The sequence below is a fragment of the Mirounga angustirostris genome, unplaced genomic scaffold (assembly GCF_029215605.1).
Source record: "Mirounga angustirostris isolate CCGP_5_RB_7025 unplaced genomic scaffold, mMirAng1.0.hap1 SCAF_3, whole genome shotgun sequence".
NCBI lineage: Eukaryota > Metazoa > Chordata > Mammalia > Carnivora > Phocidae > Mirounga > Mirounga angustirostris.
Window position 1 is genome coordinate 6,569,518 of NW_026991711.1, and position 144,179 is coordinate 6,713,696.

Below are 144,179 nucleotides of genomic sequence, written 5' to 3' on the forward strand. Positions count from 1 at the left end.
TGATGAGTTTTGTGGTGCGCAGACAACAAAAACCAGAGGACAGGAGAGCAGGGCATGAATGCAGGCGGAGAAATGGAGACTAGTTACTTGGCAAATTTGATAACAGGAGGAAGAAAGAGTTTGGAGTTTATTAAAGAGAAGACTTGTTTATTGATATTGACAAACATTTCTAATGAAAACTATGTTCTCTCTCCAGTGGTTAAGACAGAATATTAATGATATCATTAAGAGACTCTACAGGGGTGTATGCAAGATTACAGTTATAATCTTAAGGGTTTGATTTTGTCAGCCACTTAAGAAAAAACACAAAAGAGTTAAGTCTTGGTTTAAAAACTGAACAAAGACATACAAAGACAAAATACAGAAGAGGTACAAATTAAAACCCATGCTGTCCCAGCTGTTCCAAAATGATTCCTGGATTAAGTCAGCAGAGACCTTCATGTCTGACATCATTTACTACCCTTTCTCCTCTTTTCCCTAAAGACGTTTTGCTAAGTCAGACTTTGCAGTGATATTGCTTTATCTGGAAGGGTATTTTTAGAAACCACCCTAGAAACTTGTTTTTAAAGATGATAGTCATTAGGTCACACACAGTGTCTTCCTTAGGAGAGGAACTCTGAAAATTATTTTCTTTAGTATTTATAGGCGATCTCTTTCATTTCAAATAAGCTGGCTTGCTTTTTACGCAGGGACTGTGCTTTTGAAAACTGCCAGTATTTTCCACTTTCCCTCCACTGCTGAAAATTAGGGTTGACCTTGAAGCTCCCCCTTAGGAAGGACAACGACCTCACAGGCAAATTTTGTGGATTAACTTTGTTTCTGGCTTTTTACTTTAAAAAAAAAATTAATTTCACTTACCTCATTTTCCTGATTTAAAAAAAAACAAAACTTATTTTGCTTCTGGTACGTAAAGCGAATTATTTTTTTTTCTATTTTTAGGAAAAGGCTGAAATTAAAGGTATAAATAAACCTAAAAATATAAAAGGGCATGACAACTGTAAAGTACTAGATGCTAGTGCTTGGTTTGTGTTTGGAATTGTGTGCTGTTTCCCCCCTACCTCTTTTTCCTATGATTATTTTCTAATCAGTTACAACATAGTTACACCTGAGGCTGTATTTGCATACACCACCAAGTAAAGTGGAGAACTGGCCATTTCCTTGATTTAATTTAATCAGTCAAAACAGTCAGTCTGGACAATTCAGCCTGCTAATTTGTCTACTTTTATGAAATTAACTGACCTATTGCCAAATCCCTCCCCTCTTCTTGGTTTGCTTTAGAGGACTTCAAAAGAAAGAGAAAAAGAAAAGAAGAAAAAGAGGGAGAGAAGGAAAGAAAGAAAACACATTAACTTTTCTATTCAGCTTACAGATAGCATTTAAGGTCTTGACAAAAAGGGAATGTAGAATTATCTGAAACTGATCCTTTTTTTTTCTTTTTTCCCCTGTGGACAATGTACAGATGCTACATAACTGAATTTTCACCATAATATGGTGCAGTGCAGAAGAGTGTAGTCTCTGGGAATAGAACTGAAGGGTCCTACTCCAGAGCCTCTGTGTGTGTGGGGGGGTGGGGTGGGAGGAGGGGGTGGGGTTTGTCCCACTGATTCTTCACAATGATTTGGTTTTAGCAAAGAACATATATAAAGTCCTGTAACATGGATGCCATTCATCCTGTTTGCAGGGAGATAAAACTAATGTGAAGGTAGGCACGAGGGGCTGTCTGAGCTGGACTGGGACCCAGCAGGCTGGCAAGTCACGGAGTGTGGGCGTCAGCTGCAGGCACATAGAGATTCTTCACTGTCAGGAAAGACTGCCAGTGAAAGATTTTGAAATGGGGGGAAAAGGAGCACCTGGGTGGCTCAGTCATTAAGCATCTGCCTTGAGCTCAGGTCATGGTCCCAGCGTCCTGGGATCGAGCCCCACATTGGGCTCCCTGCTTGGCGGAGGATCTGCTTCTCGCTCTGCAGCTCCCTCTGATTGTGTTCCCTCTCTCACTGTGCCTCTCTCTGTCAAATAAATAAAATCTTAAAAAAAAAAAAATGTGGGGGGGAAGGAAAAATAAAGACAGCTTCCCTTGTATTACAGGATAATCTTCCAGGTTATCTGTGTAGTCCTTTTGTGAATTGGTAGAACTACATAAATTGTAGATAACTGACAGTAATTAAAGCGACCTCTGTCCATAGAAATGCAAATGATTCTGTCTCTAGAAGGGACCACTGATTCTGGGACACTCCCCACTGCCATGAAAAAAGCCAGTTTTACATCCATTTGTAAATTCATTTGAGCATTTCTAATTTACCTGTGTGGGAGTGGAAGAAAATTTTCCCTCTATACTTCTGTGGTCTTGGCTAGGACCCCCTGTAATGGAAGATTCACAGGAGAAAAACAAACTGGCTTCATAGCATGTAGACCTCCAGTATACATGGGAGATATTCCGGAAAGCAGGAAAGCGGAGTGACTCCCTGGTGGCCCCAGTCATCACCTTAAATACCACCTGCAGTTAAAGACAAAGACAGATGTTGTCCATAGCAGCCAAGGCTACTGAAACCTCTGACTCCAATCGTACCCCCTCAGTGGACACAATAATGGGAAACAGAATATCGAGGCAGAGATATATAGAACCCTAAAAGACAAAACCTAGGAGAAGTAATACAGCCACCGCCCCAACTGAGATCGAATAATATACTCATCGTCATACGTCTTCAGGCTGTATGTTCACAGAGTAATTTGGGAACAAATCCATTATTTGCTGGGTACTAAAATACTTAGCAGATTGTTGTAATACACTATGGCTTTCCCCAGAAGTTTCTAAGATGGACTCCAAATCGCTGATGGAATTTTGCTGGAACTGGATCTGGGGCTGCAGGGCTTCCTCCCCACAGTTCTGGAGCTGATTGTTCCAGGCTTGGAGGCACCAGGTCTGACTAGATACAATCCTAATGTAGATATCTTTAGGCTCTAGAATCTAACTTCAAGAATAAGAAGTGAAGATACAAAGACATGTGATGAAGGATAATTTGTATTTATGAGATTGTGAGGCTTTTCTTGTTAATAACCTGAATTGTTAACGGTGAAGGGTTAAGCTATAATGTGCTTCACTGATTTCCTCTGTCCCTTGTGATGGTTTACTAGAACTGTTAATTTGTTCATTATTCTAGTATTTGTAGAAAGATGTTTTGTATTTTAATGTATCATGATAATAGTACCAGTTTGGCTGATTGGTTTATAGGTTTAAGTACAAATAAATAAAATACTTAAAAAAAAAAAAAAGACAAAGGCAGATCTTGGCAGGGAGTAGGGATGGTGCATGGGTGTTAATGGGAGGTCACCAGGAGAAGCAAAGGAAATAGGGGGTAAGGATGTACTCAGATATAAGTCAGTGCCTTGTTCATGATAAAAGTTTCTAGAGACTGAGCATGCTCCTCTTCCTGAAACAGAGAGGGAGACATCCTTATAACTAGATTTGCCTTATAAGTAAATATTCCTTACAAAAATGTTCCTTACTTCTGCTCTGTTTTCTGAGATTTTCCTGTGTCTGTGGTCTCAAAAATAATCAGCCTAAAAAAAAATCAGTATGCCCAAGAGGTATATTTTGGGGTGGCAGATTCTGCTCCCTTTGACTGATATGTGTGTGCTTCATGTTTTGAATTCCACTTCTAACCAATTGTAGCATCTTCCTAGTCCCCTCATTAGTTACAGAGTTAAAATAATGTATTTGGTGTGTTCTTTTGATTTATATATGTGGATCTCATGATCCTGCCTTTTTAAAAAAAAATTATTGTTCAACACCAATACATTTTCTTTTCAGTAATGTTCCTCTTTGTCCTTCTTAAATTTGTTTTAGGGGGACTTAATAGAATTACAGCAGAGATTTATTTTAACCATCATTTTGTATGTGTCTATGTTCTTTAGTTAAGAGTAATTTATTGTGAAGAATAAATGGGCCCAATTATATACATCTGTTATAACATGATGCCTTAAAAATACAGCATTCAGTGACTCAATAGATGGTCTTTCCATCATTTGTATTTTATAAACCAGTGGCATTAAGGAAACTAAAAAATGAAGACAAGACGATTCACGGCTCATGGTGCTGAGGAGAGCACTTTAAGAAAGAGAAATATGGGCAGGACAGTGTGGCTAGATGAAAGCAGGGCTTCCATGAAACAACTAATTTTTACTTTACAAGTGTCAGCATGCTAAGGCGAGGCTTTCCTGGGTAATTGTTGGAAATTTCCTTGAGGAATGGCTGTCTTATTTTAATCAAATGATATGCAGTACATTTGAAACTGAGATCTATTTATGCCTGAGATTATAGGAACATAATGGTGTAAGAATTCATGTAATGCCGTCCTCAGCATCCATATTCAACCAAACTAAAAAGGATCCAGAAACATGCATTATTTATTCTGTTATAAGTGCCTGATTAAGGAATTCCACAGATCCATCAACAAGTCAAACAAGGGCTTAACAACAACCCTATTGTTGGTCTCTCTGGCTTTTATTTGTCCTTATAATGTTAACGGACAATTTTTTAATGTTGGTCCAACCAAATTCAAGGTCTAAATGACAAGGCTTCGATTTTTGACAGCACTGTGGGGTCCACATAGTATGGTTATTGTTTTAATTGAATTAGGTGTTTCAGTTAAAAAAAGAGCAGGTGATTTTACATAAAAATCTGGATTTTCAGACTCTCTTTAAAAATTGTAAAGTTTCCCAGTTCTGGTGCATGTGCTCCCATGGTGATGCCATGTACACAGGTGTCTTTCTGAGACTGGGCATGTTCTCTCCACCTCTCTGCTCCCTGGGTTGACATTGACCATGTGACATTTCCAATTATTGACTTGTGCTGTTGTTTTTCTTATAGTTAGGAGAAAAGTGAAATATTTCTTGTGGCCATGTCTCTGTCCAAAGGGAAGATATGAAAAATAGACTAAGACAGCTGTACAGAGTGGATGGAAAGGATGCATGATGCAGTTTTATGAATGAGAAAAGAAATTCCAATAGAATTGATTTTGAATCTAATAGAATGAATGATGCTACAGCGAGATGCTTCAGAACACATTGGCAATGATGAGTCTATCACTCTCTCCGTTCCTTGCTGTGGACCCTGCCTGGCCTTTTGGCAACTGAGTTTGCAGTTCCCAGTGGAGGTTGACACTCTGTGCTTGAGATTTCTTCGAGTACTTTACGTTCATTTGCATTTTTCAAAAAATATTTTATTTATTTATTTATTTATTTATTTATTTATTTATTTATTTGAGAGAGTGGGGAGTGGGCGGCAGACAGAGAATCTCAAGCAGAGCACAGAGCCCAAGGCGGGGCTTGATCTCAGGACCCTGAGATCACAACCTGAGCTGAAATCAAGGGTCCAAGGCTTGACCGACTTGAGCCACCCAGATGCCCCAAGTTCATTTGATTTTTTAATGGATCATCAGTTTATCTTTAACAGCTTCAAGTTTGACTTAAAAAAATTAAAAATAGTTCAGTTTGCTTGGACTCCCAAAACAAAATGGCACAGACTGGGTGGTTTAAACACCAGAAATTTATTTTCTCACCATTCTGGATCCTGCAACTGCCACATCAGGGCGCTTTAGCTTTGGCTCCTGGTGAGGTGTCTGTGTGCACGCAGAACCTCTGCTTACTGTGTGCTGGTTGGGGGGCGGGGGGGCAGAGGGTGAGTCTCAATGTCTCTTCTTCTAAAGACACTAATCCCATCCTGAGGGCCCCACCTGACCCATGTCACCCTAATCACCTCCCAAAGGGCCCATCTCCAGATACTGTCACAATGAGCCATTATGTGGTGGTGAGGGCTTTAGCCTGTGAACTTGAGGGGGACACAAACATTCCATAACACATTGAAATTTATTGCATTCTGAATGTTTGAATAAAGGCTTATTTTGCCGTTATCCAGAACTGATGGCTACCTTCTTATATTTTAGTGTGTTTACTTGAGTTAAACAAGCTTGAACTGCTTCTGTCTCTCCTGCCTTCCCCACAGATTTCAGCTTCAGTACACAAATAATGCAGAATATATAAATACTAAACCACTTACCAAAATAAATGGTAAGTTGTCAGAAACTAGTATACTTCTTTTAAATAAAATTCACCGGTCATTTCAGTAAATACTGTTGTCACCTCCCCCAAAATGGGAAGTTTAAACTGTGCTGTACTCTATAAAAGATATTTTTAAATTTGATTTATCAAATTCCAACTTGAATGATTAGACAAACATCTCTTTTAATGCCTAAAGCCCCAATGACTTTTTATAGGATCAGAATATAAATACAGGAACGATTGTAGCATAAGCTTCCAAGAAATGTATATGTAGCCACTGTGATTATCTCTTCCATTTTATTAACCAGGGTCACCTTGAATATCTCCCAGAACAGAGGCCTCAGTAACTCTTAGGCCATTCATTTCACTAATGTACATTTGTGGGTTGTTAGAAGGTCATTTTTTTTTAATTTTTTTTTAATTTATTTTTTTTATTTTTTGAGAGAGAGAGAATGAGAGACAGAGAGCATGAGAGGCAGGAGGGTCAGAGGGAGAAGCAGACCCCCCGCCGAGCAGGGAGCCCGACGCGGGACTCGATCCTGGGACTCCAGGATCATGACCTGAGCCGAAGGCAGTCACTTAACCAACTGAGCCACCCAGGCGCCCCAAGAAAGTCATTTTTATATTCACTTGAATCCAATGGATCTATGTTCTGTCCACTAGAACAATACAAACTTAATATATTCTATTCCTATGTAATAGCGCTCTACATTTTTTTTTTTTTTCTTTTGAGAGGGAGATAGTGAGAGTGGGGGCAGAGGGAGAGGGAGAGAGAGATTCTTAAGCAGACTCCATGCTCATTGCAGAGCCCAAGGAGCTCCATCTCATGACCCTGAGCTCATGACCTGAGTGGAAATCAAGAGTCAGACACTTAACCAACTGAGCCCTCCAGGCACCCCAGCCCTTTACATTATTAAAAGCAATTTTGGCTCCATGATTTTTCTTTTCCTTCCTGTTTTTCCCCAGGTGACAGGGTGTCCGGGCAGCATGCCTTTCCAATCTCTCTTCTCTGCTCCCTGTGACTTCTGTCCACAGCCCTTTCCGAAAGTGGTGCACACTCTTCCCATTGAGGTCGGCCCACACAGGAGCTACTGTTTCTGCTGATGGGAACTTTGCGATTGTCTTAGTGTCATAAAAAAAGATTTCAAGTTATACTCCTAGGTGCTGAGCTAGATCTCCCTGATTCTATATTTTAAATTGGCTTTCTTTAAAGTTGAGTTGACAATTTTGAAATCTTATACTTTTTAGAGCCAAAGGGAACGTTGAAATCATCTGCAGATCAGGACTGATATTCCAGTTTCACTAATAGTTACGTGGCTTTGACGAAGTTTACTTCCTGGGACCTCTTGTTTCTGTTTTGTGATCTGGGAATAGTAATGTCATCTCCCCTGCCTTATAGGACTTTCATGGGGATCAAGTAAACAATACCTATAAAAGTCCTTTGAAAAGGATACACAATATAGAGTATCACTGGCTTATACATGTATCCCTTGATCCTATATTTGCATTCACTACTTCGGTATCCTTGTCCTTTCGTGAAACCCAGACTTCTTAAACAAGCGGTTGTGTGGTTTCCTCCAAGACCAGCCAGTACTCTGACACAACTGCGTGTTCAACGATTAAAATCAATTCTGACACTAACAACCCACAGTTAGAGAAGACCCCACAGAAGAAAGGCTTAGTCTCGTACAAGACTGCCCCCACTATAGACACCAGGTGCCAAAGGGGAGCCCATTCTACCCACACTTCTCAGCCAATACAAATTTGAGATTTCCATGATCCTTCTTCAAATTTGATGCTTTACTAGAATGACTCCTAGCACTCAGAAAATTGCTACCCTTAACAGTTATCAGTTTATTGGAAAACATGGAAGTCAGGAGACCCAAACTGAAGAGTTACAGAGGACAAGGCATCGGGAGGGAGGAGTGGATAAGAGCTCCCACGCCTTCTTTGGCTATGCCACATTCCCCACATCCATGTGTTCACCAACCCAGAAGTTCACTGGATCTTTTTTTATAGAGTTTTTATAACTCAACATCAAGTCCCCCTTCCCTCCCTGGAGGTTAAAGGTGGGGTTGCAAGTTCCTACCTTCTAATAAGGAGTTCGGTCTTTCTGGTCACCAGCCCCCATCCTGAAGGTATTCAGCCCCTAACCCAATCACCATAAAGGATGCTGTGATAGACGGGGGCTGGCTTATTATGAATAACAAAGACACTCAGGAAATTCCAAGCATTTCCAGAGCTCTGTGACAGGACCTGGGGACAAATCCCAAATGTATATGCCACAGCTATCAATACTCATTTCTTTTCTTTTTTTTTTAAAGATTTTATTTATTTATTTGACAGAGAGAGTGAGAGAGCACAAGCAAGGGGAACAGTAGAGGGAGAGGGAGAAGCAGGCTCCCTGACAAGCAGGGAACCCGATGCGGGGCTCGATCCCAGGACCCTGGGATCATGACCTGAGCCGAAGGCAGACCCTTAACCATCTGAGCCACCCAGGCGCCCTGTCAATACTCATTTCTACTCTTTTCTTTTACCCACTCCTCAACTGACAGTTTCCCTCTGCCCCTTCACTCCACTGAGACAATTCTGCCTTTGTCTCTCCTCTTTTTACCTAAACCTCTCAGGGGCACTGGAAGCAGGTAACCCTTTATCTTTCTTGAAAGCAGACCCTCTCTTTGGAAACTGTAATAGTGCAGTTTCCTTGTTTTCCTTCTCCAGTTCTGACTATTCCTGCTTTGTCTCCTTGGAGACATGTTAATGAGGGAATAAGTAAGATGTTATACCCAGCTTCATGAGAATTTGACACACAGAGATATCTATTCTCTAGGGGACAGGATGCGTTTATAGTGTCATGAACAGTAATTATTTGCATGCCTATGGAAGGAAACATTTACATTATTACCAATTTGTTACAACTTAAGTTCTATCTCTGCAGAATTGTAAAACAACCAAAGATTCACATTCCTATAGAATCCGATAATCACCCACAGGTTCTGCTGGACTAACTCCCAGCATTTCCCTGAAAGGACACTCAGTAATTTCTGCTGCCCATTTCCTGAACTTCTCCACTCTGACAAAATTAGTCTCTAAAGGATTCTTGACCACAATAAGACAAGTCTCACTAGATTTGACCTGATTATTTACATAGAAGCAGCTAAATTTAAATTAATCATATGAGCATCCTTGAGTTTGCTTTGTAGATCAAAAGCTAATCAATTATGAAGCTACTACTAAGGCCAGGAAGTAACATTGTGTCTGGGAGTTTTTAGGAGGAATCCTGGATTGGGATTTTAAAAGCCCCTGTGATTTGTTATTACAAAACCAGAAAACCAAACCTAAGAAACGCTCTTCCCCAGACTTAGCCTATATTTCTGGTACCTTTGGAGGAATTCCTCAAATTGGCTAAGGTTTGTGATGGGCCAGGAAGTGACCTTTGTTATCACCTGAGGCTAAGAACCTGTAAGCCGGGTACCGGAATGCTTTTCCGTGAAAGGCTTTGAGGCTTTGGCTCCACACATGGAGTCAACCCTGCTGCTTAACCGTGGGCTTGTTAGGCCTGATTAAGTGAGAATCATTTTCAAATATGGTACTCCAAGTAATGTCTTCATTGCACAATTAAATTGTCCAATTATATCCTAGTAAAATGGAAGATAGATTCCTAGAGAACTCATGGAAATATCCACACAGCATTTCCATAAAACATTAGGAAACTTAGTGAAGTTTCTGACTTGTGAGGAGTTAATAAGAATCAGACACCTTTAAAAATAGTTCATTTCATCTTTAAAAGCGGAGTTTACAAAATTGAGGGTTAGATTTGCTTCAAAGAAAGAGAAAGAGCTTTGTTATATATATTTTAGAATGTTAAAATAACAGCCCTATTCCCCCCAAAACTTTCATTTCCCTTATTAGTTCATACCTGTGTAATCAATACTTGTTCTGTGAGTTCCTGCTTTCAGAAGGAAGTCTACTTTTGGATCATCCAGTATACTGGGAAGTCTGTTTACCGCTACTGTCTGAGAATTGTGAAGCATTATTGTAACCAAACTAATGTGAGTTTGAGTAAAGAGATCACAGGGAGCACCTTCCAAAGCCGTGACTCCCTGAGCAACGGTGAATGGGTTTCTCTTATTTAGGGTTACAGTGAATTGTTAGATAGAGCAGACTTGTCATCATATATAGAGGTGGGCATGTGCCTTAAGGAAACATGCCCATTTATACATTGTATGTTATGTAAATGAGGCTTGTGCTCCTCCTCGGGCAGAGATTTTAGTATTATAATGAGGTAAAGGTAACTGTCAGTCTCTTTATGGGCCACTCCATGGTCCATCTGCACAGGTGTGAGTTGGGGGGTTAAATTCAAACTGGTCTGGTGGCCTGGGCAGTTGTTATTGCTTGAAGGCTAGTTTTGGTTTCCATGATGGGATGTTATGCCTGTCAGGTCTTTTGCCTGAATTAAGAGATAACCTGCAAAGAAGAGTTTAAGGAAAAATGTGGAACGAAAGGTCAGTGAGTACAAGCAGGTGGGCAGTAAAGGTCAGGTCTTGGGGTCCAGTTGGTGACACTATTATTTAGAAGCCTATACACAAGAGAACATTTTAGAAGTATCAGTAATTAAAAGTTCCTGGGTACAGACTTTTCCATGAGGCTCTGAGACTGTCCTTCTCTATTGAAGACATCAGCGCTGGTGTGAGGCTTATATCAGAGTCTTCAGATGAGCAGCAATGTAAAAAGTAACTATGGACTGCAAAAACTGAATGTCTGCGGGTAATTTATTATAGTAGCTAATAGTATCAGAATGGAGGAAAGGGGGATTCTTCATTAGGATACACTACACAACTATTTTGTTTGGGTTTGAAATGTTTCCTTAAAGGTAAGAATATATCATGGATAGCCAGAGAATTGGCAAATCTTTGGGTCTTCCCATAAATTGTATACTTTCTGAAATATTTATGTTAGTAATTGTTATGCACTGAGTTGTGTGCCCCCAAAATTCATATGTTTAAGATCTAACCCCAAATATGACTGTATTTGGGGATTGGGTCTTTAAGGAGGTTATTAAGGATAAATGAGATCGGAAGGATGGGGCCCAGATGCAGTATGATTGGTGTCCTTACAAGAGGAGAGAGCGACACCAGGGATGTTCATCCCCACACAAACAGACCTTGTGAGGATAGCAAGAAGGTGGCCATCTATAAGCTAGAGAGAAAGGTCTCACCAAAAAAAAAAAGCCCTGACAACACCTTGATCTTGGACTTTGGACTTCTGGTCTCCAGATTTTGAGAAAATGTGTTTCTCCCGTTTAAGCTAGCCAGCCTGTGGTATTTTGTTATGGCTGCCCGAGCAGACTAATACCATAATAGTTTCCTGTTTAAGCTTTATCTGGTGATTGTGTAGCATTTCCTTTGATTTAACAACTCTTCCTACAGTGTTGAGGTGAGTTAAGAAATAGGGAGTATGTCAAATCTAATTATTTTTACTATCTTTCTTTTTATGAGGTAAAGAACAAATCTTTGTCATTACCCAGAGACTCCTAAGAATAGTTTTAGGTGTAAAGATATACAGAATTTTATTTTTCCATAATTTAATATACAGTCTTAGGCAAAACCTAAAGAATTTATACCACAGCCCATTTGTCTGCCCAAAGCACAGCAAAGCTCATCACTGAGACATTGGGTATGCAACAAGAAAAGGGTTTTTTCGTGAGGCAGCCAAACAAGGAGACGGGCAGGCAAGCCTCAAATCCCCCTTCTCAAAGTGGGAGAGAACAAGTTTTTTATAATCATAGGGGTGGGGATTACGTACATATTGATGAAAGGGCAGGAGAACTTAATGACTATTCATGAAGAAAGATGGAGTGTGAGCATTGAGCAAACATGTCTGTAGCACACCTTCCATATTCACTTGGTGGGGAGACTTCACATTAAAATGAGGCACAGTTCAGCTCCTGATGCCAGGACAAGAGCTCTAAATTTAAAAAAATACACATTAATTTGCCAGAGATTTATTCAGTTATATGAACTGGAATGTTAAAATATTTCTGAAGTACAAGTTTTAATTTTTTTTTAATCTAGTCTAAGTTACTAGAGGTTAATTTTTCTAATTTTCCTTGAAGTTTGGGAATAGTGGACATATTGAGTGCTTATTTATCTTTATAAGCTAATTGAACAGTTTTTTTTTTTTAATTTAAGGAAAATACTTCATATTCACAAGAAGTCAAGCCCTTTCTTAATCACAGACACGATATTAGAGAGTTCATAGCTTCATTCAGCCACTTCAGCCACAGGCCAAAAATACACACACAGATACAGACATTTATTAGTCCACATATCAAAGAGCTTTTGTAGTATTTCCCAATGCATAGGAAATCCTTAGTTGATTTGAGCTCCCAAATGAAAAAATAGACAGCAGACCTAATAAATGAAATTATCTTTCAGTCAATAAAGAGTAGATCTACAGAGATACTCAAAATTGTCAGATCATAAAACCAAATTCTTTATTGTTTCCTCCAGTAAGGAATACATTACCGGGCGCGGCACAGCCAGGGACTAAACAAAACGCAAAGTCAGTAGGGAAAAAATGGGAAAGAAACAGAGTTAATGAAGCTCAACTTTTATTGCTGCTTGTGATTCTCTCTGGGAGGCAGGAGACATGGTCAAGGCTTAAAGCAAGCATCAGGGACACTTTGCTAGCCGCTCCATTTAACTGGCTTTGTGAAGTTAGCAGCTGAGCATTTTGACAGATGACCTACCTACCTCTAAACTTGTTAATACATACTTTTCAAAAAGGTAAAATCATGATTCTCAGGCAAATTTAAAATCAACACATCAAAATTGTATTTAACTTCTCAATTAATGAGGAAACCATAGGATGTTGAAATCAGTTCTCACCAATTTCTATTTTCAATTCCTGGCTCCACTGACCCAAGTCCTTCCAATGATTGCTTATTTGACATTCCACTGGGATGTCCTAAATGCCTCTCATATTCTACTGTGTCCAAAAGGGAATTTGGGATTTTTCTTCCTAAACCTTTTCTAGTATTCCCTGCTTCTGACAGTGGTTCCATTGTATGTCAAATTATTTATGCCAGAAATCTAAGACTCTGCTTCCTCCTATACTTCTGCGTGTCATCGTGTGCATTCTGTTACGGAGCTTTGTGGATTTCACTTTCTAAATACCCTTTCCCTTGTCTCCTTCCGTCTTTCGCTGATCCTTGCCATCGTCTTCTATGGTTCACCAATACCTTTCCGTGCAGACTGAAGCATTAGCCCCATTTCTGCCCACTGCCCCACTACCGGGGGCATCCTCTTATCCATCCAAATCACTTGTCATGTATCAGCCAGAACGGTACTTGCCAAATGCAGATCTGATTATTTATTCCATTACTCAAAGCCTTTTGTGGCCCTGTGCCTACCTGCAAGGTTCTTACTCTGCCACTGGTTATTCTCTCCTTCTCTTCAGTGCCATCGTGAACTAGGCTCCCCCTCTTTCTGGTTCAAGCTTCACTAATTTCTTTACATGTCTTTCAGTGTCTTCCCACCATGGGATCTTGGTGGTGCTGTTTTCTTGTAATGTTTTTTTCTAACTCTCCCACTTTGGGTTCATACCTATAATCAACCCGAGTTCGTGTCATTTCTTACCTCGTCAGGGCGCTTTCCTTGAGTGCTAAGAGTAGGCCAGATACCCACCTTCCTCCCATGGCACTTAAAAATCATTGTAATCTTACACTGACTTTTGTGATTACGTGAGTGTTTTCTCTGACATAACATTGTAAGTGTCAGGAGGGCAGGGCCATGTTCATTCTACATCTCCTTCTATTATGAGAGCATAGTGTGTAGTTCAGCAGTAGTGTGAGCATAGTTCTATATTTACAGATACTGAAATGTCTTTTATGTTTTTAAAGATTGATTGATTGATTGATTTAGAGAGCGAGCAAGCGCCGAGTGGGGGAGAAGCAGAGGGAGAGAGAGAGAATTTCAAGCAGATTCCCCACTGAGCGTGGAGTCCAAAGCAGGGTTCGATCTCACAACCCTGAGATCATGACCTGAGCCAAAACCAAGAGTCAGACGCTCAACCGACTGTACCACCCAGGCGCCCCTGAAACGTCTTTTAAACTCATTCTTCTCAGTAAGATCATGGGAATGATATCACCTTTCATACAGATGTTTTTTGAGAATTACTGAAGAATGCATTCATATAATTCTTGAGTACTCTGAGCATTTCAATGTCACCTGTCATTCACATTTCCTTCACTATCTCGGATGTTCTTCATTTGGGCCTAGAGAAGGTTAACCACTTAAGAAATATCACTGACTTTAACTGTTACCTTACTATCCCATCAGTTAGGACTAGGTTCACCCCCTGGTAACAGGAAATTGGTGTGGTGGATTAAAAACAGATTATTTATCTTGTGCAACAGGAAATACAGGGATGGGTAGGCAAGGTCTTGACAGCAAGAAAGCAGATCCCTTGTAACTTCCCGCAATGGGGGTAGCACCTCTGGGCAGGAGAGCAAGAGAGAAAGTGGCCTCAGTAGACTTCTCTTTCCCCGGGAGGAGGGAAAATCAAGTTTTTAGCCTCCAAGGTTTCTACAACAGAGATAGACAAGGCAGCAGGGAAGGAAAGAGAAGGTGGGTCCGTCAACTGCTGGTGTCTGCCACACCTACCGTGGATGACTTGTTTACCCCAGAGTGAGGTGGTCACACCAGACATTCAGGGGGTGTGCCACCAGCTCCCCATCTCTGTGACATGTGAGCAGTTAGTTTTGCCTTAATTGTTATGAATATAGCCTTGCAAATCACCATCTTAAAAAGTTCTGTGAAATGAACGTGGTGGTTTCCTTTTGGGACAGAGTCACCCATTAGAAAGATTGTCCCTGGAGGACAAATACCAATTCAGAGCCAGTGTGAAGTAAGCATTTTCAGTAACAAAAGAAATGCTTCTCATTTTTGAACTGCATAGACAACTCTTATTTTTTTGAATTCCGGAACTGCAACTTGACAAGAGAGAGAAAAATATTTTCTTTTCTGAAGGCTGCCAAGAATAAAGGCTATTCTCATTTGTTAAAATAAGAGGAGGTAATAAGTTAAAATAAGCATACTCTGACCTTATTTTTGAGCCCAACACTCTCTAGAAAAACACTTCTTTTAAAAGGAAGGGAAGTTCAGTTATATTTGCAGTCATTGCTTTTTTGCAGGCCCTCATTATCTTTCAGTTTTATTTATAATAGAATTTACTAGCTGCAAGGACAACTTTTGAAACCTATTACCAAATACTTCAGCATCCTTTACATCTTTCTGCATTCTTGCAAGAAAATAGCTTTATGGATTTAAACCATCCTGGGGTGCAGATCTTTTCATTCTAGTAGTTGGACACGTGCTTGTATAAAGATCTCCATGTGCTGTTCTCATAGAGAAATGTGAACCATAATGATTTACTAATGTTAAAAAAGAGACAACGGTCCCCAAATGAAGCCACTGTACTAAACTCCATGTCACCCAATGGAGACTTAATACCTAACTTAATTATAGTCCAGCCTCCCCAGGAATGGAATCTTACACCAGTCAGTCTGGAATTACCTGATCAGCATAGCAGGGGATCTGCCTGGTAGACCCCATCCATCTCCTGAAGAACAAGGTGACCTTGCCACATACAGTCAGCTCTTTGCTAGAATAACTCCCTTGCCCCACCCCTTCCTCCTGTGGAAGTCCTTCATTCTGTATAGCTCTGAAGAGCTCCTTTTTATTTGCTAGATGGGATGCTGCCTGATTCATGAATCACTGAATAAAACCGGTAAGATCCTTAACATTTACATTAAATCTTGAAAATTTCTTTAACATTTACTCAGTTGAATTTTGTTTTTTTAACAGATTCTGAACTACTAAATGGGCTGGAAGCTTCCACTTCCCTCACTTTTCCTACCTTGCCTCTCTATTAGCTGAAGCTATGATACTCCATTCTGAAATATCTATATTCTTTTCTTTTTTGTAATAACACAATATGAAGGGCAGACTCTATAAACCTTAGAATACCTGAGACGACAAAGACAAAATATTTATTATGAAGCTGATTGTTACTTTTTACTCAATATGCTACTGCAAATAAACCAGAATTGTTTGGTCCATGTAGATAATTTGTTATGCCTCAATATTTCTTATAAACTCTGACTAAATGTCTAAAACTGTTACCGTAAGAGTAGAATGAGAGAAGGTGACTAAAAATCACTTTCTTCTGTTTCTTTTCTTTATAATTTTCCTCTTTCACAGATAGACCACTTTTAATTTTTATTTTGTAAGAATATACATTTATGTTTTGAGTAGTTATAAATCTTTAGAAAAATCACGAGAGTACAGAAGGCTCTCACACACCAGCCTGGCTTCTCATATTATTAACATCCTACATTAGTATGGTACTTATTCTAATTAATGAACCCATGTTGATACATTATTTTTAACTAAAGTCCATATTTGATTCAGATTTCTTTAAGTTTTACTTAATATTTTGTGTTGCTACTGTTGTTCCAGAATTCCACTCAGGATACCACAGGACTTTTAATCATCTTGTGTCATTAAGCTCCTCTTGGCCATGACAGTTCCTGAAATTTTTCTTGTTTTTTTATGACTGACAGTATTCATGAGTATTGGTCAGGTTTCTGGTGTCCCTTTCTGGAGATGTCCCTTTCTGGAGATTTTTTTTGGTATATTTTTGTCACTGTGAGATTAGGCTTAGAGGTTCTGGGGAGGAAGATCATAGAGGCAAAGTACCATTTTAATCAGATCATATCACAGGTGTACATTATCAACATGGCTTATAGCTGCCAATGTTAGTTAATCACCTGGTTGAGGTAAGGTTTGTCATGTGTTTTCACTGTTACTGTTTTTCATTTCCATTCTGTATCTTTTGGAAGGAAGTCACTACAAGCTCCCATGCTTAAAGAGTAGAAAATTATGCTCCATATTCCTGAGAACAAAGTATCAATATTAAGGTATTGGTTTTCATCTTAATGAGAGATTTACCCTTTTTCTCCAAGTTATTTACTTATTCAATCATTTATTTATATTAATGTAGACTCATGGATATTTATTTTAAATTTTGGGAATTATCCAATCCTACTTTATTTTTGCTCAAATTGTTCCGGCTTTGCATTTGGTACTTTCAGTGGGCTGCTATGTCCTTTTGACATTATTATGGATTTTTGGGGTGCAATTCCTTACTTTCTGACACCAACATGCTCTAGGCTCATTTTACATATCACCAATACCAGCCATTTCTCCAAGTTTGTGACAAATGCAGAGTGTCATAAATCCACCCTTACAGTGTCACACAAAATAGTTTCACTCCTCCTGCCCCAATCCCATGTGCTCTCCCCTCCCCGTGGAGACTTTTCAACCACTGATCCGTCACTGTCTCTATGTTTTTGTCCACACAATGTCATAAAAATGGGATCATATAGTATGTAGCCTTTTCAAACTGGCTCCTTTTATTTGGTAATATTAATTTAATATTCATCCATATCTGTGCATGTGCTGATAGATCTTTTTTTTTTTTTTTTTTATCACATCACTGGATAATATCCCGTTGCATGGATGTACTACTGTTTATCCATTTACCTACTGAAGGGCATTTCGGTGGTTTCCACTTCTGAGTGAATATGAACAAAGCTGCAATAAGTACTTGTTTGCTGGGTTTTGTGTGGACATGAGTTTTCAAATAAGTTGGTTAAGTACCTAGTAACATGGTTGCTGGATTGTATGGTGAGGCAATGTTTTGCTTTGTAAGAAACTGCCAAACTGTCTTCCAAAGCAGGTGTATCTTTTTGAACTCTCATCAGCAGTGAATGAGAGTTTCTGTTTCTCCACATCCTTGCTGGGAATTATCTCAGGTTTTTTGTTTTTCCATTTAAACATTTAATGTATAGGGATTATTTCATTGTCTTAATTTTCATTTTCTGATGACAAACAATGGATTTTTTGTATGCTTATTTACAATTTGTATATCTATTTTGTCAAGGTGTCTATTCAGAAATTAGGCCCATTTTTTTTTTTAATTGTGTTGTGTTCTTTTTGGTAAGTTTTAAAAGTTCTTTGTATATTTTATATACAACTCTTTTTTTTTAAAGTAGGCTCCATGCCCAGTGTGAAGCCCACTGTGGAACTTGAACTCATGACCCTGAGATCAAGACCTGAGCTGATGGTGGCTCTGTCGTTAAGCATTAAGGTCTGCCTTTGGCTCAGGTCATGATCCCAGGGTCCTGGGATAGAGCCCTGCATTGGGCTCCCTGCTCCACTGGAAGCCTGCTTCTCCCTCTCCCACTCCCCCTGCTTGTGTCTCTCTCTCTCGATTAAATAGTATAATAGTATCAAATAAATAAAAGTATCAAATAAATAAAAGTATCAAATAAATAAAATCTTAAAAAAAATAAAGACCTGAGCTGAGATCAAGAGTTGGATGCTCAACCGACTGAGCCACCCAGGTGCCCCAATACAAGTCTTCTATTAGATATTCTTTTGCAAATATTTTCTCCCAGCCTGTGGCTTATCTTTATTCTCCTAACAGTGTCTTTCTCAGAGTGTAAGGTTTTTTTTTTTTTTTTTTAAAGATTTATTTATTTATTTGAGAGAGCGAGAATGAGAGAGAGAGAGAGAGTACATGAGAGGGGGGAGGGTTAGAGGGAGAAGCAGACCCCCCGCCGAGCAGGGAGCCCGATGTCGGACTTGATCCAGGGACTCCAGGATCATGACCTGAGCCGAAGGCAGTCGCTTAACCAACTGAGCCACCCAGGTGCCCCTCAGAGTGTAAGTTTTTAATTTTAATAGGGTCCAACATATTTTTGTTGTTGATTGTGCTAGTGGTATTGTATTTAACACTCATCACTAAATCCAAGGTCATGCTGATGTTCTTCTGTTTTTTCTAGAGGTTTTATAGCTTGCATCTTACATATGTTTTGATCCACTTTGAGTTCATATATGTGTAAGGTCTAAGGTTTTTTTTTGTTTGGTTGCTTTGTTTTGGCATATGGGAGTTCAATTAATCTGTTATTATTTGTTGAAAACTATCCTTTCTTTGCTCAGTCATCTTTACCCATTTGTCAAAGACTAATTGACTACATTTGAATGTATTGATAGCTGGGTTCTCTGTTCCACTGATCTAAGTGTTTGTTCTGTGGCCAATACCATGCGGTCTTGATTATGCTAGCTTCCTAGCAAAGCTTGAAATGAGCCCTTTGACTGTCTTCCTCTTGCTCCTCCTCCTTTTCTTCTTCCTCTTCTTCTTGTATATTGTACTATTTAATCTAGATTTTTTGCCATTCATATAAGCTTTAGAAGTGATTTGTTGATATCTGAAAGATAGCTTACCAGGGTTTTTATTGGCATCACAATGAATGTATAGATCAAACTGAAAAGAGTTGACATCTTAAAAATGTGGATCCTTCCCAACATGGCGCAGTCAGTTAACATTACCGAGCTGAACCTGCCACAGCTAGAAATGCTCAAGAACCAGCCAGACCAGGAAGTGGAGTTCCTGTCCACGTCCATTGCTCAGCTCAAGGTGGTACAGACCAAGTATGTGGAAGCCAAGGACTGTCTGAACATGCTGAACAAGAACAACGAGGGGAAAGAATTACTCGTCCCACTGATGAGTTCTATGTATGTCCCTGGGAAGCTACATGATGTGGAACATGTACTCATCCATGTGGGAACAGGCTACTATGTAGAAAAGACAGCTAAGGATGCCAAGGACTTTTTCAAGAGGAAGAAAGACTTGCTTACCAAGCAAATGGAGAAAACCCAGCCAGCTCTGTAGGAGAAGCATGCCATGAAACAGGCTGTCATGGAGATGATGAGCCAGAAGATTCAGCAGCTCACAGCCCTGGGGGCAACTCAGGCTACTGCCAAGGCCTGAGAGCTTATTTCAGATCTGGGGCAGAGGGACTCTGCTTCAGGAGCTTGGGACTTTGTGGGCGTGGCTTCCTGGGGTCCAGGAAGAGAACGATCTTGTGTTTCATGCTAATAAATGTGCCAGCTGGGCAAAAAAAAAAAAAAAAAAAAAAAATGTGGATCCTTCTAATCTATGGACATGGAATATATCTCCATTTACTTAGATCTTCTTTGATTTTTTTCATCAATGTTTTATGCACATACAAATTATTCCACATACAGATTGTGTACATACTGTTAGATTTATATCTAAATATTTCATTTATTGCATGCTATTATGAATGGTGAGGTTTATTTAATTTCAAGTTTCAGTATTCATCTCTCATAAATAGGGAGACAATGGGCTTTTTATTTATTTATTTTTATTATTTATTTATTTATTTATTTATTTTAAAGATTTTATTTATTTATTCATGAGAGACAGAGAGAGAAAGAGGCAGAGGCAGAGGGAGAAGCAGGCTCCCTGCTGAGCAGGGAGCCCAGTGTGGGGCTCCATCACAGGACCCTGGGATCATGACCTGAGCCGAAGGCAGACGCTTAACCGACTGAGCCACCCAGGCGTCCTGACAGTGGGCTTTTTAAATATCGACTCTGAATCCTGCAGCCTTGCTGGGCTCACTTATTATTCCAGGTAGGCAGATCTTGGCTGTGTCTGTCTGGATGAGGTGGCATTTTATTCTGTAACCTCAGTTCTTTGATGCATCCAGGAAAATTCACTGATTTTTCTTGTTAGGACAAGAGTGAGGAAGCCCTAGGCTTCATGTGTCAGAGCACAGACTGGAATTTCTCACATCCTGCTTTCTAAAATTTCTTATTGTTTTCCTACTCATATATGTTTTATTAATGTTTGTCCTTGAGGTCTTAATTGTTTATTTCTATGTAATAGAAAATTGACAGAGGCAGATAACGAGCAAATATAAATGATAATTATTACAGTTCTAAAGGCAATTGTGAATCTACCCAACAGCAACAACAGCAAAAAAATAATGTCAGTAATTTGGAAGCCACTCTTCATTTAAACAGTTATGGGCAATCCCTTTCCTTTTTTTTTGTATGAAGCCCAGTATGAAGTTCTTTGAACACCAGGAAGAAATTTCCTGTTAACTTCTGAGCTATTTCTGCTTTTAGAGTAGAAGCACAGCAGGGGACCAATGGAAGATATATTTGAAAAAAAAAATGTTGTTGGCCACATTTAACTGAGGACCCTCAGGCACGCACATCTGCATACTAAAGTGATTAGCGCCTTAGTTGAGCTCGCATAAGGAGGACAGAGACCAGCTCTGAGAGGGGGACAGTGGCAGGCCGCTATTCATCCTGATATTGATATTTCTCTTCCATGTGGCCTGAAACGTCAAGTTCTGTTGAAAAGAATGGCCCATTTGCATGTAAGCCCCATGACTAGAACACATGTATTTCCACACAGAATCTGTCCTAAGTCACACATGCCATGGGACCATAAGAATGACTGACTTCAAGCTGAGAACACATGGGGCAGATCTTTAAAACCTGCCAGCCATGCATCATTTTCCCCTTGAAGTTGCCTTCAGGCCACTCTGGGCACTTTGCTGCCTTTGGGTCCATTTTAGCACTTAGGAGAGAAGGAGCATCAAAACGTGCATGGGGGGCAAGAATGTGTGTGTGTGGGGAGGCTATGTTAAAATAAAGCAGTGTAATTTAGTGATTAGTAACTATAATGAAATTTGCTATACCCCTCATAATTTTCATGTGCACATAACTTACCCTATTGTATTCATTGTTACTGTACTCAATCCTAAAGATTTTGTGTTTAGACCTACAAAGAAATCATATAGACAAGCACAAATAATGCAAGATCCAGAAATTCTATACCAATAGAATAGCTAACTGAGCTACTCTGATTTAGTTGCCTATCCTAAAGTGATCAAACTCTCGCAGTTATAAATCCTATGAGGGACCAAGTTTTCTTCTTTATGTATTATATAAATAAAGTATACCTTAATATGTTGTCATGATTTATTCCACGAATATTTCATGGATTCCACAGCATAAGAGAATTTCTCTACCCCTCCTCCCTATTAACCATGAAATGTTATGTCATGCTGGGGGCTGAGCTCTGAGGCAGTGATAGAGAACATCTGCACAATGGCAGTTTCCTGATCTTACTGAGAGCAATGATTACAGAGGGACTTTTATATATGAGTTATTCATGATCACAGCAAAATAATGGACTGGCTTATAGTTTGTCAGAAAGAAGGCAACTGTGATATAGTATAAAGAACTCTGGATCTAAGATCAGGGGAGCTGGTTAAATTTAAATCTAGCCCTTAGCATTAGTAGTTACCCTAGTTATCGATTGCTGCATAACAAATGATCCCCAAACTTAGTGTCTTAAAAGAACAAATGTGTGTTATCTCCTATAGATTCTATGGGTCTGGAATTTGGGAGTGGCTTAGTTGCATGGTTCTGTTTTGGAATTTCTCATGAGATGCCAGTTGAGCTGGCAGCTGGGGCCATCACCATGTGAAGGTTTGACTGGGTTAGAACACTGGTTTCCCAAATATCTCATTCACAGGTTTTTGGTAGGAGGAATCTGTTCCTCACTGTCAGCTTGGCTGTCTGCACACCTGGCAGCTGGCTGCCCTGAGACTGAGCTTTCCAGAGAAGAGAGAGCAAGAGAGAAGCCACCATGCCTCTATGACCTAGTCTTAGAAGTCACAGATCATCATTCCTACATATTCCATTAATTGGAAGCAAGTCATGGAGGTCAGCTACGCTCCAGGGCAGGAGAATTAGGTCTCATCATTGGATGTGAGGAGTGACAAAGAGTATATATGGGTATATTTAAACCACCACAGGAGCTACATGAGTAATGATTAATACAGCCTCTCTGAACATCAGTTCCCTTCACAAAAGAACAGTATCTAACTAGGAGAATCATTGAGGCTATTAAATAAGACGATGCATGTAGCATATTTTGTAAAATGTTACCTGTTTTACATATGTAAGATAAAAACAGATAGTAGGATCAGTGCACCGTTAATGTTATTTTATTATGGCCTTGATATATGTTGAAGACATCCCATTCAATGACCTCCACGTTGGGCAGACCGCTGTGCAGTGCAGACTCTTTTGGAGAAGGAAACGTGCAAATCCAGACTGTCACAGCCTAGTAGGCAACACTCATACACTGCTGTAACCATGGAGAACAGTCATTGTATAATGCAAACTTAATTCCCAGAGAATGAGGGGCAGTTAAACAATCAGAATTATTTTCTTATTTTTTGAGTGGCTTGATCGAGTATGTGTCGTTTTCCCCACCTGACAAGAGGTCGGCGACAGGCAAGCAGATCAGGCTGACGCAGTGGCGGAAGGTCCGTAGGGGTCAGAGACTCTGGCTGTCTCGGCCCCGCTGTCCTGGCTCATCCCCATTGCCTTAACCTGCTGCACTCGAAACGGTGAGCCTGTGTTCCACAGGAATGCAACAGGGACAAGGGACAAAAATGGTGTGCTGAAGCTGCCCTGTTTTTGTGTTGGTAAGCTTTGATTTCTAATATATTTAGACTTATGGAAAAGTAGAAGTAGAGATTTCCCTTATATTCTTTTCCGAGCTTCACTCGATGTTAGCACCATCCATAACAATAGTGCATTTGGTGAAATCTGGAAATTAGCATTTACTATGAACTAATTAACTGATTGCTATTAGTAACACTATAACTACTGTAACTAATAACTATCCTATTAACTCATAATACTATTACTTATTTGTTAATAATGGTGGCATTAATAATATAAAATAATATATAATATACAACATAAAGTATAGTGATAAAGGATATTAATAGCAATCTCATTACTATTTTTACTCAACAATACTACTGACTAATTTACAGACCTTATTACAGTTTTTCCCAGTTTGGCCACTAGTGTTTTTCCAGCTCTAGGCTCCACGACGCCGTCATTCACTGCGTCCGTCTGTGTTTCCCCACACGCACCCATCTTACTCTTGTTTTTTGTCACCTGGAAACTTCAGAAGGGTCCTGGTCAGTAATTTTGTAGAATGCCCCTCAGTGTGGGTTTTTCTGATGTTTTCTTGTGATTCGGCTGGGGTTATGCATTTATGCAAAACAGTTGCCAAGGTGACGTGCTTTTTCCCTCGCCTGGTTTTAGTGGGTGCGTGAGATGTAAACCTGCATTCCTTGATTTTGACGGTGTCTGCCTTGTTTACATCTCCGTACCCCGGAGACCACGCCATGGCAAAACATATGCAACTATTTTTAACTGTGCAATTGCTAAGTGTCTTCTGGAGAGGTATTTTGAGACTAAGGAAATTTCCTGTGTTCCATACGTTTGCCCACTAACTTTAGCATCAGTAGATGGCTTTTGCCTGTAACCGCCATGAGTCTGTGTTTCTGTAGTGTTGGTTCAATTTGATGACCTCTTTTTTTTTTAAGAGTGATTTGATGATTTCTCTAGATACATATAAATGAATCAATGAGAAACTACAGAAATCAAATCCATAGCTTAATATGGAAATGTGAATGTCTGTTTGGCAAAATGGAAAAAAAAAAAAAAACAAACACTTTGGGACAATACGGTTTCATGCAGGGAACCAAAAAGCATTTTTTGAATTTCTGATCATATGGGCAATATTCCTGAGCCTTGCGAATATGAAAACAACCAACCTGTTTACAACAGGAAGAACTACTACACATGCTTACAAAATCCAAAGAAGATACGAAAATCATGTACCTAAAGTCTCTTCCTCGGTCTGGTATATCTTCAGAGAAACGGTGGAATTGCTATAGGCATGTTTCTTTCACTGGAAGAGACGGCAAGAGAAGTGGGTGGCATTCATTACGCTGTGAGGGATCGGTTTTGCTTCTTGTTTTCACCAGGAGAGGAGAAGGCTCTGATTCTTTACTCATTCTAAATCACCATCGCAATTTTTTTTTAAAAAAGTCAGATGATTAGGGTTTTCATTACTTACTGGCAGATGAATTACATTAGAGAAAAAGGGTATGCAAATAAGAGTGTGGTAGATGTCAAACAAAGTCAGTAATCCACCCCGGGACCCCGAGGTAGAGTCTCAGTTGCCTGTCTGTGCAGAAGTTTGTCAGAGTTGAGAAACAACCGGGCAGCAACCACAAAGAGTGTTTAAACAAACCAGTCTGGGAGTCAAAAGGTGTTGCGTTGCAGAAGGCTGGGGGTGTTAATTCAACATGGATTAACACCACAGCTGTTTGCTAAAATAGTGAAGATGGGACACACTGGTGTGAGCCCAGAGACTTTTCCTGTATCTGTTCTAGATCAGATGGGTCTGTGGTGAAGTGAGACCAGTGAGGCTAAACGAAAGGCTTCCGAATCAAACACAGAATCCAGTTCTGCTCTTAGACCTCACGAGAGAGGGGCATATGCGGGACCCCGTATCAGAGAAGGCCCCACTCTGCCACACCTGTGTGCAGTCTTCCCTCCCTCTACCAGGGAGCAAGGATTCAGAATATCCTGTGGGCCAAGGGAACATGCCCGCAGTCAGCCTGCGCCGGCTTCTGTATAATGCTCCCGGAATGTCCTGCTCACAGTCTGGAGCAGATTTGCGAGAGCAAGCAGGCCTGTTGTGCGGATTCCCCTTCTTGAGGTCAGACCACATCATCACCAGGATGTGCCTCCCAGGGGATAAGGATGCTGCTCGATTATGGGGCCAAGTTGCCAGGAGGCTGCCCCAACTACACCAGCGTATTCCAGATGGGAGACAGAGAAATCCACCGAGCCTAAATGCAAATTACACTAAAAGGGCTATTTATCAAGATAAGAGAAAAGGATACAACTTACGTATTTAACAGATTGTTTCTTTGTTTTCTTAATAATGCATTTTTATGTGGCAAACTACTCATAATATGCCTGTAATTGACCACTTCAATTATTGAGTGCATCACCCCATGTCATGTAGTACTTTTACAGTGTTGTGCAACCACCACCACTGTCTTTTTCCAGAACTTTTTTAATCACCCCAAATAAAAATTCTTATACCCAAGAAACCCTAGCTCCCTACCTTCTCTGACCCCAGTCCCTGCTGACTTCTCTATTCTTGACGTCCTTAAGAATTTTCCTATTCTAGGTACCTCTTGTATCTGGCTTCTTTCAGTTAGCACGGTGTTTTCAAAGTTCATCCCTGATGTAGTGTGTATTAGAACTTCCTTTCTCATTTGGCTGAATAATGTCCCATTGTACGTAGATACCACATTCATCCCTCAGTGGACACTTGGGCTTTTTCCACCTTTTGCCTATTACGAACAATGTTGCTGTGAACTCTGGTGTACAGTTATCTGTGTGAGTCCCTGTTTCTGGTTCTTTTGGGTAGATACTTAGGAGTGGAATCGTTGGGGCATGTGGTAAGTACATGTTGAACATTTTAAGGAACTCCCACATTGTTTCCTCAGTTTTAGCTTATACTATTTGCATAGATGGCACATGGGCCTCCCTTGTGAAAACCCTGGGGCCTGCAGATATGAGGGCTGGGGCCTGACGACAGATCATGAGTCTGTAGATACTGTCTATCCTTAGAAATGTTGTTCATTTACTCTTTTCTTCTTTGTCTCCTACATCTTATAAATAAGAAATCTGAGTTTCCATCCGTGTTCAAACTTGGAAACTTTTGTGTCATCTAAAAAAAAAAAAAAAAAAATCCAAGTCATGCTGTTTTGTGATATTTCAGGCCTGGCTGAAATCAGGAAGTAATAGGAATATAAAAAGAAAACTTGATCTTTTGAGGTTTTCTGCACTACCGTAGCTTGGATAAAAATTAAGCTTTTAAAAATTTTTGAGGTTCCTCTATTAATACTACTGATTTTTAAAAAAAATATTGTATTGCTCCCATCTTTGGAAAGAACTCAGCTCTCCTCCAAGGCCTTGTAGAAATTCTTTGTTTTAATGTAGCTTAAAAAATGAGTCTTTTAAAACCGTGAAGGATGTCAGAAAGAAATGTGAAGAAGGGAGAAAAGCAGAAATTAAAAGAAAAGAATGAGCACCACACTCGCAGGGGGACCCAATCCGAACCGTGTGGGTCCAGGCAGAGCCTTTCAAATCTTTTGAAGTTCATACAGTATTCTGATCCTTAAGCAACCTATGTTCTTGAAAAATTAACCAGGAAACTAGCATGGGCTAAATGCCTTTATGTTTGAATTAGAGGACAGGGAGAGGGCCTGCTGCTTTCAGGGAAGGTTTTTAATCAGAATGTCTCTTCATCCTGGCTTTTGACCTTTCCTAACATTGGATTGTTTTTTCACACTGGTTTTGAAAGAGCCTGTGGCTCTCAGGAAAGAGGGGATGGGTATTGCCATCTTGCTTAGCATGGCTTATGTCAAGATTTTACCCTTGTAAAAGCACCTAAGTGCGCTGATGACAGACAGGGAGCAAAGATGATTTGCAAGTGTTTCTGCTTTTGTTAAACTTTTATTTCAAGACAACTGGAGAGCACATCCCATCACTGCTGTGAAAAATTCTACCTTTAATTTATGAGGAATTCTTTGGAATTTATATTTTCTGATAAAAACATATATTTCTCCAAGTAGTATCCTTCCTAATTTTTAGTAAAGACACCATGCATTTTGCACCCCCAGGTAACCTCTCTGCCCTCTTCATATGTCTGAAAATATCAAGTGGTATTTCCCAAAGACTATACCACATAGCAGCAAATTAGTCTGAGTTTTGCATCCCGAGAGATTGACAAGCCTGAAGGAATTCTGCATAACATCCTCAGGTTAGCATTCAGTCCCAGGAGGCCTCCCCACCTACCTACTGCTATGATCCCCATCTTGCCCTTTTCCTAAGATTGTACAGCAGCATCGGGGTATGTGTAGGATTAATCCATAGTAAATCTTTTATTCTCACTCGACTTTAAGGATCTTGAGAGTGGGACAATAATCAATTTAAACATTTTAAGCTGTTTTATTTCTGATACCATTCTATCCCTTGCATTCAACATGTTGATGTTGGTGACTCCATAAAAGAGAGTATGGGCAGAGGAAAGAAGGAGGAGTTTCTAGAAAGGGACACAGACTTTTAAGTGTTAGCCACTCGTTAACTGTAAGAATTAGGGCTGTTGGATTTATCACTTAATTTTTCCATTAGATCTATTTATAAAATAATCATTGAAAAAAAATCAAAATTTTTCCAAGATCCTGATGGTAGCTTTCATTTAATTTTCATTTAATGTGTAATGCCTAAGAGCTAAGAAATTCGGACATTTCAGACATCTACATGTCTGGGAGCAGAAATTATATATTACATGTCAGGGACACATGGGCATCGATTACTCTGAAAATTTCTGCAACCAAAGGGCATGTTTAGTATTTTCTAATATAGCACAGATTTTAGGAAATCATTCTGTTACCAAGCTTTACTTTTCCCATATATTTTCATATTATTGTTTTCAATTCAATGACAATTTGAAGAAGGATTCATTGATCTTTTACAGGAACACACACATGTATATGCATATGTATATATACACACATGGACACACACACACACACATACACATAGATCTTCTATTACTCACCCTAGGGGACTAAATGGATTCTCGCAGTCTGCTATGGCTAAAAAAATCTACTAAATTTCTGACAATAACTACTTTTAAGTGAAAGCACTGTTGAGAATTAGAATAATTTAAGGATCATTTGAGGGCATCTTGGAAATTGTGACTCCATGCGGACGGAAAAAGCCATTGGCCTTGGATAATTTGCAAACAGCTGTCTTCTTTACCCCATTCCAAGCTCCCATGTTTTATGCAACTAATACATTATGAATTGCAGCCCCATTCCTTACAGAAATGTGAATTTATAAAAGGCATACATTTTACATCATTTTCACCTTTCTCACCTTGGTCTTAACCACTGCTACTTTCTCCCACCTTCTGAAACCACACTAGCTTGGTCTTCACCAGGTTTTTCCACCTCACCAAAGCTTTCTAATTTGTAACTTGCCACTAAAGCTTTTAGTCAGGTTTTGCATCTGAATGACCTTTTCTTCCTCTTTTGAACACATTACTTGACAAATTTTAAAAGTCAGCTCTCTCTGCTGTAGTCTATTTTTTCTTCATTCTTTTTTTTCTATTAAACTTTATTAAAAATAGCTGCATTCACTATCGCAAGTATTCATCGTACTGGTATTTTTCTTATAAAATCCTCCTGAACTAATTCGTGGGTGGTTAGCTTAAAAAATAAAGCATAACATGATATTTTCAATACTACCCTTGGCCCCATGTCTGATATTACCTATAATTCATGAGCAGAGTACAAGTTCAAGATCATGTGATGCCATGAACTTGAATGTTGCCACAGTGTTTAGATACCTCTTTTTCAAATACATGCATTCTATACCTGGGAGCATAGGCTAAAGCTAGTAGAGAAGTTTCAGGTATTGTAATGATTAAATATTCAAAATACATTTTTGATCTAATTTTTTAATCAGCCTATGGTTAATAAGATGGTTGAAAAGGCCGATTACACAGGCCACAGCCATTCAGCTGAAGCATGTTGTCATGGTCAGAGACTCATCCGGGGAAAGCTGTAGCTAAGTACTGCAGGTGCTTGAGCTTGTTCATCATTTAAATCAGTGAGGCAAAGTAGACATGAGTCCGAGATGTTTACTGACAGTCTCACCTGTCTTTCCAGGTTGACCTGGTTCCTAGTGGTGGAAATCAAGTAGGTTTTCTGTAATTAACTTTTGAATGAGGTGGAGTTTTCTAGGAAGAGGTTAATCAGCCCTTAGTATTTGAGTTAAATAAATCTAAAAATGCTTGTATACTGTTATTTTAACACTATGCCGTTGTGGGGTACTTGCCACAAAGTTTTTGAGTACTAAAAATTGTGTCTTGTTGGACAATATCCAAATGAGACCCTGTGCACATTGACTCAAGCTTACATGGTAGCTTTTCTGTGCACATGTGTGTGTGTGTGTGTATGTGTATGTATATATACATATATATATGAATATCTAAATCCATGTTTATAGCTAAAAGAGAAGATCCACACATTGATACAGATATATAAAAGCGAATACTAATGCTCAATAATTTCTGTAATGATACTATGAGTTAAACAAAATATATGCAAAACACAAAATATTTTTGTTAAGGTACTAAGCATGCACAGGGAGAACATTCTGGTGCTTGAAAGGATCTCTGGGAATAGAAATGATTATTTTTTGTCAGGGATCATGTGTTTAAGCACAGATCATTAACAATGCTTTGTTCAATATTTATTCAGTGAATGGTACATGCTAACTATGTGGGAAATTGCAATTTACAATTAAAATGTGGGATACTCTTGGGCACCTGGGTGGCTCAGTTGGTTAAGCGACTGCCTTCGGCTCAGGTCATGATCCTGGAGTCCCTGGATCGAGTCCCGCATCGGGCTCCCTGCTCAGCAAGGAGCCTGCTTCTCCCTCTGACCCTCCCCCCTCTCATGTGCTCTCTCTCTCTCATTCTCTCTGTCTCAAATAAATAAATACAATCTTTAAAAAAAAATGTGGGATACTCTTGCTTTCTTAAAATTTTATTATAAATGTGGCTAGTAATGGATATATTTCATTTAATTTGCAGGCTCAGGGAACATCTGTTATAAAAAGTTTTCTCTGTAGAAGGCATTTATCAGTGTCCTATCTTATCTCAACTTTTCTTTGGTTACTAAGTGCTATGATAATTCTAAAATTTAAACCTGAAATAATTTACATTTTTACTGTTCCAAGTTTTAGGAATATTACATTTTTTTGTTTTAAGTAGGCTCCATGCGGAGCCCGCTGTGGGTCTTGAGCTCAGGACCCTGAGATCAAGATTTGAGTTGAGATCAAGAGTCAGATGTTTAAGCCACTGAGCCACCCAGGTGCCCCGGGGATATTACATTTATAAATGTTTATAGTTATTTTGTCATATAGCCTACATAAATAATAAATAGCAGCATGCATTATTTTAGAAGGAGACACTAGAATTTCTTTTTTTTAAATATTTTATTTAGGGGTGCCTGGGTGGCTCAGTCGTTAAGCGTCTGCCTTTGGCTCAGGTCATGGTCCCAGGGTCCTGGGATCAAGCCCCGCGTCGGGCTCCCTGCTCCACGGGAAGCCTGCTTCTCCCTCTCCCACTCCCCTTGCTTGTGTTTCCTCTCTCGCTGTGTCTCTCTCTGTCAAATAAATAAAATCTTTAAAAAACAAGGAGGGCACGTACTGAATGGAGCACTCGGTGTTATACACAAACAATGAATCATGGAACACTACATCAAAACTAATGATGTAATGTATGGTGACTAACATAACATAATAACTAAAATTAAAAAAATAAATAAAATAAAGTATTTATTTATTTAAAGGGAGAGAGAGGGAGGGAGAGGGAGGGAGAGGGAGGGAGAGGGAGGGAGAACAAGCAGGGGGAGCAGCAGAGGGAGAGGGAGAAACAAGCTCCTCGCTGAGCAGGGAGCCCGATGTGGGATTTGATCCCAGAACCCTGGGACCATGTCCTGAGCTGAAGGCAGATGCTTAACCAGCTGAACCAGGTGCCGCTAGAATTTCTTTAATAATTAGAAGGTAATGGCGTCTGCTTCTTGGGCATGTTATTTCAGATGCGGATTAACCAACAAGTGGTGTTAACGTGTTTGTCATTTGATCACCTGGTTATCCGAGTGCCGTGCCCTCATCAATGCCACCGTCCTCATCAGTCAGGATGTACTAAGTTATACTGTGGTAACAAGTGACCTCAAATCTTAGTAATTTATAATAAAGGTCGTTTCTCACTTATTATTACCTGCTCTTTACCAGTCTTCAGCTTTGCTCCCACATCACCTTTCCTCTGGGCCTCAAGCGTTTTCTCTTTAGAACGTGGCTACTAATCAGAAAGAGCACGTGAGTACATTGGTGCCGCCTCTCAAAAGGTTTTCTTGGAAGTGACATACTACTTCTGCCCACATTTCCCTGGCCTGGACAAGCGACATGTTAACCCTGATGTTAATGGTATCAAAGCAGAGAGGAACAGTGAGTATTGGCGAATAATACCATGATCTACCAGTATAGCACAGAATGATGTTAGAGTCAGGTATATTTCAATGAATGATTCTCAGTGTTTCTTATACTTGTTTTGTTTACATATCTTCTAAATGTTTACATATCTTTCTAGAAGCTAGAGTAAACTAACAAAACAAAATGAAACAAAACAAAAAAACCCAAAAAGCAAAAATAAAAACAAAATATTCCAAACAATTTGTTTTCTCACATCCAAAATCAATGTCCTAAATTCCACTTAACTTTTTTTTTTTTTTTTTTAGATTTTATTTATTTATCAGAGAGAGAGAGAGACAGAGGCAGGCAGAGGGAGGAGCAGGCTCTCCCCTGAGCAAGGAGCCGGGGGGACTCAATCCCAGGACCCTGGGATCATGACCTGAGCCGAAAACAGACGCTTAACTGACTGAGCCACTCAGGTGTCCCAATTCCACTTAACTTTAAGCAGAGTGTAACAAAATCAGATAGCTCAGGTTTTAATGGGCTAGTACTTTTTGCCTAATTATTTGATATAATTGTTTAAATTGATCACATTATCTAGAAGTAAAAGGTCTCCTCAGATCTTCTAACACACACACACACACACACACACTCACTCACTCACTCCCCCCCCCACCCAGCAGCAGGAGAGAAGTTACTATGACGGGAAGGTTTTTCTTAGCAGGTGTGTTTCAGTATGGGTAGGAGCTGCCGCAGTTCAGAGGCTGGTGGCTTCTTTGACAGTTTCTTATTACATTATGCCATGGATTTTTCAGAGCAATTAGCTCATCAAAGATCTTGGTAGTAGTGCCTCTCCTAAGAGAGGAAAATAAAAATCTATCCTACTAATTACAGTTGTCTAAAATGTCCTTTTTGACTTTATGGGTGAAGGATTTTGTGGGTAGTCGTTAGCCTCCTTCACACTCATTTAATTAAGAATATGTCAGAAAATAGTTTTTAGTAACCAACGTATCAGAATTTAGCTGAGAATCATCCTACCATTGAAGGTCCAAAGTATTTTGTGCCATAGTTATGAGTACAGGAGTTATTGTTGCTATGGTTATTATTTTAGCAGTGCTAGTTTACATAGTGTTTCATTTACCAGTCTCAGTGGGTGAAACATTTCTTCCCAATTTTTTCAAGGACTCATATTTAAAACTACCGCTATAATCAAAAGATTATTCAATTTTAAGCATATTTAATGGTTCTAGTTTTACAACTATAACATAACATAACAAATTATTCCGTAATTTCCAGAATTGATATTTTTTGTCAGGAGATGAGGATTATTTCTGTTTTTAGACTTTCTAAAATGTCTAATAACCCACACACAAAGGGTTATCCTTACATGGTGATGTGTGATGTGGTTTCATCTATGTAAAGTATCACCCGCCATATCTTACTTCCAGCTGAATGTAATTATTTTTTAAAGCAGCCGAGGAACAAAAAATAGGGATTCATTGGCACAAATAGACAGTGGTGAATTCAGAATGCAGAGTAGAATGTTCAAATTAAAGCAAATGTTTCCATGCCCAATTACCTAATTTGTAATTGCAACTATTCATTGCACTTGATTCTTCTCTTCAACTTCCTCCTTTCCCCTCCCCCAGCTCCTCCCTCCAGTTGCTGGATGACAGCTTAGTTGTAAACCCAGAATGCTTCACTCTTTCCTCCCCAATTCGCCCCACCTTCCAAGGCCCATGTTTGAGATCACCTGCTGTAAAGACGTTCAGTATGAAATGAGAATCTTTGTAACCTCATATTTCTCCTTGAAGGTTTTAGATGGAACTGCGTCAACCATAAGCAGAACAGTGGGCTCTGTGCTCAAAGACAGGTGAAAGACAAGTAACGTGTGTAAGTGGGAGATAGAGAGACGGAGAGACAGAGGCATTTATAGAGACAGACACAGAGAACATTGTTGCTAGTGCTTATAAGGTGTAGAGAGAAGGCATGAGGAATGAGAACTCACTTTTGGCATGGCGATAGTGGAGAAATGATAAATCCTTGCTTAGAAATTATCATTTCCCATCACCCTGGTAGTACCTCAGATCAGAATGATCACATCAAAGATATATACAAACACTTTGTCTTAAGTGTATGGGACTCTTCTGGAAGGAGGAGTGATTACTTGCAGACTGTGGGATACTCAAGCGTAGGCTGGTCTGCTCACCTGTGCCCCACAGCGCTTGGGCTCTGTTCGCTCTTGTTTAATTCTTTAATTTCTGTTTTCAGACCCAGTGATCCCCTTGGTTTTGTGCTCAAATTGGTAGGGTCTTCCTTCTGCCTGTTCACATCTGCCTTTGACTCCCTGTCCAGAGTGTTTTATTTGGTCCTTGCACTCTTCAGCTGCAGAGTTTCTGCCTGATCTCTCTTTAGGTTTTGTCTTTATTGACATTTCCATTTTGTTCATTCATCATTTTCTTGACTTTCTCCTCATCTTCTCTTAGTTTTTAAAACATCTTTAAGCCAGCTTTTCTTTTTTTAATGTTTGTCTAGTAGATGCACCATCTGATCTTTTTTGAGGACAGTCTCTGTTGGTTTATTTTTTCCCTTTGAATGGGCCATAATTTTCTGTTTCTTTGTATGACTTGTGATTTTTTGTTGTTGTTGTTGAACACTGGACATTTGAATCTAATAACATGGTAACTCTAGAAGTCATATCCTCTCCCTTCTCCAGAGTTTGTTGTTTGTTGTTTTGTTTTTGTTTTTATTTTTCGGATTGCTATCCACTGTCTCTGTGCTGAGTATCAGCCTAAGTATAAACCTAAGTCCAGAGGTCTTCCCTGAGCCTGTGCCTCCCCCTGGGCACACCTGGGGACTTTCTAATTTCCCCATATAGACTGTTGCCTTCAAGTGTTCTGCTCTTCCATGTCTGGCTCCCAAAAGGGGAAAAAGGTAAGAATGAAGGGGGAAATTAAAGATATTGCCCCTTAAATCCCCTGGATGAGACCTCAGCCAGAGGGGATGGCTTGCTGCCATAACTGCTGCCCCTTGGTGCTCGCTTCTGTGATCGGAAGCAGCAATCAGTGATCAGACCACAGATCCCCAGTGTCTGGTGCATAGAGTCCTTTTTTTGCCCACCCTGGCTTTTGTAAGCTGTGTACAGCCGCCTGCCACAGAGCTGAGCGGTGGAGGGTGGGTAGCTGCCATGGTGCTAAGAGTTTATAGTGACTGAGATTACCCACGATTTACTGTTCACGCCTCCCTCCGGATGTTGCAAGACTTTGTAGACTCCAGAGTTCCAACATAATTGTATCAGATTCATCCAGTGTAACTTTTGTCTGTGTGGGAAAACAGATATCTGATACTTCGTACTCCTTTATCGTCCCCAAGTCCTCTCTCCTCAAGCTTTTATAACATAATATCTGGGGTTGTGGCCCAATAATCTGTGTTGAAACAATTTCTTAGGTGACTTTTTGCCTGCTTTATGTTTGCAAGCTGGAGATAGCTGTTTAAGCATTCAATCTTCAGTATAAAATGAAGGTGCCATGAAAATGGTTGGCTATGAATATACTTACCACATAATTTATTTTCGAAACCAGGACAAAATTGAGAGTAAAGGAAGTTGTTACCAATAATTCTTCTAGTATAATAGTTGTGTAGTGGGACTGTCCAAGGCAGTCATATGAGAGACACTTAGATCAAAACTCACTCTGGGAAATCTCTTTTAAGGGATGTCGCTAATATGGTTTGTCCTATTTTTGCATCAAAACCTGACTTTCATAGTGAAGCAGCATCCACACAGTCCAAGTATTCACATGTAATAATCCAAAGGCATTTCTTGCTATGGATTTTATATAGGTCACAAAAGAATAACTTGAGATGTCTTGAATCCATATAATATCATATGAGTTACATAGAGTTTACTATTTTGTTTTTATATATTCAGTGTACATAAAATCTAGTGGGTTTCTGGTACTAACTTCCAGTTCCTCGTCCCTAGTGGGCTGGTGAAATCTCTCATGCAGGGCATTATGTCTTCTTATACCATCTGCATTCTGTCAAGACTCTGCCATGGGTCACTTACTGTTCTTGTTCCAAACCATTGTGCACGGACCTGATCTCTTACTTGTGTTAGAATCAGTATTACTACTTTCAGAATGCCTTGGTTTTTACATTGGCACATGCTCAAATAAAATTTTAAAACCAAGTCTTTATAATTCTATTGCCGACTTTGCTTCTTCTAATAAAGTGTAGTTACTGTGCAGCATTGCTCAGTGGGATGGGTGTGTGTGTGTGTGTGTGTGAGTGAAAATGACATTTTAAATACCCTTTGCAGAAGAGTAACCCGTCTGGATTGAATTGAAAGCTAATGTGGCTCTCTGTTTGGAAAAAAATGTAGATGTTGTAGTGATTTTTGTATAAGAGCATTAAACAGCTCATCCTAAATGAAGCACCTCGGGGGATGGCATGAGGGCCGTAAAGTTTATGGAGGAAACATTTACTCTTGGAAAACTTGGGTACTGCAAGAACTTGGAAAGGAATGATAACAAATATCCAACTGTGCCTCAGCAGGGAAGTACAGTTATGTTCCTGGGTCACTGGACTCTTGTTATGGATTGAATTATCCAAACAATACAATCAGTCATAGATAAGCATAATCGGAGCTTTGTGAAATAGGACTGCTCCATTTGGATTCAGCTTATAAACAATACACCTCAAATAGATTTGATATCAAATAAATTACGTAGTTCTTACCCTTGAATTTACATAAATTTTAGTTTATTATTTTTTCCCTCAGATAGTAGGAACTAGCCATTAGTGCATTCTTGCCTAAAATTTATTTTATGCATGTGATGTCTGCTATGGCCTTTTTAATTTTTAGGCTATGTCTGCTTTCCTTTCTCTATTTCCCTTTATTCGATGGGCTGAGAACTCCCTTGCCGTTGGATAAGCTGCATCTGACTGTCGGATGTCCCACATAGGGGCTCAGCATCATTGTGATGCTTTTCGCTGAGGTGAAAGTGAGTATTTTCTCCATAAACTTTACAGATATCATACCATCCCCTGCAGTGCTTTTTTTGGGGTGAGCTGTTTAATGCTCTTCTCCAAGAGTTGCTGTAATGTCTCATTTTTTTTTTTTTTTTCCAAATGGAGAGCCATTTTAGCTTTCAATTCAATTCAAACTGGTTACTCTTCTGCAAAAAAAAAGTATGGTCCCAAGTTAAGTGTGCTCTTGTCTTCTGTGCAAGAGGAAGTGAGTTCACTGTCTTTCTTCACTGTCATATGACGGGACATGAGTTTGTCATTATTGTGTACTGTAACATTTTTAAATCACTTTTCTTGATTTATGAAATATTATTAATAGATGTAAAGCTTTTATATTTTGGTAAATTGAACGCTAATATTTCATTTGCTTGCCCCTGCTACTTATGTGGTGTTTGACAGATAGTAGAAAAGAGATTGCATTAGACAAATATAAGAAGACATACTAGCACATGAAAGGAAAAGAAAAATAAGTATCTGACAACAGACAGCACCTGCATGAACATTACAAAATTCTGGCTGCCATCCAAAACATTTGCTTTATCAATATGATGTCAATGCTGTAGATGTTTTACTTATTCACCGTTTGGTTATGTTTGTTTTGTTTAAATTTAGCTTTTGGCCACTTCTGCAGAATTTTAGCAAAACAGATTTAACTGCAAAAAAAAAAAAAAAGCCTAAAATTAATTTTCTATGATGCATCGTATAGCTCACGTTATCCCTGATGATAGCATGTTTTTGTAGTTATACTTTGAGAGTGGCAATGAAGAGATATGTGATCTCCTGCAAAGTAGTGGATAGTACCTGTGTGCCCTTGGACGGGTCATTTAACCTGTGAGTTCTAGTGTTCCTGGTAGCTCTAGCACCTGCTGTTTCCCAAAGCTATACCAAGCAGAAAGTGGAGCATGGCATTTGCAGCGCTGATAAAAGAGATTATTTCCATGCAGACATAACTGTGAAAATGAATGAGCACAGATTCAAACATTTCCTTTGTAGAAACTTAGCCTTTTGGTTTAGGGCGATGTATAATGAAATGGAATTTGGATAAGGAAATGAACTCAAACTTACAAAAAATATCCTCAAGTAATTCAAAGTTATCAAAGGGTCAAGTATATAAAAATCCTCTTTAATCCTCTCATGCTGGGGAAGAGCAAAAAGTCGCTGGTAAACAGCTGAGTGGTAATACCAAGTCTAGGGCTTGATTTCTATGAAGCTAGACTTTGTGATGTACACTCTGAAAAGTATTCAGGCTTATTTCTTGATCTCATTCTCCTGTATTCTTTACCTAATTAAATGCTTTTTTAAAAAATTATTTTATTTATTTATGAGAGAGAGCATGCCCATGAGTGGGGGGAAGGGGCAGAGGGAGAGGGAGAAGCAGGCTCCCTGCTCGGAGCCTGACCCCAGGGCTGGATCCCAGGAGCCTGAGATCGGGACCTGAGCCGAAAGCAGACACTTAACCGACTGAGCCACCCAGGTGCCTCAAAAGTTTTTTTTTTTTTTTTTAAAGATTTTATTTATTTATTTGACAGAGACAGAGACAGTGAGAGCAGGAACACAAGCAGGGGGAGTGGGAGAGGGAGAAGCAGGCCTCCCGCCGAGCCGGGAGCCCGATGTGGGACTTGATCCCAGACCCCAGGATCATGACCTGAGCCGAAGGCAGTCACTCAACCAACTGAGCCACCCAGGCGCCCTGTTTTTTTGTTTTTTAATGATTTCTTCCAGTGATTGTGCATGTACAACTATCTTTAGAAAGGCTGACTCTTGTTCTTTGCTTTTTCTCAGTTGAATCACCTTTCCTTGGTGGAAATAGAGTTTTAAAATATAATAGAAGCAAGTGGTATTAATTTAGACGGTTACTAAAACTGAAAATTAAGGAAATGTAGATAATACAAACTAAGGATATCAAGGCAATTCTTTTCTGTATTAGTATTAGACCTTTTAGGACTGAATAAGGCTGAGAATTCATTAGTATAAAAGACCAAAAGGAATAAGCGAAGACACAAAGATAGGACATACAATATGCCAGTTTGATTTTTTAATAATAGAACCAGATGTTACTATACAGGGTTGCATTTCTTTTTCTTTCGATATGCATAAAATCTCACTGAGTAGAAAGAAAAAAAAGAACAGAAGAAAAAAAGAATTTTTTATCAAAAAGAGACTGATAATTTAGTATCATGAAGAAGTTATTATTATATTGATCTTGACCTTGACTCGTAGCTCTTGACACTTAGCTCTTGCAATGTCTATTTATTTTCTTGGCTGCTATTCTTCTACTGTAGAAACCCAACTTCTGCTGTTAGGACATGCAGACATACAGGTGAACATATATGCTTATTTCTATGAAGTCAGTAGGTAACAAGGCTCTTTTCTGCCTGGATAGTTGCTTTAATGTTTTGTTTGAAATTCTGTTTATATTCACATGTATGCATTAAAGTAGCTTGAACGATGTCCACATTCACCAGTGTTTCACGATAACTCTTTTCCTCCCAAGGTGCATGACTCTGGAGAAAAGAAAAGTTAACAGTGTGAAACTCGGAGGGAATCTTTGTCAGGAACTAGATAACATTTTTTTTTTTTTTTTAAATCCATGTCCCCTTTCACTGAGCTTCAGCAATCTTTGAAAAGAACAGAGTCAAACCTTGTATTTTATTTTATTTTTATTTTTTATTTTTTTTAAAGATTTTATTTATTTATTTGACAGAGAGAGAGAGAGCGAGAGTAGGAACACAAGCAGGGGAAGTGGGAGAGGGAGAAGCAGGCTTCCTGCGGAGCAGGGAGCCCGACGTGGGGCTCGATCCCAGGACTCTGGGATCATGACCCGAGCCGAAGGCAGACGCTTAACAACTGAGCCACCCAGGCGCCCCAAACCTTGTATTTTAATTAGGATTTTTCAGTGCTCATGACCTTGAGGAGCAAAAGTGGAAAAGAAATTGTGTGAGTATATGTGGAAGAACAGAGGGCTGAGTTTGCTTTCTTTGTGAATAGAATTTATATTATCCACGAGTCAATGATAAACTTGAGATTAGATTTGTAATATGGAACCAAATGAACTGAGAGGGAAGTATAATATTTCAAGCTGGAGATATTAAATCAATGCCTCATGTAAAAAGACCCAGTCGATAGTAAAAGAATATGTAAGAGGGACAATATATCATCAGAAATGCTATTTCTAACTGATTGAAACATTTGCAGTCAGGCTAGTCATGTGCCATCACTTAAGTATTAGTCAAATCTAAGGTATAAGCAAGTCTTTTTTATTTTTAAGGTTCTTGGCAAAGCAGGAGAGCTTGCCAATGAATGAATTGAATGGCTTTCTAAAAGTCTTTATTTATAACTACAATTATAACTTTCCTATCACCATGTGAATTATTAAAAGTATATTGGCATTTTGCTATATATTTTAGTTATCTTTAAATTATTTCTCATAGTGGGAATAATACACTAATTAAACTTTTGTTAAATAAATTTTCAACCTAAGTTTTTAAATTGATGCTCATTTCAGTTAGGAGATAACTTTATTTTTCCTTTACTTCTTTGAGATCAATGTCCACATGATTTTTTATAGATTAAAGTGTTCTATTTCTGAAATAACAATGAACAGTCTGTAATTTTAATATCACCAAAGTTATTTTAATGTCCTTATAGATATGAATTCTAACTTGAACAACATATGTAGATACAGATATATCCACATATAGATACATGCATATTGAAAAAATAAATCCATCCCCAAAGACCTGTAGAAATATATATCCCATATGTGTAAAGCATATTAAAACTGCCAGACCACAAAAGATATCCTGTATTTACAGATCTACTTACGTTTCTGGGTCTGCCAAATTTCCACATCTTGTTGCTGCTATTTGTTTAACAAGACTAAAAGGAAATTTAAAGTATTTAGAGCATCCTCTTTAGGATCCATTTGGAACACTGTAAAAAGTGTGAAAATATTGATCTTGGACCTCTGTATAGGTTGGAGGAACCTTAAACTTGCAATGGTGTATTCTCCATTGACTCTAGGACTGTACTTGAAGTTTGTTGCCTCGTAGGAGACAATACAATTAACTCTTGTACCAACACCATTTCTTTCTTTCTTTTTTTTTTTTTTTAAAGATTATTTATTTATTTGAGAGAGAGAGAGCACATGAGAGGGGGGAGGGTCGCGAGGGTCAGAGGGAGAAGCAGACTCCCTGCCGAGCAGGGAGCCCGATGCGGGACTCGATCCAGGGACTCTAGGGTCATGACCTGAGCCGAAGGCAGTCGCTTAACCAACTGAGCCACCCAGGCGCCCACCAACACCATTTCTATAAGGTTTTGCCAACACACTGACCGATGTGACCCTTCACTGAAATGCTAGGGGGTGATGGGAGGTGGACTACCCTGACCCATCCAAAGAATGTTTCCCCCTGTTGGACCTCTGAGTGCCTAGCACCTTTATAAAAAATTTGCTTCTAAAAATGAATTAATTAAGGGTTGGTTATGTCGTGTGAAGCTAAGAAACCATCACAACATCACAACAGGGTTCCATCTGCATCAGGACAAATATATTGTGAGTCGGGGCACATACTACCTCAGCACTCAGGCAGGAATCCTGAACCAAGGATGGCACCCTTTCCCAAGGAGAACAGATGTAAGCTGGGGATCGTTCTCAGTACAGGGCTCCAGGAAGCATTACGTGTTAATCTGCATTGGCATGGGAAGAGAAGACTGTTTTGCCTGGCTGCCATATAGTACTTATTTTCTTTCATCTCGTACCAAAGTTTCTTTTTAAAATGAAACTGTTGTCAGCCAATGAGTAGAGGTACTTCTTTGTGGTGAGATTTTTTTTAAGTTCTTGTTTTGAGACACAGACACCCCCCGCCGCCCCAACTACATAAAACAACAACAACAAGATATGGACTATAAAGAGAAAATTTAAATATTCGAAAGCAAAATAAGCACATCAATGAGCCAGAAATAAGGAAGAAAGTGCAATGATAAATAGAGCTAAAGCCACAGGCTTGCCAGGCTCAGGTCTGGAAGGAGGCATAGGCAGTGGCATGCTCGTCTCCTCTGGGGCACCGGGAAGCATACCACATATGAGATGAGTAACCAGAAACAGTTACACTGCTTAAAATAATACACTGGTGGGACATCTGGGTGGCTCAGTTGGTTAAGCATCTGCCTTCAGCTCAGGTCATGGTCCCAGGGTCCTGGGATGGAGTCCCACCTCGGGCTCCCTGCTCAGTGGGGAGTCTGCTTCTCCCTCTGCCTGCTTCTCCCCCTGCTTGTGTGCACTCTCTCTCTCTCTGACAAATAAATAAACAAATAAAATATTTAAAAAAATACACTGGGTTTGGGTTACCCAGCTTGAGAAATGATGCTGGAGGAATATGTAATGCTGACCATCACCTGGAACCAAGGCTTAGGGAGTAAGGTTTATATAGGAAAGAGGAGGAAGCTGACAGCTGTAGCCAGGATAGGGCCACAATGTCTGTTGGTTGTGCTACAGGATCTGAGATATCCTAATATCACAGTGGAAAGGTTTGCGCTATTCCAATACATAGTTCTGAAATAGAGACCTTAGGGTGGGCAGGATGGAGGCAAAAGCAAAACTATAAGACCCATATCCTTAATGAGAAAGAGCAAGATTAGGAAAAGGAGAAAGAGAGATTAATATGCATCAGATAAAATAAATATAATAAAACAAATGAATATGAAAGATTCTAAACGTGAAGATACGTTAATATCTTAAAAAAAAGACACAGCATCAGTTTTGTGTTGCTGCTGTAACAAATCATCACAAACTTAGTGGCTTAAGACAACACAAATTTGTTTTCTTATAGTTGATTAGAAGTCCAAATATGGGTCTCTCTGGGCTAAATTCAAGGTGTCAGCAGATCTCTTTCCTTCTGAAGCCTCTAGGAGATAATTTGTTTTCTTTCCTTCTCCAGCTTCTGGAAGCACCTATATTCCTTGGCTCATGGCTTCTCCCTCTGTCTTCAAAGTGTATTGCTCGGGCCCCTGCTACCATGACCTCCTCTAAGCCTCCTTTCACACTCCTGCCTCCGTATTGTAGGGATTCTTGGAATACTTTGGACCCATCTAGATAATCCAGGATAGTCTTCCATCTCAAGATTCTTAATCACATGCAGGATGTCCCTTTTGCCATACAGTGTAACACTTTCACAGTTTCTGGGACTAGGGCATGAACAAGGTTGGAAAGTGAGGAGCAGGGGGGATATTGATTTGTCTATAACAGCATCCATACAAAGAACAAAACAGGTTATAAAATAACTGAGAAAGACAAACATCATATGATTTCACTCATGTGTGGAATCTAAAAACAAAACAAATGAATAAACAAACAGAAAGCAGAATCAGACTTCCAAATACAGAAAACAACCTATGGTTGCTAGAGAAGGGTTGGGGGACAGGCAAATGGGAGAAGGGGAGGAGGAGATAGAAGCTTCCAGTTATGGAATGAATAAGTCACAGGTATAAAAGGTACAGCATAGGGAATACAGTCAGTGATATTATAATAGCACTGTATGGTGACTGATGGTAGGGACACTTGTGGTGAGCAGAGCATAAGAAGTTGAATCACTATATTGTTCCTGAAACTAATGTAATATTGTGTGTCAACTATATTCAAATAAAAAAAATTAAAAAGGTTACAAAATAAACATATACAGAAATGAATTTATGGCTACAGGAAAAAATAAAGTGAACATATTAGAAATGAAAGATATTGTCACAAAAATATTTGATAGTTTCTAAACTGGACACAGGAAAGAATTCACCCAGCATACAGTGTAGAGAATATGCTGGAGCTTATACTAAGACATTACGTGCTCAGGTGTGCATACACACATATTGTGCATACAAGTATAGTTCAGAAATACAGAGTATAGTGGAGAGACTCCAACGTATGCCCAAAATAAGAGGAGAAAGAAAACGAAAAGGAAGCACTATTTGAAAAAAAAGTGGGGAATTTTCCACATTTGAAGGGAAAACATGAGACTTCTGGTCAAATGTATGGGATGAATATTGAGAAAAGTAAATTAAATAAATCCACACAAAGGCACAGAATAATAAGTTGCACAACATCAAAATATATATTCTGTAAAAGTACAAGAGAGAAAAAGCACTGCCCCACAAATAAATAACAATTACACTTCTGCACCTGAATTAGGAAAAAAAAAAGACAATGGAGAAATAATTTCAAAATGCTTTGGCCAAAAAACAAAAAAAAAAAAGAAGGAAAAGAAAAAAAGGAAGTGAAAAACAAGTGTGAGGGGCTCCTGGGTGGCTCAGTTTAGTTAAGCATCTTACTCGTGATTTCAGCTCAGGTCATGATCTCAGGGTCTTGAGATCAAGAGCCTTGTCAGGCTCTGCTGTGTGTGGAGTCTGCTTAGGATTCTCTCTCTCTCCCCACTGCCCCATCCCCAATCGTGTTTTTTTTCTCTCTCTCTCAAAAAACAAACAACCCCCCCCCCCAAAAAAAACACATGTGTGATCCTAGAATTCTATACTCTGACAAAATATCGATGAAGGTGCTGTACAAAATCAAGTATAATGTGTCTTGCAGCCTATTTTCCCATCTGGGTTGATTTTTCTTTTGCAGAAGTATACTGTGTAGTATTTTTTACAGTAACATTCTATTTTTTTGGTATGTCTGAATATACATATTTCTCTGGTAACTAATATGAGGTACAGAAGGAATGAAAACATTAAAGATAGAAATCAGGCCATAAGAAGAGGAGTGACTACTCCTTCCTGTGTCATGGGGGTCTTGAGTTGACTAGAGCGTATGAGATCCCAAAAGATCTCTTGACCAATGAGACTGAATTTACATGAATCAAAAGAAGTGTGTAGCATTAAAGAACCAAGGTCATGGTCCCAAAAACTTGCATTTTATTAGAATGAGTTTATGATAGAGCTGTTTTTAGAGTAGAGTCATTGTCAGATAAGCTTAAAAAAAAAAGCATAAACAGCTTGATTTCTTTAACTTGAAAGTACTATTGAAGACCCTGTGGTTCTTCACTGAATGAAAACACTTTGGATGTTATTATGGAGATAACACCAGAGAAGTTTCCTTTGGATCAAGATCAAGGCACTTTGTATGTTCTACTGACTATCTAAATGTTCATTATTTATCCAAGTTAGTGTCTCTTATAAATACTGTAGATACATTAAACTACCAAGTAGGTCTTCACTTAGGAGCCGACTCTAATCACCTGCTAGTGGCAAATTAGAGTCTTGGTTTTGGAAAGATTTTCATGCCTAATCTCAAGGCAAAGTCCAATGAGTTTGGAATCAATTATAGATAACTGTGATCAACTCACTAAAATGGAAGGAATGGCCAGGGGTCTCCTGCTTTTGTGGCCTGCACAGCAGTTGGCTGCTAAACATTTAACGATGTTCTCTCATGGTTGGTTGGGAAGGCCTGATTTATAGCACTTGCCAATTTCCTTGGTATAAATATTCTGACTGTAGCTGATTTAGAGTTACTCGTAAATAATGACATAATTAAATTCTGAGCACAACTGGTTGTCATTAGCTGATGTGAGCAGGTTCTAGCACATTACTGTGCTGGTGACTTCATTCTAAAACTCCATATCTGAAGTATTACCTGATGGTCACCCGCAGGTTTTCCTAGATGAGCTAAATATGGAGATGAGAAGAGTCTGCATTTAGGTAACATTTTATAATAGTTTAAAAGAAAATAATGAAAATGGTTAAGGTCTTTAATGAAGAGTGAAGAAATCCATGTGCTTTATCCAGGAGAGGTGGCGGCTGATTGGTGATTTAATGATCTTTGTGTTTAGGGAGGGTTTTTTGATAGAGTATGGTTTCCAGTTGTTTTCCATTCCTAAGGATCAAATCCAGATAAACATAGTCTGAAACATTCCCCTTTCCCACTCAGTAATTATGCATTGCTTTAAAAAAGATTTTGGCAAAAGTATTTTTTTCGAAGATAAACTTTTTTTTTTTGATTGGTTGTTGGTTGATCCAGTCTTTGCACTTTAAATCCTTCTAGCCCTTTACAGTAGATGGAGAATTATGCAGTCAAGAGAGGGGTCCAAGGAGAAATTTTTGAGGCCAAATAATTCAACAGAGTTTGAAATATGGGCAGGCAGGAGCTATTTTACCCAGCCACCTGAGCTAGGAGCTCTATTCCTAACTGACCCCTCCTGCTCCCTGGCATAAAAACCATCATGCTGTTGTATGAATTCTAGTTCCAGAAGTTCTCTTGAATTTTCCCTAGCCTTTCTCTCAAATCACTGGCCCAGTTTAAGCTATTCTCTATAAGATTGTATTATGTTCTTGTTTCAGTTGAAATAAGCAGGTAGAGAATTGTTGGCCAGATGTATAAAAATTTCACACCAATCCGACAGTTTTCCCTCAACTAACATTCTTTCTTAAGCTGTGCTTCTTGGAGGAGAGGTGGTGATTGTAAGTCAGTCCATGATATTATAAATGTAAGTTTAGATATATTTTGCACATGTTTCTATTAGTGTAGTCTAAAAGATTATACCATTTTCAAGAGGTTACCAATGATGATTGGCATTAAAATTCGTGTGTTTCAATGTTCTTAGGTTTATTTATTTTTTAAAAAGATTTTATTTATTTATTTGAGAGAGAGAGAGAGAGACAGAGAGAACGAATGGTGGGGAGGGGCAGAGGGTGAGGGAGAAGCAGACTCCCCACTGAGGGGGGCTCCATCCCAGAACCCCAAGATCATGACCTGTGCCAAAGGCAGATGCTTAACCAACTGAGCCACCCAGGCACCCCTCAATGTTCTTAGGTTTAATTACCCTGAATCCCTTTCTTAAAATGCAGATACTATTTTCTATGAAAAAAGATGCTCCAGTTTATACAAAACTTCTCAATTCTTCTATTTCTTTTCTCTAAATTTTGGAAATAACTTAGACTTGTTAAATGTGTAGTAAAATCCCTAGTGAGAAAAATAAAATTTATAGTTCACAGACTAGGTTGAACAGGCAAACATCTGTCAACTTAAAACGTTTTGTCTCAAGTAATAAATTAGTTCACAAATGATGATGGATTGAGTGGTTGTATTAATTATTTATTAATTAATCTATTAATCCAACTCTTTTTATAGGCACTACTTTGAATGAAGCATATGTGTAAGGGATATACTGAGAAAAAAAACCTAAGAGTTGATGGTCTCCTAATGCTAAATGCTTTGAATTGTTACATATAAACACATGTGTAGGGTAGATATCACCTGTCCTTTTCAAATGAATAAATTGAGGCTTAAATAATTTATTTATAGGATTTAAGTGTGTCACAGAATTCAAGTGTGGAGTAACAATTGGAATCCAACTCTTACGGGCTTCAAAATCTTTTTCTGATTCCATATAGCTTTCTGCAGAGAAGTATAATATGAAGATGTAATGCATAGTTCTTGTTTTCAAAAATTTTAGTCTAAATGGAGAAAAAAGACACAATATCAATATTACTTAGAAATATTACTTAGAATTATTACTGATTATCAATATTACTTAGAAACAATGTATTTGATTTAAAATATGATTAAAAGTAAGTAGGTGGTAATGAAAATAAATGTGTTTTTAGAGTTCAAAGGATAGAGAGATATTCTCTGTAAACTAAGGAGTTTCAGGGATTTAATTGTATTTACTGCATATAATGAAACAGTTAGTACCCCATCCATCCAACCATCCATCAGCCCGTCCGTCCGTCCATTCATCCATCCTACTGTGTTTTCATGCAGCCTTCCATCCATTCATATAGCAGTAACTAATTTTTAAGGAAGAAGATGAATTTATTCAGAATTTATACAGATAGATGTATTAAAATGATATTAAAATATGGATATTTATAATTTTATGATTGCTGCTTCTTTCCAAATGTATGCAAATCATGTATTTCTAAGATTTATACTAATAAAGACAATAGAACATAAAGAAAGTCATATCTTAAGGCTGATTTAGATTTACTACATGCACACACAAACAACTAGAAGGAAAAATGCTTTAAAATATTAAACGAAGAGAGGGATTGGATCAGTAGGATAAGAAAAGGATCAGTTATGCAGCAATACAAAAACCAGCACCAAGATCTCAGAGACTCAATACCACAAAAATAACTCTGGTCCGCACGCTGTCCACTTTGGGTTCCAGAGACCTACAGAGGGAACAAATTGTCTTCTTATCTCCTTTTGGATGACCTGGATTCGGCAATCTGTGACACCTTCATTTCAACACAATGCTTTACGTTTCAAGGACAGGGAGCCTGGATAATCAAGAATTGGCTCTGAAATACCTCCTCTTAGAGATGACACACATCATCACTTCCACTGACATTTTATTGGCCAAAACACAGTACACAGACATACCTAAGCCTAACCTTGGGAAGGCAAGGAAGTAGATTCAGCGGTCTATCCAGGAAATAAAGGAGATCCATGAACATCAGTGACCATTATTACTGTCTACCATTACAGAAAAGTGGCAAATTGTTACTGTTTAAAACCCAAAGAGATGTTTACAAGGATAAAAAATATGGAAGGCATAAAAGATATTGGGGCACCTGGGTGGCTCAGTCATTAAGTGTCTGCCTTCAGCTCAGGTCATGATCCCAGGGTTCTGGGATCGAGCCCCTCATCGGGCTCCTTGCTTGGCGGGAAGCCTGTTTCTCCCTCTCCCACTCCCCCTGCTTGTGTTCCCTCTCTAGCTGTCTCTCTCTCTGTCAAATGAAGAAATAAAATCTTAAAAAAAAAAAAAACAAAACATATTTACCAGGAGAAAAACATAAACCAGGAGGTGAAATTCTGAGTAGCATTATTTTTTCACCTTTCCTGAAGCTAACATTACTGTATTTCTAAAGCCAAACATTCCCTTTCATTCAGTGCTTAAAGTGTGTCTTGGAGAACAGAAAAGGAAACATTATATCATGCACAAACACGCCAGGATGTTTGTATATATATGTACATAATACCTATATATACATTTATGTACATAAGTGCATCTTATGTTTGTATACACACACACACACCCATATATACATATATATATATATATATCAGGGTATCTATTTTTGCTGTACCAGTGCATATTTATTATAATTTTTTCTCTAACTTGTGGTGAGAATTTTTTTTTTAAGTCAGTTGTTAATACATATTTTTTAAAAGTACTAGCTTCTCTTCTTGGAAATGAGAGAATAGAAATATTTTTACTGTTGACAATTGTGCCCTCAAGTGTTAACATTATTCACAAGTGTTTAAGAGAATAATTAGTTTCATTTTACTCTATCATACTCATACTATAATTATAACATGACCTTTGTTCTATTTATACATACAAGTAGTATATTCTAGTAGGATTTTTTTGTGAAGAAGAAACACTTGATAATAGCCTAATTCCCTAATAGTATTATTGTACAATGGGTCATAAATGACCTTACCTTGGAGAAAAATTAAGATACACCTGCATTAGAGATCAATTTCCTGATTTTCAGTTTAAATTCATCATGCCAAGCTATCCAAGGACACCTTTCTTGTCCTACCATTTGATGGAAATGATTTCCATGTGTTTTGTGATTCAACCCCATTCTGCCTTAGATAATACAGTGACATCAAACATTTCAACTCTTCAATTGACTGGCTGACTGTGCCTTGTAAAAATTGCCTTTTATTGTCAGAGTACTCTAAATTGTAAATAAGAAGTGGACAACAAATTTGGGGCAAAAATACACATTCCAGAGTGATTTCACATTTCAAATTATTTACAAATATGACATCAAACATTAGTGGTTTTATTTCATTTTTGTATTAGAGGGATTCCAAATATGATGTGACAACCTTAACTCTGAATTTCCCTGTTTTTGTCAGTTTAATCCAGATCTTTGCTGTACAGTTCTAAACACTGCCATGCTTCTAAGTTTTAAACAAGAAACAGGTGGTTAAATACATACATGCAACTCTGACAACTTGACTGTAGCTTTGCATCTAATATTTTGGTAATGCCTACATCATGGTGGTAGTTGTCTAGAAGCATCTTATTGTCCCTTTACCAGTTCTGTTAAATAGAATATTAGCAAGAAATTTATTGAAGCTGAATATTAATGAAATCTCAATTCTTTAACCCATCTTCTCTTAAAGGACAACATTTTCAGTTTTGTTATTGATTTGGTGTTAGTCACATTCAGGGTCCCTGGGCAGCTGGTTGCAGGATACTTTGAGATTCATCTCTCCTGACACACCTGCATTTGCACTGGAGTCATTAATGCATGATCTGAAACTGCAATCCTTGAAAGTTACTGTTGATAATGGGATTCCAATGCTGTCCTGTTTGATCTGCATTAACTCTTTGGGGCTCCAGAATGCTAGTATTTTTCTCTTGAACCTAAAAAAAAATAAGGTGTGTTTTTTGTTGTTGTTGTTGTTGTTTGTTTGTTTGTTTGTTTGTTTTTTTTAGCATTTCATATAGAACAGATCTACTATAGATAAATTCTCTCAGTTTTTTCTTTTTATAAAAAATATACATTTAGTGTTTTTTAAAACATTTTCTTAGGATATAGAATTTGATTTTGACACATTTGTTTTGCTATCTTTCAATACTATAGAGATGTTCCATTGTCTTCTGTTCCCCATGGTTCAGACGAGAGGTTGACATCCCTTTTACATGTATAATGTGTCTTTTTTTTTTTCTAGCTCCTTTTAAGATTTTACATTTATATTTGGTCTTCATCATCAATTTGATTATCATTTGCCTACCTGTTGTTATATTTAAATTTATTTGCTAAGCTTCTTGGATATGTGGGTTGATACATTTCATCTATTTTGGAAATCTGTCAGCTGTGAACTCTTCCAACATTTCTTCTGCTCCATTATCTGCCTTCTCTTTCCTGGACCGTTAATACAAATATGTTTGGCTGCATGATATTTTCCAGAGATGTCATATGCTTTTTTTCCTCTTCTTTCTCTCAGTCTCTCTCCCTCCCTCTCTTTTTTTTTTTTTTACTCTTTGATTTTCTTTGTATTACAAAATGGATAATTTCTATCTGTCTTCAAGTTCACAGACTTTTTCCTCTAGTATGGCCAGTCTGTTGATAGACTACTAACATTAATTCTTCCTCTTAGTATGGTATTTTTATTTCTTTCATTTACATTTGGCTTTTCTTTTTTTTAAAAGACTTTATTTATTTATTTATTTGAGAGAGGGAGAGAGAGCATGAATAGGGTGAGGTGAGAGGCAGAGGGAGAAGCAGACTCCCCACTGAGCAGGGAGCTTGACACAGGGCTTGATCCCAGGACCCATGAGATCATAACCTGAGCTAAAGGCAGATGCCCAACTGACTGAGCCACCCAGGTGTCCCTACATTTGGCTTTTTCATTGTGGTCATATCTGTACTATTTCCCACTTTTTTTTTCTCACACAAATTGTCTAGAGATCAATTATGTTAAATCTAACATAAATATCAACATATCTATCATATTTATTTTAAGTCTCCTGTCTAATAATCTCAATATCTATATCATATGTAGGAATGTTTTTATTTCTCTTTCTTCTCTTGACCATGTATCATATTTTTATTCATATATCTTAAAATTTTTATATATCCTTCACATATCTTACAACTTTTATTCTAGGATGACTATTGTGAACAAAATAACATTATAGATGGAAATCAATAGTATTTAGCTACAGAAAAAGGTGCAACCCTTCTTCTTTTGGCCACTAGTGTTGGGGGATAGAGGGTTATGCCATCTAACATGTATTTGATCTCTGGGGTTTATTTTAGTTTCCATATATTCAGTTCATTACTGGCTTCAGATTTAGCAAGTCTTAAGACCTAAGCACCAGGGAGAATCCAGATTTCTCTTTGTACTTTATAACCTAACTACTGGTTTCCTGAATAGAAGGGCATCTCTCTCTCTTTTTTACTTCCCTGTTTCCAGATTTGGGTCTTCTGGTAAGTTCTCTTTGTTCTCCTTTTCCACAATCAGCTTTTTACATTCAGGAGATTCTTCTGCTCTCATGCTCTCTGTTTGTTTTCTTTCTTTATTTTTTGTTTGTTTATTTGCTTTGTTTTTGTTGTTGTTGTTGTTGTTGTTGTTGTTTTTAGATTTTATTTTTAAGTAATCTCTATACCCAACATGGGACTCAAACTGACAACCCAGAGATCAAGAGTCACACGCTCCACCAACTGAGCCAGCCAGGTGCCCCACTTTCTGTTTTGAGCCTTCAGAAGGCCAAGTGTACACAGTGACATCCTGGGGAACTTGTAGGTATTTCTTGCTGTTCCCCTGCCCTAACCCCAGTTTTTGGTGGCAGCCTCGCAGTGGGCAAAGCCTCACATCTGTTCAGAGGGATTTCTCATGGTTATCCTCATCTGCTCCCAGTCTCAGGTGGGCTCTGTAAGTCTTAGTGAGGATTATTTTTAGATCTCCTGTCTTGCCCCCAAACTTGGGTGTATAACTTGCATGCACTCAGTGACAGCCATCTGGACAGACAGGTAAGCAGGTGCAGATCTTTCTTCCCCTGGGCTTCTGCAGGCATCTAAACCACCACTCGAAACCTTATGGGCTTCTAACACAGTGGCCTGTTTCTTTGTACTCTGTTCCTTGGCAAATTCCTTCTTCTATCACTCTACCCAGTAAGAAGACAGCAGTCAGTGCTTCTTTTATAGGAAGGTTTCATTACTCTCTGTATTTTAGTTCATTTAGGTTTTGTTTGTTTTCAGGTCATCTATCTTGCTCTCCTTTTTAGGTCTCTTACAGCTTTCTCATTCCTAACCAGAGGTGAAAGCTGCTAGTTATTATTTATATTGCTGTCCACTTCTGTTTATAGGAGTCATATATGAACCCAATGAATAAAGGTCCAGGAAAAAAATGTTAATGATAGATATCATACTGTTGTAAGACATGCCTTGCCTTTCCCACCTAAGTTATGTTGCTCATTCAGTCTCATTGTGCCTGCACCTTCTCAACATGTAAGTGCTTTGTCTTCCTGGGGTATCATCCATGTAACTAAACTTCTGGAAAAAATTTATGCGGTATCTCAAGACATGTCTGAATTTCAGTTTAAGATCCAGCTGGGAATCTCCATGCCTTACTCTTTCCACACCTACCCCTGCACACAGTGTGTTAACAAATTCGCAGATCAAGTGATCAGGTTATCAGGGAATTTATATTGGAATGGATTTCCAAATCTTTTTTGGTTTTGCCCAAGAGGATCATTACTGTCCAGTCTAGATATTGCACAGAGAATACAGGCAAAAACATGACTGATGAAACAAGAAAAGACCCAAAGGAAAGAGTGGTGGTACAAGGAGACTGATGGTATAAGGAGACATCCCAAAGGAGCAGTGGTCAAAATAATGACTATTGGTCATACAGAATGGGGGTGATCAAGAATAACTATTTGAGCAAGGTCTGTATAATCACAGTACAACCCAAGGGGGAAACCACTGAGTGAAATTAGTAGTAGAAATAATCACATATAGTAAAGTGTAAATAAATGTGTATATTTCCAACCTAGAAATCCCTGAGGATTTCCAACCAGCTATAATAATCCTTCCCTTTTATAAGGGAGAGATACAACAGTTACCTGCATTCTCCCACCATGCTCTGCAGGAAGCTTGCATGGTTTCCCAAATCTGCACCATTACACCTCCCGCCACTGGCTCATGTTCTCATGGGCACTTCCTGTTCCTCCTTCCTAGATATCTGCCTCATCTCTTAAAATTTTGTTTTTTTTTAAATTTTTTTAATTTTTAATTTTTTAAAGATTTTGTTTATTTATTTGACAGAGGGAGACACAGAGAGAGAGAGAACACAAGCAGGGGGAGTGGGAGAGGGAGAAGCAGACTTTCCATGGAGCAGGGAGCCCGATGCGGGGCTCGATCCCAGGACCCTGGGATCATGACCTGAGCCGAAGGCAGATGCTTAACAACTGAGCCACCCAGGCACCACCGATAATTTTGCTTTTTATATTGTCTGTGCTCACTTCACCCTCAGAGACTGTCTCACTCACTGTCTGTTTTAGAGCAACCTTCCTTCTTTCCTTCTTCCTCCCCCTCTGGCCAGCACCATTCCTCCAACAAATCCATTAATTCATCCAGGCTTTACACACACTGAATCTCTACTGTAAATGAGTGCCTGCAAGTCTGTTTTGTCTAACAAAAGGAGAGACTCTGTTTCTTTTTTTTTTTTTTTTTTAAAGATTTTATTTATTTATTTGACAGAGAGAGAATTAGCGAGAGCAGGAACAGAAGAAGGGGGGGTGGGGGAGGGAGAAGCAGGCTCCCCGCCGAGCAGGGAGCCTGATGTGGGGCTTGATCCCAGGGTCCTGAGCCGAAGGCAGATGCTTAACGGCTGAGCCACCCAGGCGCCCCGAGACTGTTTCTAAAAGGAATCCAATCATCCTTTAAGTTGATCAGTTCACAGGACTACCAGCTTTTTAAAATGGCTGTCTTTTTTCCTGTCTTTCTAATTTTGAATACAATGAAGTAGTCACTGTTCCTAAGTGCTGTACCTTTACTAACACATTTAATTCCCCCAAACACCATGTAAATCAGGTATTTCTACTTTTATTCCATGCTTAGAGATGAACAGAAAGGGAACTGAAAAGGCAAATAACTTGCCTGAGGTCATGTTTATAATTAAGTGTCTTACTCCTGAGCCTAAATTCCTGACCCCTTTCCTACCTCACCACATAGTTGTGAGTGAATCATTAAGCAAGCAGTGAGATACTGTTCTCAAGAAATGGCAGATAGGTATTTCATTCAGTCTGTAGTGATATCTTGTGTTTTTTCCTATATATTGGCTATTATAAATGCCAGAGACAGCATGCTAGACTAAGAGAAGTTTTTGTTTTATACAATATGGCAATCTTAAAATTTCTTAAATTCTGATGGGAGATAAAAATGCCCCCTCAAAAAATGTACCCTCATGTAATGAAATCCCCCAAAGTTTGTGTTTTCAGGACACAATAAAAATGATACAATAATGGCCAAATATAAAATTATGATTTTACCATTGAATTTGGTAATGAAATTAAATCCACGAAATAATTAGTTTTTCTGTTTCATGAGGCAGTTTGCATGTGAGTCTACTTAAAACAAATTCTGATTCTGATATAATCTGTATGACTGGATTGTATAACTGTCTGCATTTTTATAGATGAATGCACAATACTTCTTACAGCTTTGTAGCTATGTAATTAAAACTATCTGTATCAGTTTGGAGAGCGTTCAGTTACAAGGAAAAGAAAACCTTATTCACAGTGTTTTAAACAAATGAGGGTTTATTTTTCCCAGGGTACAGGCAGATTTGGACATTAGATTAGTAACAGTGATGTCAGCGCTATCATATCCTAATTCCCTGTCCTTTTCCAGAGGACTGAAACACAGTGGTCTCTCCTGCTTTAGCCTTCATGCCCAAATCCAAAACAAGAAGAAGAGGACAGGAGAAAGGGTCACTGATTCTGCTTCATCAGGAAAGTAAAGAGCCTTCCTAGACAGCCTCTTAACAGTTTTCCATTTATATCCCATTTATATCTTATTGGCAGAGCCTGGGTCATTTGGCCATGCCTAAGTGACAGGCTTGGAAAGTGGGAGCATGAGCATCATCTGTGGCTGAGCCAGTTGTCTCCCATCTGTTAGGTGTGTGTGGGGGGTGATATCGGGTAGAAAATAAATAGTCATTGTATTACCTGATTCTGGAAATTCACTATGAAAAGTTAGATATTCAATAGTTGTACTGGCAATTCAATCCAATATATATGTCTGTTGCTGTTTAAAGGGATAAAAGTCAATTTAATATCTACAGCAATCTTTTTTTCCCCCAAGTTTGATGGTAATATTGTCTATCTTTTAAGTCTTCTATTAATTTTGTTGTATTTTTATCAATTTAGAAAAAAAGCAAGAGTCTCTTTATTTCCTGACCACAAGTGGAAATATCAGATTGTAGTAAAATCATCAATGTTCCTTTCTTCATCCAACTCCCCTCCCTCCACCCACATGCATATTCAGGAATGGGAATAGTGTTGACATCCATGGAACTTAGAGCAAATACCAATGCCAATCATGTCTAAAATATAAACACATTTCAAATTTATGTGAATTTTAAACAATCTGTTTTCTTTGGCTTGTAGAAAAATTACCAAATAGCATATTGCATTAAGAACAAAATGTTCTTTAATCAGGATCAAATTATGATCTTATAGTACTAACACATAATTATATAGATAGAATATTGAAGTTTATAATCATTTTCTTTAGACAAAACATCCAAAGACGCCAGTGTTTCTTTGCTAAAAGCTATTTTCTAGTTCACTGAATAAATGTAAATATAAAGAATTTGGTTTTATTAAGATTAACTTTAAGTTTTTTAGTTCTGGATGCAAAGCAGAGAAAAAAATGGTAACTACATCTTGATTTGATGGTTTGAAAAGTCTGGCATAATTTAAAAGCAACTTTTGATCTGGCTGGTACAGTAAGCAAATGGAATTAGAAGAGATTTGGTGTCTGTTTCTTGATCTGAATGATTATGATTAGTATGATTTCATTGGTTTGCTTTTATTACTGTTTTTACTGTTTTTGGTATATCTGTATGGATATGCATAAAAGGTAACATTTCTATCTTATTGTGGCTTAACAAATAAAATATACTATGTATATTATTACCTACTCAGCCGCCTCCCTTTTTCTTCCCTCACCCTTCTCTATGTAACCATGTGTTTATGGAAGATGACATTATCCCCAGTCCATGGGTAAATTCAACTACCTGAAGCCATTCAGGATAAGCCTCTTTTCTGGAGGATTTCTCAGAGAAGATTCCTTTTGGCAAATAGAAGGACGTGGTAGGGGAACAGTTCGTGTGCCAGATAGAGAGTCATGTGCTCATGGAATGGCTGGAAGTTTGGAATCCATTGAGAGCATGAGGGCTGCAGATGGTGGTGCAACCAGGCAGCCTTTGAACCACCCTACTTAGGTTGTTTTAGTGATGAGATAGGACATGTTTGCCTCATTGCAGAATTGTTTTCTCTTATTTGTAGCTCAGTGCACCCTGACCAATACAATTGGGCCATATTCAAATATTCTTAAATCCATGTCCATTCAAGTGAAATATAGGTTTTTGTTGTCTAGTGATTAAAAAAGTGTCTCAAGCAATACTGTGTGTAAGTATGTGTGTATGTCTGTGTTTGTGTGTGTGTTATCTTCTTAAGCAATGCTTAGAAGAATTTTGCTCTGGATTCTAATGGTAACCCTACATCCTGACTATTTGATATGTTTTTTAGGATTGAATAATGTCACAATGAATTCATATATGTATGACTATTTGTCCATATGGATTTATAGACCTTACTTTGTTCATAAGGTGTACATGTTAAGTGATATAGTTCTTTTGATATTGATATTTTGTAAAAGATGTTTTTGAGTTGTTAAATAAAGAAAATAATATTATAAATAATCAGCTTACTATAAGGTTTATAGATAGTCTTAATTATTTGGGTATTGTCATGTTGTTTCATACCTCATAATAACTAATTATCAATAATTTTTACCAATTACTCTCTTTTTCCAGAGGGCTAGTAAGACATTCTCGACCAAAATATTAGTACAATTTCTGGATAATTGACTTACTTTCAGGCATTTCTAAAATAAAATTGGTAAAAACCCCAAGAAAAAAAAGGGACTTTTAAAAATATGAATTGATGTAATTTTACCTAATATGGAAGATTGGGAGAATGTCTTTAATACAGTATTTTAAATGTCCAAGTTTATAGATCTGAAATTAATAAAATCAGGGCAATTCATAACATGTGATCAGTCTTATGCCACACATGGTCCTGAAAGCGTAAGAGCACATTAAAGTCATTTCTGGTGGGTCCTAGCTATACCCGTCAACCCTTGGGTGACTTCACAAATTCTACAGAATGCGTGTCAGACACCCAGGGGTTTGTGGGTCTAGCTACATCACCATGTTCCCTGGGGATTCTTTTGAAGAATCCATAGAGTTGTAACTTGTCTTAAGACATATGAGACCGATGTTGAGAAAAACAAACAAAAAAAGAAATTCAAGTGCACTTTCCACTGCTTTATGGAAGGGTTGTCCTCAACCTTGAGTAAGTAGTCTGCCAATGGGGCAAGGTGAATTGACTATATTCTCTCCTTCTCTCGTGCTTGGTTTTGACATTCCCTTGGTGTCAGGAAATTCTCCCCTTGAAGCTGCAATTGCTCACGTTCAAGTTTAAGCACATTTCCTCCTCTGGCATCAGTGAGGAGAGGGTGCAGCCCGTCACCATCTTCTACACGCCTTTTCTTCAGAGGCCATGATCCTACTTCAGAGACTCAAACAGTTAGAAAGGACCTTGCAGTCGTCCCATCCTTTCTCTGCCTTTAGACAAGACTCCTCTTTAACCATCCCCAACGATGAGCAAATCCATCCTATTTTTAAAAGAGATCAAGAGAATCTAATCAAAGCCTCCAATGCTCACATAGTCTTCTGATGAAAAACCCTCACTTTCAGGGAATCATCATCATTATCATCAAAAGGCATTTTCTAAACACCCACATGTGCAAAATATGTGTGTCTATTCAGACCCTAATGAGGGCCCAAGAGGCCCAGAAGAAGGAGGGAAGGAAGCTGCGCAAGTGCACTGTCCACATCAGGCTCTCTCCAGGCACCGAGGGAGTCTAGCTTACGGCACAAACACACCTACCAGCAAACTCATCAAAAGCAAATTATTTTTAAGAGACATTCCAGAAACCCCAGAGGATTTTCATTTTTTATTTAGGAAATGTGCCTTATGTTTAAAGGATATAGCCATTTAATTTCCTTCTGTTTTAAATACTAGGACTTACTAATTACTGTCACATGCAAGTCTTGTACCTTAAGAATGAAGAACATAAACACGCAGTGTATTAAATCTGAAACAAGTATGCATTAATTTAAAGTCATAACATGCACAGCACACATAATACTGAATCAACTGCCTCTATTTTAAAGTGAGTGGGGGAAAAAGCTATCTTTCAAAACTTTCAGTTCTCTTCTTCCTGTTTCTGGTGCCCCTTTCATGCTCCTGAGAGTCAGAGCTGAAAGGCTGACTTCAGGGTTTCAAAACTCCCTGTCCCTCCCTGAGGGACAAAATCCTGTCCCTCCCTGAGGGACAAAATCTTGTCCCTCAAGCTCCACATTGGGTGTAGAGCCAATTTTAAATAAAAAAAAAAAAATCCTAAGCCAACTTTTGGGGCACCTGGCTGGCTCAGACCATAGAGCCTGAGACTCTTATCTCTGGGCCTTGAGTTCAAGCCCCACCCATATTGGATGTAAAGCTTACTAAAAACAAAAACAAAGCTCCCTGCCCCAGGCTGGAATGTCCCTGTGTCCTTCAACCTCATTTCCACTCAAGAAATAACCATTCTCCGAAAGTTACTGATTTCTGCTATGTTTTAACCAAATAGAGCGATTTACTTGCCAGTGAGCTTTCTCTTAATATACAAACATTTGTTTAAAGGAAAAATCGTTGATTCCTATTTACCCGTCAAATGGGCTGGCTGTTGAGGTGGGAAGGTTTTGAACCAGGGTGGTCCTCCAGGTTTAAGCCTTCTGCCCAGGAAAGAAGCACACTGCCTGGAATCACACATCATCCATATTCTCCTCTCTCACCTTTGTGGTTTCCCCGGCTACACCCCATTGCTTACGTCTGCAAGAAGCCCCGTCTAACTGTGAAAGTAATCACAGTACTCAGAGATCAGGAGCTGGCAAAGCGCCTGCAGATCCCTGAAGGGGCCCTAATAGGGTGTGCATGGCACCCCAAAATGTGTGCTACACAAGTATAAGGGGTTGTTTTGATGACAGTTGCTATTCGTTTTGATTTGATTTGTGAGTGCAGTCGCCAGTTCATTGCATAGTCCCTGGACCATAAGTGGCTGGTACTGTGTGGCAAGACTTTACCAGAAACATAAAATATGTTTATAGAATATGCAATGGTATTGGCATATAGCTATTTTTATTTTACTTTTACAATAGATATGTCCATTCTGTTCCTTAAACTTTCTCAAAGCTTCAAATATTTGCTACCAATGAATAAAATACCAAAATCTTTTGGAGGAATGGTAGACTTCCCTATTCGTATTATTGAATATCTCTTCTATTTGAAAGAAAAGAAAATAACACAGAATGCTTTCATACGTTATTACATTTAAACCTTCTAATTGCATTTCAAAGTATGAATATTTATTCTCATTTTTTTTCCCCAAGAAACTAAGCCAAAGAAAGGATTCCTTTATGAAAACCTGAAATCAAATACAGACATCTCTGGTCCTGAAGTGTGTGTGTATGTACAATCATGTAATTAATTTGGTCTAAGAATCATCGAAACTAAATAAATATTAGATTTCTAGAATTTATCAAAAACAAACAACCACCCCCCCCCCCCCAAAATAACAAGCAAACCCTGAAGATTCACTGTTTATGCTTTATTTCCCAATTGCAATATGCGGGATGGATGTTTTCATTTCCAGATAAAATCAGTACATTCTCTTTTTGATCTTGTGTTTTTTTACAGAAGTACATCTGTCATTAAACATCCTTAAATTCTTTCCAGTGACCTCCAAATGCTTCCCACTGTTCATCAGTACTCTTTCTCATTCTTGGGCACTCTCTCGCTCTTTAAAGTCTGTGCTTATCAGTGGCTGTGTATTAGTAGCATATGAAGTCCCTTATCACTGTGTGTCAGTGTTCCTTCCCTCTGTGCCATAGGCTGAACACTGATCCTTTGATTGCAGTTCCCCGACAGCATCCAGACATGGCGAGTACTGCTTGCGGTGTTTTGCTGAGAGTCCGGAATCTTCACTTATTCAGCTTGACCTGAGCCTGAGCCTTGGGGCTAGTGTTGCTCACGTTCCTAGTATCAGAGAGCTCTGTACAGGAAGCGAGAGACCTGCACCTGCTCTGTGACTAAGCCCTAGTAGAGATAGGCACTATCTGTTTCACATAACAAAGTAGGGGGTCAACTTTTTTTTTCTTTTGTTCTATAGGCTGCAATTGTAGACCTAGAGTAAGATTAAATGACAACTTCTTTTTCACCATACCATGATCACCTATTTAGGATACCAAAAGTTAAATCTATATGTATCTATGAAGAAACTTACATAAAAAGATTTTTAAATACAGAATATTGGCAAAAGGAATTCATTCCTCTCGGTATAGTCTATTTTCCATACCATAATTATTGATCTTAACTATTGGCATCAACCTCTATAAGAGAAAAAGCATTGTGAAGACAGGGGACTTAAGACCCACTTGAAATCTTCAAAAGGATACCCCTTAAGGTAATACAATTCCATGAGAACAGTATAGTATTTATCCTAGATATTTCTATTAATCAATATTGATGATGATTATGAATCACTGTTTAGTTCAGGTGTTGGTCCCACAAACCTGAAGTAATTTGGCTAATTCAGAAGTACAGAGTTAATTCAGGCCAGTTCCGGCTCTGTCACTTCATGATTAAGCAATTTGGAAAAAATGTCAGGAAATATGAAATGTCGTCTTCTAAAGGAACAGGTAAGTTCATGGGTACAGTTGTCCCACTGAATTCTATAATCTATGGAAAATACTGGGAATTCTCATCTTTGAAAATAAATGGGTTGAATGAATTCAATTATCTCTATTACTCAGTTTGTTTATCAGTTTTGTTATATGCAAAGAAAAGCAGTGGGTGTGTTGCTTAAAACAGTTTCACAAATTAAAAACTTTAACCAAAGTCATATCTTCTTCTTACGTAAATGTACCTAAGTGTGTGAGATCATTTTAATCCTCATCTGTTTTTTGTTGTTTTGTTCCATCCTGTTAATGATTGTAAATGGACTCCGAAGTATAAATATAAGGAGAATAATAGGTCATTGTAAATTTAGGTGGCCTCCACAATTGATAGTGGAATGATATTAAGAAACTTTTCTCATTCAGTGTTAATCAGATTAATCAGCATAGTACTGCAGGTCTGCAGAGCTGGAAGAGAAGGTCTCTCCAGGTTTATTATGTAGATTCTTCCTGGTCCTCAGTTTAATCAGCTGCTGGGGCTGATACTATCCATGGAACAGATTGGGTGATTGGATTCTTTTATATGTAATTCTGAAAATAGAGCCCTGTGGTCTTCTTGGACACTTCTTAAATGTTTGTGGTCAGCCAGTGTAATATTCCTGTGCAAGCAGTACACGCTGTTCTTGTACTTACACCAGCAAAGTCGAATCTGGACAACGGATCCATTACCTCGGAAGAGGATCTGGTAGGTTTTACAACATTTCAGTGCCAAGTCCACTGATTTTAAAAGCCTCCTTTGTTCTTTCACCATCACTGTTTCTTGTAAAAACTGGATTTGAGCAAGATACATTTAATTAATCAAATCCATGAGGCAGTCAAAACATTGCTTCTCTTGCAATGAAAAGGAAAAGCATGATATCACAAGTGGATGAAAATAGCATATGTAACTCTGCTTCTCTGAGTGGGTTCCAGTGCATACTTTGTCTTGAATTTTCCCAGCTCGAGAGGCTCTCAGACATTTCATGGTATATGTTGCTGTGAAGCTCCATCAAAATTCTGATTTTTAACAGGTTACTCTATACAGTTGCACATACCTGGCCTTCAAAGAAGGGTAAACTAAAACCCACTGAAGAATAAACAAACAATTATTACAGTCCTTGAGGATTTCAAAAATCAATGATCCTGCAGAAGGAGAAGAAGCCATTTATCATCACTCTGTCTCTTTGATGTCAAGGGAAAAAAAAATTGCCCATAAAATCTCAGCTGGTATTAGCAGCTTTAGAATTTACAAAGCATTTTTCCATTCCGTATTTCAGTTAATTCTCACAGTGTCTTCGCAGTCAATATTAATATTGCATACTGTGATTGACCCATTTGAAAGCTGAGAAATTGAGGGTCAAAAATGTATGTCATCTTCCTAAGGACATTCAGCTGCTAGGTGATTATTCTAGGATTCCATCTCAAAAAAGATTGAGAGTTAGATATTTTTTTCCATCCCATTACAATGCGTGTCTAACATGAAATCTAATTATGAATTGAGGAATAATCTTTATTTACATTGCTGCATTCAGAATATATCTAAAAAGTTTCTAAAAGTGGTTTGTAAATACTCTTTTATTTGAGTAAAATGAAGAATAAAACGTATATTTTTATTTGCTCACTAGAAACAAATACAAACCTTCTGGGTCAATACTTTCCCAATGATCCTGTAGTTTGAACAAGAATATTATTCCAGATGACTTGAAATTGGGCATGATTATTGAGTTGAACCAAGTATGCATTACGGTTTTCAATCTTCACACTCTTGACTTTGGGCTGAGTAAGACTTTGTTGTAAGAAGCTATCCTGTGCATTGTAGGATTTGCGCATTCTTGCCCTCTACTTACTAGATATCAATAGCACTCCTAGCTGTGACAACACCAAATAACTTCAGATGTTGCTAACTCACCCTGATTTGAGAATCATTGGTCCACCTTAATGTAACTGGCAGGACAGGTGCTCTCTTCTAATATCACATTCGACAATTGGAAGGATTTGTCGTAAATCAGCAGTGGCATTAATCTATTCATAATGGTGTTACAGTGGATACATTGGATGCTATATAATTTCCTAATCTAATTCTGTCTGTGCAGTAGACCAAATTAACACCATTCCAGACACAGACATCTCTTCTAATCTTGATCCACTGTTACTCGAAGTGAAGATCTTTAGCTTGTTCTGCTTTTTCCAGGTATATCCCATTGGGAGACGACTTATCCCTCACATTTTTGGACATCTTTCAAGCCAGGCATTGACTGCCCTTTTGTTCTGGACTGTCTTTTCAAGGATGTTTATATAGTGAACAGCTTGAGAAAAGAGAGATGGTGTCTCCTTGTGGAGCAAAAGGTAGACATTCTTCATCCACATTATAAAAATTCAGATTCCCTGAGCTCAGGTCCTCTCCCAGAATGTGACCTCCTGTGAATACTGGTTCCATCTGATCCTATTCACGTTGTTCTGTGGGACTGAGATCTGGGGAACCAGGACAAAATGGTCATACTCTGGCTACTTCTATTGGTGGGAGAAATAAGCTGTCTTTTATGTCATACCCAGGAGCCTCATTGTCTCCTATCAGCATCTGTACAGCTGTGGGCTGCCTCAATTTTTATTTTGCAAGTTCATCAAAATATCAAACCCCTCACATTTCTTGACAATCTATCCCTTTGACATAAATGGACAATTAAAGGCTGTTCATTCCTCAAAATATTAACTTATGCATATATCATTTCAGAACACTCTTCATGATTACATCACATGCAATTTCTTTTTGCATCTCTTTGAATAGACATTCTTAAAGAAGTCATCCCCTGTAACACATAAATTTTCCTTTTTATTAACAATGCTCTCGGGCGCCTGGGTGGCTCAGATGGTTAAGCGTCTGCCTTCGGCTCAGGTCATGATCCCAGGGTCCTGGGATCGAGTCCCACATCAGACTCCCGGCTCAGCGGGGAGCCTGCTTCTCCCTCTGACCCTCTCCCCTCTCATGCTGTTTCTCTCTCGCTCGTTTTCTAAAAAATAAATAAAATCTTTAAAAAACAACAACAACAACAATGCTCTCATTATAAAGGAGAGGCTCTTCTTTGTCTAAACAAAGGTTTCATTTCATCTTATGGATATCACAAAAGATCTGATTCGATGCATTTCATCCTTGCTACATCGTTTAGGAAATGAAGGCTTCCTTTTTTCAGTCAACCCCTAACAGCTGCGTTGTCTCATTTGTTAATAATGTTTGGTGTTAATCTTACCAAAGATTTATTATTTTTCTACTTTTAAATAATTGGACATCTGGGGAAATAGAGTTTAAAAAAATATGCCAACCTTTTAAAAGGTTCACATAGCAAGTCACGTTGGAACAGATTTTTATTAATGGGGAAAAAAAAGTATCACTTGAGTGGTCTCCTGGATATGTCTGTCCTGTGTCAAGATCATAGGATCTTTCGTCTTTTATCTTGGGGCTCTAGGTTAGGGGATAACTCATCTGCACAAAGATCTCAAGGGTCTCCTGCAAGCGAAATGATTGTGATCTTCACAAAGTTTGGGAAATTGATGGAATGGACTGAAGCTATATCTGGAAAAGTAATTCCAAGAATACAACCCAGAAGCTTCCAGAAAACTCACCAAGAGCATAACAAGAGTCCAGAGTGATACTTAATTTAACATCTGACTCCTAATTCTGTCTTGTCCATGGCATTGCTGACTCTGGAGAATTCAAGCACCACCCACTCTGGCACAATACCTTCTTTGAAAGATAAATGCATGAGCACTTGCATGCACATTCTTAAAGTTTTGATCGCGGAACCCAAGTATGTGGCAACTCTTAATCTGTGGAAGCAGAAAAGCCAAGTGATCTTCAGACTGTGTGAATCCCCGTGTTCAGTAGCAACACTGCCTGGCAGGACTAGAGGCCACTGTTAAAGTAGGTAAAGATAAAAGAATTCAACTACCTTCTCTCTCTTAAAGATGAATGATTGCCAGGGAATGAGTTGACCCTGGGGTTCTTGTACATCATGGGTCTTTGTTTGGTTTGTTGCTTGGTTGTTTTCTGAGAAATGGTAATGATATCAGGTAGGAGAAATAAATTGATTATTAGTAGAATTAAAGGAATACAACCATGAACAGTGTTATGCTGACTTCTTTTTAAATTTCTACCCTATTCTCTTATCTATGTATCGCATTCTTTCATGGAATTTTATGTGAGATACTTCAAGCTTAAATAGATCAGGTTAGTTTTTAATTAAATGACTCTACTATCTTTAATATCTATTAATTTGTTTTTATGTATTTGGTAGGACATTAAAGATTTTGGTAAGCAAATTTGACCACTGCAGGAATATATATTATCTCTGTTCTAAAGGTAGGGTATTTTCATTTATGACTGCATTGTTGCCTGACAAAGGTATCTAGAAAAAAATCATAATTGTAATGATTGATATCTTTTCAGAATGGATTTGTCTGTAAAAATACATTCATGGACAGTGATATCAGAGTTGGATTATACTTCTTAAACACAATGAAGAAGAATTATCAATATTGGCAGTTGTTAATAGATCATCAGTGATGTGAAACAACTAAATAAAATCAAGAATGGAGAATGACCCCATTTAATTGACACTTCTGGGAAGTTCAGGTAGGTGTCTGAAGTCATCGAAGGCACTGGGCAAGTTACCAGATGGTATAATCTGTATCTTTTTCATTTCTGTAAGCCTGAAATATATGGTATTTTAAATGCTTCCTTTATGTATTGCATTAAATCAGAAAGTAATGGCTTGGCTTGATGTGTGAGATGGCAGTGCAAGCAGCATTGTGGTCTGAGTGCTATGGTGTCCTTGGTCACCGTGTATCTATGACCCTGACATACAAGATCCTGATATGTAGGTAAGGGGTCAAGTCAGAGAATATAACCTTTGCTCAAGAAACTTTTAAAGTTTTCATTGATTTTTCACTCATTATTTGTCTGTTACCTACTTATTTTATCAGTCCTAAGCTGATGAACGCTTACATTTATAATGAATTTTCAGAAATAGAAAACTCATATTAGTTTTAAATAAACTTTGTAAATCAACTCATATAAATGAAAACACAAATAGTAAAAAAAAAAAAAAAAAAAAAAAAAAGGAAAGAAAAGAAAGCAAAACCAAAAAGAGGTCTTAGTGCTTGGATGTGACCCAAAAGGACCATTAAAGTTGTAAATTTTCCCATTAAATTGATAACAGTGTAAGCTGTTCTCTCTATCAGTGGAAATGCTCCCATAATTCTGAGTAATAACATCCCTTCCAAGTGGCCTTTGATACGTTGATTCTGGCTTTCATGAGCCTGAGCACATTTTTTATTTTGAGGAGTGTGTTGATGGATGGTACTGAATTGGAGGGCTACCCAGTTCTAAAGGGATTCTTTGCTGCTTCTGGCTGTTATGATGCCTTTTTGGTCTCTCGATTTTGCTTACTTAAGATAATGAACTTTCTCAGCAGATGTACAACCTGAGTGAGTTCTCTTTTTCCAGCTATCATAATGATCACAGAGCTCTACACTCCGTTTTGTGTGATGCCCTTTATGACCGTTCAAAGTTGGTATTCAATAGACAGAAAACTCAACAATAGGAACAGAGTGTTTTCCTGTGGTACAAATTGAAGCTGAGGACAGAGCTCTACTCTCCATGAAGCCATTGGCTCCTGTAAGGTAATGACTTCTGCCCTCAAGCTAGGGTTTTATCGGGGAGGTGAGGGGAGGGCACAGCAGGACTATTCTACGCTGATTCTTGACTGAACTCCAAGAACACAGGTGCTGACTTTGTCACCCACACATGCAGGGCACTTTCAGCGTTACATTTTGGATACTCCTCAGCCACTTCTTTCCTAGAAATAGATCTGAAATCCCCAAGCAAAATGAAGGCTCTCAGTTTAGATACATTGCCTCCTCATTTTTATTGCTTGATGTTCTTTTATGTTCTTTATCTTATATCACACACACACACACACAACAGAGAGCCACATGTATTTTTCTAAACTCTTTACATGTTCACTGTAGAAATCATGACACTTCTCCCCTAAATACTTTGATACTCCTCTCCTAAGAATAAGAATATGCAGTTAGATAACCAAAGTGCTTTTAATCACATATAAGAAAATCAGTAATAATTTAATAATACTGTCTAATATACACATTTACCCATAGGTTTGTCTTCTTTGTTCGTTTGTTTTGGATCCAGGATGAAAATCAAGGTTTATGCATTTTTTGTTTATTTGTTTTATTTTTCTTTAGTCTCTTTCAGTGGAGAATGGCTTTTTGTTTGTTTGTACAGTGACTTGGTTTGCTTTGGTTTCCAAAACAGGGACTTTTTTGAAGTCTATAAGAGTTGTTGCCACAATGTCCTGCATTCTAGATATGTCTCATTGTGTCCTTATGTTTACAGTCAAATAAAACATTTTTGGTAAGAATACTACATAGGTGAAATGTGTACCAAGGGCATTGTAACAGGAGGTACATAATTTCGTGGTGCCCACTGTTGGTGGGATTGTTAAGTTTACTTGGTGACTCTGTTTGACGCCGGACATGGTTACAGTGCTGACTGCCAGTACCTCCACTGTGAAAGTACATTGTTTGGTGGAGGGGAGGCAGAGGGTAAGAGAGTTGTTGTTGCCCTGTGGCAGTGTGAATGTCCTTTATCCCCAAAACTTCCACCCAGTGGCTTTTAGCATCGAATGCTTGGTTCTTGCCAAAAGAAGTTATTATTGTGGATTGAAAAAATGGCGTTAATTTCTGATTTTGTTGTATCCTTCATATTCATTAGCTGGCATTCTTCTGTAAAATTTTCCTTTCTCTTTAATTTTTCTTCTTTGAAAGTTTTTAATTTGTATCCTTAAAGTATTTAAATATTTTAAGGCATCTTGAAAATTTTAAAAGAGATGTACTAAAGTAGGATATTTTCTGTAATGTCTATGAACATATGTCTTGGTAAACATAGACAAATGCGTATTACGTGAAGTCATACAAAATATTTTAATTTATAAAAATGTACTTTTTCTTTTTTTTTTTTTTCAAAGTAAGTTTTGTTAAAAGTAGAAAGAGGTAAAATCTACCATGCCCCGGGTTTCAATTTTCTGTTTGCACTAAGAATTGGATGTCTATAGAAATGGATTATTCATTCAACCTTTCCTGAGGACCTGCTATCTTCAAGGCATGATTTTGCTGTAAATCTGATGAAACTTGTGTTTTTACCTCTACTCATTAAATAAGAATTTAAAAATATATAAAATCTATATTATATATATATATATATACACACACACACATACACGTATGGCATACGTATATATATATATAATTTATGATATTTGATTTTATATATACACATGCACATATATATGTGTATTTCCCCAAGCAGTCATATGGGCTGAAGGCCAATAAACACAAAATTCTCCTGGTTGCAGGTGATCATGTCACCTGCACTTATTATAATGCATTTTTTATTCATCGAATTTAAATGAAGTCAGCAGAAAGTCCCATGGAGATCCACATGATTGAAGATAGTACATAGTACACCCAATAGGTTGATTTTTTTTTTTTATTGAGAATTGATCGTTTCCCCTGAAAAAGTTTCTTTCCATAAAATTTAAAATATAAATTTAACTAATGAAATGGAAAGGTAGTTGTACCCATCCTGCAGTGTAGTATCTTCTTTCTATTGGACTTATGTGGCATAAGTATACATATATATAATGAAATAACATTATAAATACAGGAGAAAAACATCTCCTTATTTGATTATCTTGTTAATATTATTTTGCTTAATATTTTGGCATCTTTTGGTGAATTTCCTGAATGAGTTACAAGAATTTACATAGCCTAATCTAATAAGAGATATTTATAGCATATGTAATAATAAAGATATACACTTGGCGACTTGTATAGCGATACCAACTCTTGTTTGTAAAACTTACTAGTAAAATACTTAGCAAATGTAGCCCATGGAGATTCTGCAGTGAGAGACACATGGCCTTAATTTCCTCTCCACAATTTATTAGCTCTATGATTTGGTCAAGTTGCTTAGTGTCTCTGAATTTCAGTTTTCTCATCCATTAAGACGGGGTGCTAATGGGACACTTGGGTGGCTCATTCGTTAAGCGTCTGCCTTTGGCTCAGGTCATGATCTCAGGGTCCTGGGATCCAGCCCCGCATGGGGCTCCCTGCTCCGCAGAAGCCTTCTTCTCCCTCTCCCACTCCCCCTGTTTGTGTTCCCTTTCTCGCTGTCTCTCTCTCTCTCTGTCAAATAAATAAATAAAATCTTTAAGAAAAAGGAAGGGGGTGATGATGCATAACGAATATTTTGACAGGCTATTAAAGGCTAGAAATTATACATGTAAAGAGCTTTCCCATAGTAGGTGTATTAGCATTCTCCAAAGACATAGAACTCGAAAGATCTGTGGGGCTGGCATGTGTGAAATCTGCAGGGCGGGCTGGCAGAGGGTAGACCCAGGGAACATTTGATGCTGCGGCCTGAATCTGAAGGCTGTCTGGAGGCAGAATTCTCTCTTCCTTGGGAGAGGTTAATCTTTTTCTCTTATGGTCTTCAGCTGACTGCATAAGGCTTGTCTATGTTATGGAGGGTAATCTGTTTTATTCCGAATCTATTGATTTAAATGTTATCTCATCTTAAAAATACTTTAATAGCAGTATCTGAATTGGTGAATTTGATGAACTTTCTCGGCACTCTGCTCCAGGCAAATTGACATATAAAATAAACCATCAGAGTAGATCTGCACTGAGAGGTACCTGCACAGAATTCTCCTTACAGGTCCTGAGGTTTGTTTGGAGAGGCAGATTCTCTACTTCTCCCTGGCAGTTGCTTGGATGGCATCTCCTCTGGGCTCTTCTTACTGTTGTTTCTTAGATATTTCCATATGAATAGCACTGTTTAGGCCCTTGGTGTGCTGGCTCCCAGTGTCCCAGAGCCACCACATGGATAGTGACACCTGACACTATCCAAAAGGGGGAAAACTCCTCTCTCCCATTCTTTGTGCCCTTGTTCATCACCTGTACCCTAAAATAGCACTTATTTGCCAGAGACTCCAAAATCCATCACGGAAGTAGCCACTCCAAACTTCTAATTTGTCCTTTCTCTCTATTGAGAAAGAAAGAAAGCTCAAAACAGTCCCTCAAAGAAAGGACAGGGATGGCTTCATTACTTTTGGGTCTCCCCTGGGGCCTCAGACTCCTTTATCTGCTCTCAGACAATCCATCCCTCGCCCCACAAAAGACCAACAGATGGCATAATTCTTCCTGTGAATCCATCAGTGCGTACAAATAACTTTAGAGATGAATGATCCCAAATTCCCTATAACCAGACTCAAATTCTAGCTGAGCTCAGTTGATTCGCTTTTAAAAATAATGATTCTATTTATTTTATAAATAAATACCAGGTAAACTGAGAGATAAGTACTGGTGTTATAATTCACTTTAAAGACTATTCTGAGTTGCAAAGCAATTTGGACTGCGTATCTACACCCTTTACTTAGAGAATCCACATTTCCTCCAAACTTTATCTCATTCCACTCAGGAAACCAGCTGGGTATCTTCATTTTTTCCTCCCATCCAGTGTTTTTATTATCATGTTCAAGGCTTTTGATTAAGTTGGCATTGTGAGAAACCTTTTCTATTTTCTTTCATGTTTTTCTTGACAAGTCTGAATCAGTAATTCTGGCTGGTACTACAGGCTCATGTTTTTGGGTGCATTCATTTATCACACAGTGAGTCACTCTGCGGCTTCCTTTCCACTTGACTCTGGAGGACACCCACAGAAACATTATAGGAATGCAGGGTTGCGGCAGATAAATTCTTAGGCCGGGTCTGCACTGTGTCTCCACAGCTGATCTGCCCTACACAACATCATCTTTGAACAATAGAAGGTAACAGCGAGGAATAGAAGTGTGGGCTCAGATAGAACAATGCTTGGTCACCCAGAATATCCACCCTACCTTTAATCTGAAGCCAAATATTCTCACAAAGTTATTTTTTGTGGCTTCTGTCCTGGTCCCCTAATAGTGAAGTTTTTGTATCTGGTACTTCTTTGTTTTTTTTTAATTTGTTAATTTGCTTTTCCTATTTCCTTTTCTTTTAAATTATAAGCCTCTGGGTGTTTTGTTTATAAAGTGATTCTCAATTTCTACTTTCTCTAGGCTTTCTTAACCATTTGTGGTTTTGCTGAAAGGGAAGAAGAATCTACAAAAGATTTTTGCATGAAAGAACCTTTTTACAACATTATATAGAAATATAATAAAATGAAATTAATTATTGGTATACCTGATGTACATTGATCAATGAGATTCATTCATCTGAATATGTTTGTACAAGTAAACCACTAGGAAACAGAAATTATATGGCATTTCTGACTCATGTTTCTCGATTTAAATGTTAACAGAGGACCTGCTATCTGGAAGGTCTGAAGTTCTTCACAGGCAAACGTAGGAGCTGTTCCAAATGTTTATGGAAGCAGCATAATTCTTTCGAATCCCATTTTTCTTGGAAACCTAATCTGTCCTAAGCTAACCTAACATATAAACACAAGCACGAGAGGGAACTTTCCTCATTAAAGTGGGAAGAGGGTAGCATGAGCCAGGTCCCACCTCATCTGCCTCCTTCCAAATATGGAGGTGGAACTCCCAAGTGGGAATGCACAGAGAAAACGATCCATCCACTGCTCTCTCCCCTACCTACCAAAAATGCTGGAGGGTGGTTTCTAAATCAGCTCTTGGAGGCTTCAGAAGGGTCTCAGCAAAGGTTCTCCTGTGGGCACTTTCCGGCCAATGCCTGGAGATGAGCGGGCTGCCGGAAACACTAACCTGAACATGAGCACCGGCTCCGACCTGTGCTCATGTTCCGACATGGAGGGAAACCTTGGAGGGAGGGCTGCTTTTTCTCTTTGATCTCATTAAAAAAAAAGTATTAGTGATTAAGTCTAGATTCCTTCTCGCTTCAGTTATTTTCTTGCATTTCATGGATAGTCAAATGCTTAAGAACAAAATTGATGGCCCTTCCTTCAAAATTGTTGACTTTTGGCTTATAAGGTTGGTAGAAGTGAGCATGTATGTTCTTCGTTCTGAAGGCAGACTTTATGTGTCTGTAGGGAGTAATATACTTTATCCTGTTTTCTCATTCTGCAGGTATCTGAATAGGGATCACTTAAAAGTTTCCTCCTATCAATAGAAATCACTGAGCTAGAGATTGGTTGTTGAAACATTTATAGGCATATTATCCACAAGAGTGATACAATTTTTATTTTTGTGGAATAACACAAAGGGACTCATAAAAATATATCTGTCTACTAGTGAACTGCAGTCATTTCAAATTAAAAAAAATGTGAGTTTCTCATCACTGGAAACATGTAATGACACAGTGGCTATTGGTCACTGATATCGATGAGGAGATTGCTATATTGAATGGGAATCTAAGCAAGATGAACCTCAACTCAAGTCCCTGCTTAATTAATGGTCATATACAAAAAATAAATAAACACACACTGCTGGTTTATTTATCAAAAAGGGTTCAAAGCAACAGATTTACTTACCTGAAGTCAAAATTGTGATAATTTTTGTATAGCATTTTGTTGTAAATGTAATATATTAACTCCAATTATTGTAGTTAGCAAATTAAATTCAAATCTGTTGGGATGCCATTAATTATATAAACACTTAGAACTGGCATCTATATCAAACAGCTGCAAAAGAGCAGTGTCAGGTTCAGATGATTTCTTATAAAAATGAAATGCTGTGGAATAATCTTCATGGTGATTCATAAGTTTTGTCACACACACGCAAAATAAAAATAAAAACTTTCTTCAACAGAATTTAATAAATAAAAACTTAGTTTGGAAAAATCTAAATGCTTGTCATTAATTTAAATTTATATATTTTCTAGTGTATTTTATATTTAGTAGGTTAGCATAATATTGATTTTAATGGATATTCCATTTCTTACTGATGTAAATACATTTAAACAATAACATATCTATTTAGAATTAGTTTTGATTGATGAGGCAGGTGCACCTTCTGTCTGGTTTTCCCCAATTTTGGGTAAGTCACTTTGGTAGCTACATTAGCTCTTCCAGGCCATTGGGAGACCCACTGAGTGAACTAAGTTTAAGTGGTAGGTACCCGAATAAATGAAAAGAATGCATGTGACTTCCAATAAAACTAATTTATAATTGGGAATTCTGAGAAACCACTTAAACCAGAATTATTGTCTTTGAATGAATTAGCATAGAACTCATAGTTTAAAATCTTCTAATAGACAGTTTTTTATATTTTCTATTTTTGTTACATTTTAATTTAAACATTTTCCCCCAAATATTTTTGAATACAGTCATCTGATTCCTTAAAAAGATTAGAGTAAAATATGCAGAAATCCCTTTAGCAATACATTTTTAAATTGGAATCATAATTAGTCATAAGGGGAAAATCATTTTGGTGGAAAATAAAATTCAGAAAAGCTACACATTAGCTGCTGAAGTTTCTTTCTGCCCTTTGCAAATTCTTTCTACATGATATCACTCTCTATATATTTTTGAATGCATATTTCCAAAGAAATTATATTTTTGCTTAATATAAAATTGTAGGCAATTAGATGCAAAAGTGTAGTAAAGCAACATTAAAGTTGCCAAATTAAACACAGGAAAGCAAAACAGTCCAGAGTTAACATTCTGACAGCTATGCTAGCTGGCACACTTGGTAATGCCCGCTATGGAGACAGACGCACAGAACTATTTTCATAGTTACTGAGCTCTACACGAGACAGAGCTGAACTTACCTGTGGTAGAAAAACAACATCATTCCCAGATAAGTTTCTGACTATCCACACCTGAAATATTTTGCCAAACTGATGAAAAAATATGAATGTGTTCACCAAGATTATCGAAGATAAATAGTTCATGACACTTCAATTAGGCATTTTGTAGGCATGCGAACTTGAGAGTGACATTTGATGATAGCCATTTTCAGGGATATAGAGGGTTGTTTGTTTATTTAATAATCATGTACATTATTAACCAGAGAACTTTAACATGTAAAAAAGTTTGATAAATTACTGAAGAAACCAAACTGTCCTCCAGGTTACTTCTCACAGCAGCCTGCTCAAACCAGGCAAAGCCTGGAACAAGCAGAGACATGGGGACCCTTGGCAATGTGATTTTTATTTTTCCTAAGTAGAGATCCTCATGTTTGTTTTTTACTTTCAGACTCTGAGTTTCCATATAGATACAAACAACAAGACAGCTCTGAGATTAAGTTGTGTTTTTTCAGCTGGAATCTCTAGGACAACTTATTTCTGATCCTATTTCTTCATCTATAAAATGGAAATAATAGATCCTACATTATCATGTTCTAGTGAAGACCAAAGATGATATTATAAAGTATTATGCATGGCTAGGACCTGACATAGGAACTGTAACAAATTCAAAAATGAGGGAGTGATTATCATCATTATATTTTTATTATAGCTAATATGTTGCTGGGGATTTTTAAAATATGGTACAGTGGGAATTCTAATATGCATATGATTACCAAGTAGATGGACATTTGAGACTCTGTAACATGGTCTGGAAATAAAGTCCACAGAACACTTTCCTACCCCACCATTACTATCCAGTTTTCTCTTATTGCGTAGATATTAATTGTCCCTATTCCCTGTTTTCTCTCAAGTTTAGGTACCTACTATGCACCAGACAGTAGAAAATAAAGTGGTAAAGAAAATAAACATAATCCCTGATCAACAGTGTTTACAATATAAAGGATGTAATGGAGGAATTCTTGGCTTATGTGTTTGTTTCATCCATTTAAAAGAGGGTAAAGGGAAAAAAATAAAAGAGGGTAAAGGGGTATGTGAAAGATAAAAAAAAAAAATATTTCCTTCTCTGATAATTATAATACTTTAAAGGTATGGGTGTGGTGGAACAGAAAATGGAGAGATTATAAAAATCAGAAAGCTATCCAAGTCCAAACTGAAACTATCCAAAGGTATAATATAGACCGAGATGATACAGATAATACAGCCCGAGATCAGAAGAATAGAATTCATGTGTATTTAGCCAGTCAATCATCTTGATTCCCCATACCCTTGTCTGCCTCTACCAGGCCGACCTGGGTGCTTGGGGCTGACTCCAAGGGAGCCCAGACATGACTGGTGCCCATCACGGCTGTGTGTCCTCCCTCCACACTCCATCTGTACGTCCATCTCCATGTAGTCATATCTTCAGAAGTGTTTGTGTCATGACAGAGGAAGAATGGGGAGAGTTCAGGGTAGAAAGATCTAGGCCAGAACTGAAGGGGAGCTGAACACAGAAACTGCTATCGCCATGCTGCTAGTCCTGAGCTCAGGAAAATTTGAATTTTTGCATTGAGTGATTTATGAGACCGGAGGGACAGAATTTTAAGTCTCTTAAAAGTTGGAGATTCTGATAGAAGACCTTACTAAAATTAAGCAGAAAACTTAAGGTTCCTCTCTCAGCTAAGCCTGTATCAAAAGTTAACCCAAAATTTGCAACCCAGATGCACATTACCTTCAGTAGTTTAGGGACCCTCAAACTATAAATTTACGGTGGTTGCTGGTTGATACTGCCTCCAACTTGAGTGAGACAGAGGCAAATTCAGTTAGTACAGAAATAAGACAGTTCTATCACAGGCTGGCCTTTTTTCAAATCATTTTTTAAAGATTTTATTTATTTATTTTAGAGAGAGAAGGAGAGCAAGCGTGGGGGCAGTGAGGGCTGAGGAAGAGAGAGTCCCAAGCAGACTCCCCACTGAGTGTAGAGCCAGACATGGGGCTTGATCTCACGACCCTGAGATCATGACCTGAACTGAAATCAAGAGTCAGACGCTTAACCGACTGAGCCACCCAGGAGCCCCTCAAATCAGTTTCTAAACATCACATGCAGCCCAAAGTGTAAGTTGACTGGTATATGTGGAGAATTCTCTGTGAATGAGAACCAACAAGGACAGCCTATAAAGTGTATAAATCATCAGACAGTAGAAAGCAACAATGTTTACTATATTTAAAGGGGGAAAGGTAAGCATAGGTAAGGAAATGTGAAAAAAATATAGGTGATCTAAAATATTTGAAAGAGATTGAAGGGAAATTGTATAAATGAAATATAAATAACTAGAGTGAATAGACAAAATCAGTACTCATTAGAAATACATGAAGATAGGGGCGCCTAGGTGGCTCAGTTGTTAAGCATCTGCCTTCGGCTCAGGTCATGATCCCGGGGTCCTGGGATCGAGCCCCGCATCGGGCTCCCTGCTCAGCGGGGAGCCTGCTTCTCCCTCTCCCACTCTCCCTGCTTGTGTTCCTGCTCTCGCTGTGTCTCTCTCTGTCAAATAAATAAATAAAATCTTAAAAAAAAAAAAAAGAAATACATGAAGATAGAATTAGTGAGTTAGAAAACATCAGAAGAAATGACAAGAATACAGCAGCAGAGTTAAGAAACATAGTGAACAGCGATGTTATGATGGATGTTGGATCAGCGTCCTTGAAGGAAAAGAGAAAATAGGTTGAGATTATCCTTGGGGAAACTAATGACTGAGAATTTTCCAGGACTGAGGAAAGACACCGATACTCAGTTCCAAGAATTACAAAAATTCCAAGTGTATAAATGCAAAGAAATTTAGATATAGACATATCAGCGTAAAACTGCAGAATACCAAAACCAGCTGAAACATTTTAGTGTTTAAGCAGTAAAAAATAAGAGATTAAAAGAAGCTGGTCTGCAAGGAGAAACAGTGATATTGGCTGTTGATGTCTCAACAACAGCAATGCACGCTGAAGAGGAGCGCTGTCTCCAGGAGCCCAACACCACAACTTCCAAACTCAGAGCTCTACGCTAAATTGTGCGCACACATTACAACAAAAGCTAGATGGTTCCAAGAGAAAGACACTAAAGGCATGTTACCAGCAGGACCTCACTACATGTAGTTTTATATTATGAACTTCAAGCCGAAGGAAGGTTAACCCTGATGGAAGGTCTGAGATGGAACAAGAAAAAACACCCGCAAAAACAAATGGGGGTAAATATGGGGAGGAATCCAAGTAAACTGTCATCGGAAAAACCAAACATATTTCCTCATGAGATAAGTAAAAACGAGCACAATGTAGAGTTAAAATATTGTCGCCCTCAGCATTTTATCCAACTGAGGCATAGAAATAAAAGGGTTGTTGTGGCATTATGTTATTCAGGAGGAGTATAAAGATATCCGTTTACTGTAGATTAAGATAAATCACGTCTATGTGATAAAATTTCTAAATAAGGAATAGAAATACAGCACACAGGGGCACCTGGGTGGCTCAGTTGGTTAAGCATCTGACTCTTGATTTCCAATTCCGGTCATGATCTCAGGGTCGTGAAATCAGACTCCGCATTCAGCGTGGAGTCTGCTTGAGGATTCTCTCTCCCTCTCCCTCTGCCCCTTCCACCTGGGCTAAATAAATAAATAAAATCTTCAAAAGTACAGCACATAATTCCCAGGTTTTGAAAACTTTGTCGGATGAGACCATATCATTCAATCAAGGAAGTAGGACCAGTGGAGGAGGGAATACCATAGCAGGCTGAAATCCCAGGAGCATGGGCTTAGGCTTGACGTCCGAAGGTGGGAAACCAGGAAGGGAAGAGAGTAATCGCAAGCACAGCTGCTGCTTGGAGTCTCTGACCTTCAGGGAGGACGTGGTCTTTCTTACCAGAGTCTCCACTTGATTAAGTCAGGCCCACGAAGGACAATATTCCACGTCAGCAACTCAAAATCAACTTCAGTCTTATCTGCAGATCCCCTCACAGCAGCACCTGGACTAGCATTTGATGGGATAACAAGAAAAGGTGCACCCACACCACCAAAGGGCAGTGCCTTTCCTTTCCCTGATTCTCCCCCAGAGATCCCTGGGAGACTCTCCACCCTGAAGGGAAACATACAAGAGAGGGAATTCCGGGGACTGTAGTTCTGCAGAGTCAGTGTGGCACATAACAAATGCATCATAATACCCCATTTTAAGAAATTGTAAGAGCAAAATAAAAACGCTAAGAAAGAAGAAAAATACATACTAAAGCAAAATTTGATCACTGTACTTCATTACAATGTGTTAATGATAAAAATTACACACGCCTTAGTGGATGCAATAACATTGATCACATTTCCTATCTACTTATGATTTTTTGAGAAGTCATTTGACAAATAGGAAATAGAAGATAACTTCTATTCTGTACATAAAAATTTACAGCAAGCATCACAACTATAAAACAGTGCAAGTTTTCTTGGAGTTCAAGAAAAGGGAAGATGTCTGTTTTTCTCTTTCATATTCAGTATTACAATGTGCTAGCTAGTGTATAATAAAGTGAAGGGGGAAAAAAGAAAATATATAAGGAATGGGAAATAAGAAAATTGTCCTTGTTCACGAAGCACATAATTTGTTGGTAGAAAATGCAAAAGGATTTGTATCTATTTTTTAAGAATAAACGAGGATTTTTCACAAAGATGTTAAGAGAAAAAGAAAAAAGGGAGATAACTCAAAAATTGTGAAAAATACAGAGAGAGTAAGAGTGAAGTAAACTTACTAGATATTATTGCATTTTATAAGGCTATAATAAGTAGAACAATGAGGTTCAAGTACACACATATATGAAAATTGAAGAGATCTATACATAAAATTTATGTATGTGTTAAATACATGGAGCAATTTCTTAAAAGCTAACTGTAGCATTTTACACAGTAGGAACAATAATTATTTAACTAATGGTAAAGGGAATACTGTGTAGCCCTGGAAAAAATAAACTGAACTTCTACTTCACCCCTTACATCTAATACATTCCCCAAACATCAAAATATCCATATAAACAAAAGTACAAGAGGAAACCATGGGAGTTGCTGTTTTGGTTTCTTTGTTTCTTTGCTTTGTTTTTAATGATCAGGTAGTAAGGAAAGCCCTTTCCAGTATAATATAAAACACAAAAAGTATAAAAGATTGGTATATATTCGACCACGTGAAATTAAGCATGACTATAGTGAAAAAAATATAAAATCTTAAAGTTACAAGTGGGAGAAATTGAGACATGCCCTAAACAAGTGCCTTATTTCCTTAAAACTTTAATATGTTAAAAAGAGTCTAAAAATTTAGCCAAAGAAAAACAATTCACTAGAATCGTGGGCAAAAGATGTGAACACAAAGTTTCCAAACAAGTCTTTCAAATATATAAAAGGGTGCTCAAACTTTCTCACATTAAGAGAAGCAGGAAAATTAAGGCAAAAGTAGTTAATATATTAGTTTGGCAAAAAGTGAAGCCACCTTGTGCCAAGGCTGTGGGGAGACAGATCCCTACCCATGAGTGTTAAGTATTCGTAATCTCTCTGCAGGACTCTTGGACAATAGCCATTAAAACTTAAAGTGAGTAACTGTTTACCTACTGATTCTCTGAGTTAGTATGTAGTCCACAAGTCTGCCCCCACATGTGTGAAATTAGAGAGGAACAAGAATTCTGCAACCTTATTTGATCCTTATGTAAATATAGGTGATTGGGTAATTATTATGAGACATCTGTTCAATGAAATATTAGACATCCCTTAAAAAGAATAAGACAGCTCTTCTATACCCATATGGAGTTATCTTCCAGACATAATTTTAGTGAGTGCGTTGCCATTTGTGTGGGGAAAATATATGAGTATACATGCGTGCACAGACATATGTGTAAAATTTTGTGATGATCACTGGGGAGATACTCAGGAAAATGATTCTCCATATGGAGGGAAAGCAGGTACTTGGGAATAGTAGCCAAGGCAGTGAGAATTGAGATTTATTCTCTCCTGTTCCACCTTTTAAATCTTGCCTCACATGTATTAATATTCACAAAATAAATGTATTTTTAAAAAGTTGATGCAGTACTATTTTTTAGTTAAAAACATAGTTAAAATAAAAGTACCTCTGTTGTTATAAACTGCACATATTAGAGAGTGCTGCTGGGAATTATCGTAATTTTATAGGTGGTTATATTAAAGTTCTGAGAGCCTAATTACCTACCTTCCCCATACCATCCAAATATTGACTGAAAAAGAATTTAAATCCAGATCTCGCTACAAAATCCAGCCTCTTCTAATGTTTCGTACTTCTATACACTATTTTTAAAAAATCCATATATTTGGGTCTCTGTGAAATGTGGCAATAACAGAATATAACAGAAGAGTTGGATATAACTGTTTCAATAAAATTTAACATGGGGGCACCGGGCTGGTTCAGTCGATAGAGCATGGGACCCTTGATCTCAGGGTTGTGAGTTGGAGTCCCACAATGGGCATAGAGCCACTTAAAAAAAATTAAAATTTTAACATGAATCCCAGAATCTAAAGACAGTGCCTGGTACATGATATGTGCTCAGTAAATATTTGTTGAATGAATAAATGACTGAAAGAATGAATGAGAGAACGAATGAATGATTCGTGTTGCCTTTGAAATGTGCGGTCTGATCTGGAATTCACTTGAGATTTATTTTTATGTAGTTTCAAGGACGCATTCTCTGACATAGAAGGATTTTTTTCACATCACCTGAAATTTGATACATGCTGTATTTATTTTATGTAAATTCCCCAAATAAAAAAAAAAAAATCTTTTTCTCTCACTGCCCATATCAATTAATAGAATACATGATCTTAAATTCCAGAGTAATGTTTAATTGCATCAGACACTAGATTGATAGATGCAGACACCAAGGCAACAAGGTGAATTATTTGGACTTTTTAATCCAGATCTTATTATTGAAATTGCCAGTGATTTTTACTGTGAAGGTATGGCGATACATTACCTTCAGCAAGCTTCAAAGCAGCAAAAGCATGTCCCAGATCCACATGCAGCTCCAAGTGCCAAGAATAGAGCTAATATACATGGGAATTGTTCCAAAAGAGCCATATGGCGATGTGAGTTGAACATCTTTTATGGCAGCAATTCCCTTCTAACCTAAGTTCTTTCCCTGAAATAGCACCTCTTTTATTTCCTGTAGTCAAACTGCCTATACAGTCCCCACACTTGCCAGAACCTGCGTCTGGGATGTGCATCTCCAGGAACCATAGTGCTAAGCCTAGCTCTCTGCGAGACTACTCTGCCAAAATCCATCCTGACACACCTTAAATTATATTAGATCAAAGGCCGAAAATGATACGCCATCAAAAGTAGAAAGATAAAATGTGTATCTACTGCATTAGGGGCGTGTGATGTTTTTGAAGTACTTGAAGTTGGAGTGAAACGTTACTAAATGTCTCTGCAGTGCACTGTGGCTTCCTTCCTTGCAGTATTTGATGGATATATCGTAACGGGCTGGTGGCAAATTCGAAGTGGCATGTTCAGTATGTGTTTAGGATGTTTATGTGTTCCCTGATTCTTGCAGTCCTCGGTCTAATTGGAAATCAGGTTTACGTGGTGAAAGCAGGAGAGCAGTGACATGCAGTAACATAAAAGCCAGTCCTGGCTGGCACACCGTCACTTTTAATGGATTTCTACATATTTGGAAAGTTTTATAATTTCTCCTTAAAAAATAAACCCATAAACGTCAGGAAGAATATTTTTCCTCCTAATGGAGTTTGCGTGCCAAGTTGACTTCGTTGGGATGTCTGTAGGTGGGCTGGGGTAAAGGCCAGGGGAATTGAAAGAATTTTCTGAAATATGTTCCGTTTTTGAAAGGACTGTTTTCTGAAGTAAACTATAAACAGGGCACTGTGCACTCAGGTTTCAAATTGGTAAATAGATAATGCTAATCATCAAGGCTATTTTGTTAAAGGGTTTCTTTGGTGGAAGTCACTGAAACGTATAAAAATAATCCACTACCTGCTCTCAAATGTGCATTGAAGATAACAAAATTAATAATTTGTGCTGTTGCTAAAGTTAAAATTTTCTGGTGAAACTGAACTATTATATGTCCTTGGTGTTTTTGCTGTCTTAATTTTTTTTTTTTTTGATTACTGTGTTAATTTAAAAAACATGTTAACCTTTGAGAATTTGTATATGTCTGTGTGCTACTTAGAAAATACATTTTTAGGGCGCCTGGGTGGCTCAGTTGGTTAAGCGACTGCCTTCGGCTCAGGTCATGATCCTGGAGTCCCGGGATCGAGTCCCACATTGGGCTCCCTGCTCAGCGGGGAGTCTGCTTCTTTCTCTGACCCTCCCCCCTCTCATGCTCTCTCTCTCTATCTCATTCTCTCTCTCAAATAAATAAATAAAATCTTTAAAAAAAAAGAAAATACATTTTTAATGTGGCAATCATATAATATTCTCTTGTATGGTTTCTAGTAAGAAACTAAAATTATATATTTTTTTTAATTTTCAGGAAATAGGAAGTTATTTGGCATGAAATTCCCTGAAAAATTCACTTGAAAATAATTCTCATTAACTTACATTCCAGTGGAGAAAATTGAAATCAGTTAATCATTTGTTTCTAAGGAATTTCTTAGGAGGATAAACATATTCTTAAGGTTGTTTTGGAAACGCATGTGTAATGGAGAAATTCATTTTCATATAGTTTTTTAAAAAATATTCAATACCAAATTTAGAAAATAATAATGAAAAACTTATCCATTCATTCACTTAATACAGTTAACTCTAAACATATGTTAAGTCCTATATTATGCACAGGGGATTAAAAAAATAAAGATGACATGGTTCAGACTCATTCAATACCAATAGCATTGAGATCCTATTCCATGAAGTTCGTTATATTGCTTGAAAGAAATAAAGCCCACTCATAATTGAATATATCAAACTTAAAAAAATAAGGCACCACCACTATATATTTAGTGAGCGCCTTCACTGTGAAGCTTTCTATATTACACTGCAAAGGATGTTAACTGTTGATAAGGTGCTTGCAGTCAGGTGAGGACAGGAGATAAACACTTAAATAATTTCACCACCATGTCATGAGTTCTCTGGGGTGTGTGAATAAAATGCAAAGGGACATGAGTGATGCCTACATAGACGAGCTAGAAAAAGCTTCAGGGAAGACTTACGAATGTGGGTCTTGAAATTCTTGCTAAGCAAAGAAATAGCATGAGCAAAGGCATGGAAGCTGATGAGAGTTTGACAGTTTTGATAGTTGGGAAAGGGAAGAGTTTTGGTGTGGTTGGAATCTGTTCCGTGGAAGAGAATGGCCAAGGATGAATGGAACAGGCGTGGTCAGGGGCAGACCTTGAAGGTTTTCCACCTTTGTGTTGAGATGTCTAGGCTCTACTTAGGGCTGGCAGGAGGGTGGGGACAGCCAAAGTTAGCTGGAGAAGTGACAGATACCATTTTGGTTTGGAAAGATAATTCTGCCGATGGTGAACGAGTAGATTGCAATAGAGAGAGTCAGTAAGACATGGATTTCAGAGGTCCTTGTGGAAGATGACTTGTGCTGAAGGGATTGGGGAAAAGCGACAGGCTAGCCTGGGCAGGATTCATTGGCCCACTGGATGTCAGTGATGATATAAGAAGAAAAGTCCGGAGGAAAACTACTCTGGGCAGTTAAAATGTGGAAATATCACTTTGATAGGATGTATCCAAGTAAAATCAACCAGATGAAAATTCAGCAAAAGAGCTGCTACTCCAGAAAACTAAGATTTTTAAATACCAAAGATAAGAGCAGAAAGCCACTACGATGTTGGTTCTCCCTATGGAAGTTGGCTTCAACAATTAAAGAAACAAACACCTCCCCCCCCCCTGCATATTTAACACATTATTGGCTCAATTTAAATGATTTATCTAGCAGATACTAACATTGTCTTTGATAAATTCCCAGTTAATTTGTTTTTGGACAGCACAGCGAGGGGTTGTCATGTCTGAAGGGACAGAGGGTTGGACAGAGATGAAAACCAAGGACAATGAAGGGCTAGAGACAGAAAGCCCTGAGCGGGCAGAGGCACTGTCTGAGACCAGGGGGGCAGAGGGCAGGAAGTATGGCCAAGGCTGCTTCCTGGCTGCCACTGTACCCGCAATGGAGAGCCCAGATGGGAAGGCTCCCAAAGCCGTGGTCCATAATGGCCCTGGAGAAATATCAGCAGGATAACTGGGGGACACTTGAGAGAAATAATAAGTGATTGCCTGTAAATCTACAGCTGCTATCCTAGAAACAACTCTCAGCAACTGCCAACCGATGGTGGGTGGGGATGGTGTCTTCCTGTGAAGTGTGCTCAACCTAATTATCTCACTACAAGCTACCTTGCTAGTGACTAGTTCCCATTGCTTGGGAAGTCTTCTGCAAGCCTTGCCAAGGGTATGATCCAAAATCAGGTGGGGGGATTTGAAGTGGGTGGTGCATAAGTTACCTACAGAGTTCGCCTCTGGAAGTTCTCCCTGGTGTCTAGATTGCGGGACTGTGAGGGGCCATCCATCAGCTGAATCATAGCTGCAGGCAGAGGCTGACCCTTCTCTGGGGTCCCCAGGAAATGGTACCCTGGGTCTTGTCCTGGGCACAGAAGGAACGGTACAGCATTACAGGATCCTGGGTAACTTTTTTTCTTATGCTCATCTGCACTTGTAATTCCTTTGCTTATTAACAAAGAGAACAACCTTTCCTACTAGGCTAGGTCTTGCCTTACAGTCCTAAATGTGTTAAGCCTATCTGTGGGTCTCCTCTGAATTATCATCAGGTTCTCCCTGTGCCTCTGATATTATGGAGATGGTCTTCTAGAAATATTCTATCTGTGGTGTTAACCAAATTTAAAAAGCAAAAGCAAATGACTAGACCAGACTTTCCAAACCCTGAAATGTCAAAACTCCTCTTTGACATTTTAGTGAATAAGAGTTATTTAATTTAAAAATTATTTAAAATTATTTATATTATACTTATATCACAAAAATTATTAAAAAATATTTATTTGCTGTTAAATGAATTATTAGCTAAATAATTTGGCTCCATAATGCAGCATTGTTATAATCCTGTGTAGCTAACCCTGTGTTTCTCTGGAGTCCTGTCCTTCAATTTTATGAGTTCTAAGATGTTTACTTACCTTTTTCATGTCTTCCAGTTTACTTGATTCAGGCAGACTGAGCCACAAAAGTCTCATTCAAGGAATTCTTTTTTCTGAGAGATCTCTCTCTCAAAAGGGGGGTGGGAGGGGCAGAGGCAGAGAGACAGAGAGAGAGAATCTTAAGCAGACCCCACACCCAACACAGAGCCCAGCACGAGGCTCCATCTCACGACCCTGAGCCGAAATCAAACGTCAGACATGGCACCCCACACTTTCATGGAATTCTGAAGAGCTATTTAGTAAGACCCCAATTCCTGGTAATGACTGGCCTTGAAAACCAACCTAAGATTTCAGAGCTGCTAGTGAACTCAATGGTCTTTAGAGGATTTTACAGCAGTTACAGAAAGTTCAATTTATGACTCACTCTGGTATTGAGAAACTTCCTCAGAATCACTCCCCAAGAATGGAACAGTTGTCTCCATGGTTAGTGCTGTCTACACTGACAAATTTCTTTCTTTGTGATTCTCTGTTCTTTGGCCTAGTTCGTCCTCTTCTAAATCTACATCGACACACTCTGTTGTTGTTCAGACATCCCTATTTCATAACTTCTTTCTACTAGGATTATTTTCTTGTGCCTCGCTCCTCTGAAGTGATTCCTGAGGCTTCTAAACACATCGTTCCATGTTTTATTTTGAATTAATAAGATACTAGAAGCAGGGAAAAGGACCCACATTTATAGTTTAAAGAGCAGAATTTGAGACCACTTAGAAACAGGTGAACCAGTTCTATATCATTGTTTAACAAACCACCCCTGTGACATAGTGGTTCTAAAGAATAAAGAACCATTGTTTTATTATATTTCTTAGTTTTGTGGGTCAGGAGCTGGGCAGGACTCAGCTATGTGCCTCTTCCGTTCCAGGTGTATTCATGGAGGCCATGTAGAGATGCATAGGTGGTGGGTAGTCTTGTCTGGAAGGTGCAACATGGGATGGGTGCTGGAAGGTTGGGCTTGCCTGGGACTGGTAACCACTTGACCCTCACATGCCTTCTCCAGCACGGCGGACTCAGGCTATCCTGTATGCCAGCTTGGAATACTCAGTGAGGATTTTCCAAGAGAGCAGATGCAAGACTGCATATAACTAGTGCTGGAAGTCCCAGAAAGGAACTTCTGGAAAATTCCATCGGATGAACAAGCCACTAAGGGCAGTCAGATTCACTTTTCAAAGCAAAGAATCTATGCCATCTCTAGTCTAACCCCTGGGGTCATTTTCCTGATCTCGTTTTCATGATTTCTTCAATGAAAGTGAAATGGCAAATGCCAACCTCATAGAGTTGTTAACGAGAATTGAATAAAATTCATGAAATTACTTCTTGAGTTGTTATTTATGTTTCTTATTAATTTGTTTCTATTGAAATTAATTTTGTTTCTGGTCCCAGTTTTAATTATTCATTATTCTATATTTTGATCCCATCCTCAAGCTGACATTATTTTACCCCTTATGAATACTTCTGTTATGTCTCAAATTTAATAAAAATTCTTTTTGATGCTATCTTTCCTGAGAGTGGTCTCTAAGATCCCCTGTTGGGTCTTAGAGTTCTAATTATGTCTGCCCACAAATTAGACTTTTATCTCTACCTCCTCTTAAAAATATGTCATTTCTATTACATAGGGAGTAATTGATGCCCTTTGAACGTACTATTTTCTCTGGAAGAAATTCTCTTCTTTCCAATATCAAATCTCTCTCTCTTCTACTCAGATTTGTACTCAAAAATCATCTTATCTGAGAGGACTTTTTGAGTATCTTATCCTAAATACAATTGGCCCCCATGCTCTGTTGGAGCCTATCCTTTTTCCTGTCTTATACTTTTTTTTTTTAATGTACCTGCTTTATACTTTTTTTTTTTAATGTACCTATCACCATTGACATAATATAGATGTGTTTATTTATTGTATGTCTTCACCAACTGAATAGAAACTGCATGACAAAGGTCAAACACGAGCTAAAACGTCTTGCTAAAAAATCCTTTTTTACCTTAAGATTTATTTATTTATTAACTTGACAGGGGAGGAGAGAGAGAGTGAGGGAGAGAGAGAGAGAGGGCACAAGCAGGGGGAGTGGGAGAGGGAGAAGCAGACTCCCCACTGAGCAGGGAGCCCGATTCGGGGCTTGATCCCAGGACCCTGAGATCATGACCTGAGCCAAAGGCAGCCTCTTAATTGACTGAGCCACCCAGGTGCCCTGCTAAAAAATCCTTTTTTAAAGGCCAATAGGTAACAAGTTACTACTTATAAAATTTAATTTCATTGGATATGATGTATTTCTGAAAGAAATTTAGATGTGTCCATATAAACCACAGATTATAATTACTCTTTTTTCCTCTTTTGACTCTTTATCATATTAGCCATCCCTGCCCCACCCCAGGGCCGAAATGCTTCCTTTGGGACATGATCTCAGAGATTCCCTCAGACTGGTTGGTTTGGTGGTTGGTTGCCCATCTGGGTCAGAATGTCAATTGGCTATTGAATGTTGTAGGTCAATCCCGTATTTGGCTAATAATGGTTCTGTAGAAAGCAACCCTCTGCAGTGGAGTGACCCTAGTTGGGATGGCCAGGCAACGTGCAAGGTAAAGTGGTCAGTCTGCTCCAGCGAAGAGCTGCGCAGGCATTTCTGGGAGCATGTATGGGGAAACATTGATCTGACCAGTTTTCCCACCGTGATGTGGGTTTGAGTCTTTTGTTTGGATATAAAGTAAACAACATAGGCAAGGAAAAAAGAAGTAGAACTAGCGCATTTAATCAAGACATGTTAATGGTTAGCTGTCTTTAATAACAACCCCAGCAACAACTTACCTTTTCATTTTCAAATTGGTTTTTGGTTGTCTTGTAGACAGAGCTCCTCAGCCATAAATTAAAAAGTAATGATAATTAACCACATGTTCTTCGTTACGCCGAGGGCTTTGAACGTTTCTCCCTACAGCTAGTAGACATTTCAGCCACATGTAGGATAAGGAGCTACAGGATTTCAGAATCTATTTTTAGGGAAAAGGAGCAACAGAATTTTAAAGCAGAAGCGTGAAATGTGAGTGATTGCAAGTCTCACTGAAGTGGCAAATAACATGCTCCCTGTGAGTATCTGATATTTGTTTCCTTCTGTGCTTTTGATCTCAGAACACCTAACAGAGCTGGGGCAGAAGCTTTTTGCTGACTTGTTGCATCAGTGCTAAAGATGAAAGAAAACAGTCTTCATATTCACCCTGGTGTTGATTGTCCTATAAATAGGAAACTACCCAGTTAACCTTGCCTGTTGTCATACTGAGAGTTTTATTAAAAATAAACAGTGCGTGTCAGGATAGCAGAATGTGGGATTTCTGCTTAGATGCCCACAACTCTTTCAAATACTTCATTAAAATGTGCAGGAGGACTCCTTCAGTGCTGTGAGCAAAAATATTGTTATGGAAACTAAGGTCTGTTATCATAGCTTCAGTGATTTGCAGTGATTATTTAATAAATGAGTTTATGTTTGAAAATATCCAATGTGATAATAGGAATTTACACCCCCCCGTCTTATTTCTTTTATTTTGACACATATGGAAGATGCTGTTTTGTTTTGACACTCAGAGGAGAAGCTCTTTTTATTAAAAATCACTGAACAGTAATGAGCTTTTAGTGAATGATCTTACCAGATTTCCCCAACATAAGGAAATCTGGTACCGAAGCATCTACAGTGTTCTACAGTAAATAAGCTAGGTGTGTGCATGATTTCCAGGGGAAGTATTCAGACTTCAAGGGGTTTGCCTTGGATCTTACAGGATTCCTCACAAGATAGGTGGTGTAGGTCCTGCCTAGATACGGAGTATCTTGGAAGTATGTACAGAGCCTCCTGGCAACAAGAGCAGAATTTGGACCATCCCCTGCGGAGGACCTGAAGGTGTGTTACCACCTACGTAACGCCCTCTTCAGTAGAAGCGCAGAGTTCTCACCAGGCCCTCTGGACGGAGCAAGCTACCACTCCTCTCTCAGCATGATGAGGACTAGTTTTCCTCCTCGGAGGGCAGGGGATGAATTCAGAAAGAAATCTGATGAGCCACGAGCCCGTGGTATCCTGCAGAGAGGGCGGGGCTGCACCACCAGAAGTCGGACCTGTTTGCAAGTGGGTGCTGCCGGAGATGTCCTTCCGTGTCTCCAAAAGCCCCTTTCCAGGAGTAAAATGAGAAGGCTGGTCAGAAGTGCAGGGAAGACCCTCCCAACCTTGAAACACGTGTGATTTTATGGACGTGGCCGTTAGAATTCCATTTTAGTGCCTGTTGAGGACACACGGGCATGTGTGCTGTGGGACAGAAGGGCACATGCTTTTCTTTCCTTATCCTAATCCATGGTCTGAGAAACAAGAGATGAGCCTATTCAAAGCTCCACACTGAAAAATCGATATCCAGTATTTTCTAATCAACCCTACCCATTAACAGGTCCTACACTAACCTGGATTAATGAAGCAAAACAAAACGAGACTGCCCCTGCCGCTGGGTTTAAAATGCAGGTCCATTAATTCTGAGCTGCACAACCTCACACCAGCTGGTGATTTTCATATGCTTCAGTTTTCTCATCTGTAAAATGGGGATAATGGGCATTTAGGAGAGCATTATGGGGGTTATACGCAGCTGATAAATTATTGGACACTACATCTGAAACTAATGATGGACCATAGGTTGGCTAATTGAATTTAAATAAAAAAATAATAGCAATTGCCTCTTAGGATTATGAGGGTTGCGTTAAAATGCCTACCCTAAGAAGGAATATATATGAGCTATTATTTCCATTACTTTGAATGAAAGAAACTGGTGTGACGTTCACTTCCTGGACAGGAGCGCCCTGAGGTGACCACAGGGCTGGTCAGCCACAGGCAAGGGATAAAATATTTCATCAGTGACTGCAGTCGTCACTTTGGGCTGCCACTAACTGAATACCATGGACCGGAGGCTGGAAGTCTAGGCTTGGGGTGCCCCCAGGATCGGTGATTGGGGCAGCCTCTCTCCTTGCTCATGTGGCCTTTCCTGTGTGCATGGGGGAAGGAGAGAGGGGTCTCTCTGTCTGCTTGTGAGGACACCAGTCCTACCAGGTTAGGGGCCCATCCTTGGGACCTAATTTAACCTTAGTGACCTCCCTGCTGGCTCTGTTTTCGAGTATAGTCGCATTGGGAATTGGGGCTTCCATGTATGAATCTTGGTGGGACACAATTCAGTCTCTAATACTGACATTTCCATAATACAACATTTAGTAAATGCCTCTGCCTTTGCTTTACCTAACATAGTTTTTTCACTGCATGTGGTCAGCTGGATGATTTCTTCACTTTAATTGAAACCAGACTTATATTGGAATAAGGAATGATCAATATGGGAGTTTCAACAGGTTTCCTCTTGAACAAATAATGTCTTAGCATAAGACAGGAATTTGCTATTTCATAATAATTTGTCCAGATGTTGACTAATATTTTTATTTTATCTTTTCTAGGATATGGTAGTTTTAATAAAATGTTTTTGTTACTATCTGATATCACTTAATGAAGATAAATTGGAAAACACAGATATATGGATAAACATGAATAAGAATGAAGTTCTTTCCTAGCATGGGCACCCGGACTAAGGTGGGGTCATTGTACTGCTGTGGGGACGATGATATTTTTAGGGCCCATGAAAATATTTTAATTTATTTTAAAATCAAAAAGAGAAAGAAAACTTCAGGGTCAAAAAAAAAAAAGGTTTTTTTGTTGTTGTTTTGTTTTGTTTCTTAAAGAAAGTTTTAATCAAAATCAAATGCAATTTTCAGGGGCCATAAAAATCTATTCAATTTTGCCTAAAACAGAAAAAATAATCGTTCACATGTTTAAAAAATAATTTTTTAATATTGATAGTATTATGATGGTGGGGTCCAAGGAAGGCAAAAGTTCTAGGGCTCACAAAAGTTATAATGTGACCCTGGGTTGACATAAACCTGGAAATAGCAGTCTTAAAAAAACCTAGGAAGAAATAAAAACCTACACAAATGTTTGAAAATGTCCCAGGGGTCTACCACAATTCACTTTCTCATATTCCTGTAGCCCCTAAGGACCAGCCGTGACATTGTTCTACAGGTCTTTCTGGTCCCAGAAGTCACCATGAAGGAGGTCCCTCTGCTCTGAGATTATTTTCCTATTATGCCTCAATTACATTTATAAAGTTCTTTCTTTCATGTCAGCCTAAATGGTTTTCAGAGTTATTAATTTTAATGTTTAATAAACCAGTTTCCATAGCAACAATCATATCACAGATGTTTTGTTAAAGCTTCTCTAAAGCATACACCTTTGTCAATATGTTATTTTGAACATTTCAAAGGATAAATACTTGGAAAAGGCAACACATCTTTCAGGTTTCAAGCCCACAATTTGCATTCATAATTACACACTCTATTTAAAGAATAAAGAAAAATATAATATTTAAGGGAAGGTTGATGAGCTAATTTCAAAAATATAATACAGAAAAAGGTCAAAATAACTTCCCACTCCTAAAAATGAAGTGAGGTCAAAAATTTAAAAAAGTTATAAGCATGGGATATATATGTTTCTCTAAATGTTAATTATTTTCTTGACCATGAGTGCTGCAAACAGTTACCAAAATTTTTAAATCTATGGGCATTTTCCTCCAGTGAGTGATAGTGTTTGTTATTTCATGTTTAAAGAACTGCCCCCTGGCATACATGGGTCACTGACTGGGGGATTACAGCCTTGATTTACTTTCTTTCCTTGTAGCTATCTCTTATCTGATCTTGAAGTGAAAGCATTGAAACTATCTCAAAACTTTATTTTCTTTTCCAAAATTAAGATGGTAATATTTAATAGCCATATATTTTCATGACTAATTAAATGCCTTCGGCTCTGATTTCCTTTCTTTTTTCTTTCTTTTTTTTTTTTTAAGAGTTTTTAAAATTGCTTTTTTATTAAGGGAAGGTAATAAAAATGAAGTTTTCTAAAAGTCACTCCAGGATCTAGAAAAACAACAGCAATACATTTTTAAAATATTTTTCATCTGCTTCTTTGGAAAAACCAGAAGGTGAAACTCAGGGGCCACAAAGTACATACTGATCTCAAAATAAAGTCTCTTGAGCCCAGGAACGGGTCACTGAACCACCCCTTGCTTTTGCTTCCTCACTTGTAGATTGGGCTGAGATTCCTGGTTTGTATCTACCCAGGTCCAAGTTTGGACAAATGACCCTAAGTTGTGCAATGGGAGGAGCCCCGGGCCTTCCCCTCTGAGATGTGACATGAGCAAGGACTTGCAATCAGAGGTGGGTTTTATGGTCTGCGTGGGAAGTGAGCTTTTAATGAATTCATGTGCTAGAGGACAGAGGAAAAGGTTGATGTTTCTAGTGAGGGTTTATGCTCAGTTATGTGAGTTAAATATAGTTCCCCACTCTTTCCTTCTGCCGGAGAGCCAGGACAAGCCATGTATTATGTCTCCCAAGGGCTGGAACCTTTGGCTCCTTCCAAATACCAGCCTGGTCTACACTAACACCGGATGAATACTTTTGCACAACAGAAAGTCAACATCCATCTGTGTAAGGATGCATGACAAATTTCATTTAGACCAACTGCATAAGAGTCATATTCAAATGCGAAGGAAAAGCAAGCACAAGGCTTTTATTTGTTCTTTAAGAAAAAATTATTTCTTCATGACTTTAAATCATGAACCATGCTGCAGGAAGAAAAATGCATTTTAGTCTGGCCATCTTTTAGTCTTTTTGTGACTAGTGGGCTATTAAGATTGCCCTGAAAGATCATAGACCTTTTCATTAATTTTAAATCTCAGGCCCTTAAATTTGGATATCACACACAAAAGGAATTTAAAATAAAAGTTGAAGAAAATCGGTCCCCTATCACCTCTGAGAACCTTCAGTCTATATAAAAACACAATACACAAAACCTTGCATTATTTACCTGGGAGAAGGTTACAGTCCATTAAGTCAGCCCTTTTAGGGTAACAGTGAGTTAAGGGATTGCTTTCCAGTCAAGATTTGCAATATTTGTAGTTGAGAAAAAAAAAAAAAAAAGGAGAAATTTTTTTTTTTTCTTTTTAAATTTCATGCTTTACAATTGGGCTGTTCTGGGTGACCAGCTGTTCCACAGATCATGACAGTGATTTGCTTCTCCAGCAGGGCTCACGTGGCTTCACTCACAGCCACAGGATCTGATTTCTCAAGCTGGGCTGTCCTTGGAACTAAAGATATGTGTTTGCGAGATGAGGAGCAGGGATGAGGCTGTGGTTTGGGATACTGAGCATAGTAAGGCCGATTGACCCACCCCAGGATTAGGAACCGGAGCTTATGATTTAGGTGATGCTCTTTCGTTTTGTTTCCTAACTCCAGATTTCTCTGTGAACTACACAAACCCCACCCCAAGTTGCTTTTGTTGTTGGTTGTTGTTCTTGTTTTGTATCCCTTAGCTTTAAAAAAAAATCAGTTTAAAATATACCCTCCACAAAGTGGCAGGGCTCTCCGTTGGAATATTTTTGGAAGAAAAATTAAGTCTCATTTTAGGTTTATTTTTGAACATTTATTTGAATGTTTAACAAAGAGATACAAATTAGCATATTTTATTTGGAAATCTGAGCTTAGAAAATAAGGGGAACATTCTGCTTTTCATCATTACAGTGATATTATCGTACACATTCTTGTTCTTCATCAGATATACCATAAACTTCCTGAGTGTATATCACAAATTACAAATGAGAGCAATTTTTTCCAGTTTAACTTAACTGTCACTGTAATTGTTACTAAACGATTGTCTCCCTCAAAATGTTTGTTTAGGCAACAAATTTCTGCATATTCGAAAACCTAATGAAAGGTTTTATTGAAGATTCTTACTCGGAATAGACTGTTCTGCCGTGTTGAGTAGTGGTTTCAATCCAAATAAATGGTTTCGTTATTATTTAGAGAGAAATAAAATGGCCTGTCACATGTATTACAAATTATCCGCCAGGTTTAAGGCGATGAGGGAGTTGTTAGCGTTATTTGGAGACTCCCAGGAAGGTCCAGAGCTGCTGAAAAGCAGACAATTCTCCATATTGACCCTTGGGAGGAAGTTGTCTTTCAGACCACGTTGGACTCAAATTTTGGGACTATGTCCTGTGTATCAGAACTTGCCATGCTGCCATTCTAGATGGATTGCTGTTTACTGTTTGGTGCCATTCCTCTTTCTCCCTACATCCAGACTTCCTGGAGGCTTTCCCGGGTAATTCAAGTTTATCTTCATTTTTTATGCCTAATAACCAGTCACTTGATCATTAAGTAGCCACTTTGCACCTGGAGTTTACCTCATCCTTTTGCTGTACCTTCTCTTATGTCATTAAGAATAATTTTATAAATGGATTCAGTAGCTTTTTCTCATGTTATAATTCAAACCCTCTCTGAGGTATTCTGTCTTCATTTTTTGAACATAGATTCTCCTGGTTTTCATTCTAGATCTCTGAGCACTCACTCATTTTCTCTTTTTTTCTGGCTCCTGTTGCATCTCCCATCAGTGTCTCTTTTAGAATGAATAGTTCAATCTCTCTCTCTCTCTAATATATGCAAAAGAAATGGAGTGCAGTTAGTTATAAATGTTTAAGTATAAGCCAGTTATTTAATTTCCTAACACTACCTGGTAGCTTGTTATTAAATCCAACTCATTCCCTATACCTTTTATTTGTTATATGAACTATTAAAGACATAAGAGAAATGAAGGCAATCTAAAAACCACAGAACCTGAATTTCTTACCGTGACATAGAGGTGGCCCCTGGGTTTGGGGCATCAGTTTCCTTGTCTCTAGAGCTTCAGTTCATGGACACCAATAGCACAAGCCCCCTGGGGAGAGCCTGCCCTTCTCTTCTGTACATTGTGTTGAAGAACACACATGCACCTCTGCCTTTGGTATGTTGGAGTGCATTAAATGTCAACCAGCAATAAGGCACAGGAGAGGATGTGCTCTGAGTTACACTGCTTTCAAATAAAATGGCACTGATTAAAATCTGCTTGGCAAACTTGCCAGAGCTAGAATTTGACCAGAACCCTAGGGTTAATAGCTTTGCTCTTTGAGAGAGCTCAAAGCTATTTCCATTCCAGGCCACTTACACATTTGCCTAGTACCTATCACTAAAGCCCTCAGGTACTTTGAGGACAAGAAGCAGATATTTACTACTAAAGTTAATGTATCTCCCCATTGCTTTCTAGCCTTTGGGCACATTTTCAGGTAACAAGAAAAAATAATTATATATATATATATATATATATATATATATAGCCATTTTAGTTTCTAAAATAGAAAGAAAAATATATAAACCAAAGCCTAAAATACTTAAAAAATAAAATTACAATGGTGGTTTCACTTAAAATCTCATGATAATTCTTCCATATTTATTATTTCTCTATTTTAATCTGCTGTTATTCTACTTAAAAGGAAAAAAAAAACCATTAAGATCAGGAGAAATCAGCTAGTGGGCAAGAGTAAATGTGTGCTAGGGTCGGCAACCCACTTAGGGACCACATGCACGTGATAAATTAGGTGAAGCCAACACATCTGAGCTCCTTACTTGTTAAGTAGAAGTTTTGATCAATAGCAATTATGGAGTGTATCAGTGACCATGAGTCAGTTAGGATGCTTTTTGTTACAAGTGAGAGAAAACTCAACTCAACCTTGCTTACGCAAAATACAATACTTTATTGACTTGTATGACGTTAGTTCAGGAATAGATTTTTAAGTGGGGCTAATTCAAGGGCACAGAGGTCATCACAGAATACTGTTGCTCTCATTTCACATTTATTCATTAAGCTTCATCTGCGTGAGCTCTATTTTTAGACCCCAGCACCTGTCTTTGGAAGGAGAAGGGCACTTCCTGGTATCCCTAACTAAAAATCCCAGAATGGAGTCTTAGAGGCTCCGATTAGCCTAATTTGTGTCAGTGTCCAGCTCAGAACCAGTCATGAAAGAGACATGGGAAGTGCTGATTCCCAAATTAGATCATGTCTCCAAGTCTATGGGAATGGTGTTCTCTGGAGCCCTGCACATTGCAGCCTCTTTCCATCTCCTGAGGCTGGGGATATGTTCAGTTTAACCTAAGCAGAGAAGTTGGTGGTTACCCCAAACCATATACAGGTTTTCTGTTGCCACCAGAAGGTTACTGATGGGGCCAGCAAAACATCAACATCCATTATTGACAATAATTAATGAGGGTGCTTCTTCAATGCTGAATCTTCAGTAGATTACATACCACCTATTATTCAACAAAAGTTTGTGCTGATCCTCTGTTCTACCTCTTCCCTTGGCTAGGCCCAACTGTCCTAGCTATGGTAGTGGGGCCAAGGATAGAGATCCCAACACATTGTTTCTCTAGACCCAGTCCCCTTGAAGGCATCGTGAGACTGAGAGTCCACCTTTTCCTAGTACTTGTTTGTCTCCAGGTAGTGATTTCAATATGTGGGACATGAGAGACTCTGTAAATATGCAGTCACATGATTGCCTACAATGACTCGATTAGATTCAGAGGGAGAACGGAAGCTTAGCACTATCCAAACGCATTGGCTCATGCCATTGTCCGCAGCACCAGTTTCTTCCCAATTTCTTTGCTGACCCTGACTGAAGGTGGAACTACCTAATCTCCTGTAGATCTGTCCCAAATGTCTATTCACTTTATTTGCATGTAGTTATTATAGCATTAAGATAGTGAAAGGCCCCAATTTACATCAGCTGAATAATCTGCTCTAGCAGATAAAGGTTTAACTGGATTCTTGATTCACCTCACTTTTTGTGGTTTAAGATATTCCATTTGTACTAATTACCTTTAATGATGTACACTCTTCCAAGGTGCCTGGTTGGCTCAGTCGGTTGAGCATCCAACTCTTGATTTCAGCTCAGGTCTTGATCTCAGGGTCACGAGTTCAAGCCCTGTTATGGGCTTCACACTGGACATGGAGCCTACATAAAAAAATAATAATGATAATGTGCACTCTCCAAATATAATAAATTTCCTGTCTGACTGACTAATAATGGCCACTGAACATTGTATGTTTGTTGACTGATTGAATGACAAGGTAAAAGATGGATAAATGTATGCAAAATATAACATAAAAAAATAAATAGTATCAACAGAAGACGTTGGGATTGCATTTATAAAGCAAGTGATGATGGAGCATTTTGTATGTGACATTAGCCTCCAAAACATCCCAGTGGACAAGATAGAAATGGCCCTTTCCTCTATGTTTTGGTTCAAGCATATGATATTGCTGATCTTTTATAGTTTTTGACATTTTCATTTATTTCAACTAATGGTAGGGGACGTTGATTATCTAAATAGCGGAGTGCAAAATGCAGTAACACAGGAAGAGTAAAGCACTTTGAGTGCATCGTGAAGAGTATTCTAAGGTTTCCCAGTGGCTCCTTAACTTCAAGTGATTTAATTAAATTGGGCTCAGTTCCACAAGAAACCAGGGACTAAGGCAAGAATCATAGCAGGGAGTGCTATGCATTTGTGAATATATTGTTAAACTCAAGAATTTGAAGTGGAACTTAGTGAAAGTGTAACACCCCTCTCGTGTCAGTTTTAAGAAAATAAAGAATTCATTTATTAAATATAAGCCAAGGGGGCCCTAAGAAATTTAGCATATAAGTAATTGAAAATAAACATATTACCTATTAGTATTTCCATATTCCACTTTTTGTTCAATCTAAATTTGGCAATGCAATGCTGATATGTATCACAATAAAGCAGAGTTGCTTTTTTCATTTTAAGTTTCTGCTTGGGCCCAAATCTTTATATTGTGAAGGGTATTTGGGAGCAGGTAGGGAATATGTTTGAACTGAATCAAAACAAGTTTTCAAATTATACCTTTTAGATTACCTCCCAGCTGTTTAATAAGACAACATTGCCAAGTGGAGCTTTATTTCCTTTTCTAGAAGGTGAGGATATTATTTTGGAATTCCTTCTGAAGGGTAAGTTGGAGAAATGCAAATAAGGAAGTTATCCTTCTAGACTAAAAAGGGAAGACAATATGTTATCAACTTTGGGTTTTCTCCTAAATAAACATGTATTTCCTGTTTCATTTGCTAATTATAAATAGTCCTGTAATAAGTCAATCCTCCCTTCATCTTTCCTTGCCATCCTTTTAAATGACGATAATTCCAGAACGATTGCCACTTCGTTGTTCAGTTAAAGCAAATTCATGAAGGCAACAATTATTCAGAGATAAGTTTTCTTCCTAACTCTCACATTTATTCATAGCCTTTGTTCCTAATTTGTATTTGCATCTGAAAATTGATAAAGTTACCACTTTGGAAATAATTAACTGTGACTTTTTGTTTTAGGAAACACAAATGAGGAGGCACTTCTCCACAGAGCCTTTTCCACATTCTTTTAACAACCAAATAATTCCCAATTTTCTGGTGTGTAAATTCAGTGTGATCAGTACAAATAAACAAACTGACAAGATTTGGGCAGTTGAAACCCATTGTTTTACAATGTCTTTGTTTAAAATCTTTTCTAATTCATCCTCAGAAATGGCCTTCCTAGTAATTAGTTACCTTTAATGTCTTAATTTTCATTTAAATGTTCAATGATCAGGATAATTAGAATTAATTTGGCATTGTCATTTTATGGAAATGGAGCTTCTGCCACTTATCATGAGCATCCTGCAGGCAGTGTTACCAGAGAACTATGGGGCTCCTCTGCTTCACACACTGGGTTACAGTCTTTGGCTAAAATGGTACCAGTAGGACCTGGCCTGATTCCAGTTTAAATTTATGCCATTTTTTGATAAAGGATTGCAGGCTGTTAAGGGGGAGGCTTGCCTGTTGTGGATGGCATTCTGTGTGTAACTTAGTTCTCCATAAACCACACAACAAACTCCATCTCCATTCATCTGGGAGGTTTATAGGCTAAGATTGATCCTATAGTTAGAATGAAAAGAAATCTCCCCTTGAATTAAAATGGGAAAAAAAAATGCCAACCTTCAACTCTTAAAAGACCTTACACAGAATACAGGAAAACCAAGTTCAAGAAGCTTTGTATCAGAAAACCTATGAAGAAGAGTGTGCCAGTGAGTTTTACAACTAGGAGAGACTGTTGGCATTACCTGTGTGGTAACGGAGTCTCTGGCCACAAAAAGTACTACTTTTTCTCGTCATCCCCATTCACTGGCTGCCCTACCTCTGCCTCAACAATAGCATTAGAGTTTCTTTTAGCCCTTCATCCTCTTCCTCACTCCTGGGAAACGTTTAGGTAAGGTGAGCGACTTAATTGACCACAAGTCTGGGGTGAGCAATAATGAACATATTTAAATATTCAAATACTTTATTATTTAAGGCTGGAAGGAGTGGCCAGGGGAATTCAAGGCAGAAACTTGTGGCCTATTTTTAACTAGTTTTGAGAGTTACAAAGAGTTGTTTTTGCTGTGTTCTTTTGATTCTAACAGTTACTAAGGTTGATCCACTTCTACGGGGAGTGGATATAAACCTCATGGGATGTGGATCAAAGGATTTATGGACATGTTTTAAAGCTTTCATAAAGTGTGGAAAAGCTGTGAGGCTCTGTATTCAGAGCAAAAGTAGATGGCTTTTGCTGGTAGTGATGGCTCAGTACATTCCGAGTGAAGTAAGAGAAGATGGGACCTGCATCGGAGAAGCCCGGTGAGAAAAACCTTTGGTAATGGTCAGTGCTGTGCTGGGGCCCGCCCACAATGGCTATTGATAGCTTGAAAATGACCACAATGGGGTATTTACACAACAGAAAGTGACAGACACTACAAATAAGGGCTTTCCCCCACCGGAGACCCTGTTGCTGGACTTTGACCAGACACCACTATCAGTGGGCCAACTTGAAAGCTACTTTTGGGAGAACGGTACTGTTTCAAAGCAGTTCTATGTTGTGAGCTATGGGGTAGAACATACCTTCTCTTCTGATAAATCTTCAGTAAAGCTTGCAAGATTTACTATTGCTTTTGGATGAGTGCCTTTTTAGGGGGCAACCCAAAGGAGTCCTGAATTTGAGTTAACACAGCCTGTTGTGGATTAGCACATATTGAACAGGAACTCGATGAAGAAGAAATTGTAAGAGAGGAAATCCTCATAATTAGAAATCACAGGGAGACTCTGGACATAAAACTGAAAGTTTGAGCAAAGTTTATTTAAGTCTTCAGAGGAGGGAGGTCCTACTTGACATCTTGGTTACACAACCATGTGTTAATTTATTGTTCACTACGTAATTTACATACATTATCATATGTTGAGTGGGTTACTAATAGATGAAAATATTGAAGTATTTTGTACAGAATGGGAAAAGGCACTTAATTTCTCTGATCTTCAGATTCTTCCTCTCTGGAAATTAGCTAAAAGTATCTTTCCATGGTGTTGATTAAAGATTAAGATAAAAAAAGAAAAAGAGATCAGCATTAGCCATGACTTTGTGAATGTTGCTCAGTGGTTGAAGGTTAATTCCAGGTTTACAAAAGCTGATGTTGATGTGAAGTAAGAAATGAATAGCCACATGCAGATGCTGTGGGGGATGAGAGAAGACCTTTACTCACAAAAGTCTAGGCTCAGTATATGGGGGGAAAAAGGCAAAAAGTCAAAAATCACAGTCTTCAGGTTTCAGAAGGAAGTATGGGACTGACTTTTTTTTTTTTTTTAAGAATTTATTTATTTATTTGAGAGAGAGAGAGAGAGAGCACATGAGAGGGGGAGGGCCAGAGGGAGAAGCAGACTCCCCCACTGAGCAGGGAGCCTGATGCGGGACTCGATCCTGGGACTCCAGGATCATGACTTGAGCCGAAGGCAGTCGCTTAACCAACTGAACCACCCAGGCGCCCTGGGACTGACTTTCATTAAAGCCCTACTCTGCCTCAGCTCTGTTCTTGTCTGCAAGGCTTGTTCACTCTAATTCAACACAAGCCCAGAAAGACATCAAGGTGACCTATGAGATGGGGTAAGAAATTATTTTTGCATTTGTACAATAATAATAAGATTTTCACCTGGGTGAGGATGTGAGTAGAAAGGGGAAATTTTGATAATATGTCACAGAGTAGTCCATTTTGGAACCTTTCAGAATATTAAGAAAAGTCTTTTGGAACTACATGGATTACGTTTTATGTCATGTGTGGGCTGGAATAAAAGTGTGAATGAGTTTAGACTTGACATTTTAAGCGAAGAATGTGTTAATTCCTAGTCTTTCTGAGTGTAGGTCTTCCTTGAGTGAGGGTCAGGCTTTGCTGGAATTTGTTGATTTTGTTTACTGGTATTTATTTTTAATAATAAGTGTATAAGTATTCCAGTGTTTGATGTATTGTTTTTGTGGAACAGGACAACCTGTGTGTTTTTCCTCTACATTCTTTAAGTTGGAAGTAAAGAAGCTTTATGATTATTTTAGTGGGAAACCAGAACTCATTTATCATTGGCAAAAGTTTGTCAAATTATTTTTTTTACTCATAAAATAGTCCATACAATTTTTGAAAACACAAACATATGTGAAGAAGAAAAAAAAAATCACACATCTGCCACTGTCACACAATGGCAGCTGATACGTTGCTTCTATTTCTTGTGCATCCTCAACGTAGACAGACAGATGAGTGAATGAATGGATAGCAAAAGGATAGAGTGATAGATAGACAGTCCCTGATATATAATGGTGCCACTTGGAATTTTTCAACTTTACTATGGTGCAAAAGAGATATGCATTCCGTAGAAACTCTGCTTCAGAGTTTGAATTTGGATCTTCTCCTGGGCTAGTGATATGTGGTCCGATCCTCTCTGGTGATGCGGGCCAGTGGCAGCACAGCTCCCAGTCGGTGGCCATGCAATCAGGAGTGACAGAAGGTCAAGAACACTTCTGTCCCCATACAGCCATTCTGTCTGTCACTTTCAGTGCAGTATTCAATACATTATATGAGATAGTCAACACTCTATTATCAGATAGGCTTTGTGCGAGATGACTTTGCCCAACTGTAGGGTAATGTAAGTGTTCTGAGCACATAGGCTAAGCTATGATGTTCGGTAGATAGATGTATTAAATGCATTTTCAATTTACAATATTTTCAACTTACAGTGGGTTTATTAGGATGTAACCCCATCATAAGTCGAGGAAGATCTGTATATAGAACATACATGGGGGCGCCTGGGTGGCTCAGTCATTAAGCGTCTGCCTTCGGCTCAGGTCATGATCCTGGGGTCCTGGGATCGAGCCCCACATTGGGTTCCCTGCTCCGCGGGGAGCCTGCTTCTCCCTCTCCCACTCCCCCTGCTTGTGTTCCCTCTCTCGCTGTGTCTCTCTCTGTCAAATAAATAAGTAAAATCTTAAAAAAAAAAAAAAAGAACATACATGTATATATAGAGATGATAGGACTGCTGATAATTCTGTATATATGATTTTGCATCCTATTCAACTCAAAATTAGAGACCATTCCTTCATTATTTACATTTAGCTTTGATTTCAAATATTTATCTGACATAATTATGTTGCAATAAAAATTTAGGAGCTTTTAGGGTTATTTTATAAGATAGATTACCAATTGTAGAATTTCTCAGTGAAAAACATTTAAAAATTTCAAAGGACTTTAATACAGTACTGTTCTACTCTCAACTATGCATTCATCAGTTTATTATTTTATTATTCTAAGCCAACATATCACCACAAGTTTTTTTCAAAGATTTATTTATTTATTTAAAGAGAGAGAGAGTGTGTGTGAGTGGGGAGAGGAGCAGAGGGAGAGGGAGAGAACCTTGAGCAGACTCCCCACTGAGCATCGAGCCCAACGTGGGGCTCTGTCTCAGGACCCTGAGATCCTGACCTGAGCTGAAATCAAGAGTCAGATCCTAAACTGACTGAGTCACCCAGGCATCCCTTTGCAATAAGGTTTGAAAGAATCACAGTGGGACGCCTGGGTGGCTCAGTTTGGTTAAGCGTCTGCCTTCAGCTCAGGTCGTGATTGCAGAGTCCTGGGATCGAGCCCTGTGTTGGACTCCACACTCAGCGGGGAGTCTGCTTCTTGCTCTCTCCCTTTCCCTCTACCTTTCATCCTGCTCATGTGCACTCTCTCTCTCTCTCTCAAATAAATTAATTAAATATTTTAAAAAAAACAGAAGAATCATAATGTCTGCCTTGAATATTGACTGAAAGAATATATCAATTAATATAATTCAATATATCAATAATGCAAAATAATTGAGTGCAGTTATTGTCTTTATTAATATTACCATTATTATCATGGATCTGGAAACACAACACTGAAGTGTTGGAAAATGCCTTTGTATCAAATTATATTCATGGTAGTAATGTATGAAGATGCCTTCTCAAGCACTGCCAAGAGACTGCTTTTTATTTTATTTTATTTTATTTTTAAAATATTTTATTTATGTATTTGAGAGAGAGAGAATGAGAGAGAGAGAGGAGCATGAGAGGGCAGAGGAGGGTCAGAGGGAGAAACAGACTCCCTGATGAGCAGGGAACCCAGTGAGGGACTCCATCCTGGGACTCCAGGATCATGACCTGAACCAAAGGCAGTCGCTTAACTAACTGAGACTCCCAGGCACTCTGCTTTTTATTTTTTAAATTTTTTTTGTTCTTTTCATCATGATCAATTTACTCTTTACTCCCCGTCCCCTATTTCCTTCATCCTCCCACCCACCTCCCCTGAGACTTCTTTTAAGATCACAACTGGAAAGCACTAGATATGTTTCCTATTCAAAAATTTTGCTGTTAGTTTTACTTTGTGGTAGAGTTACTGATGAGATTTTAATTTTTAAGTATTCCTGAAATTTATGACTATCAAAAATCAGTAAAAATGAGCGAGCATTCCTTCTTACTTAAGACAGTTAGCATGTACCTCACTGTCGGTAGCAAAAATTTAGAACCAAACTTATTTTATTTTATTTTAATTAATTAGTTAATGAATTAATTTATTTTTTGAGAGAGAGAGAGAGCTCATGTGCATGAGCATGGGAAGGGGCCTGAGGGAGAAGGAGAGAGAATCTTAAGCAGGCTCCATGCCTGGAGCAGACCCCCATGCAGGGCTCGATCTGGCAACCTTGAGATCGTGACCTAAGCCAAAATCAAGAGTTGGACATTTAACTGACTGAGCCACCCAGGTGCCCCAGAACCAAACTACTTTAAGTTCTAAGAACTAATTTTCACATACCTGGTAGTCGTAGGCAAGGCTAATGTCAGAGTTGGTTGATTCACCAGTTAAATAATATCTACAGGAGCCTATCCTTTTAGTCTTCCGTATCAGTGTTGACTGCATCTTCAGGCTGGTAGGAAGGTGAGTGTGGCAATGTAAAGCATCACATCTAGTAACAGTACCCAAAGGACAGAACCCACGTGACAGATGAGACATGGCGGCAAATTGCCATCACCTCTAGCATCTGGCTTGATCCTGCTACAAGTAAATTCCCACAGTGCCTCCTGGAAACTTCATTTCCCTTCACATGCTGTCCTCTTGTTTCTTTCTGAAACATGTATCACTTATATATACATACAGATAACTTCATTAAAAATTCACTAGAATAGGGGTGCGTGGGTGGCTCAGTTGGTTAAGTGTCTGCCTTCAGTTCAGGTCATGATCTCAGGGTCCTGTATCGAGCCCCGCATCGGGCTCTCTGCTCATCAGGGAGTCAGCTTCTCCTCTTTCTTTAGAAAAGAAAGCACTACCCCCTGCTTGTGCTCTCTCTCTCTCTCTCCTCTCAAATAAATAAATAAAATCTTCTAAAAATGCACTGAAATATGTTATTAGTGTGCTTTCTCATCATTTTATCCACTGACAATGTTTGCTGCTTCTTTTGCTCGCGTATTCTTATGGATCTGACCACCCTCTCCAACTGTCTGTTCCTTTCTGCTCTCTTAAACTCCCCATTCTCCTTGTATTTCTGTTTCTCCCAACCTTCAAAAAAATTTTTTTGCGTTATTTATTCTGTAAATATCTTGTAAATGTTAGATTCTCCTAAAATTTCATCCTAGTCCTCCATTCTTCTCTCTCCTTCAGAGATGTCATTAGCTCTGATGTTCTAAACTACTATTTGCCTAAGGAAGACTGCCATATGCCTCTGTCCAGTAGCCCTGTCCTCCTTTCAAACAGGGTCCTCTGTACAACTACTTCCTGCGATGTCTCTGTCGACTTGCCATCCTGCTGGTATTTTAAAATTTATTTATTTATTTATTTGAGAGAGAGTACATGAGAGGGGGTGAGTCAGAGAGAGAAGCAGACCCCCTGCTGAGCAGGGAGCCTGACACAGGGCTTGATCCCAGGACTCCAGGACCTTGACCCGAGCCGAAGGCAGACCCCCAACCAGCTGAGCCACCCAGGTGCCCCCCCCAACTGGTATTTTAAATTCAACCTCCCAAAATTGAACTACTACTTTTCCTTTCATTCTGCTTATGCCTCTCCTACATTCTGTCTCAGGATACTGACACTTCCATTAACTCATGCTCTTCCTTAGGTTTGGAGTGATCTCTGCTCTTGACAAAATACACAAAGCCCTACCTAGCTGTACCATGCTCATTACTTAAAATGTGGCTCAGAAGTAATTTCCTCCCTATTCTGATGTAACTGGAACCAGGTGGGGTGGTTAGCATGAATGTTTTCAAAAGAATTCTCACAGGCACCTGGGTGGCTCAGTCGGTTGGGCAGCCGACTTGATTTTGCCTCAGGTCCATATCTCAGGGTCCGTCAGGAGATTAAGACCTGAGTCTGGCTCCGTGCTCAGTGGGGAGTCTGCTTGATATTCTCTCTCTCCCTCTCTCTCTGCCCCTCCCCACGCTCACTTCTCTCTAAAATAAATAAATTAAACTTAAAAACAACAACAAAAATTCAAGACTCTCCAGATTATTTCATAAGCTCTTCTTTTATTCTACCAACATATATCTTCCAACAGCCAACTTTCCTGTTGGGAATCACTGATTTGGGCATTTTTTTTCTTTACCCAATAAATTGGATGAATAAATGAAGAAATAAAGGAATGAGCAAATGAATTGTATGAATTCTATTATATTTTCTATGGACAGTGATCTGTTATTAATAGTGGTCTTACAACGGTGTTAGTGCATAAAAAAAAGTATCAACAGCAAGCACAAGGTCATTGTGTTTTCATACTCAATAAATGTGTAAGAATTTGTTTTAAAAAAGTATTTTTTTTCTTTAATATGAAAATATGAAATCCCCAGTTTGTTTTTAAAGGGAATAAATGACTGGGAACAATAAACCTTTGTTCTACTCTTGACAGTGGTAGGAAAGGAGTTTTAAAAGTAGTAAGTGGTTTTCAGGCTGGTATTAGAGAAGTACCTACTGGACAAAATATCTTTCAGGTATCTACAAATACCATGTACTGTGTGATATGCATATTAGGTCTAAGATGAATTACCTCAGGTTCTGATTCAGAAACCACCATTGCATAAAGTGTGTAAAAGCAGATGTTTTCCACAAATAAAATATTTGAATGATTCTTCTAATGGGGAAATGGTTGCTTTATAGTAACGATTGAAACAAGTTATTTTACTTCCATAAAATATTTTCACATCTCTAAAATTTCCACAGTATAAAATAAAAGTTGAGCTAAATAAGCACTAAGGTTATTTTCAAATTGTAAATGTCTATAAATTTCAGAATATTTATCAAGTACTTATTCACAATGGTCAAAGCACGTGTCTTTTAGTATAATGTGCTGTTTATGACTTCTGGCATTCTGAACAAAATTCCTGAGATTTTATACTGTTGCTAACAAAGATGTTAATGAAACCTACCACATACAATATCACCCAATACTTTCACATTAGCTCAGGTTTCTTAATATCAGTTATGCAGCCTTTACCGGATATAAATTTGTCACTTTATAACAAAGAGGAGTTCTATTTTAAAATTATGATTGAAGTATACATATCAGCCTTTAAAAATTGTATTGAATATTCTATGCATACTATGTTTAGCACATAAGGATACTCAGTAAATGTTAATATCAGATGAATAATGAGTGGATGAAATATGAAAATATATATAAATACACACATACACACACACCTGTATTTTTTTCCTTCTTATGTAGCCAAGCTTAATTGGCCTGTGAATTTGTGAATTTTTATTTTTGAGTACCAGCTTTTGTTCTTTTTTGTACCAAGTTTCTTACATGACCAATATAAATTTTGTATATATTCACAGAAAATTTTGAGAGAATGCTTCATCTCAAAACTCATCTAGACTGCAGAAAATACAAATTTTTATTGCTGTCTTTCTAATGAAAGAGTCAAGAATAAATTGGACAGATTCTTTCTCTGATGATGAAGTACAGACAAACTGATTTCCGTGAGGGGCAGAAGAGGTTAACAGGCAGCAAGGATGACTGGCCCATCCTGTTTCAGGTATCAGTGAAATGGTCGACAGAGATGTGGAGCCTAAGATTCGGTAAAAATAGAAACATTTAAATCCACACTTCAGTCATTTCCTTTCCCTGATTTATGTTTTCTTGGTTGTTTGTAGGCACAGCCAACAGGCAAAGTGGAAGAGATAGCACGTGTGTGGCTGAGGTTGATTGTATATAATCAGAGTGATTATGTGGAAATCAATCAGAATTTTCTTCTTAGAATATGCTTGTTCTGACATAATGAGTGACATTCAAGCTAATTTTTATTCATTGCCTTCTCCTTTCACAGAAATCTTTATTTTCCTTGATATCATTCTGTGTCCTTCTTGTTTTCCGGCATTTCCTGAGAAAAGGAAACAGTTCCATGCATTTCAGTTTTAGTCTTAAGGTTATTTACAAATATATTCAGAAACAATGCAACTTCCTATATTAGTTTTTTTCAATAGTGAGTATTAGAAAAACATCAATTGGGTACCACCAGTTCTTTTAGGCAGGTATGTGGCTGGTAAAATGTGGGGACATAAGAGAAACAATGCTAGCTAGCATCCACATGTGAAAGATGGTGACTCAGCTCTAGTTATCTTAAGCTTATTTTGCAGTTTGGGAGACATTTTATTTAGTTTCAAATGTTGTGACTTGCAATGAGAAGAATTCAGAGATGACATCAATGATCCAGACCTTATCATTCATAGCCTCCTCCTAAGTGTGGGTGGGACTTGTACTTTGTTTCTAGCAAGTAGAATATGGCAAAACTGATGGACTATATTGATGTTATATTCTAAGGTAAAGCAATTCTGCAGAAGTAATTAAACTCCCTAATCAGTTGACTTCAATTTGAACAAGAGGGAGATTTTCCTGGGTGAATCTAATCTAATCAGGTGTACCTTTAAAAGAAGTCAGGGGCCATTAAATTGTAACAGGTAGGAAGCAACAGGGACTCTCTCTTCTGCCAACCCTGAAGAGTCAGGCCACTATGAATTCTAAAGCTGAAAGGAATGAATTGTGCCAAGAATGAGGTGGATCCATCATTATCCCAGCATTGCTCAATGACTTGATTTTGGCATGTGAAGAGAGATCTGAGTTGAGGATCGAGCCAATGTGTACCTGGACTTGTGACTCATGTATCTTGTTTAAAGCTTCTGAGATTGTGACAATTGGTTAAAGAAATAGACAGAAGTATGTAGAAAAATACATACTTTTAAACATTTCTTATTTCTAGGCAAGGATTACTTCATTCATTCATTCATTCATTCATTCATTCACACATTCATATAGAAATTGACTTTACCAACTGGGTATTAGACAAATAAAGCATAATCCCTCCTCAAGGAGCTCTGTGTGTGCATGCATACAGGAGAGAGAGGGAGAGCATGCACAGGAGAGATAGGAGAGGAACAGAAAGGGGAGGAGAGGATAGAAAGAAAATTCCAGTACAAAGAAATACTCATCAGTGCAAGATTATAGTGAATGAGATAGATGATGGCACTGGCTCTGTGTATTTCTTTATTGAAAGGTATAATTGCCAGCACCATGCAAGGTCTGTTCCTAGGAATTGCCAGCACCATGCAAGGTCTGTTCCTAGGAATGAGTATGTGGGGAGGATTGGGAAGAATGAAGATGCATAAAGGAGAAATCAATATTGTTATTGTTTGCTTTGGCCAAATGTCGCTGCCATAATGTCTTCTGTACCACATGCTCTCTTGGAACTTTGACGTTCTCCCATCAAGACGTAGAGCTTAATTGCCATCATCTTCAGTATGGACAAGTTTATGGCTCTCTTGCAAGCAGTTGACTCTGAGTTTAAGTTGTGAAAAGTGATAAAGTGTCTGCTGTGGTCATTAGAATACTTGCTCTTGGAGGCCTTTACTCACCTTGTAAACACTCTATCTTGAGGTTACCATGTTGTGAAGAAGCACAAACTAGCCCAGGTGGACAGGCCCTGAGATTAGATCATGATATAGAGGTTCCCCATCAGCCCTCTCCTGCTCCCTTCTGACTTTCCTACCTGATTCCAGCCACCATTGAAATGCATCACATAAAAGACTTTGAGTCAGAACCACCAAGCCAACATTCTTCCTAGTTCTGGACCCACAAAACCCCCTGAGATATAATAAAAGTATTGTTTTGTTTTGTTTTTTAATTTGACAGAGAGAGAGAGACAGCAAGAGCAGGAACACAAGCAGGGGGAGTGGGAGAGGGAGAAGCAGGCTTCCTGCCGAGCAGGGAGCCCGATGTGGGACTCAATCTTAGGACCCTGGAATCATGACCTGAGCCAAAGGCAGACGCTTAATGACTGAGCCACCCAGGCACCCAGTATTGTTTGTTTTAAATCACTAAATTTCAGAGGTATTTAGTTACATAGCAATAGATAACCCAAAAAGGGCTGTTCCTGCTCACACTAAAAATTATGAAGAGTAATGAATTATATAGGCATGTAACTTGCTCTGCCTACAGTGAGGTCTGACTGTGTCACAGTTGCTGTGATTATTTAAAAGAGCCATTACTGATTGCAGTCTATTGCTTTCTTTGATACCTAGCTGAACTAATATGTTAGCTTTGATACAGTGCTAGGCACATGAAAGATAGCTGATAAAAAGGAGTTCCTTTCTGTCCTTAACTTTTCTTAAAGCACAAACCATTTTATTCTCTTCATGATTAACTTTGTACATAAACAAAGAAAAGCAAAATATCACAGCATATATTTGAAAGTATAAAAATCCTTAGATGCAAAGGTCAAGTGACTATTAAGGATGTTATTTCCTCCACATGACACTAATTATATTTTATTATCTCAGAAATTTAAGCTTTTAACAAAGAGGGACTTTTCATTGGAATATGTGAATTTATAGGAAGAGGAATTATCATTTGCTGTTTTTGAAGGCTATAATCTCTTTGGATATAATTTTTATATTCATTGGTTCATAATAAAATAAAAGAAAATATAGTGTTATGTATTTATTGTTTATATAATTTTAACTTCCACAATCAAAGATACTGGGTATATTACAAATGTCAGTATATTAACAAACTTTATATTTAGAAGGAAGTTAGATTTTATATACTCTTAATTCATTGTATTATATGTCAATGAGGAAATTGAAGTTCAAGATAATAACTGGATAGAAGTCTCAAATAACCTAAAATTTCCTTGGCACATTTCTCTTTCCACATTATGGTTATCTGTCTATTTTGATTTTCTTTCCTTTTTTTTTTTAACTATTTATTTATTTATTTATTTATTTATTTATTGAGAGAGTGCACATGCATGAGTGGGAGGGAGGGACAGAGGGAGAGGGAGAGAGAAAATCTCAAGCAGACTTCCCACTGAGTGTGCAGAGCCCAACTTGGGGTTCAGTCTCACTACCCTGAGATCATGACCTGAGCTGAGTCAAGAATTGGACACTCAACCAACTGAGCCACCCAGGCATCCCTCTAGTTTGATTTTCTGTTTAGATATCTTGACACTACCTCTGGCTCTTTTCACTAATGTGTTTTTGAACTCTTTCTACTAGCCTGCTCTTGATTTCTCTGTTGCACAATTTGTAACCTGAATGTATGAATCCTAAATGCATACCTTTTTAAGACCCAGGTAAGTTATTTTGTATTTGTCTTACAGTTTTTTCAGAGGCAAGAAATAGAAGTTAAGAGAAAAAGCTGATCTTGAATCAATTAGAATTCCACTGGACATAGAAAATCTTTACAGTCAAAACCCACTGGGTAATGGACAAGCCAGCTTAGGCTGTTGACAGCATCTAATATGTTGTCACAAGAAGTATAAAGGAAAAATAATATAGAGAGGGAGCATGGAATGTCTAACTTACAGTAAATATTTGAAGAAGTAATATAAGGAATATAAGGAAATTCAAGTTTGAAAAGCGTATTATACAATTCTAATAAATGTTATGCATATGAATATTTCACCACTATTCAAATATATTTGATTATATGTATGTATACATATAGATAGATATAGATATACATTTAATTCCCTTTATGTCCGCATCTCCCATTTGGCAACCACCAGTTTTTTCTCTGTATTTAAGATTCCAATTTTTGGTTTCTTTTGTTTTTTTAGATTCCACATATAAGTGAAATCATATGGTATTCCCCTTCTCTGATTTATTTTACTTAGCATAATACCCTCTAGGTCCATCCATGTTGTTGAAAATGGTGAAGATCTCATTCTTTTTTAGGGCTTAGTAATATTCCATTGTGTATATATTCCACATCTTCTTTATCTGTTCATCTATTATTGTACACTTCAGTTGCTTCCATATCTTGGCTATTGTACATAATGCTGCAGTAAACATAGAGGTGCATATATATCCTTTCAAATTGATGTTTTTGTTTTCCTCAGGTAAATATCCAGTAGTAGAATTACCAGATCATATGGTATCTCTGTTTTTATATTTTTGAGGAACTGCCATATTTTTTATAGAAGCAGGCCTATTTACATCCCCACCAACAGTGCATGAGTTCCCTTCTTTCCATATCCTTGCCTACACTTATTTCTTATCTTTTTGATATTAGGCGTTCTGACTGGTGTGAGGTGATATCTCATTGTGGAATTGATTTGCATTTCCCTAATAGTAGTGATGTTGAGCATCTTTTCATGTGTCTGTTGGGCATCTGTATGTCTTCTTTGGAAAAATATCTATTTGGGTTCTTTGCCCATTTTTTAATCACATTGGTTTTTTGGTGTTGGATTATGCAAGTTCTTTATACATTTTGGATATTAACCCCTTATTGGATATATCATTTGCAAATATCTTCTCCCATTCCCTGGGAGTTGCTTTTTTGTTTTGTCGATGGTTTCCTTTGCTGTGTAAAAGCTTTATTTTGGTGTATTATTTTCATAAAAATGGACCAATAGTTTATTTTTGCTTTTGTGTCCCTTGCCTGAGGAGACATATCCATAAATATGTTGCTAAGGGCAATGTCTAAAAGATTACTGCCTGTGTTTTCTTTTAGGAGTTTTATGGTTTCAGATCTCACATTTAGGTCTTTAATTAATATGATAATCCTACATTTAAATTCATCAAGTTGCCCATTTTTGCCTATCATTCTGACTGTGTAATATGGTCAAACACTGTGAGGAATACTGGAGATGGAGATGCAAAGAATACACAACTTTTAGCCTGAAAGAGGAATTCACAGTTTAGCGTTGAAATACAGAAGCATCTCATCCTCAGATTACTGTCTTCTCAAACATACCCCACTTCCCACCAATATCCCCTCCCATCCTTGTCCTATATCTGGTGCATTATTTCAGATTCTTTCTTCACATACTTACCAAAACTATTTTAGATAGTGAGAATTGTTTGAAATGTAATCTAAGAAAAAGAGTACTGGACACATAAACTCTACCCCCAACTCTGTTTGGTATTAGTTTTGAACATCATTGAAATTCTTTGAGATGTTGAGTATTATAAAAATTATAAGACACTAATTGTGAAAATTATTTTGTAAACTGTTAAGTGTTACTGCAATATTTGTTATTTTTTATGAAGCTGTTCTTTCCTCTGAATTTACTTTGAATGTTACAAAGGGAATTTTAAGCTAATTTTTATTGAACTAATATAACAAACAAAATTATGCCTCAAAAATAAAAAAAACTCAAAATAATTTAGTTTTTCTATCTTTCACAAGAGTCATGTGATAGACATTTAATGATTCTTATGCAGAGTTTTAGAATATTAATCTTATGGTACATTTTAGAGATTAAATTTTGCTTTCCCCTTCAATATGGTGAGAGGGTGAATTCTCTAAGTAAAAATGAATAGTGAAATGTTTTTGTCAAGCTTTAAAGAAAATAGACACTATTCTAGAATTGGCAATGGCACAGTGATCATTGGATAAAGGTTTTGATAAACACCCAATAATTTTTTTTTAAATCAGTAATTAATGTAAGTATGTGTAACTTATTCTTTCCTCCAAAAGAAAAACTTCCTTACACTTCTTGGTCTATTTCTAAAAATAATTTTTGCAAACCAAACCATACTAAAATGCAAAACACTTCACAACCCATTTGTGTACCCTTAAGGTTCTTACCATGTGGATTCCTCTTCTAGTATGATGAGGTCTTTTGGTCTTATTACTTTCCATTTCTGCCCCACTGAGGTTAGCCAAAGTTCACTCGCCTTGTCAGTTAAGTTTCTAAACCAGATGAATTATATTTTCTATAATTGAGCTAACCACAGTTAATTGCCTAATAGACTATGCCTACACTAACTGAAAAAAGAATTAATTGCTTGGAAAAGAATGCATTACATATTTTAGTCACATCTACGCAGTCATGCTGGAACACGGTGACAAATAAAGGCATTTCGATGGTGACCAGAGCCACTGGTGACAGCAGAGGCAATTCTCACATTAGGTGTGTGCTAAAATCTCTTACCTTTCTGTGGGAGTTTTCTGGATATGGATGTAAGGTAAAAGGTTATAAATTGAACTTACTGAAGTTGAGTGAATTATGTATTATTGTTTTTTCCTTCCATTACATAAGAAAATAATTTTAGGTGACATTTGGCAAAGGTTTAGGTACAATTTAAGAAAATATCATTTGTTAAAGTTTAGATTTTTTTTAATTGCCAGTTTTTACTATTAAGGATTTCGTCTTGCATTTCAAAAACGTATTTTGTTGTCAAGGTATAAAACCAGGTCTAATGATTTTCTAAATTTTCTTTGAAAAGCTTACATGTGCATAAAAATAATTTGGCATTTACTACATTTTTACTAGATTTCTTTCTATGTACAAGAAGGGGTGCCAATACCACATTATATTATGCCTATATAATAATGCCAATGAATCCCAGATTTCATTACCTAAATGTAAGTGGTATATATAAAGGGAAAGACCAGTGGTATTGAATATATCACCCCTCTCGGTTATATTTAACAGATTTGCTACAATAAATGGAAAGTTAAAAAATACGGTAAGAACTTAGGTAATCTATTGAAGTATAATTGATAATCAGGTCAATCTCAGAAAATCTTGAGTGGACTGCCCTCTAGAATAAACACAAGTTTTCTAATGCTCAGAAGCTGTTTCAACCATTAAATCATTTGGTCAAATACTTTTTAAAGTCTACAACCTTAAATGAAGAATTCAAAGTCCAATGCTTTAGAAAAGGCCAGAGAAAATCAAATCTGTTTGCTATTCTAAAGAATTTCTGAGATATTTGATAAAAAGGGAAGCACAATAAGCATGTTCATGAACAGGATTCTATTCATAATTTGAATGTGAAAGAGTCTGCTTATAAGGCAGAACACTACTAAGAAAAAAACTCAAGAAAATAAACCTCATTGGTCACCTCCAGGGTCTCTTCTTTTTTTCACTTTCCTACTCATAGACCTTCCTCTTCCCCATCAATCATAAATCAACTTGCATTGATAATTACTATGTAAATATTTCTTATGTGTATTAAAATTTAGCAAGAAAAAATTGATATTGTTGGTTAAAAGGAGCAAAAGCAGACTTAAAATTTATCTATGCATTCTAATTACCCATATTTCTCACTCTGTTCCTTTTGGATTGATGGCTAAGAGTTTTCCAAACTTGGAAATTGGAATGCTTCCAAAATGTTGTCTTCTCTGAGCTCACCACACCTGTAGACAAGGTTATGGCCCCGCGAGTGCAACTACTAAATCTCTGAAGAGATAGTCAAGAGAGAAGCTAGAAAGATGGACTTGCCTTCGTTCCTCTCCATTCTGATCGCTTTCCCCTCCACAGCCCTTTGTCTTGTCCATAACTCTCTAGCTGTGCCTTGAGAGTTGGGGCCTTGGCACTATGCTCATCCCATGCCATTGTCTACAGATCCTCATCAGTTTCTCTCGTCTTCTTTAGGTCTTTATTCAACTGTCATCTTCTCAGTAAAACCTGCCCCGCCACCTATTTTTTTTTTTTTTTAAGTAATCTCAACGCCCAGTGTGGGGCTCAGAACTCACGACCTGGAGATCAAGAGTCATACGCTCTACTGACTGAGCCAGCCAGGTGCCCCCCTTACTACCTATCTTCAATTGCACTTCCACAAACACACATCCTGTCTACTGTCCCTGATCTGTTTTTCTCATAGCACCTATCCCAATCTCACTTACATGTTTTGCTTGATTATTTTGCTTAATGCCTGTGCTCTACCATACCAGGGATGTCTACTTATTTGTCCACTGCTCTACTGGCAGAGTCTAAAATGGGACCTGACATACAGTAGATGCTCCATAAATATTGGTTAGATGCATGACTTAATGCAGGGTATCAGCCAAGCTGTTTACTTTACTCTGGTCTCTGAGAAGATTTGCAGGCACAAAGAAAGATTCCATTATGGAAAATTTAATGAGACAAAGCACAAAACTCTATCATGGTAGATAGGGATGAAGAGTTGTTTATCGTAACTTGGGTCATGATAAAGGCTTAATCATACAGAACGTGAAAAAAAAGCCCTAGTACCAGATCTCCGGTGAAAGAACTCATAGTTTTCCTAACTGAAGGATTGGTTGGCGCCAACTCCTGCTGAGCCTGCTGACTAGGGCTATGTCTCCATGGCAGAGCTTAGAAGGATGAAAGCAAGAGACAGCAGCATCTCTCTTATCCTCCCACCCACTGAGGTTTCTCTCCCATCCTTCATTCTCTTGCCGTACTCTCTGTGGCCCACTGCTCACCAGATCATGTGCAACCACATACAGTGGCATTCAGGATCACTGGATCTGGTTCCAGCTCATGTGGTCTTTCTTCATGCTCCCCCAAATCGCCAGTGATTCTGAGCTGCTGTAGTTCTTTAAACTAAGCGTGCTTGCCCCAACCCCACAACTAAAAGCCTTCCCCTGCCTCATTTCCTTGTGAATTCTGATTTAACATCTAATAGCCAATTCAAGTGTTTTTTCTTTTGTGAAATCCCCGATATATTTCCCACTCTCTCAAAGAATGCACTGCTCTCTCATTGGTTCCCTATTAATTTTTTTTTTAAGATTTTATTTATTTATTTGAGAGAGAGAGAGTGTGCAAGTGAGGGGAGGAGCAGAGGGGGGAAGGCAAGGGACAAGCAGACTCTGTGCTGAGCAGAGAGCCCAACTAGGGGCTCGATCCCAGGACCCTGCGATCACGACCTGAGCCCAAACCAAGAGTCAAACGCTCAACTGATGAGCCACTCAGGCACCCCTCCCTATTGATTCTTATAGTTTTAAAATATTTTCATTTCAATTACTTGTTCACATGTTTGGTTCCCACTTTAGGCGGTGGTGAACATGAAGTCAGGAAGCAAGTTCTATTTTCTTTGTATAGCTGAGCATAATAACAGCCATATTGTTTAATAAATGACTAGTACTAGTAAGTCCAAATGGTCAAAAGAGTTGGAACTAAGGCATCAGGAATTAAATAGTAACATTTCTAGAAAATTTCTGATGCTTAAAATCACATGAAGAAAGCCATCTCCTTTTCTACTTATGTTTCCCAGGAGATAGGCTAACAGGGGAGATTTCCCAGAGGGAAAAAGATGGCCAGTGTTTTGGAGAAGGGGAAAAAAATATTTTAGTGGAACAAGTAGAAGTAGCATACAGGGACAAAAAATGTGGTGTGTCACAAAATGGATAGAATGTTCCTGAAAGATCCAAGAGGGTGATGAGCTTCAAGAGACTGGGAGGTGCACTGAAGGGAGAGGCCAGTTGTTGAAGTATTTAAAACTCACAATCAGAGCTCTCCTAGTGTGATGCAATGCCAGTGATTGCTAATTGAGGCTACATTTGCTCAAGGTGATTGTGTAATTACACCCAAGTTCAGGTTCCTGATTCAGCGTAGTCCTCACGCACTCGCTGACAGCATGGAAGGACAGAGGAGGAGAAAGTACCACAGGACATTTCACAGACTAAAGATGCTGCGAGCGTAGCTTTTCACTTGATTCAGGCTTTAAGTGTGCGCCTGAATACTCAAAACACCATCCATTTCTGGAAAGGGATTAATGAAGACATTTATTTCAAATAATATTTTTTTTTTGTTCCCTCTCACTTGAGACCGAGTTTTCCATATCCTCTGACAGCTTGTCAATGGGAAGGCGTTCATCCCTGCTTTATCGCCTATCTGTCTGCTCAATATGAATGCAGTGTGGAGACGGAGGAAACACATTTAGGGCTGATTAATGTAAAAATACGCTTTGATGAGCAGTTTAATGCAAGATAACTCCGAATTTTCAAATTCAATATATTGGATCTTCTGAATACCGCATTTTTCATATTTGCTGAAGGACTTTTTTCCTACAGTTCTACTTTGGAACATTCAGCTCAGTGGGAAGGTATGTGTTTATCTGAATAAGCTGGCTCTAATCCCGAATGAATATTTGTACAAATCTGCTCTCAGCATTGATATTAATTTATTAGACAATTAGAATATGGCAAGTGTAGTGAAGGTTGTAACTTGCCTCACATAATTTTTTAATTGTTTCCATTCACACCTCTTCTGTTCATATACAAAATTCCTAAAGTCTATAGGGATATCTTAGTACATATTTATGCAGATCACTTTTTTATTTATGGAAAGGGATCGCTCGTTCCCCCAGGTGGTTGTAAAACTGCAATTTCACTTTGACATGATACAAACTGGTTTAGAGAAAACAAATTATTCTAAAGTCTTTAGAAACTGAAATGATGCTGTTGGACCATAGTAACAAGATAAATAAATCTAGAAGATGGTGATTTTTATCTTTCCAGCACTAGATGGGCTTGTCCTGGATCATGCCTCTGAATTTAGGTCACTGATTTTTATTTAGACATGATTTTTGACTTGTATAAAGAAATGGAAACCAAGAGCTACCATAAAACAAGAATTAGTTTACGATCTTTTGAAATGTGTATTTATACAGACCATGAAATAAAAAATACTTCGTTCAAGGAAAGTTGTCTTTTTGATGCCTCTTTGAATGGCAGACCAAAAATAAAATTTTTAGGAGTGAATAAATATTTTTTGTGACTTAGCCTTTTTCCTAGCCTGTTCTATAAACAGGGAATATTGGAGCATGGGAAAATACCCTGAGCTTAGGAACTTGCTTTATTTCTTAAAGTAAAATTTTATTGAAAGTTAGCATATACACAGAAAACGGCACAAATCATAAACCGTAATCGCCATGGATTGTAAATGAACATAGCCATGTAACCAGGATGTCAATAAAAGTAAGATATTAAGAGAATATTACCATATCCCTCTTGTGCCCCATCTCAAAGATGATTGCTACCCTGACTTCTAATACCATGGATTAGTTTAACCTCTTCTTTGGAAGTCAACTCGTCCATACAAATATTATCATTTCCATTTTATAAGATCTTGCATGTGCATTTCATTCTCCTAGCTATCAGTCATTGACCAAGATGTAGAGCATGGAATCCGAAGAAAATAAAATGCTTCAAATCAGTTTTAACATGACAATGTTCATCATGATTATCAAAAGTGCCCTGGAAGTAAACAATGTCACCCAGGTTGTGTTTGGACAGCAGCCAAATCATTTGACTCCACAATTTTACCTCACACTATTTTGGCCCAACATTAGATTTAATGAAGTAGAAGCTTACACCATGGCCCCCTAACTTGTAACCAAGAATATAGAGTATAGAGATGGAGAATAAGTTTTAGAGATCGGAAGAAGAGGGAAACAATATTTAAGTTTATATGTGGTTAGAGAATGTTATGTAACAATGTATTGATTAATTCAGTGAGTTGAGACATGATATTTATTTTTAACAATGAGTATCCTATTCTTTGTAAGCATGTCCCATAGTTTAAAGTGCTTACTGAATTCCTGTTGGGAGACAGCTATTTCAGGAGAATATAATGGTCCTTAATCACTTCACGCAAGCTCTTTGTAAGAAAGCTGGGCAGGAAATTTTTTACTTTTGTTACAAAACCAATTGAATTTCCAGTTGAATCAAACGAGGTTTGTCAGTATATAACCTCCAATCCTCTAATGTCTTTTTTTAAGTATTTTTTTTATTTTAAAAGATTTTATTTATTTATTTTTGAGAGAGAGAGAGAGAGAGAACAAATGGGGGGAGGGGCAGAGGGAGAAGCAGGCTCCCCATTGAGCAGGGAGCCTGATGCCCGACTCGATCCTGGGACCCTGGGATTATGACCTGAGCCGAAGGCAGATGCTTAACCAACTGAGCTACCCAGGTGCCCTCCTCTAATGTCTTGATCCCTCTTCTTTATGCTGTTTCTCCCTGTTCTTCATAGTGTATTATTGATGAATTTAAAATATTTTTTGATTTTTTTATTGAGTTAGAATAACCTGAGAAGGAAAATAACATCTAACTTAGCAACTACTGAGTTCTTATGATAGATGCTGTACACATATTTTCTCAGTTAATCCACACAGAAAGTAAGGCCAATATTATGTCCATTTTACAATTGGGGAAATTGGAGTTTAGTGAAGATACATAATTTGTTCACTGGCATAGTATCATGACTGTCAAAGAAAGAATTGAAATTCAAAGCCAGTTGACTCTAAATCTCTCCTGAAAGATGCTTTCACATAAGGCTAAGTATTAGCATTACTTATGATATGTTGGTTGATGAACTTTTATCTCTTTTAAAACAAAACATAGTTTTAGTGTTTGTGGGCTCATAATCTTGGTATCTTTGGTTATCCTCCTAAGAGAGTCCACATCGGTAGTTCAGTGGTCTCAGAGTGTGGTACTTGGGTCGGTAGCAACAGTATCATCTGTGAACTTGTTGGAAACACAAATTTTTTAGTCCTACCTTGAATCTCTGAATTTCTGAGCATGGGACTCAGAAAACCATGTTCCATGTTTTAAAAAGCTCTTGAGATGATTCTTATGGTTTGAGAACCAGAGACCTATTTTTTAAAAGCATGAAGTATAGAGACAAACGGTGTACATTTTGTATCCTGGTTCTGCAAAAAATACTAGTGATGTGACCCTGAGCAACTTAGCTCCTCTTTCTGGGTCTCAGTTTCTTCATTTATGAAATGTAAAAAATAATAGTACCTGTATCATAGGGTTTCTTTGAGGTACTGTAACATACATGGAAAAGTGCCAGGCTCATAGCAAGAACTATGTAAATCATTAGAAAGAAATATAATTTTTTTTATAATGTGAGCTAAATAATTGGTATCAAGAAAATGCACTAAATAGCTCAATATTTTTAATAATTTATTTTAATAATGAAGTCTAATAAATGTTGAGTTATTGAATAGAAATAAACATTCTTTTTATAATTTGTTTCACCATTTTAAAAATATATGAAACAGAAAAGGAAAGGCAATGGAAAGCTCATATAAATATGATACAGTAAATTGCGCAATGTTTTATGAAGATGATTTCATACAGAATTCAAAGTAGATGCAATTAGTACTACAAATTAGAAATTGCAAATGATGATTTAACAAACACATGATTTAACAAACAAATCAAAGAAGAGAAAAAATTTCAGATGAATTTAAATCTCTCCATGCAGATTTAATCTTGTGATAAGTAATTCTCAAGAGAAAGCATGGAATGTTATTCTTCATTCCAAAAAGTAGGGCAGCGTAGAAGTTGAGAACATTTATTGCAGAAGCTAGAATTATCAAGGAAGACAATAGAATCCATACGCACGAATTTCAATGTAGGAAAATCACGTTTAATGTTATTTCCCTTTTATATACAATGCTGGTTTTAATGAGAGTCATGCTGTATGGTTGCACCTGTGGGTGAGTAATCATAATATTTGTGATGGCAAGTTGGCAAGGGAGGCCGATGCAGAGGATCTGAGTGAAGAGCAGCAGATGGTGTATAAATGCCAAAGACATAACCATACACTTTTTTGGGGGTGTATTTAAGTATTTTCATGTTCACAGCATGAAGTGAGGGCATCAGCTGAAAAAAATCTTTCCATTCTTCTAGTCCATATGCACCAATTAAACACACATCATTAAACAGAAGTGTGTATGTCGAGGCATGATATGTGGAGAAAGGAAGGGAAAAACTCCACAGACACAAATTGTATTTTCTTTATCAGTTCCAAAGGAAATATCAAAACAAAATGGCAGTCCAATTTTTAACAGCATTCTATAGGATAAAAAGTGCTTTCCAATGCACTCTCTGAAACAGTTCTCACCGTAGGACAAGGAGTTGGATAATGATGTTTTCCCCCAATTCCTGCTAGAGAAGCAAAGTGTTGGAGAATTTCAGTGATATGACGGGGTCATGCAAGCTAGTAAGTGACCTCAGTGGTGATGGGACACCTCCTTCAGTTTTGTTCCAAAATCTTTGTTCTTCTGCTGTGCCACGCCCCTTTTAAGCATTTAGTTTACTTTCTCCGTTGGAATTTATATCCTAATAAAGAAAACCCAAAGGGTATCAGCAGTTCAGAAATACCTATTTTGTAATTGTACCCCTAAACAAAGAGGGTTAAAATTCACACCATAGATAGAAGTGATCTTATCCTCATACTTTTTTTTTTTTTTTTTCCTGGTCAAAAGCCCACATATTTATTTCCAGGCAGGTTCATGTTTGAAAATACCTAAGGGTACTCTGCTGGACATTAAAAGCTCACCCACGGTCTCAGCAGGGGTGTTTGCTCATCAGGGGAGGGTCTGTTGTGCAACATGTCTCCAAGGGAAGCCAACCACCACAGGACCTAGACTCTGAGCCCATAGGAGGTGGGTGAAACCTGATGATAGGAAACCCTTACCTAGACCTTTTATGGACATGAAAACCAACACCCCTTCTCTTGCTCTCTGTCCTTTGTATGACCATAATGGCCGTATGGCTTGATGCTGCTTCTGACCTCTGGGTGCAGTTTGGTTTCATTTAATTACATTCCCTTGGAGAAACTATTATGCATGATGGCCAGTGCTATGGACTGAATGTTTGTGTCTCCTCAAAATCCATATGCCCAAGCCCTAATCTCCAGTGCGATGGTATTAGGAGGAGGGACCTTGGGGAGACGATTAGGTTTAGAGTAGGTCATGCAGCTGGAACCCCATGATGGGATTTGTGCTCTCAGAAGAAGACATGAGAGAGATTGTCTCTCTCTTTCAGCCATGTGAGGACACAGCAAAAAGGCTTCCATCTGCACACAGGAGGAGGGCTCTCCTCATGAACCCAGCAAGCCATCACCTTGATCTTGTGCTTTCCAGCTCCAAGGGATATGAAAAATAATGCTTTGTTGTTTAAACTATGCCATCTATGACATTTTTGTGACAGGAGCCCCAGCTGACTAAGACAGGGACACAAGACATTATGACATCTGGGACATTCTTTAGGGACTCCAAAGAAGGTCTGTGAGTGCAGTAGAATGGGTGGAGAGAGGCTGTTGTAGATAATGAGAAAAAGGGAGCAGAGATAAGGTGCAAGAAAAAACTATGTCTTTTAATTAAAAAATGGTAATATCCATTTATATAATATACTTTTGTTCCACTCTACTCAAGCTGAATTACTGAGTTTCTGTAAATAACTGCATCCTTATAGCACACAGAGCGTGTTTGCCCTTCTTCAAGACAAACCCCTGCAGGGCGATAGGAGGAGGGATTGTTCCTAATTGAAGCGTCCTGGGGATTCCAGGAGGAGGGTGGCCATCACGGCACCACGACTCACGGTGCTGTCACACCAATCAGATAACTCAGACATTTTATTCAAGCAGTTTTTTTTCTAGCAATGTTTTGCTTTTGATATTTACAGAAATTTTCTTCATTAACTTTAGCTACACGTGGTCTGCATTTTTATAGTAACAGCTTTGCGTTAACACCATTATCCCTGAAGCGCAAACTCACCTGGTTTGATGGAAAAGTTTAGTCTTCATTCTGATGCTAATGGAAACCAATGCTTTTCTCTTGTTAGCAATCACTTAATCCTTTTGATTGTGAGGGGCTGGTCTAGAAGAAATTTAAAGAAACTCCAGTCAGATTTCGCTTTACCTGAAACGGATTTGGCAACACAATAGCGGTATATTAAATTCAAGGGGCGTCCTGGAGTTTTACAATATTCACATCGCAATATTAAAGAACAGCAGATGACCTCAAAAATTTTCAGTGCCCAGTGTATACAGATCAAGATGTTACAGTAACCCAAGTATCTCTTTTTTGGTGCAATAATAAGAATGTTCAGTTTGATACAGATTCCATGTAGATTCCAGTGAAATAAATATTGTAGAACTAAATATAATAATAAGCCTAGGGCGCCTGGGTGGCTCAGATGGTTAAGCGTCTGCCTTCGGCTCAGGTCATGATTCCGGAGTCCTGGGATCGAGTCCCGCATCGGGCTCCCGCTCTGCGGGGAGTCTGCTTCTCCCTCTGCCTCTCTCTCTCTCTCATGAATAAATAAATAAAATTAAAAAAAATAATAATAATAATAAGCCTAATGTATTAGCCATTATTAACAGCTAATCTTGATTTATCTCCGTGCTAAGAAATTTACAGGCATGATCTCATTTGTCACACAGACAGACATATGAGGTCAGCATTTTTATTTTCCTTAGTTTACAACTGAGGAAACTAAGGCTCAGAGAGGTTTAGCGATTTTACCGGGATTACACAGCAAAGAAATGTCAGAGTTTGCAACTTATGTAAAACCCATGTTCCTAGCTACTGCCTTCCTCACTTACTTGCTAATCTGAACTCTGGGGATCCCCCCAAAAGTTGTAGTTTGTTAAATCAGTTTGAAGCATTCACATTATGAGTTTCTGGGAGTACGTGCTCTTTTGTGTATGACAGATAGATTAAATCATGGAGCTTAGAATCAAATTTACAGCTGACCCTTGAACAATAGAGGTTTGAACTGCGTAGGTCCACTAATACATGGATTTTTTTCAATAAATATAGTAGAGTACTATAAATGTATTTCCCTTCATTATGGCTTTCTTAATGGCATTTTCTTTTCTCTAGCTTCCTTTATTGTAAGAATATAGTATATAATATATATAACATACAAAATGTGTGTTAGTTGAATGTATTATCAGTAAGGCTTTGGGTCAACCATGGGTTGTGAGTAGCTAAGTTTTGGGGGAATCAAAAGTTATTTGTGAACTTTCAAACGCGCAGGGGCTGGTGCTCCCTAACCCCTAAGGTGTTTAGCAATGTAGGTGAACCTGGAGTACATAACTCAGCAATCCCAGCTGTGGAGGGTGAGTAAACAATCTGGTTGCATAGAGATGTTAGAAATTAATGATGGAAGGTACCCACAAATATTAGCCCAATGCCTGCACCAAGGGTTGACAAAAAACTGTGACTTTCATTGTTTTCTTATTATGCTTATATTTTACGGGGAAAGGTAAAGACTGGCTACTAGTTATTTCCACTGCAAACTAAACAAAATATAAAAAGTGCACACATGTGGTTCTTGCTTACTTTCATCCAATTCAAGTCATATTGATGTTATCCATATTTGTGTAACCACAAACATAACTGGTCTAAATTGAGTTCGCAATGTTCCCCTGACTCCAGACTCCCTTCTCCACTGTCTGATGTCTTGAGTAGTTCTTCCAGTAGGCTGCGATGAGAACCTGGAAATGATATTTCCTTGGGTATTTTTTGTCTTCTGCATCATTGTTTTTCATTTTGTTGCCAAATCTTCATTTTCTCCAGAATGCCTCATCATCGCGCACATCCAGAATCTATTCACTGACCTCCCTGCCTCTTTATTTTCCACACACAGTTCAAAGTTCCCCATTCTTTCATTTCAGTGTTAATTTTTTAACATCAGCACGTTGTCAGTCTTCTGCTGATGGCCAGCAGTACGCGGAACCCCGCGGGATTCACATCCCCCCTTGTGCACCTCTTCTTCCCTAACTCGCCCGAGCCCTTGCTTGTCCTCGTCCTCTCTCCTCCCTGTCAGTAACCTGCACTCTCGGCCATCTGCCACCCACTCTCCTAGGCACACCTGGGACTTTGTTAACACCAGGAAATTCTCCAGCGCAACTAGGAGAGATCAGTATCTGCAACCAGTAAATCACATCCTCTCTCTCTCTCATCTTTTTATTCCCCAGCGCCTTCTGTGCAGCCTCAAACTTTGTTTTTTAATTCCCGCTGCTGCTTCTTTCCTTAGGAGCCAGACCCTTAATTTGATCCATTTCTTCACAGCATTCTTCAGAACATTTCTCCCACACCCCCCACACCGCCCCTTTCTTTTTCAGCCACTCTTTTGTCAATCCCTTGACAATTACACAACCCCCCATCAGTGCTTCTGGGTTCAGGATATTAGAGAGGGCTGTGTGATGGAAGGGGCCGGGCGGATCGGGGGAGGGGGACACCAGACACTTGGTTTCCAGCATCAGCTGGCCTCCTCATGGTTCTGCCTTAGCTGTGGAATCAAAACCAACATCCTTCGGGTTGTTCTAATTCATGCTCATTTCTCTAGTCTTTTCTGCAACAGCTTTTCCACACACATCTTGTTTTCTAGCCCCATGAAAAGGCTTTCATTTCCCAGACAAACCATTTTGTCTCTGCATCCTCGCCTGCAACTCCCTTCTTCACTTTATTCACCTGCCAGGATTTTTCTCACCCTTCAACACTCAATCCAACATCCTCCTCTGTGCAGTCTTAAGTTCTTCTGGACCCAAGTAGAGAGTCTCTCTCTGAGCGCTGGTAATTTGAAATGCATATTTAACTTTTAGATCATGGCTACCCCGCAGGAGAATATCTAAATTTTGGAGTACTAAGCAATATGGGGATGGTGCATAGGAGGCAGACACTAGAACACTTAGGGCATGGTGTGTATTCAGTAAATGAGTAGATATTTGGTGGACATTGTAATAGAGATGGAATAGCTGTGGTGTTTTGAAATGCAAGTCTTATGGAAATGATACAAACTTGTTAAATGCAAATTTGAATTCAAAATGGCAGACCGACAATACATATTTGTAGACTTACCTTCTCAAATCTTTGTTCATTTTAATAAATACAAAAACAGCCAGCATATAGAAGTTAGGGTGGAAGTAACAAGCCACATCCAAAGTATGTGTGAGAGACAGAGGCAGAGGAAGCGAGTAGTGGCTTCCACATGGGGACCCAGAGACATTTGGGGCTCATGGACACAGATGGGCATGGAGAGCATGAGAACTGTGTGAGTAGTTGAAGGAACATAGTTGGACAGTGTGCTGGTCAGGCTAGCTCCATGTGTCCCTGCCCAAAGAGGAGAGCGAGCTGGAATTTACAGCCAGACAACACCAGAGTGTTGTCTGTGGTAGTAACTGAGTGAACAGTCTGAAGAGAATCCAGGCTGCTAGTGCTGTATATGGTGGGGCCCCAAAGTAAAATTCTCACAGCCGGGCGCCTGGGTGGCTCAGTTGGTTAAGCGACTGCCTTCGGCTCAGGTCATGATCCTGGAGTCCCTGGATCGAGACCCGCATCGGGCTCCCTGCTCAGCGGGGAGTCTGCTTCTCCCTCTGGCCCTCCCCCTCTCATGTGCTCTCTCTCTCTTTCAAATAAATAAATAAAATTAAAAAAAAAAATTCTCACAGCCTACTGGAAGTAGAAAGTAGAGGAAAGGGCAGCTTGGCAGCCTGCTCTGTATGTGACCTGACTTAAATTCATTGTATTCTTTATAATTATTAGGTCATTTTCGTGATACCGTTAGCCTTCTGTATGTTGTGGTAGGTGGGAGTTAGAGGTCCCGTTCCTTACAGTCTCAGACTGGATTCTACTGTGCACGCAAGCATGTATGACCAAGCAGGGACACGACTGCACATAGCATAAAATGTTTACTCAAGCCAGAGGACAACAGATTCAAAGGACAGCATTCAGTTAAATTTAAGGTCAGATAACTACAAAAATCACTGAATTAGGATCAGGATACGAAGCCATTTCAGAATCAAGTCTTGAGGCACTGTCACCAGGTCTAGGCTCCGGAACTTTATAGAACCTGTTCCCCAAATGGGAGGGTACGTGTGCAATATCTCCAGGTATTCCACAGTTTTGAAAATCAGTATTTTATTTGATCAATTATGTTATTTAACCTCATCTGCCATAAAAGTAGGTGGCATGTTTTTGCCACTTCTGGTTAGAAGAATTCCCACTAGTTAACCATCCCTGGGCTATTATTGTTCCTCATGAGATCAACTATTATCCCAGCATATCTCAAAATTCATATTGGGTTAAAACTTATGAAATTATATTTTAGGTTAAAGAATATCAAATAGCGTCAGGTCACATGGCTCAAACTTACAGCTCACATTCTGTGTCTTGAACACCAGCATGGCAGCCAGGGATTCTGAGAGAAGGTTCTCCAGAAGAGGGAAAGTAGAGGTTGCCAGTTTCTTAGGGCCTGGGAACAGAAACTGGCCCAGCTTTACTTCAAACATTTTCTGTCTGTGAAGTCCTGTCACAGAACGTCCTCATGTTCAATGCAAGGGGACAATGGTGGTCTCGTCTTACTGCCATCCTTCATGTTTGGCTCTCATCTGAGGGCCTGTCTTCCCTTGGGTTTTAGGCTACTTGGTTTCCCCGAATTCTTAGTTATCAGCTGGATCCAAGAATAAATGTGATTTTTTTAGTTTGTTCAACTTTTTTCCTTATTATTGGGGTATTACTAACATGCTTTCAAGTTCTATATCTTGGTTGGATGTTTAACTCTATGGCTTTAGCAATTCTAGATTCTAGATGACAAAGCAATGGTGTCTGCAAAATGCTTAAAAAAAAAAAGGATTGAGAATGAAAATTCTAGGAATTCCTTATTTAGCCAAATTATCATTTTAATGTATAAGAACAAGAAATAATAATTTAGCACTAAGTAAATTGACTTTGTATAATTTTTGAGAAAATAATTTGAGAATGTATTTCAGCAGAACAAAGGGGAAAACACAAAGTGTGAATATATAAGGAACCAAGGCATGGTGGCTCTAATCTGGAAGATAAGTGATAGGAAATGTCAGAATAATTTCCAGCAGACCTAGAAATCAGTGAGTTCAGATTAGAACAATAGGTCATATATTAAGAAGAATGTGTGAAATATAGCAAACAAAATATAACATGACTTCCAGAATGATCAGGGTATTTGGATTCTTGATCTGAGTTTGTATGTATGTATGTATGTATGTATGTATGTATTTAATTTTTTATCTGAGTTTTTAATGATAAGAATAATTTGGTTAAAGAATGGCATATTACCTGCACCTCTGTTACTATATTGCTTTTTATTCTACCCTGTACTATATGTACATGTTTTATCTTCCCAACCAGACAATAAGCCACCTTTCATCTTCTTATTGATGATAACTTAGTAAAAAGGCTCTTTTGATAGTAAAGAAATATAGTCAATCTTTTGATAAGTGTATAATTTAATTGACATGGTCTTTATAGACATAAGATACACACATTAAACTGATACAAATTGTAAACAGAAGATCAAAATGTTTAACTTCCCAACTTGAAAACCATGGGATTTCAATAATACATTTTAATTTTATAATCATTAAAAATGTTGGAAATATTTTTTAGCTGGATGGGAATGAAGACTTTGGTATTAGGATGGTGTGGGTTTGCCAATAGAAGTCTAAAGCCATAGAAATATATCCAGTTTGATCAACATGTGAGATCTGCGACATGACTCATCTGAATATGTAATATATTGTTTAAAGTAATTCTGATCATTAGCTAAAATATAGCCAGCTTTAAAGTGATATCATCGATCTAAACAGGGAATACGCTAAGACAAAATCAATGTAATCACAATTTACATTATTGATGAGGGCAGGTAGCTCCAATATGTCCATGCCGTGAGAGACAAAAAATGGCTGAGGACCCATTCCAGTTTAAAGGAGACTCCAAGAGATATTACAACCAAATGCAATATCTGGTATAAAGGCCAGTATTGGATCAGTTTGCAAAACTGGACCAGGGGTGGTAGATCAAAGTGTTCTATCAATGTGTGTTTCCTGAAATGGTAACTGTACTGTCATTAAGAAAGAATGTCCTTGTTCTTGGGACATGTACACTCAAGCAGTAAGAGCTGTGGAGGTATTACATCAGCAACTTACTCTCAAATGCTGGGTGTGAGCATGTCCCCATGTGTGCACACGAACACAGCACATAAAGATGACATAATAATCAGTGAATCTGGTTGAGGGGTTTATGGCAACTCTTTGTACAATTCTTGAAGTTTTTCTATAAGCTTGAAATTATCTCCAAATAAAAGCTTAAAAATATTATCTCAGGGAAGATTGGCATAACATTATTTTAGGTTAACACTTATTTCCAAACTCCTTTTATTTATTGAAACCTGCCAGCACACTCGGGGTTCACCCTCGGCGCTTAATCCCTCTGCCATAATTATACACTTAGGAGGGGTGGGTGCGGGCTCCCAGTTGAAGTGATATTGAAAATTGCAAAACTCGGGGCGCCTGAGTGGCTTAGATGGTTAAGCGTCTGCCTTCGGCTCAGGTCGCGGTCCCAGGGTCCTGGGATCGAGTCCTGCATCGGGCTCCCTGCTGGCGGGGAGCCTGCTTCTCCCTCTGCCACTGCCTCTCTCAATCTCTCTCTCTGACTCTCATGAATAAATAAATAAAACAAACAAAAAAATATTAAAAAAAAAAAGAAAATTGCAAAACTCTAGGTACTGCACAGTTACCTTTTAGAATGTTACATTTCATCCAGTCACACCCATGTGTGATGGCATTGCACTATTCGTAGTCTTTTAGAAAACTTAAAACTGCCTATTGAGTTCATACCTAGTTAAACTAAGGAAACCATGAAGATTTGTCTTACGAAGTTAATTTTATCACAGAAGCCACGAGATTTGAGAAAATTATAAGATTGACAGAAATTATCATGATAAATTATCTATTTGCAGTCATTTTTAGAGACATTTTATTATTGAAAATAATACAATAGTATTGGCTTGGAGTTTGTGTAAAATTTTCCCCAAAATGCAGACTGTCTTCCAAATACCTGAACAGAAGGCATTCAGATTAACAAAATGGTGCTTTCTTGGCTAGCCTAGAAATTTTTCTCTCTGGCTTCCCCCTCCTCCTTCTTCCCATACTCCCGAGGCCCTATTGCCAACAGAAGACTAAAATTCATCTGCACTCCACTTAATATGTGTAACCAGCTGTGATTTTATTTTTTGATGGTGCCACATGAAAAAACTTTTTTTCTTTCCTGAGCTATAGGTGTTAATTGGTATCTTTGTATCTTGCTAATTAAGTTCTAGCAACACCTTTCCCTCTTCCTCGTTTGCATTTAATGAGCTCCCTTGTTGTATTAATTTATTAGATAATTAGATAAAACAAAAAAGAGTTCATTTTTTTTTTAGGGATGGTTTTGGAAGTACACCTTAAATATTCAAAGACAGATAAAAATGTGTACATTTCAAGAAAAAAAATCAACTTAGGAAGAGATATACTTAATATTAGTCTGTATACTCATACTGACATTTTTAATAATGTGATCATCAGGGCATATATAAAAAAAAGAAAAGATTGATTCCAAAGCCCAGACAACAGCAATTATTTTGTTTTAAGCAAAACAGAATCACATAATGGTACGACATGATGTGCAACATGATGTGCAACCAGAAACCTTTGCAATATTTAAGCACAACAAACAAATTATCAGTTAAGCAATGTGCCCTCTGGACTCTAATTATCATTTTTATTTGCATGTTCATTTTCTATCTAAAATTTTTTAAGCCATTGGCCAGGTATTATTAAGTTTTTTGCTGTTTATTATGATGCCAGAATTTATTTGACAAACGAGGAATGGAAAAATTATTGGTGTACATTCAATTATTGGTGTACACACAATTATTGGTGTCATTGTTTAATAATGTCATACTTTTAGTTTGTCAGTAGTTAGAAAATTTTAGACATCGTTTTGAGTGAGAATGTCCAGATGTCAGTGATTCCATTTTCCTCCTACTACTCAAACTGTTTCAGTCTTTCTAACTTGTCCAAAATCTTAGGAAAAGTCAGTGAAGCCTCTCATTGCTCATTTTTGTCTTTGGTTGAGCAATGGATTCCACTGGACTGGCATATTCTAGCTGATCTTTTGGAAACCTAGACATTCAGTATTAAAAATTCTCACCTCTTCAATATCTATCGATTTTTAAGGTGAAGCAAACATCTAAAAGTCAACATTTCAAGCTGTAAGTATTAATACTAAGTAGATGGCATAGATCCAGTGAACAGTGAAATTGTATTTAGTGAATGACAAAAGGTACTTTAAAGCTGAAAGTCATAATAATATGCAGTCCTTCAGGTATTCTTTGATAGATATGACAAAAACGACTACCTTTTCTGCCCAATTTTGGTAACATTGAGCTTCCTGGCTGGGATTAGCGCATTTTAATAAGAAGCCTTAAAAACTGCAATAGCTAATTCCCCCAGGATATGATGCTGTCATTGCCTACTAAAGGAATAATACTAATATTTTGGGGCTTGTCCACATTTCATCGATACTTTGCTTGAGGGTAGAAACAGGATTGTAGAGAGGTTGTGAGCTTGGAAGCAAGATCAGTTTGTCTCTACTTGATCTCGCTGTGAAAAGCACTGGAGTAAAGACTCTTTCAGTGTCATTTGTAGTTCAAGAATTAGGAAAGAGAGTTTTTCTCCCCTGTACTCAGGAAGAACCAAAACCAAGCAATTGACATAGTGATCTAAAACTTCCATTGCTTTTGGTTTTGTTCTGGCCCCAATGCTAACTTAAATCCCCCATGACTGTACAAGTATGAAGGGGGCCAGAAGACCCAGGGAGGCAATTGAAGACGGAGATAGCAGAGTTGTGAGAAGATTGTTTGCAGAAAATATTCTTCCCATGTGTGGACTTGGCCTTTGAAGCAAAGAATTACAACAGGAAATTAGGAATAGACTGGTGTAGCCTCATAAACAAGTACAAAATTGTGTCAGCACACCAAAATATTTCACTAGACTGCCCTTCCCCTAGGAGGCTCGCAGGTGGTATAATAAATGAAATCAGCAATCCTTCCTACATGCCTAGCATGTATGATTATTTTGGCTCAGCCAACCATTAGTTATTTGTAAGCTGGGGCATAAATACAGACACTGGTTGAATATTTATGTACAGCTCCAGAACACACCTTCATTAATTTGTCTGCATATGGGGAATATGGCTACAGGGAGAATGGAAAATGTTTACTTTGGGAGCCCTTACTGTGGTACATTAAATATGAATGTGCTCCTGGTGTGGGGGGTCCTGGAACCCTTGGTAGGTGTTGGGTCCCTACTGACTCTTTATCATTTTCTCTCTTCCTACAACTGAATATAAACTGAAAAGCTGCCTTTTGCATTTCACAAATTATGATACTGCCAGCCTCATCCTATAAGAAATTCCCTAAGTTTTTATCCAGACATAATATTTTTTATTAGCTAACTTGAAGCAAGTCTCCCCTTAGAGCCCATCTAAACATGACACGAAATATTCTGACTCTGTAGCAGAATAACAATCTGAGATGGCTTTCTTTTTCACTGAACAATAAAATTAACCAGTTATTGAATTTATATTGTCATTAGAGAGTCTTTGTTACTGTTCTTGTAACAAAAGAAAATACTCAATGAATAAATAAACATAAAAGTGAACACAGAAAATAATTTCTTTTAATGTGCAGGTATTCTGGATATTAGATTTGGAATGGGCTCATGAAAATTGGTCTCAATGTCAAAGATTCAATGCCGTAAGAAAAGCTATTCCCCAAAGAACTCTAATTTTAAACTTTCTTCTACTTTATTGGATTAATTCTACAGACCTCATTATCCTTTTGTATGAAGAATAATTATAGTGATCTGCCAGAGGATAATACTTGAGTGTATTTCCTAAAATCTGGTAGGGATCTTAAAATTTTATTCCACTCTGATCTTTCTGGGTATCTGTCAATCCTGAGATGTTTTTCCCAAACTTAGATTAGTTTTCTAAATCACTCAGCTTTCTCTGATCCAAAGTAATGCAGCCACTGATTTGGGTAAAGAATTTTGCCTTGACTCTCTTGAGTCCCTTAAGAAGGGACACTAAAATTTTGTAATATTTAAGGGTGGAGAAATGAAGTGGCATCTCAGACTACCCGCCTTGTTCATAGGTAAGCTTGGAATCATAAAATAATGTATCTGACCAAGACCTCAGAAGTGATTAAACCCAATAGATTTGCCAACAGAAGCGTATTCTAGAATTACCTGGGGAGTTATGTGAAAGGTTTCTGGGCTCCACCTTTAACCTTCTAGGTAGAAAAATGTCAGTAGTTTTGAAAGTAATTCCCTGTAATTCTATTGAATCTGTATCAATCTGGTATGATTCCTTCTGCTTTTTTGTTGTTGTTTTGTTTTTGTTTTGTTTATATCATTTATCCAGAGGTAATGTGTGTTAGTGGCAAAGAAGAAAATGTTTTTTGAACCCCTAATTCAGTGCTATACAAAATGTCTTAAGAAGAACTGGTAGGAAAAAAAAAAAAAAAAGAAGAACTGGTAGGGAGTATGTTCCGTATTGTTTTCCTGCCTAAGTGTAGTCAAATAGGATATTTTGGATATTTGGTCAAATAGGATGTTTCATCTATAAGATGAAAGTTAGCTTCAACTAATCTCATTAGGCTAAGATGAACAGTTTGAAAACATTTATTTGGAATATATTAGTGAACTCTTAAAACAAAACAAAACTTCAAGCCCTGTTTGTGAGAGACAGAGAGACAGACTTTGTTGAAATGCAAAATGGTCTTGGAAAGTTTAATGGAATAAAAACAGAATGGCAATGTGTCATTTTTCCAGAGGGGGTGGTATTGCCTTGGCTCAGAGCATGAGAGTCGACATTGACCTCTTCTGAAGGAGAAAGACAGTGACAGTCTAGTCCCAAGTTCACTCCAGAGTGGAGTGTGTATTGTGATTAATTTCTTGAAAGAAAGGTATATTGGGGATTACAGTAAGAATACATTTGGATTGCTGGGGTGCCTGGGTGGCTCAGTTGGTTAAGAATACATTTGGATTGCATTATTCCAGGTATGAGACTATTCTGAAAACAATAGGAAGGGTACACGGGTTGTGGCAACCACGTGGTACGCTAGAGACCCGTATCGGTTAGGGATATGCTTGGCTACATCTATATGTAGCACATGTGTCAATAGACGGTGGCTTGAAGAAGGTGGGTGTTTATTCTTCTCATGGAAAAAAGCATCTGAAGCGAAACACTCCAGGCCTGGTTTCTCAATCCCCTTTCCTATACTTTTTGATGTTCCTCCATTATAGGGCCTTGAAATTAAAACAATTAAATGCAGTATCCCTCACCCTCAGAACTAAGGGCATCATCACATAATTATAGCTTTAAGATGATAGGATTCAGGGCGCCTGGGTGGCTCAGTTGGTTAAGTGACTGCCTTCGGCTCAGGTCATGATCCTGGAGTCCCAGGATCAAGTCCCGCATCAGGCTCCCTGCTCAGCGGGGAGTCTGTTTCTCCCTCTGACCCTCCCCCCTCTCGTGCTCTCTCTTTCTCATTCTCTCTCTCAAATAAATAAATAAAATCTTTAAAAAAAAGATGATAGGATTCATAATAATATGTAATAGGGCTTGTAGGAGAAAGAAAAGTATGTGTTGGGTGCCTGGGTGGCTCAGTTGGTTAAGCGACTGCCTTCGGCTCAGGTCATGATCCTGGAGTCCCGGGATCGAGTCCCGCATCGGGCTCCCTGCTCAGTGGGGAGTCTGCTTCTCCCTCTGACCCTCCTCCCCTCGTGCTCTCTCTCATTCTCTCTCTCTCTCAAATAAATAAATAAAATCTTTAAAAAAAAAAAAAGAAAAGTATGTGAAGGAAGGGAGATGACCTTCAAAAATACTGAAATTGTAGTTTAAGGTATTAAGAGACAAACCAGATGATGGTAGACAGAATGAAGAAGGCCCCTTAAATCAGACAATTAGAAAAAAGCTAAATACTTCTCTTTTTTTAAAAAAAATGTTTTAGTTAGTTGATTAGGGACATAAAAAGTCAGTTTAAGAAATGTAACTGAGAACTTACAGCTGTACGTCTTTCTTTATCAAGTATTGCCATGATCATGCTGCATAATCATTGGTCCAAAAATTTCATGATTTAAAACAACGAATATTTATTCTCAAGCTCTCCATTCTGTGGTTGGCTGAGTTTTGGTTACTGTTGACTTGGCTCAGCTCAGTGGGTGGATATGCTTCAGGCTACAAGTTGGCTGAGTTTGGCGCATCGTGTTTAAGACAAGTCTGAAGTGATGGGAGCAGCCCAACCCATGATATGTTCTCATGCAGTGACAGAAGCTCAGGGCAAATGCTCTGTGAGCCCACTTGACTAAGTCAAAAGAGGAGGGTTGAGGGAGTCAACACCACCTGTCATGAAGCCAGGACAAGGCTGTTAATGTATGTATACTATTACGACAGCAGAAGGGAGTATTGAAAACTTCATGGCATTCATACGAAATCATAAATACAAAGGTCTACTTAAAACTTAAGCTGTCTATCTCAAATGTATTTTTTTAAACAATGAGGTTATCACTATAGAATGTATGCAGTGGTTGAAAGAAAAATTGCTTTGGTGATGGGGAAAGTGTCTTCCAGGTAGAAGAGAATACAGCAACAGTCATTCCAAGCTGGACCCATGTCTCCTAGGGGATACTGGCCAGAGAGGATTCTACTAACAGAAATTAAGGACTGGGAATTGAGATGGGGACACTGGCCTAGCTCCTCCTGGGGGAGAATTCTCTAATCTCCAGTAGAAATACAATCATCAGTCATCACAAAGGCCACAGACCCTGAATTAACTGTGATTTGATATACAATTCATTCTTAACTATTCTGTGTTTATCTAGCACTTTGTTTAGATCTTAGCACTTATCTGCATGTATCATAGGCCTTTTTAAATGATATTTTTTCTTACTAATTTAGAGAGAGTAGGGTTTGCTGTTGTTTTTATACAGAGTCAATATTTAGTATTTATTTGGTGATGAAGTCATGTTTAGTTTACTGTTAGTACCTTTGAAGGTACTGAGCTAAAAGATTCCCTTTGTGTTTTGTCACAATGTCTGAATTGACATAATTGTATTTACTGTCATTTTTCTTGTCCTCTGAATGGCTGACAAAGAGCTCCACTCACTGATGGTGCGGGGCTACGAGAAATTTAGAAAGCCATTTACTTTTAGAAAGATGAGACAAAACTTATAAGAAATTTAGATAACTATTCACTTTTATACAAATGGCATGAATCTTAAGCTATATTTTCTTATATTGTAAATTACAGTATTTAAATTGCATTAAATTGTATAAAATTGTATTTTTCTCAATATTGTTATTTTTTGCAACATTAGGATAACTTCCCCATTTTTTAGACTCTTGAATTCCATTGTAGGTATCTTATTTTCAACTCATGAAATACCTTTTATAAATATTAGATTCTTATGTCCTTCGCCTTGTCTGGGAGACTGAGCCTTTACTTATACAATGTGGGTGTTCCAATAGCTGGTTCAAAAGAATGATTCAGTAATAATAATCATATCCGTTAACATGATTAACATATGAGCCTGAATCACTGAAGAGTCAGGTCACTTAATTTGTCCAATCCGGTTTATAAAGTTACTATCAAAATGCGCTAGCTTTAGAAGGGACATCAAAGGGGATCTGCTGTAACCTCACCTTAAAGTCAGGATTGTCATCACCAGCATTATAAAGCCCTGGTGACATTCTCATTAGGTATGTAGATTAGAAAGAAATCTTTGAGTGACATTTGTAAGGAATAATGTTAAAGGTGAAAAAGGATGTGACTTAAGATGGGAAAAGACAGTAATGTAAATGGAAAGCATAAAAAGTTCATAGGAGGAATTCACCAGAGCAAAAGTCACAAGTAACATGAAGAGTAAAGCAAATATAACTGCCTAAAATATGTCACAAAACAGAACACATAAAAGCAACAAGTGGGTGATGCTAACAATGGCAGGAGAATTAAGCCCAGACAATTTTATTACTCCCTAAATGTGATAATGATCATTTATTATCTGACGTGTATGATCAGTTAGATAATTCTAGTTAAAAAAATTCAGTGACTTACACAGAAAAGGGCATAGGGCATATAAGAAAAGCATATGCAACTTCTATTATCAAGGTGACATTATTATGAGCCATTAAATAAAATTGCCAGGAAGGATTTATTCAATTGTTCATGGCAAGTGTAGATGTATTCTGGGCAGTCGACTTCTCAACTTCTGGTTCCTTTTTGTTTTTGCCATATCTTAAATTGGGGAAAAATGATTTATTATTCACTTTTTTTTTTCCTGAGATGTCAATATAAAACTGCGATCTTATTAAACAATAAGTGAATTTTGCTTTGATTCATGCAACTACAGTGCTTGGTAAAGAGAAAGTGACCTTAACAATGGGATTAGATTTTTGTTGACCTGATGGGTTATCTTACTAAGGTATTTGGCTTTTTCTGTATTCATACTAACCACTGTTATTCTGATTATTTTCATATTGCCTTGTTCCCACTGGTGGAACACTTAAATAATGAGAAACAGGATTCAGGGGAAATGTAATATTCTGTAGTTTTCTTGTGCAGATTTCCTCTTCAGTCAGTGCATGCTCAGCTGGAAGAAATAATTTGTTAAGTATTCTTCCTCACCAAACAGTGGTGATATTCCTTGAAAGAATTTTCACACTAAAAACATCCATTAGTTTTGTGTTGACAGCACAAGTCAATCCCAATGTCTTTGGACCCTGAATTACTCTAAGGAGCACAGTCAGAAGGAACAAGACAAACTTAGTTTTGCAATGTCATCCATCAATCTAATGGCAAAGCAGGTGTATCAGTTTTAATGCATAGTTTCTGTCCAGTTATCTGTTCTCTTTTTTTTTGATGTTGGTTTCATAATAAGGCTGGCTCTCCTCATGCATCTGAAATGGTTGCTAGCATCCTCTAAGGGAATGTGCCTCTTTATTAGCATCTACTCTGAGAGAGTGAATATGTTTTTCCCAGTATCTTTGACTCAGAAAATTTCTGATTGGACAGATGCACACCCCTGAACCAGTCATTGTGGCCACAGGAAAACAGTATGATAATTGGCTCACCTAGAATCCCATGATTAGAGATAGTTTCACCCAAGACACAGAGATTTCAAGTGAGGAAGGATTGGTTCCCTGAGCAAAATTAACCTAATGCTATTACAGAATTGGGGGATGCATGCTAAGAGGCAAACAATAAAAACATCATGATTATGAGCCAGACCAGCTGGCCCCAGATAGTCTACTTTTTTTGTTTCATCATATCAGAAAAATCTGCTATGATTCAGAGCTCACCCAGTAAATACAATTCCCTTCCATGAAAGCCATTGGCCACATAACCGCAGAGTAGCTATGGCCAAGTTGTTCTCATTTGAGCCTTTAGCCATATTCATGTCTAAAGCTAATGAGTTAACACTGTATATATATTTCTTTGCCTCTCTACATGCCATCATAGTCAAATATGTCCTGAGATCCAGCCATGTGTGAGAAAATATGGACATGAATGGATTTATAGAATGTGGTTTCCATAGAGCATTAATATCCTCACTAACTCTTGAAGGATGAATGGAAACGATCCATGCAGACAATAGGAGAAAGCTACAAAGCAAGGTGAGAAGCAATGCCAACAAGAAGAATAAAATAGCATGGCATTTTCAAAGTGCAAGTCACTCTATTGCTTAAGCTGAGAGTGTGGGAGTTTAAGAGGTAATTGTTGGTAGGAATGAGATTTTGAAGAGCTTGCATAACCCGACTAAAATCTGGAGGTCAATTTTATCATGAGTGGGGCACCACCAGAAGAATTCTCATAGATGATCAGCATTATTGTTTTCACCTATATGAGAATTCATTTCGCAACAGTGTGGAGCATCACTTGGCAGGCAAGAATTCTACCACTGAACCACCCATGCTGAGCATCACTTGGAAATAGAAAGAACATCAGTGAAGCAGTATGGAGACTATTTGCAAATTCCAAAGGACAAAGTCTAAAGCAAGAAGGCAGTATTAGGTTTGGTGAGGTACAAAAAGATGCAGGTGCTCTTTAGTAGAGTCTATGGGAGAAAATTAAATATAGTGGACAAGGAAGAGAGAAGCAAGAGAGCATGATCTCATCCTCTCATTTACTGTGTTGATTGGTAGTGTAGTGCATTAATAGAAACAGATTATACTTGGAAAAGGCTTGGCAAAGGAATGAGTTTCATTTTAAATACACTGAGTTTGAAGTATGTGAGACATTTATGTTGGGATGTCTAATAGGCAGCTTAATACATTTGTCTAGAGGCCTGTAGAAAAATAAAAATGTAGGAGTTAACTGTCTCTCTGAGGGTCATCGGTGTGTGCCAGTCAAAGCAGTGAGAATGAGTGAGGTCATCAACGGAGGGCATTTTGAACAAGTAAGCAAACAGAAGACATTTGGGTCATGCTCAATATTTAAGGAATCGATCAAAGACAAGGAGTCAGTCAAGCTGGAGAATAAGAAAGACATTAGGTAAATAGGAGAGAAGGAAGGAGAGGAGTAGATAGTGGAAGCTAAAGGAGGAGCATATTTGAGGAGAAGGAAGTGGTCAGCAGTAGAATAAACAGACACTGAGGAAAAAAGGCAATCCTGTATTTGTCAGACCCAGCCATGCCCATCTCCAGTCATTATGTAGAACAGATTCATATTTGAAGTTAAAATTTCTTTTGAAAGTAGATCTCTTAACTGAACATTTTTTTTTTTAAGGTGATTTACTGATTCTTAGAATCACACAATGCTGCCACTAAGATTTCTTAAGAGATCTCCAAGCCTTATCCTGTATTTTCACGCATCAAAATTCCGAGGTGCAGAGTATGTCAGGACCTATTCAAGGTTATGCAGTTAGCTGAAAACTGGGTCAGGACTAGAATTCCATTACCTTGATTTCAGTCTATTTCTAGAATCTTTAATAACTTCCCCTCCAAACATAAACCATGATTTTATTTTTTTTAAGCAGATAAACTCTTTTATATCAAGTCCTCCATTTTTTGGATCCTTTCATTGTTATGAGCTATCAGTTCTTCCAGAGAACCTCCCCTTTTGTTCTGAGCCTGTATATCAAGAATACCAATCACTTCTCTCTTGTCAGTATAATTGATCTCATCACCTTTTGTCCTTCACCTCTACCTGACCCCGAAGCCTACACGTCAAGAATGATCCTAGGCTCTCTCTTATTGATCTCCATACCTCCAACACATTGTTGCTAGGCACAATGCTGGAATTAATGTAAATTGGTTGATTCCAATTCTCACAATTTAAACCCTTCTTGAGTCCACAGTGCTGTATAGAAAATATTTTCCTATGCTTGCTCAGTATTTGCCATGATTTTCGGATGTGGCCATATGTTCCCTAATTTTTAAATTCTATTCCCAAGCTCACCTTCCTTGAGATTTAAAATAAACTTCACGGGCTATGTCACAGAGATAGCAAACACATACAGGTAGGAACACTTCCAGCTGGGTTCCTGTCACCTACAAACTTGCCTAGAATCACACCAATTTATATACTTCCTCCTACCTTCCATTTTATCACCCTTTCCATTGTCAGTGTCAGTCCATTTAAACTTTTCCAACTGCTTTAAGAATCTTGCTTCATTGGGCGCCTGGGTGGCTCAGTTGGTTAAGCGACTGCCTTCAGCTCAGGTCATGATCCTGGAGTCCCTGGATCGAGTCTCACATCGGGCTCCCTGCTCAGCGGGGAGTCTGCTTTTCCCTCTGACCCTCCCCCCTCTCATGTGCTCTCTCTCATTCTTTCTCTCTCAAATAAATAAATAAAATCTTTAAAAAAAAAAAAGAATCTTGCTTCATCAAAAAAAGGAAAGGGGTGGGGGAGGGCACCTGGGTGTTTTAGTTGGTTAAGCCTCTGACTCTTGATTTGGGATCAGGTCATGATCTCTGGGTCTTGAAATCGAGCCCCACATCGGGCTCCACACTTGGCATAGAGCCTGCTTAAAATTCTTTTTCTTCCTCTCCCTTGACCCCTCCCCCACCTCCCTTAAAACAAACAAACAAACAAAATAAGTGTTGCAGGGAGTTAGAAATATTTACTGATGCTCAGGCCCCACAAGACCAATTAAATGATCATCTTTTTTGGGGTGAAGTCCAAGCATTAGTATTTTTAGAAATCTCTCCATGTCATTCTGATGTATAGTAAAGGTGGAGATCCTATGATCTACATTGACACAGGATAAAGTGAGGAGAAAAACTAGAACCATTCTTAAGGAAAGGATTTCATGAGGTTCAATAAATGACATCAATGAGGAAAAGGGAGACAACTCAAAGAGAAAAGATTGTGCATAAAAAATGCACTAAGACGGAGTTTGGAGGTGAGAATGGGGAGAAAAGACCATGTAATCCTTTCTTGTAGCTCAAAAATGATGGGACTCTACAGAAACTAAAATGTCCTTGAAGAACCACATTTCAGTCAGTGCAGAGTGGTAGGGATCTTTCTATAAAATTTGAAAATGCAAAACAGTTTCTTCAGAGTGGAACAGATTCTCAAAGTCACAAATAAAAATAGTGGTTAGGAGCTAACCTGTAATGGAAAGATGATCACAAAAGGGAAACATAGGCAAATAGAGTGCTCAAAGTAGCAGAGCACCAATGGGCAATGTGTAGGGACTGCACGGATTTGACCTTCACATTTCTGTTCAGTGGGGCCCACTGTTGCTTAGATTCGAACCCAGAGAGCACTCTGTCATAGATGTTTAAAGACACTTAAATTTCCTCTTCCATCTGGAAAAGGATGGGAAGGTGGGGATTGTATGGGGAACGTAAGTGAAGGTGGTACAGAGAGGGTGATGAAGGCCGTGGATAACTGGCTGTGGAAATCCCTGTACTTGTTCATCAGGAAGGAACCTCCACAAAAATGATTTTGACAAACACCTGCTACAGAAAAATTGAATTTAGGCAAGTATGTAAGTATGAACTAAGAATTTTCAACATAACATCACTGATACTTTCAAGCTGCGTGTGTGTGTGTGTGTGCGCGCCTGCTCACGCCAGTTTATGACAAGAATGGGAGATTCAAAAGTAAAATATCAGCAGAATGTGGAAACTGAATTTAGAATGCACCTGAATGGGCCTTTTCTTTCCCATACCTGCCAAAGTGTTTCTCCACAGTACTTGGTAAGATATCCCTGAAGGTCATAGCGATAACTCCACCATGTGGCATTCACATATAGTTTGGGCCAACATAAAAATAGCAGCTCGGATTTATAGAGTCTTTACAGCAGGTACTCTGCTAAGGGCTTCATGAGGAATTGTTCAATTAGTATTATAATAATATGCTTAAAGCTTTCTTTTCATAGTAAGATAATTTACTCTTATTTAATGTCTTTATTCTTTTTGTTAATCCTGAATTAAAAAATCATTTGAGATGTCATTAATGATACTTATTTTTTCTGAGTATCATTCCTATCTGAGCCTCTCAGTCAAAAGGCTTATGCTCAAAATTGGCTAAAACCTGTTAGTAACATGGTTTTCTGACTGTTGTTTTAACAGCATTTATTTTAGGACAAGATGTGCTATGTATTACAGTTGTGTTTTGGAAAAGTGACTGAGGGTGACAGGAATTAATTGACAACAGTCCTCCAAATGGAATTTATATGTTGGAGATTAAGAAATCAAAATTCCTGAAACATGAAAGTATGTAATTGCACAGTATCACTTTATAATGAAATTTTCCTGGAGGCTTCATGATAAAGTTAGGTTTTTGAGCTATATCTTAATAGATCAGTAATTTTCCATGGGAGTGAAAAGAGGAAAGAAATCTTAGGTGAAGGCTAAGAATTAACACACATTTAGGATAGCCCCAAAGCCTAGATTTGTTGGTATGGAGCTTTCACAGAGGCAGGGTGAAAGTTAAGGTCAGAAAGAATGAATTGCGGTGTCTCTAAAATAAGATCACGGACTTTGAGTTTCGTGGGCACTGGGCAACCCCTGAAAAGCATCTAGCTCTTGTGTTCTAGTGCAGAGTGTTGGCATTAGGGACAGGAGGAAGGCCAAGAAGCCTGAATGAACAGTTCTTAGCAATTCCATGAGCAAGGAAGAGAAAGCCCAAGATTTTCATTCTGATTAGGTGATGGAGACCTGATGCCAAATAAGTGGATAAGGAGGAGAATGGGGACACTTAATATAACTGAATTCTTCTATGAAGTGGGAAAAATGGTTTCAGTCATCTATCAGGTCCTCAACATATTAAGAGACTTCTCAGTTTTCTGGAGTGTCATGTTCCTGCACTTATTGATTTTGCCATTTGGGAAGATGACACAAATCAATATAGAACTTCACTGGATTATATTTGTGATAGGTCTTGTTTTTCAAATGGCTGATGAAAAACTTAGATTGTTTGCAGATCGAAAGGACTTGACAT

General features: G+C 38.2%; 1 pseudogene; it reads left to right on the forward strand.

The window, feature by feature from the left end:
- The first annotated feature begins 19,489 nt into the window (after window positions 1-19,489).
- Window positions 19,490-20,091, forward strand: LOC123838795 (prefoldin subunit 5-like; annotated as a pseudogene).
- The last annotated feature ends 124,088 nt before the right edge of the window (window positions 20,092-144,179 follow it).